At 41.8% G+C, this 129,585-nt stretch overlaps 3 protein-coding genes across 3 annotated transcripts; 2 read left to right on the top strand and 1 right to left on the bottom strand.

The window, feature by feature from the left end:
- Positions 1–58,378: 58,378 nt before the first annotated feature.
- ngfb (nerve growth factor b (beta polypeptide)) lies at positions 58,379–83,272 on the top strand. The gene is made up of 3 exons (XM_046336325.1): positions 58,379–58,477; positions 78,538–78,681; positions 82,311–83,272. Exon 3 carries the CDS (start codon positions 82,323–82,325, stop codon positions 82,935–82,937), a length of 615 nt encoding a protein of 204 aa, XP_046192281.1. The 5' UTR covers positions 58,379–58,477; positions 78,538–78,681; positions 82,311–82,322; the 3' UTR covers positions 82,938–83,272.
- An 8,845-nt stretch (positions 83,273–92,117) lies between these two features.
- On the top strand, positions 92,118–111,502 carry tspan2a (tetraspanin 2a). Its single transcript, XM_046343029.1, has 8 exons — positions 92,118–92,322; positions 104,129–104,231; positions 108,553–108,650; positions 108,955–109,029; positions 109,157–109,252; positions 109,378–109,440; positions 111,084–111,167; positions 111,288–111,502. Exons 1-8 carry the CDS (start codon positions 92,254–92,256, stop codon positions 111,351–111,353), a joined length of 654 nt encoding a protein of 217 aa, XP_046198985.1. The 5' UTR covers positions 92,118–92,253; the 3' UTR covers positions 111,354–111,502.
- A 1,278-nt stretch (positions 111,503–112,780) lies between these two features.
- On the bottom strand, positions 112,781–128,772 carry LOC124031595 (mitochondrial glutamate carrier 1-like). Its single transcript, XM_046343028.1, has 10 exons — positions 128,638–128,772; positions 124,535–124,657; positions 124,243–124,368; positions 122,450–122,505; positions 121,240–121,330; positions 118,988–119,106; positions 118,712–118,901; positions 114,608–114,762; positions 114,418–114,493; positions 112,781–114,263 (listed from the first exon to the last, which is right to left on the bottom strand). Exons 1-10 carry the CDS (start codon positions 128,754–128,756, stop codon positions 114,116–114,118), a joined length of 1,203 nt encoding a protein of 400 aa, XP_046198984.1. The 5' UTR covers positions 128,757–128,772; the 3' UTR covers positions 112,781–114,115.
- Between the last annotated feature and the right edge of the window lie 813 nt (positions 128,773–129,585).

The raw sequence follows: 129,585 nt of genomic DNA, 5'->3' as shown, positions 1-129,585 counted from the left end.
ATTGTAGTTCTTGACACACTCAAACCAATGAGCCTAGCACCTACTACCAAACCCCATTCAAAGGCACTTAAATATTTTGTCTTGCCCATTCCCTCTCTAAATGACACACACACACACACACACACACACACACACACACACACACAATCCATGTCTCAATTGTCTCAAGGCTTAACAATCCTTTTTTTAACCTGTCTCCTCCCCTTCATCTACACTGAAGTGGATTTAACAATCAATAAGGGATCATAGCTATCACCTGAACTCATCTGGTCAGTCTAATGACGTGGAAAGAGCATGTTTTGTACACTCAGTGTATAACTGTAAGACTAAAACTCTGATGTAATTTATATTTAAGGAAGTTGGAGGCTTTGCCACAAAAAAATAACTAAATCAAAATGACTAGAGCAATTATCCTGATCCATGGATAATTGCCTCCATGGAAACAAAACATTATAAGCTTTCATAGGATGAAAAGTGTTGAGTTGGCGCCAGACATGTTACATAATTTCCAATAAAACATTTGTTGGGACAAGGACAGGAGAGACTATTTCCCAAATGTTTCTTAAATGAAATATCATGAAAAGCCCTTTTCAGTTCAGACACAGAGGAAATAGGCTCTTTGTGTTGAATGTGAAGGCCCTTTTCAATCACTTTAGTGTTGGATCAACAAAGTGACAGATACAAGAAAAGAAAAGACCCTGGGTAGAAGAGACACCTTTCATTGACATCCTCTTCTGAATAGACCACCATGGTTACTACTATGATAGGATCTCTGTCTGTCTGTCTGTCTGTCTGTCTGTCTGTCTGTCTGTCTGTCTGTCTGTCTGTCTGTCTGTCTGTCTGTCTGTCTGTCTGTCTGTCTGTCTGTCTGTCTGTCTGTCTGTCTGTCTGTCTGTCTGTCTGTCTGTCTGTCTGTCTGTCTGTCTGTCTGTCTGTCTGTCTGTCTGTCTGTCTGTCTGTCTGTCTGTCTGTCTGTCTGTCTGTCTGTCTGTCTGTCTTCAGCTAACAGTAAATACAATTTAAATCGGTAATTTACCCAGGGAATTTGTGTAAGCACTAAGCAGTCTGTTTGTCCCTGTTTGTCCCTGTAAACAGTGAGGGAGTAACTGTTCTGAACTGTTCTGAACTCTAACATGTGCAAAATAATAAGTGCATTTCTCAGAACAATTTGTACAAACTGCAATATACAATAGATATGTTTCTAAAGCTACTCAGTCACTAAAAATCCTTAGTACATCTCTCAAAAGTAAATATTCATGCCAATGATCATGTCAGTGTCATCAGAATGATAAGTCATTGAGTCATTGTTCACGAACAAGGTCGTCAAAATGTTTAGGGATTTTGTCAATCTAACTGTGTACTTTGACAGTATTACCTGATGTAAACTTAGGCCACAGTTTGGATGACAGTTACTGTATTGAAAATGCACAAGGCTGCACTTCTATGGCATGTATCAATTTCAACAGTACTATTTACATATTACTGTATGTGGGTTATTGATTGAAAGAGACTGGACAACTCAAGGGGCACAAAGCAAAAAAAACTAAATTAGAAAGAAACACAGGAAACCATCCCTAAGGCACAATTTTGCCCATGGGAGCACTGTTGTGCTGTCTCTACACATCCAGACGTTCCTGTCTGTCGGCCCACATATTCTCATCCACATCACACCGGATATTTTCCCTTCCAATGCAACGTGGAAAGAATCTTTTGGAATGCCTTATCCATCCTCTGCAGGCGTCTACTGTGATGTCCTCACATGCTGCATCCATTGCAGCCAGCAGGGTCATCTGTGTGTGTGGCTGACGATCGTACACCTTCCACCTCCATGCTGAAAATAATTCCTCAATTGGGTTAAGGAATGGTGAATAAGGTGGGAGGAATTCTACGAGCATCCTCGGGTGGGTCACAAACCATTGCCTTATGATGTTTGATCGATGGAAACTCACATTATCACAAATGACCACATACTTTGGCAAAACCTCTCTAAACAGACCCCTCTCATCATCAGGGATGTCTCTAAAAAGTTGAGTAGATGCTGGGTGTTGTATGGCCCTATAAGGGGGATATGGGTTAGGTCACCATGCTCCGAAATAGCAGCACACATGGTGATATTTCCTCCCCGTTGGCATGGCAAATCCAAATTGCATGGTGCAAATAGCCTCCTCCTGTTGAGGTGTGAAAAGGCGTCCTCTGCCACCGGTTTGAGGTAAAAATGCAGTGATGCATCGCACACTTTTACATAGACAAAAACTATGCGAACACACATTTTACTGTAAAACATTGCAACTCTGTGTTGTGGTCTGTCTATATATGCTTGCCAATTGATTCTTCATGAGATGCACCTTTGAGAAATTTAGACAACAGGTTGATTGTTGGTTGAACTAACACTTTACATTCCTTCATGAGTGAGGGTCAATTTCACCTGCACGATTCATCAATTCACGTTTTTGTACAAAAGGTCTAATAGAAATGTATAAAACTATGCTTGACAGTTTATGACAAATAGTTCAAAATTTTGCATGTAATGGCTCATGCAAGGAACTAATGCCTAGATGTTTTGAGGGGTAAGACTATTCAACAGAGAACCATCTACTATATTTTGATCAACATGACATGAGCAATTGATAATGTGGAAAAAAGCTGACACTTGTACATTATCAATTGCAATTTGTTCAAAGGAATAAGAAATTGCTTTAATGATGTGCACAAGTGACTAGATGATTTGGAATTTGTACAAGTAGTATCAAGAATTGCACTTTTGATCGAAGAAATGCACCAAAGCGACTGAGAAAACTGTAATCACACCTGTCTAATGTCATTTTGGTGACGGTGTCAGGGGTGTGCATCATCTGACATCCACGTGTTCTTGTGTGTTCGAGAGAGCGAGAGAGAGCGAGAGCGAGAGAGAGCATGGAATTCCCCACTGTGTACAACCAATGTGAGATCCAAGATGTCAGTCAGGCTGCAAATCAAGTTGGTTATTTGAACTGTTCCAGTCACAATGTAACGCCACCAAAAGTGATTGATCCTCCCATCTAGAACAGGCCAGGGCAGTGGTTGGACATGAACAACCTTTTTCCCAGACATCCCCATGCTCAATTTCACATACAGTAGTTGCATTAATAGTTAATAGGCTTTCATATAAAGTCCCTGCATGCATTTACCACATTCGAAACCCATTCCATCCTACCAATGGGAATTGTTCGGCGTTCTCTAATCTTAGGAGTGAAGAGCACTGGGCTACAACTTACATTTCGGCAGGGAATGTTTATCTTTGGTACGGCTGAAATGTAATATGATATTCGAAACTGCTTTGTGCGATTGTCTCACGGCTTAGGACAAGGCCCTGGCATGCCAAAGCACACTGGGAACAACCGTAATAATTCCCTCTGAAACAAAACAGTCTTATCTGCACTGGGGAACAAAGAGAATATGCCACGCCAGTCATGCTTTGACTGCAATACACCAGGCCAGATGACATTTCTTCAATGCGGTTCATGTTTTATCATAGTAATGATGCTTAGGTGCCTCTTTGACTAATGAGAAACAAGTCTTTTTTTGTCTGTCTGTTCCAGCTCGTAAGCACACGGTGGAATCCATAGAGCCAGAGAGAGACCAGGGGCCATCGATATATAATCCATTGGCTGTGCGTGGAATCACTACACACTACACTGTCTATCTACACCAGGGGTCTCCAGCCTCTGTAGCATGAGTGCTACTTTTTAATTATTATTATTTTTTTTCTAGCTTTCAAATAGGCACATTCTTCTCTTCTCCTCTACCCCACAACTCCTCCCAAGGTCCTTAGTGTACAAGTAGTGCACTATGTTTTCTGTTAATATACCAAGTAAAATCATGTTTAATTAACAACTCTAAGGGGGCCTATATAATTTGTGATCACCCCCCCCCAAAAAAAAAAAATATATATTTTCCTAAATAATGTGTTCTCAGTTTTATTTCTCCTGGTTTCATACTTTTTTTTGATTTTCACTCTCAAATGAAGAAAAACCTCAGAGAAACAACACAGTTGTATGTGTGCATACCAGTGCTTAAATCACATCAGAATACATTTTGTTTAGGTTTGGAAGAAAACTAACCAATTTCATTTTTTTGAGTGTAATGTGCCATCTAATGGGTCTGTCATGCCATGGTTAAGTACTGCTGCTGCTCATTTCATGGCAAAGTTTGCAAATAATAGATACAAATGATACTTACTCATGATATATTTCTGGGATAATGTCAATGTTGTATTAATTGCTTGCGGTTTCCGATACATGCGAGATTTGTTTGTGAGAGTTTGCTGTGGTGAACATTCTATGTACTTTCAGAATTATGCGGCGAGCTACTCATAGGTGGGCAGTAGCTCGCAAACAACCTTTTGGAGACCCCTGATCTATACAATATTGCGGGTCAAGGTCATAAATAACATAACATAAAATTGTAATTTATTTCAACCAGACTCCAATTTGGCAGCGAGAGAGATCCACTAGTGTTCATTTGGATCCAATTAGATCTATACAGCAGATGTCTGCAATCTGCATTTCCCCATCACTGGAGTAACTAATTACCTTAACTCATTTGAGTAAACTAATACTATGCGAAAATGATATTGTGTTAAAATAATATGTTGAAAGTATATACATCAGTGTAATTAAATGTACATAATCAACTTATACATGATACACAAATATCAAACAATTTAATACAATGTTTCATTTCTTATATGAAGTGTACATTTTTTTTTTTAAATGGAACAATAGGAAACTTAAATTGCGGTCTGGCATCCTCAGTGATGTTTTTTCTTCTTCATTAATTAGGTCTTGCCACCACGGAAATGTGAACAGCAGCTGCTTCCACGGCAACGTGCAAAACAAGCATGACACACATACCAAACGGCCTGGGGGGATAGATTGAAGCTTCTCATCAACTTAGCTATACGCTCTAATATCACAGGTAAATACACACACACACACACACACACACACACACACACACACACACACACACACACACACACACACACACACACACACACACACACACACACACACACACACACACACACACACACACACACACACACACACACACACACACACACACACACACACACACACACACACACACACACACACACACACACACACACACACACACACACACACACACACACACACACACCAGAGGCTTTGCATTTAAAATGCTGTAGACAAACCTCTCCGCTTCCATAATAAGCCTCCTCTGTGGAGGTCATACATACAGGGAGGATAATGCACTGTATGTATTGGATATAAATATCCAACCAAACAATCATTGTGTGATACATCATTACAAATGACTGCTATTGTGATCATTTGACTCACAAGATCATGAATAGAAGCCCGAAGATCCATTTTAATAAGAGTTTTACCGACCCATAATCACCAGAAAGTGACATTCAAGGTAAATGTTTAGTGCGATATACTGTAGTACAACCTCCCGATGAGTGACAGAACACCAGCTAAGACTTACAGCCACAGAAATGTTATATGGCATATCACATCTTAAGACACTATTACAAATGACACCACGGCAATGAGATGTGAAGGTCATCAGAAGTAGAGGAGCCGTGCAGGGAATAGGTGATCCAACCTCCTGGATTACTGCTTCCTCACACCATATACTGTATGACATCCTGACAAGGTAATGGATTGAGCAGAAAGCCACCCCCCTTGGGTATTAGGTCAATGCTTTCTGTCTGATCACAGTTGAAGAGGTGGGCCATATTTCAAGGATGACTTGAAAAGGAAGCTAAAACAGTGTAAGAGATGGGTGAGGAGGTATAGGAGATACCGTAAATTGTCTCAAGGCTTATAAAAATCATTCTTTAACCTGTTTCCTCCCCTTCATCTATGCTGATCGAAGTGGATTTTAACAAGTGATGTCAATAAGGGAGCATAGGTTTCACCTGGACTCACCTGGTCAGTCAATGTCATGGAAAGTGCAGGTGTTCTTAATGTTTTGTATGCTCAGTGTATATGAATTATGTGTAAATAGTATTTTTGTTGTCTCGTGGTGTCTTTCCAATACACTGTATAAATATTTTTATTTATTTTTATTATGTAATATCTTGTTGTTGTTGTCTATTACTTGTATGCACTTATTCCTCTAAAATTCATTGGACTACTTTGGTTACGTCCCTGTTAGTGAGCATTTCTCCTTCACCAATCAGATAATCAGATAATTCACCCACCTGACAGATGTGACATATCAAGAAGCTAATTAAACAGGATGATCATTCCACAGGTGCACCTTGTGCTGGGGGACAATAAAAGGCCATTCTAACAATGCGCAATTTGGTCACACAACACAATGCTACAAATATCTCATGTTTTGAGCATGCAGCTGGCATACTGACTGCAGGAATGTCCACCAGAGCTGTTGTCAGATAATTGAATGTTCATTTCTATACGATAAGCAGGCTCAGGATCAGGGGCAGGCAGAGTGGTCAGGTGGGCTGGCTCAGGGTAGGGACAGGCAAGGGTCCAAACCATGTGGACGAGAAAAGGAAGGCTGTGGAAAAGCAGGAGCTGATACAAAAACGCTGGTTGACTTGACAAACAAGATGAACTGGCAACAGATAAACAGAGAACAGGGCTGTGAGACATGGGTTTAACTCGGGACACATGCAAGGTGGGGTGTATATGAAGGTTACGGGGGAAACAGAAGATGAACAGCAGAGGGACTAATAATTTTAGACATGGGAAACGGGCCAATAAACCGGGGGAGGGGCAGATCCCGGATGGATAACCATACCTTCTGCCCGAGATGATACCAGGGAGCCGGGGTCTGATGGCGATCCGCTTGTCGTCAATACCTGGAGGTGGTCTTGAGGAGGGCGCATCCAGGCTTTCCTCCAGGGACGACGACAGCTGAGCAGAAGGTATATATATGCCATTTAGCAGACGCTTTTATCCAAAGCGACTTACAGTCATGTGTGCATACATTCTACGTATGGGTGGTACGCTGACTTCTTCCTCCTGCTCGGGGAAGAGTGGGGGCTGATACCTCAGAGAATATTCAAATGGCGTTAGGCCCGTGGCAGAGCAGGGAAGAGAGTTGCATGTGTATAACACCCAGACTTTTTTTCCTAAGGTCTTGGCTGAGGTCTTGGCTGATTTATTTTAATTTTCCTATGATGTCAAGCAAAGAGTCACTGGGTTTGAAGGTAGGCCTTGAAATACATCCACAGGTACAATGTATGAGTTATGGCTTCACAGCCCCTAATGTGGATAAAGTGTTACTTGTCTAACAGAACACAGAGCGTGCTCTTAATAGAAACCTCTGCAACATAATCCAGGTAGAATCAGGAATTCCCCAGGACAGCTGTCTAGACCCCTTACTTTTTCAATCTTTACTAATAACATGAGAAAAGCCAATGTGTCTATGTATGTGGATGACTCAACACTATACAAGTCAGCTACTACAGTAACTGAAATGACTGCAACACTTAACAAAGAGCTGCAGTTAGTTTAATAATGGGTGGAAATGAATAAGTTAGTCCTAAATATTGTATTTGGCTCAAAGTGGAAGAGAGATTGTCTTCATCACTACTTGTTTTTGTAAAAGGTGTTGACAAGCTGAATGTACCAAGCTGTGTGTTTAAAATACTAGCACACAGCTTGGACATCCATGCATACCCCACAAGACATGCCACCAGAGGTCTCTTCACAATCCCCAAGTCCAGAACAAACTATGGGAGGTGCTCAGTACAACAGAGAGCGATGGCGACATGCAACTCCATTCCACATCAAGTAACTGATGCAAGCAGTAGAATCAGATTAAAGAAACAGGTAAACATACACGTTATGGAACGACGGGGACTGTGAAGAAACACACACAAAGGTAGAGACACGCATATGCATACATTGTGATATTGTTGTATGGTGGTATTATTGTGTACTGTAGATATTTAGTGGTGTAATAATGTTATATGATGTACTGTTTTATCTTTTGTTTTATATGAAATGTAAGTGCTTTAATATGTTTGGACACCAGGAAGTGTAGCTGCTGCCTAAGCATCAGCTAATGGGGATCATTAATAAATATAAATAAAAATGCATATAGTCCGGGTGGCCATTTCAATAGTAACTGCGGGTACAACATCTCCTATTCACTTCCTGATGAACTAAGTCACCGCATCTGTGTATTTGTCAATGTTATTATCAGAGGCTACCCGGGACATATCCCAGTCTGTGTGATCAAAAGAATCCTGAATGATGGATTTTTATTGGTCAGACCGGAAAGGAACCTTTTAGAGCTCACTTCAGACCGGTACTTTATGCGTTTCAGTTTGACTGTGACCTCTCCAGCTTGCTGACAAGAAAGAGTGATTCATTTAATATTTACTTTGAGTGTCCAGTGTAAGAAATTACGATCAAGACTATCCTACTAATGGGACATTAACAACTGTAATATCTTATGTTTCACCAAGTCGTGGCTGAACGACGACATGGATAATATAGAGCTGGCACAATTTTCCACGCGCCGGCAGGACAGAGAAGCTACGTCTGGTAAGACGAGGGGTAGGGGTGTGTGTTAATTTGTCAATAACAGCAGGTGCGTGATGTCTAATATTAAAGAAGTAATAAAGCAGGAAGTACCAGTTACTCACTCAATGCGGAACTGATCAGATGGCGCGGATGCTACGGTACAGGACTATTGTGATAGCACAGACTGGAATATGTTCCGAGATTCATCCAATGGCCTTCAGGAGTATACCACCTCAGTCATCGGCTTCATCAATAAGTGCATCGACGACGTGACCCACAGTGACTGTACGTACATATCCCAATCAGAAGCCATGGAGTACAGGCGACATCCACGTTGAGCTAAAGGCTAGAGCTGCCGCTTTCAAGGAGCGGGCAACTAATCCGGACGCTTATAAGAAATCCCGCTATGCCCTCAGATGAACCATCAAACAAGCAAAGCATCAATACTGGATTAAGATTAAAACCGACGACACCGGCTCTTATGCTAAATATAAATATAATAAATAATTATTTTCAGAACTCTTTCTTGACCTGCACTGTTGGTTAAGGGCTTGTAAGTAAGCATTTTACAGCAAGGTCTATACTTGTTGTATTCTGCGCATGTGTCAAATAAAGTTGGATTTGATTTGATGTCTCTGACTGTAACATTACTCATTTTTAGATTACATGAGCATTTCTCATCAGTGGAGTTTGATTTGTGACATTATGTATGTGAAGAACGGAGAGAGTACTATTACTGAATATGGTGTATGAATGGAGGGGGGGGGGGTACTGAACCAAACAGAAGATTGGACCAAGTGGACAGATGGAGATTTCCCAGCAGACCAGAGACAGATCACTAATGAACTGGGATCTGTGAGAAGCCAACTTGACAGAACAATGAAGTGAAAGTGAAGTGAGACGATTTCAGAAAATGGGAGAGGGAAGCAAAACACACAAAAAAATAAAGCTGTAAGAGGTCTGATGGTCAAACAAGTGGAACCACCAGAGAAGAAAGAGGAGGACGAAGAGAAGAAAAAATAAGAAGCCCGGCTGGCTCTTCAGAGGGGAACCCTTTCATGGGACCTCCCTGGTATCCATCACTGACAAATCCTCCACCAGTGGACAGAGTTGGTGGCCTCCCACCCCTACACAAACCATTTGGGGGTGGGCCTGGGGTTTAGGAGCTTTCGGAAGAGCTGCATAACAGGTTACCAGCAAAAACAAGAACGAGAGGAAACCAGCTGAGAGGAACAGAAGAGAGAGAAAGTGAAAAAAGAAGCACTAGAAGACCTCAGAAGAGAACTGGAGAAATGTAAGAGAGAAGAGAGAATGTAGAAATACAAGACGCAAATGAAGTGCAAGCAGCAGGAGAATGCCAGTAAAGTAGCTGAGCAGAAGAAGATGAAACAAGCGGCAGTGAGGACAGCAGCAAGGACAAAGACAGAAATATATGAGAAAGAAGAAAAAGCCTCCCCGGGAATGTATCTGATAATACGCTGTCCCAACTCCAATGGAGGTGGGGGCGTGTTGGACATGGAGAGACCCGTTGGATGTTGATGAAATTAAAGTGATAGTGGGTGATGTCACTGACCCAGAAAAAAAGATGCTGTAAAGTTTGAAGAAGAGGTAAAAGCAATCGTCTCCATGTACAACCCCACCACCAGAGAAATTGAAGAAATACTCTGCCCCTGCTTGAAATTGAAACATACATCGCCAGTCAAAAGTTTGGACACACCTTCTCATTCAAGGGCTTTTCTTCATTTGTACTGGATTTAAAATAATAGTGAAGACATCAACGATGAAACAACACATATGAAACCATGTAGTAACCAAATAAAGAAAATACAAAAATACAGTACCAGTCAAAAGTTTTGAACACTACTAATTCCAGGGGTTTTGGCCATTGTCTGGTGTTTTGTGGTGGAAAACTGAGCGAGTCGATCATAACACGTCAACCCTGGTACTCGTGGGTAGACAGGCTAGAAAGGTTTTGTTGTTGTTGTGAAGCTAGCGTTCAATGACCACTCCCTGTTGCATACAACACACTTCCATTTTCTAGATCACAATGGGACCTATGACTGATTTAAGATGAAATCGTAAACCCAGTTACGGTCAACCCTGTTACTTTATTTGGCTCTTAATAGGCACTTACCATAGTATATCTTTTTTTAACCTCTTGAGATGGGAAAACTTGTTTTTTAATTAAGTTAACCTTTTTACATGTACCAACAAACGGGTGTGATCATTCTACAGTGTTCCCTGCAGTGTACGCTCAAACCGGTGTGATTAGACTGCTTATTTAGATCATCCAGTTTCGATTGATGCAACAGTCAGCATTTGAGCTGGCCACACTGTTCTTCACAGAAACATTTTGCACAAACACAGTCCTTAAAGGTATGTCCTGAATGTTTCATTTTTGGATGCAATATTCAGACATTCACAGAAGTAAAGACAGCATAACACAATCATCCAAACTGGAAAATGTGGGCTACATTTGTTACGTCCATCGTCGGAATGAGACCAAAGCGCAGCGTGGAAGTGTACATCTTCTTTATTTAAAGTGAACACCAAAAAAAAAAGATAAACAAATGTAAAGTTCTGCAGGGCTATACAGCTACTGTGCAAAAACAAGATCCCACAGACTCAGGTGGAAAACAGGCTGCCTAAGTATGATTCCCAATCAGAGACAACGATAGACAGCTGCCTCTAATTGGGAACCATACCCGGCCAACAAAGAAATAGAAAACTAGAATGCCCACCCAAATCACTCCCTGACCTAACCAAATAGTGAAATAAACAGGCTCGCTAAGGTCAGGGCGTGACAACATTACTCCTGGCGCTATAACTGAGGAAAGATTTACGTAACACTAGCTGTCATATTTAGCTAACTCTCGGCTGACAGAAACCACAATATGAATTAGCTAATAGCAATTACTATTTACAATTCATCACATCACGGGTGAGCTCACTTTTGATCGAAATAATTGAGTGAAATACAAAAAAATCGAAAGTAATCTGAGTATGGATAGTTTGTGCGCACCACCATGTTTTTTTTCTTCGCATCAACCAAAGAGAAGAGAAGACAAGATGAGTTTAGTCTGTTGGCAATAGACATGTTGAAGGGCGGGTGTCGTCTACAGTCATCCACTTCCCTTCATTCACTTACAGAAGTTTGCTTGAAAAATATGTGAACCATTCCTTTATTTTATTATACATACGTTAATGTGACACCCAGAATGCATTGTATAATGTCAACAAACATGGCTGGCAAATAGCTTAGCATTAGCTCATCATAATCAATGCAACCTTCAAAAAAGTATTTTACACACATCACAGTTGTCCATTACAATCAATGCAATAATCAGACTGCATTATTTGTCACCAGTACATGGAAACATGAAGAAACTGTAAATACATTATGCTCCATACATACATACATACATACATACTCTAAGCTACAGTAGAAACGTCAACACGATATACAGAAAATAAGGCACTTCCTTTGAAAGGAATGCACACATGTCTGATATTATGTGTAAGGAAAACAACAAAAAAGGCAATGCGTGCGCCAGCCAGAAAATGTGCCAGTTCATGCAAGACTGCACAAATGTCTGCATTGTTGATCTGAGGAAACACAGGGGAGTGTCACGCCTTGGTCATTGTATTTTGTGTTTTTGTTATATGTTTGGGTAGGCCAGGGTGTGACATGGGTTTATATTTGTTGTATTCGTATTGGGGTTTGCATTATTTGGGATTGCGGCTGATTAGTGGTGTGTCTAGTTAGGCTTGGTTGCCTGGGGCGATTCTCAATCAGAGTCAGGTGCTTGTCGTTGTCTCTGATTGAGAACCGTATTTAGACAGCCTGTCTTTCGCGTTGTAATTTGTGGGTGTTTATTCCTGTCTTAGTGTTGTAGTCACCAGATAGGCTGTAATAGGTTTCTCGTTTCGTTTGTTGTTTTCATATACAGTTATTTCATGTACCGCGATTATTTTAATTAAAGTCATGAGTAACCTACACGCTGCATTTCGGTCTGACTCTCTTCATACAACAGATGAAAGACGTTACAGGGAGGTGTTTGGGCTCTCCTTGAGTAGAAGAGAGAAGAGTTTGTCCGGCTCAGTAAAGCCTCAAACATAAATTGTCCGCAACAGTGAAATTGGCTACTTCTATCTGAATTATTGAGGAGGCGGAACACACCTCAATTCAAACTGTTGTTAGAAAATAACATTTGGGGCCTCCCGGGTGGCGCAGTGGCTAAGGGCACTGTACTGCAGCGCCAGCTGTGCCATCAGAGTCCCTGGGTTCGCGCCCAGGCTCTGTCGTAACCGGCCGCGACCGGGAGGTCCGTGGGGCGATGCACAATTGGCCTAGCGTCGCCCGGCTTAGGGAGGGCTTGGTCGGTAGGGGTGTCCTTGTCTCATCGCGCACCAGAGACTCCTGTGGCGGGCTGGGCGCAGAGTGCGCTAGCCAGGGTGGCCAGGTGCACGGTGTTTCCTCCGGCGCATTGGAAAATCATTTCGAATTGACAAATTAAAACATCGCCTTTAGAAAATTAGCAGGCAGCGTGTGTTTACTATCCTGTTGCGTAACAAGCACATTTTGGAACAGTGAGTGCATTCTGGCATCACGTGCATAAAACAACTCATGCTGTGGAAACCGTTAGACATATTTGGAACCCGTGTTTATGACAGAATGTTAAAATGAGGTGAAATTCTTTTTTTTGAGCAAGTTACACATCTCAAAAGGCACCGAATGGGTGGAACATCTTGGACAGTTAGGTGTCACTACCCTTAGATGACTCACCCTATTTAAACTGATTTCACTCATCCTGTCCTATCCATTAGGGGCAATATTGAATACATGCAGGCAGCAATCCAGGTCAGTGGAGATGATGATCAAACATCCTGGTCTAGACGGGTCTATGGGAAAAGACCTCCCTGAAGAGCAGAGGCATGCCCATTGAAATGGAGGGGGCACCGCACATTGCCTATTGGCTCATCCTGTGGTAGCCATAAGTGGGGAAAGTCACTAACACTGTGAAAATATCTAAACAGTATCTGATGCATGCCATAGTGATTCTGCTGCGTCTCTGCTCAGAGTGGTGGGTACTGAAGTGAATGTGCCACACTAACCTACTACTGTAACGTGCAAATCACAGAATCTTCCCGATATGGTAAAAAAAAAAAGCCCTTTCGTCATTCTCTCCTAAAGATTCATTCAGGCTCTCAGACGGTATAGAAAACACCTGATCATGAAGAAAGCTAAAAATACCGACCCCACATCTGCTCCCTTTGCTATTGTGTGATGACAGTGTGACAATGTGCAGGATGTGCCAGTGTCATCTCACACATTTCCTGCGACTGGCAATTCATGTGAGCTGTATAATTAGGCAGCCGCTGGAGATGGTCTCTGGAAGTAAATGCAAGTGAATGCAACTCATTCAATGAAAGGTCTATCATTAAATATCTAAGAGTCAAGATAAGACCATCTACTTAATTATTCAATAAAAAAAATGTACTTTGCATCTTCAGACTTTATGTAATGGACACGATGGGAGACAGAGCTGGTTTCCAGTGCAGGGCGCAGAAGGTGTTTATTTGGAAAGGACCACAGAAGGAGGCAGATAGCTGGGTCCAGGGGCAGGCAGAAGGTCATACACAGGGGGTCCAAAAAGGCAACAGTACAGGCAGGCAAAATAACAGCAGAACAGACACATCGCGTGCGCAAGCGTCGCAAAATACATTTAGAAATCCATGTTATTAAATTATTGCACCCACACTGCTCGCGCGTGCCAACGAGTGTCTGCGACGCCAAGGGCTAAAATAGAACTCCTTTCTATTTCTGACACAGATCGCGCTGAAAGTCCTGCTTCTCCCATCTCCTCATTGGTTTATAGAAGCAGGTACCCACGTGCCATCTTCTCATTGGTTATACCCACGTGGGTGATTGAAAGACAAACTGTTTTGCCGGTAGTCGTGGTAATACTATGAAAGTTTAGATGCCGATCACCATATAAATTCAAAGATGAAAAAGCCTGGAAGGAGGAGAGATGACTAGAAACGATTTGGTTGGCCGTTTGGGGGTGAATTAATTGTCGGAGTAGAGGACCTTGTGCATTTCAGGTAAAATAACAACTCAATGTTTATATCCCAGGACAAATTAGCTAGCAACAGCAAGCTAGCTAGCGAAATTGCTATACATGTTTAATGCTTTTCAACCTGTCCCCAAATGAATGTCATCGGTTCACACTGTCATTGGCACACACACACACACACACACACACACACACACACACACACACACACACACACACACACACACACACACACACACACACACACACACACACACACACACACACACACACACACACACACACACACACACACACACACACACACACACACACACACACACACACACACACACACACACACACACACACACACACACACCCCTCCAAATAGGTCATAAAACAAACAATATCTCACAATGATTGGGTGCAAAGAACTGAACTAAATAGTGTGTGATAATGACATACAGGTGTGTGAACAGCTGATCATAATTCAGGTGATTGGGATCTGGAGAGTGAGCACCATTCAAGGAATCTACGTGTTTGAGTGTGAGTTGGAAGCAGACGTTACACTTTTGCTATTTTCTGGGCAATTTGTTTTGCAACATGGCACATAAAAAAGTATGTTTTTGTCTTACATTACCACCATAAATACCCTCAAATGTCTCACTATGTCTATAACTGTGTGTCAGAGCAGTAAATCCTATTTAAAATCCCAACAAAAGCAAACAAAGCTGAACATCTGATTAGAACAGACTTCAAACAACCATTCCTAATTAACTCTACTGGTCTGTTAGTCTTTGAAGAGACTGAATCATGCAGTTCCTCAGAGCCACACCACGGGTGACCAATCTCTCCAAGAACTAATTCTTTACCCCCGTTATTGCCACTAATTACACCAAATATATACTTAGACTCCAATCCCTTCATATTTACAGTGAGAGAATGGGGATTCAGGGGATTAGTCTGCATCCAATATGGCACCATATCCACTAAATAGTGCACTACTTTTGACCAGAACCCTGGGCCCGGTTTCTCAAAAGCATCTTTAGGCTAAGTTCATCGTTAGAACATTCGTAGGAGCATGGTTGAATCTCCGAGCTGTTTCCCAAAACCATCGTTACTAAAGTTGCACTTGAAAATGTTTGTTATTTGCCGACTGCCTCAGACCACTCATAGAACATCTAAGTGGGTCATTATGTGCTTTCTTGTCCGTCCGCATCGGTTTACTCACAGAAGATCTCCTCTAAATACAGGATCAAAGATGTTTATCTCTCTGTGATGTTAACTTGAGTTTACAATTGAAAGTTTTATTAGTCGTATGTATGGGATACACATTCTATACACCGTCCAACAAAATGCTGACGTGCAGGTTCCTTCTCAACAATGCACCAACAGTAAGAAAAAGATCAAGATAAGAATACGAACATAAAATAAATTGACTACAAACACATGGAGTAGTTGCCAATGTGTTTGCAATTGTTACACACCAAAAATAAAAAGATGCTTCAAATGAACACAGAGATGATGGCATTAAAATAAGCTACACTTATTTGTACCTTTATTTAATTTGGCAAGTCAGTTAGGAAGAAATTATTATTTACAATGGCAGCCTAGGAACAACTGCCTTGTTCAGGGGCAGAACTACAGATTTTTTACCTTGTCAGCTCTGGGAGATTCAAGCAACATTTCGGTTACTGGGCCCAACGCTCTAACTACTCGGCTTCCTGCCGCCCCATGTTCTACGTGCCTATATATTTTCATCATATTGAAATCATTTGAATGGAGCAGCGCTGCTCTTCTTTTGATCCTATCAATATCGACACATTTGGCGAACATTCTCTCTGCGCTGTGTTTTGGGAAACGTCACATATTCGGCCGTTGTGGGAACGGTATATTGCTAAAACACCTGTGAGCCTAACATGCTGATCACACAGTTCGCCACTGCTCACGCGCGTCAACAAGCATCTGCATTGTCAGGCTCTAAAATAGAATATGGTTCTAGTTGGGATGCTTGATGCGCAGTAAATCTCGCCTTTCCCTTCTCATTTAGGAAGATATACCCACGTGGAGAGATTGAAAGATGAACCGAGGTCCACACTCCAGTCCAGTTGGTGGTGGTAATGCACCTTGAAGTTAGTTGCCAGCCATATGAAGTCCAAAGAAGAAGAAGTCTGAAGGAGGAGAGATTACTAGAAACTAACTAGGTTTACCCTGTTATCTTTGGATTAATTGTCAGAAGAGTATTTCAGGTAAATTAACAACCCAATGTCTATATCCCAGGACAAATTAGCTAGCAACAGCAAGCAAGCTAAATTGCCATAAATATTTAAATGCTTTTCGACCTGTCCCCAAATTAATATAATTAGTTCAGAGTTTGTTTTGCTATTTCAACCTGCGTGTCCTGATTACGTCTGGTGTGGGTGGACAAAATCAACATGCCCGCGTTGGCGCACCCATGCACGGGCAGTCTGGTCAGCATGTTAGTTCCATTGCTATCGGGAAACTGGGCCCAGATCAACAGAAGTGCACTAAATCAAATCAAATGTTATTGGTCACATACACATATTTAGCAGATGTTATTGCGGGTGTAGAGAAATGCTTGTGTTCCAAGTTAACAATGCAGTCATATCTAACAGTTCATTAGTATCTAAAAAGGATTCAAAACAATACACATGAATCTATAAGTAAAATAATGGAATTTAGAAATATACAAATATCAAATCGATCATTGTCGGAGGGGCATTGACTAAAATACAGTAGAATAGAATACAATATATAAACGTCCTCTCACTGTCAACTGCATTTATTAAAGCAAAATTAACATGTGTAAATATAACAAGATTCAACAACTGAGACATAAACTGAACATGTTGGGGGGAATGGACCTAGTCCTCACCCTCCGATCCAACAGGTACCAGACATGCTCAATAGAATTGAGATCTGGGCTCTTCGCTGGCCATGGCAGAACACTGACATTTCTGTCTTGCAGGAAATCACGCACAGAACTAGCAGTATGGCTGGTGGCATTGTCATGCTGGAGGGTCATGTCAGGATGAGCCTGCAGGCATGGTACCACATGAGGGAGGAGGATGTCTTCCCTGTAACGAACAGCATTGAGATTGCCTGCAATGACAAGCCCATGATGATGCTGTGACACACCGCCCCAGACCATGACGGACCCTCCACTTCCAAATCGATTCCGCTCCAGAGTACAGACATTGGTGTAATGCTCATTCCTTCGACGATAAATGCGAATCCTACCAACAATCAAACAATCAAATTAAATTGTATTGGTCATATACACATGGTTAGCAGATGTTAATGCGAGTGTAGCAAAATGCTTTTGTCTCAACCCTGGCTTGAGACAAACCGCGACTCGTCAGTGAAGATACATTTTTGCCAATCCTGTCTGGTCCAGCTACGGTGGGTTTGTGCGACGTTTTTGCCGGTGATGTCTGGTGAGGACCTGCATTACAACAGGCCTACAAGCCCTCAGTCCTGCCTCTCTCAGCCTATTGCGGACAGTCTGAGCACTGCTGGTGTCACGCCCTGACCATAGAGAGCCTTGTCATTCTCTCTTTTGGTTAGGTCGGGGTGTGACTAGGGGGGGGGGGTGTTCCTATCTAGGTTGTTTTGTATTTCTGTTGGCCTCGTATGGTTCCCAATCAGAGTCAGTTGTTTATTGTTGTCTCTGATTGGGGATTATATTTAGGCAGCCATTAGCCCACTGGTTTTTGTGGGATCTTGTTTTTGTGTAGTTACCTGTGAGCAGCCCAGAACGTCACGTTTCGTTTTCTTCTTTGTTGTTTTTGGTGAGTTTCATATTTATTAAACATGTGTGTCACGCCCTGACCTTAGAGAGCTTTTTATGTCTCTATTTTGGTTGGTCAGGGTGTGATTTGGGTGGGCATTATATGTTTTGTTTTTCTATTTTTCTTTATTCTTTGTTTTGGCCGGGTATGTATAATTCTTAGGTAGCCCTTTTGCCTTCCTTCAGTGTGGGTAGTTAACTTTGTATGTGGCATTTAGCCCTGTATGTGGCACTTAGCCCTTCACGGTTGTTTTCTCATTTGTTGTTTTGTTGCCGTCATTTTTATAATAAAAGGAAAATGTACGCCCATCACGCTGCACCTTGGTCCGCTTCTTTCGACAGTCGTGACAATGTGGAACCCAAATCACGCTGCGCCTTTTTCCAATCCTTCTACAGACGGTCGTGACAGATGGAGGGATTGTGCGTTAATGGTGTAACTCGGGCAGTTGTTGTTGCCATCCTGTACCTGTCCCACAGGTGTGATGTTTGGATGTACCGATCCTGTGCAGGTGTTGCTACACGTGGTCTGCCATTGCGAGGACGATCAGCTGTCCGTCTCACAGTACAGTACAGACATTGCAATTTATTGCCCTGGACACATCTGCAGTCCTCATGCCTCCTTGCAGCATGCCTAAGGCACGTTCACGCAAATGAGCAGGGACCCTAGGCATCTTTCTTTTGGTGTTTTTCCGAGTCAGTAGAAAGACCTCTTTAGTGTCCTACATTTTTATAACTGTGACCTTAATTGCCTATCGTCTGTAAGCTGTTAGTGTCATAAGGACCGTTCCACAGGTGCATGTTCATGAATTGTTCATGGTTTATGAACAAGCATGGGAAACAGTGTTTAAAACCTTTACAATGAAGATTATTTGGATTTATGAATTATCTTTGAAACACAGGGTCCTGAAAAAGGGACGTTTCTTTTTTTGCTGAGTTTACATATGAGATGAGTAAAGTAGTATGTAAACACGATTTAAACATGATTAACAGTGACTAGAGTTCCATTACTAAAGTGGCCAGTGATTCCAAGTCTATGTACTCTGTGTAGGGCAGCAGCCACTAAGGTGCAGGGTTGGGTGGAAGTCGGCTCGTGATGGCTATTTCACTGTCTGATGGCCTTAAGATTGATGCTGCTTTTCAGTCTCTCGGTCCCAGCTTTGATGCACCTGTACTGTCCTCACCTTCTGGATGATAGCAGTGTGAACAGGCTATGGCTCGGGTGCCCTTGATGATCTTTTTGGCCTTCCTGTGACACCGGGTGCTGTAGGTATCCTGGAGGGCAGGTAGTTTGCCCTTAGTGATGCGTTGGGCTGACCGTACCACTCTCTGGAGAGCCCTGCTTTTGCGGGAGGTGCAGTTGCCGTATCAGGCGGTGATACAGCTTGACAGGATGCTCCCAATTCTGCTATATATTGAATAGAGTGCCATTTGTGACCCAGTATCAGTTTTCAAGCAGTGAACACATCGTCCTTTCCATCATCACCACCCAGGAACTCTCCGAAGGTTCAAGAGAACAGCGTAATTAGTTTCATGACAAAACAGGTCAATGGCCCGTGACGTGAGTGGTGAGGAAGGAGCACCCTTCTGAAATTGTAAACTAATTTGCGCCACTCGGGCATGTTGTCAACAAAGCAGCATGGTGCATCGTTCAGTTACATGCACCATCTCGTTTCCATAAAATACACATTTCCAAACTAGTTTTCATTGAGAAGGCAGATAAGCGGTTCTCACATGCAAAAACATACGAGTTTTGGCATGTGAAAACACAGAAGCTCATGACAGAAACTCTTTACTCCACAGGCTTAACTACTTCACTTTTGTTTCGAGCCAACTTCGCAGTGGGCTTTGAAGGGGGCATCTGGCTCATGAAAATGAAATCATGTCATATTAGGTAAGTTGTTAATCTGAAAGCAATATAATACGAAACACTAATTAGTCAACAGGATATTTTCCATGTCATAATGAGTACAGTTGTGCAGTCTGTTCGTGACTGGGAACTGCTTTCATCTTTTGGCAGCGGGGGAACACTAAGTCCTCATGGGCAGTTGTTGCAATGTGGTCTCAGGGCAATTCGTATGATTCTGCATGTAAATCTGTAACACTCCAATTAGTATGCTACAGTAAGTTACGTTATGTGAGGTTATATTATGAATGGAATAGTGGTCACACAATATCACATGAATACTCGGCCGTACAATAGCATACAACTTGGATGACATAACTCATCAAACGTCTTGGAGGACAAATAGTATTACACATCTTTGACTGAGACCAGGATGCTTAAACAAAGGTGAATTATGGGGAGAGTTTACATTGGCCGTTAGGGGAACTAATAACAAAGGCTATAGAACTAAAATGACATAGGTTAGGTGAATTTACGTAGCAGGTTATGTGAATTGGGTTAAGTTTAGAATAAGGGTTTGGGGAAGGGTTAGCTTTGTTAATGCTTGTCATCCCCCGATGCGAATCGAACATGCAACCTTTTGATTGCTAAACTGTTGCGGATTAAGCCCGTCTACAACCATCCTCCATAACCAACCTCTGTACTTTTGTTTCTGTCTCAAGTAACTAGACCATTAGTAGGTACAGTATCCTATGAATGGGTGGTGCTCAGAAATACGTCAAGTATATTTTGTGTGGCTCTGAGGCCAGGCTGGATGTTGATGTCTGGAGGAGCCTCAATGTTTTCAAAATAAGATGCTTAATGCTCTGATTTGGGACCAGGAGCGGATAAGCGCCTCAGAAGGCGGTGGGGAGGCAGATTGGCTGTTCTGGGGACTTGCCACATCATTCAACCAAGGGCTGTGAAATTCAACATGCAGAGTCATCAAATCAAATTTTATTTGTCACATGCGCCGAATAGACCAGGTGTCGACTTTGCCGTGAAATGCTTACTTTACAAGGCCTTCACGGACAGTGCAGAGTGAGAAAAATATTTTCTAAGTGAACTAAAGTAAAAAGGAGTTACACAATAAAATAGCAATAACGGGGCAATATACAGGGGGTCAATGTGCAGGGGTACGGGGCCAGTCAAGGTAATTGAGCTCATATCCATGTAAGTAGGGGTAAAGTGACTAAGCGTAGATAATAAAAAGTGAGTAGCAGCAGCATGAAAAAGGGTTCAATGCAAATAGTCTGGGTGGCCATTTGATTAACTGTTCAGCAGTCTTATGGCTTGGGGGTAGAAGCTGTTTAAGGAGCCTTTTGTACCTAGACTTGGCACTCTGCTCGCGCTTGCTTGCCTATAACTAGTTTAACTAGTTAACCACTTGCTTGCTTATAACTAGTATGAGTATTTGACCATTTTTAGCTGTAGAACCTTTTGAGGATCTGAGGAGCCATGCCAAATATTTTCAGTCTCCTAAGGAGGAATGAGTTTTGTCATGCCCTCTTCACGACTGTCTTGGTGTGCTTGGACCATGTTAGTTTGTTGGTGATGTGGACGCCAAGGAACTCCACTACAGCCCCGTCGATGAGAATGGGGGCATGCTCGGTCCACCTTTTCCTGTAGTCCACAATCATCTCATTTGTCTTGATCACAATGAGGGAGAGGTTGTTGTCCTTGCACCATACGGTCAGGTCTCTGTCCTCCCTATAGGCTGTCTCATTGTTGTCGGTGATCAGGCCTACCACGGTTGTGTCATCAGCAAACTTAATGATGGTGTTGGAGTTGAGCCTGACCGTGCAGAGTACAGGAGGGGACTGAGCACGCACCCCTGAGGGGCCCCAGTGTTGAGGATCACCGGGGCGGATGTGTTGTTACCTACCCTTACGACCTGGGGGTGGCCCGTCAGGAAGTCCAGGATCCAGTTGCAGAGGGAGGTGTTTAGTGATGAGCTTTGAGGGCTCTATGGTGTTGAACGCTGAGCTGTAGTCAATGGAGAGCATTCTCACATGTGTTCCTTTTGTCCAGGTGGGAAGGGCAGTGTGGAATGCAATTGAGATTGTGGATCTGTTGGGGCGGTATGTGAATTGGAGTGGGGTTTAGGGTTTCTGGGATGATGGTGTTGATGTGAGCCATGACCAGCCTCTCAAAGCACTTCATGTCTACAGACGTGAATACTACGGATCAGCAGTTATTTAGGCAGGTTACCTTGGCCTTCTTTGGCACAGGGACTATGGTGTTTTGATAGAATCATGTAGGTATTACAGACTCCGTCAGGGATAGGTTGAAAATATCAGTGAAACCACTTGCCCATTTTGTCAGCGCACGCTCTGAGCAGAAGTCCTGGTAATCCCATCTGGCCTTGTGAATGTTGACCTGTTTAAAAGGTCTAACTCACATCAGCTAAGGAGAGCTTGAGTTACAAAGTAATCCGGAACAGGTGGTGCTCTCGTGCATGCTTCAGCGTGGCTTGCCTTGAAGCGCGCATATAAGTAATTTAGCTCGTCTGGTAGGCTCTTGTCACTGGGCAGCTCGCAGCTGGTCTTCTCTTTGTAATCCGTAATAGTTTGCAAGCCCTGCCACATCCTACGAGCGTCTGAGCCGGTGTAGTAGGATTCAATCTTGGTCTGGTATTGACTCTTTGCCTGTTTGATAGTTCGTTGGATGGCAAAGTGGGATTTCTTATAAGGGTCCGGATTAATGTCCTGCTCCTTGAAAGCAGCAGCTCTCCCCATTGGTAAATAGTGCTGGTGTCTAATTATGTAGGACCCAGAGTTTTTCATGACCATCGGACTGGATAAGGAAAAACTCAGGGCCCAAGGCCTCAGTCATGTTTCACATGGTCTTGCTGGGCTAATTGAACAAATTTGTATTTAACTTAAAATACACAAAGTCCAACTCACAGTCAGGGTTGGGTAAGTTACTGTCTAAATGTTAGTTAGTGTCATAATGTTTTTTTTTCTCACAAATTTATTTAAAAGTAATCCAAAAACGAATCTAGTTTTTCAAATAATATTTTTTTTGCTGGTAAAGTAACTGATGACAGTTTTTGTTAATCAGATGACATGTAATTTACTCCCCAACTCTAGTCACAGTCACAGAAACTGACACACATATTCCAGCCATTATCTAACCTGTAAAATGTGTCACGTTTCATTCTAACATTTTTTCTTTATGTGCCAACCCCCTAAACACAAACACAACAAAGGTTAGCGATTTGTCTACAGTCAGTGCACCTAACACAGTGAAGAGAAGAGATCTCATTCAAGTTAGTGTGCATGTGTGCAATTGCCTTAGCTCAATGATTTATGAATAGGAGAACAATGTCAGCCCAGATGGGGACAGGAGCATAAATATTCTGGGCCATCACTGGGGAACAGTTATTTTGCTCTTGGGCTACAGAGTGTGTAGTCATATATGACAGAACAGGGACATCAAAGCATCTATTCAAGACTGAGCAGGATGCTAGCATTCAATGTCCAAACGCACAAATGATCAAAAGAGATGAATACGCCGACATTGATTGGTGTGAATAGAGCAACACGTGGTTATTCTGGACTAATATTGTGACACTCACTGCAGCACATGGGTGAACCCAGGGTGTATTCATTAGTGCACACTGTTGAAAATTTTCAACAATAGAAAATATTTTACAACAAAAATAAGTTGTTCTTATTGGCAAAATTCAGGTTAGTTCCTTCATTTTGCTTTAGTTTGGGTCCACAGATACTTGTGTCAGGCCTCAAGAGGGCCAAGGTAAACCTTGTGTGACAAGTGACAGAGAAAACAGTTCCGTTATTGCACGACTTCACACACCTTTGTGTGGTGGTCCCTTTCATTGCAACACGCATATTAAGAAGAACAACCTGAGTTCAGTTCACTCTGTCCTATATAGTCCAAAGATTAATGGACTGATTGATGAATTGATGAGGTGAATAAAAAAAGCTGGTCACATCTGTAATGCAAGACTAAAGTAAAATTATACAATGCTGTGTATAAGGATGGTATAAGTTAATGAAACTACTTGAAATCGGTAGCTAGGCTACCTTAGATGAAGAGTATGTTGTCATCTACACTGAGTGTACAACACATTAGGAACACCTTCCTAATATTCAGTTGCACCCCCCTTTTTTAAAATTCAGTTTCCTGCCGTCCTAACATCAGATTCTGACATTTCAGTGTCAGTAGTGTGTCTGTGTCTGACATGCCTGTCATACATGATCCTGTCCTATCTTCCTTCCTCTTAAAAACAGAAGAATAATGAACCTTTTGTGTATCTCACTGACATCATCCCGACTGTACCCTGTCAGTTCCATCTGAACATACCTCAAATTCTAACAAGCTCTCAAAGACAGATGAACATAATCAGATCTCAGAGCTTTCAGTGCATGGCATGCTACATTGCTGTATTTCTGCAGTATACTATATAATCACTAGCCTGGGTGGTAGTCATGTTCAGAATGATAATTCTATAAGGATTTGGCAAGCGAGCTAGCAGAAAAAGACTACACCCAGGCTATATATTCACTGGTAGCAAAGTGGAAGTCCACCATATCATGCCGTTCTGGCATAGCAGCGGGAAGAGGTGCTGACTGCGGAGTGGGGGTGGTGGGGGCAGGTCTTATCCCTACATTTTATTTTCCCTCTGTTAGGCTACATGTCTCTCATTCAATTTCGATCCAACCGCTCCCGTATACATAAGCGTGCTGCACACCCAAGCTCCATATTAGGCCTACTGCCTATGAAAACGTATCTAACTGATGGGATACACAAACAAGACAAGCTACACTCCATGTCAAATCAAGAATTCAAAATGGACTGGTTGATTTTAAAGTATGGAAATATGTGTTCTCAACACGAGCTGCAGTTTTGGGAAAATAGATGCATCTCATCTATTTTAGGCTTTTTCTTTTTTTACTTTTTACAACTCCCCCTAAACCTCGGTAGGTCCCAGACTAAAATATGAAACAAAAATATTGGATTAAGGCAAATGGATTAAGGCAAATGGCATATTCATTAGTTTACTACTTTGTTTAATGTTTAACAGAAGCCTATTCATCATACAAACTTGAAGCTCACAAATCAAACACAGGGCAAAAGAAAACACCTTCCAAATGCGGCGATCTATCTAATGGTTTAAAAGGGACCATTTTTTATTATATACAGTACCAGTCAAAAGTTTGGACACACCTACGCATTCAAGGGCTTTTCTTTATTTTTTAAAATTATTTTCTACATTGTAGAATAATAGTGAAGACATCAAAACTATGAAAGAACACGTGGAATCATGTAGTAACCAAAAACTGTTAAACAAATCTCAAATATTACGCAAATTACACCCTGTTTCAAGATATTTTCTGGTACTTTTGCATACTTTTTAGCCAGTAGTTCTGAAAGTAGCGTGAGCCAAAAGTTATCCCCGAAAACTGTGTACTATGTCAAGTATGTGCACCACCTCATTCCTCTCTCTCACTCTGCAGTGTCAGCATGGTCTCATAGACTATATGTAGCATAGTTAACGAAAATCAAGGACACTCAAATTAGTATGATATGTAATGTTTGGTATAGTTACATCAGACAGCAGGTTAATTAAGGCAAAAATGAAAGGAAGGTGGTTCATCAGGGGTGGATGGGTAGGTGTATAACACAAACGTCTAGCAACCCAAAGGTTGCATGTTCAAATCTCATCACAGACATCTTTCGCATTCTAGCTACTTTGCAACTACTTACTGCTTTTGTGCTACTTTGCAACTACTTAGCATGTTAGTTGCCCCTAAACCTAACCTGAACACTAACCTAACTCCTAACCCTAACCTTAACACTAACCTTAACTCTAGCCTAGATAATGTTAGCCACCTAGCTAACATTAGCATTACTCACCTAGCCACCTAGCTAATGTTGGCCACTACAAATTGGAATTAGTAACATAACATACGTATTGCAAATTTATAACATTTCATATGAATTGTAATTTGTAACATGGATGATGTTATGTAACAGCAAAATGGATTATGGCCATCCACAAATGAACACATACCAAAGGTAACGTATCATACTAATTTGAGTTTTCCTGATTTTTGTTTACTATGTTATGTCTACCCCTGTCTCCAGGTTGGCTGTGTTTGCATCTTGCTAGCTGTCACTCAAATGATGAGGGGCTGAAGCTCATTGGCTGGAACTTGAATTGCTAGGGGGCTGGCCCATGTAGGGGAAAATGTAGGGAAAATGGCACAGAACAGCTTCCATAAAAAACAGTCGCTTTTACATCAAGTATTTAGTAGCTAGTTGAGGTCAGACAGTAATTCTGCTCAGATTATGCATGCATGAACTATACATTGACACATCCAGCCCAAAGTGGGAGGTTTAAAAAATACTTTGTAATCGGCAAAGTTACAGAGCATGTCTTTAAAAGGAAGTAAATGATGAACAGTGATATGGAATGTAAAGAAGCACCTGTTTCAGTAGCCCGAGACGCGGCTCAAATGGCACTTGCAGTCCTTCATTTAGCAAATTAGGTAGTTTAACTCACAACTCAAGTAGGCTTGAGTGTTTTTTGTTTTAGACAGGCCTAAACATTTTATTTAGTTGTCCAGTGTGCTACTGGCTCTAGTGTGCTAGCTAGCCAGTGTGTTTGCAGTTTCATTCATTTGTACAAGAAAAGTGACTCCAAAATGACACAATACATTATTTTCTATTGGGCACAAAATAATCTGAAGCACAATGAAAAAAGAGCAAATGCATCCAACAAATGTGTAGAGTCACAAGTTTGACGTAGTCATTGCATGCTATGAATATGGGACCAAATACTTAAGTTTTTACTAGTTTAATACGCACATAAGTGAAATGACAGGCCTCATTTTTTTTAAGTGGGAGAACTTGCACAATTGTTGGCTGACTAAATACTTTTTTGCCCCACTGTATTGGCCATAAACCACACCCCCTCGTGCCTTATTGCTTAAATAACCTATATAGAACATTTAAGCTTGGACCACCAACGGTGTCATTTCTACCATGCCACTATGTGCTGTGCTGTGCTAGAGGGAAATTATCTGATACCTTTACTGCCTCCATGTGGCAAGTTCAAACTCACCTGGCTACACATGATCAATTCCACATCAATGATGTACAAATGTTTACATTTGTTAGTGTGGACATCAACATTGGAAAGCACGGTACTTTGGAGTGGGTGAGACTCTTGGCAGACATGTTTTATGTTTTATGACTTGATAACCCATGACCAAATCTCACGAAATGTCTGTTGAGAGAGATTATAAACATGATGGCAACATCCCGGTGTGTGACTTGGCTTATTCCAGAGACTATTCCAGTGTACGCCACAGGGAGGGAGCAAAGGGAAGCATTCTACTAAAGTTTTACTCAACAATACAGGGTCAACATCTTACTAAATCCAAGAATAAACTGACAATAACCCATCTTGTTACAATTTAAATGGCTTTCAACAGCAGCAGCGCTTGACTGAAATTGAGACAGAGAGGATTTATTGAATATGACAGCTAAAAACATAATATTGGATATGTTATCATTACTTTTTTGACTTATTTATTTGTTCAGGCCCTTTAGACACGGGGTTGCCCTAACAACCAGTGCTTAGATTAAGGACCTCTTAACTGCAGAGTACATACACTGTAACAGAGCTCAGCAGCCAGAGGAGTTAGCCTTGGGAAACAAGGACACATGTAACAGTTTAAGATAACGGTGAAGTTAGGTGTGATCTACGAGGGTCTACTTTTACCTATTCAGACTGAGAGGGTTGGCTAGGTTACTTTCTAAATATAATCCGTTACTGATTCTGTCCACACGGATGTGTATGTCGCACAGTTGGAGATGTCGTATAAGTGCCATGGTTTTAGTTTGTTCATACATAGTTACAAATGATTCATTCTTTTTTAACGACAAATTGCACTGACTCGAGAGTCATGATTCGTTTTTCAGAGTGTCTCGTTCATTTTAGTCATTTGTTTGACCCGTTGGCCGCAATGAATTCTACAGTAGGATTTAAAGACTCTACATGGTCAATCCGATATCTGCAAATGGCCGTAATTCGCTGAGCAGAGCTGTTGTGAAGGAAGTTGTCAAGGTAGCGAGTTTGTGTTTATACTGGGCCTCCTGCCCCCACCTACCCTCAACCAATCATTTCAATGCGGAGCTATAAGGAGCGCTCCGGAATTTGTTACAAAATTTCTGAGGTGGATGCCGATGCAGTACAGAGCTCTACCTTGGCCTCTGCATGCCTCCGGTGGCTCCTTAATTGTGTCACACTGTTCATACGGCGCCTCCGAACACATTTCGGATCAAGCATAGGTCAACTCACCGGCTCCGGACACGTGCTCCTACCACCAACTGGCTGAAGGCAGCATAGAGAAGAAAAATGTTTAGAACTGATAACTGGTCGCAATAATGGACACAGTTAATTGATTATTGAATGCTATTGATGGACAGCTTTTTAGAACCAAAACAGAGGCTACACAGCCTGCTTCTGCTCAACACTCGAACTCGAGAACAAATTGTTTGGGGGGCTGCAGCAGTTCACGAATAATATGTACTTATTCTGCCAAGAGTTGTTCACAATCTTATACACTTTCGGCCGCAACTAGACCTTGTTTCAAAGGAATTAATAAATAATCTTATCTGTATGCTTAGCAATGACAAATGTACATTGTTCGAAGCACACTTTTCAAAGTCTCATTCACAAATGACAGCTCCAATAAGTCCCTTATATGGTGAATGAGTCACTGGTATTGGGTCCTGCGTGCGCTAGGCATTACTGAATCAAATAAATGAAATTATTTCTAAAGATTCAATCTTTTGAATGAACGAGTTGAAAAGATCCGAGCCAGTAAAAAGAGACAAACTTCCCACCACTACCGCAGAGAACAGACCTCTTGTTTATTTTTATTTAGTTATTTATGTCTCACACCACTTGAATGTACAATAAAAATCAAATTTTCCTCTGCAGTAAACATCTCTAATCATCTTGATATACGTTAATTCCTATGTAAAAGACGGCCACATAATTCAGATGTGACACAGAATTCCACTGTTGTAGACCAGACCAGAGCCACTGCATCCACCATCTGGTGTCCAGATTGAGAGGGAGGTTGTAGTTGACTTGTTGGAAAGTAAGGGTTTCATAGTGCAGGTTGACCCTATTAAGTTTTACATTAAAAGTTATTGTGGCTTCCACCTAGCTAAAATGATATTACTCTATACATGATTATCAACTATTCTATTTGATTGTTGCTCTAGATTGTCACCTTTACCTACAATTACTCAAAATTGCATAAGACCTTTCAAAATAATGATCACCTGTGGAATGGGTTCATTTGAAAACACCTAGAAACACAAAATACAATCATAGTTGAAGGAATCGGCCCAAGTGGTAATGCATTGACATTAACAGGATTAGCAAAAATCAAAGAAAGCAATTTGGGTTTTAACATTTACGTTTCATTTAGCAGACACTCTTATCCAGATCGATTTACAGTAGCGAGTGTATACATTTTCATACATTTTTTTTCCCCATACTGGAGTAACCCACAACCCTGGCATTGTAAGTGTCATGCACTACCAACTGAGCCACACGGGACCAAAGTTATCTTCAAAGATCAAGTTGAGTTGGGGCCATTCCTTAAGGCATCCTCATGCTTCCCAGCTAAAAACAGCTTGGAATAGTTGTTGTATATATTATGATGACATTTTATGCTGTTTTTGTTGGTTTTGGACATTTTTTTCCTCAAGGCCAGCCGAAGTTCGGGACCTGAAGTCTATGCCCGTTCTTCCGTGATTGGTCAACTGTATGGATTCTTCAATAAAGACTTTGTTGTCATTCAATGAGAGACGATTCGTTTTCATGCACATTTTTTAAAATTGAGAAATACAGCACCAAACATCTTAGTTAGTGTCACCTTGGTACAAAGGGTCGGGAGACAGGCGCAGGAATGCGTAATAGTTTTTATTTTACCCAAATTACAGCGTGCCGTGTAAATGCACAGATACAAAGACCAAATAAACACTATACAAAACACAAGGTAGGAACCCAAACAAAAGAGCGAGGTGTACCTCGAATAAATAACACAAGCACACAATGATTAACACACGGGACGAGACCCGTAATCATCTGCCCAATCCACAATGGCACGAAAGCCAAAACCCACAGCACAGGTACTCACACGCACCATTGGACATTGTAACAATAATTGACAGGACACAGGACACACTTGTACAATTACTAATCACTGGGAATATGGGCCAGGTGTGCTTATTGAACGTTCCGGAGGGATCCGTGACAAGGATGATCACAGGAACACAGTGTGGGTCGATCAGGACGCGATGCAGCTGCCAAAGTTGCGTTGGCGTCGGATGAACCAGTTGCAGTGGCGTCGGACAGGCCAGTTGCAGTGGCATCGGATGGACCGGTTGTGGGGGCGTCGGACGGGCCAGTTGCAGTGGCGTCGGACGGACCAGTTGTGGGGGCGTCGGACGGGCCAGTTGCAGCTGCTGAAGTTGCGTCGACGGACGGTCCCCTTCTGGCGATGTTGGACGGCCCAGTTGCAGCTGCCGAAGCTGCTGTGGCGCCGGACGGGCCATTCCCGCTGTCTCACTTAATGGTCGATTATTCTGTCACGCTGATATAAATGAGTCGGGAGAAAGACGCAATAATGCATAATATTTTTTTTTATCGTGCCCAAATTACGGCATGCCGTGTAAAGACACGGGGACGAAGACCAAACAAACATGTAACAAAACACAGGGTAGAAACTAAAAAAACAAAAGAGCAAGGAGTACCTTGAATAGAAACAACACGCGCACAATGCTTAACACACGGGACGAGACCCATAATTATCTGCGCAATCCACAATGGCACGAAAGTCAAAACACACAGCACAGGTACTCACGCACCAACGGACATTGTAACAATAATCGACAAGACACTGGCAAACCAAGGACACACTTATACAATTACTAGTCACTGGAAATAGGGAACAGGGGTGTGTAATGAAAGTTCCGGAGGGATCCGTGACAGTTCGATGTAACATTTCGTGACTAAGATCTCCTTGACAATAACATCAAAATGAATGACAGATTTCTTGAGTTGAGTTATCTTAGATTAATTCTAAATACACTCATCAAAAAATAAAGGGAACACTTAAACAACACAATGAAACTCCAAGTCAATCACACTTCTGTGAAATCAAACTGTCCACTTAGGAAGCAACACTGATTGACAATACATTTCACATGCTGTTGTGCAAATGAAATTGACAACAGGTGGAAATTATAGGCAATTAGCAAGACACCCCCAATAAAGGCGTGGTTCTGCAGGTGGCGACCACAGACCACTTCTCAGTTCCTATGCTTCCTAGCTGATGTTTTGGTCACTTTTGAATGCTGGCGGTGCTTTCACTCTAGTGGTAGCATGAGACGGAGTCTACAACCCACACAAGTGGCTCGCTCAGGTAGTGCAGCTCATCCAGGATGGGACATCAATGCGAGTTGTGGCAAGAAGGTTTGCTGTGTCTGTCAGTGTAGTGTCCAGAACATGGAGGCGCTACCAGGAGACAGGTCAGTACATCAGGAGACGTGGAGGAGGCCGTAGGAGGGCAAAGGTGGAGGTAGGGACCGCTACCTCCACCTTTGTGCAAGGAGGAGCACTGAGGAGCACAGAGCCCTGCAAAATGACCTCCAGCAGGCCACAAATGTGCATGTGTCTGCTCAAACGGTCAGAAACAGACTCCATGAGGGTGGTATGAGGGCCCGACGTCCACAGGTGGGTGTTGTGCTTACAGAGAACACCAAGATTGGCAAATTCGCTACTGGCGCCCTGTGCTCTCACAGATGAAAGCAGGTTCACACTGAGCACATATGACAGAAGTGACAGAGTCTGGAGACGCTGTGGAGAACGCTCTGCTGCCTGCAACATCCTCCAGCATGACCGGTTTGGCGGTGTGTCAGTCATGGTGTGGGGTGGCATTTCTTTGGGGGGCCGCACAGCCCTCCATGTGCTCGCCAGAGGTAGTCTGACTGCCATTAGGTACCGAGATGAGATCCTCAGACCCCTTGTGAGACCATATGCTGGTGCGGTTGGCCCTGGGTTCCTCCTAATGCAAGACAATGCTAGACCTCATGTGGCTGGAGTGTGTCAGCAGTTCCTGCAAGAGGAAGGCATTGATGCTATGGACTGGCCCGCCCGTTCCCCAGACCTGAATCCAATTGAGCACATCTGGGACATCATGTCTCTCTCCATCCACCAATGCCACGTTGCACCACAGACTGTCCAGGAGTTGGCGGATGCTTTAGTCCAAGTCTGGGAGGAGATCCCTCAGGAGACCATCCGCCACCTCATCAGGAGCATGCCCAGGCGTTGTAGGGAGGTCAGACAGGCACGTGGAGGCCACACACACACTACTGAGCCTCATTTTGACTTGTTTTAAGGCCATTACATCAAAGTTGGATCAGCCTGTAGTGTGGTTTTCCACTTTAATTTTGAGTGTGACTCCAAATCCCGACCTCCATGGGTTGATAAATTTGATTTCGATTGATCATTTTTGTGTGATTTTGTTGTCAGCACATTCAACTATGTAAAGAAAAAAGTATTTAATGAGAATATTTCATTCATTCAGATCTAGGATGTGTTATTTTAGTGTCCCTTAATTATTTTGAGCAGTGTATGTTGAGGTATTGTATACTAGCTACAGTGTCTCAAAATGGACAAACAGAACTATTTCCGTTTTTTTCTCGTTTTTTAAGTGAAATAGGGAGTATGCGAGAGTGCTCGTTCGGTTCGCCTAGCTGGCCAGGCGAACTGCAGCATGCTGAAGCCTTTAGAAGTGAATTATCATATACACGGAGTGTTTGAAACATTTGGAACACCTTCCTAATATTGAGTTACACCCACTTTTTCACTCAGGACAGACTCAATTCGTCGGGGTATAGACTCTACAACGTGTCAAAAGAGTTCCACAGGGATGCTGGCCCATGTTGACTCCAATGCTTCCCACAGTTGTGTGAAGTTGGCTGAATGTCCTTTGTGTAGTGGACCATTCTTGATACACACGCAAAACTGTTGAGCATGAAAAATCCATCAGCATTGCAGTTCTTGACACACTCAAACCGGTGTGCCTGGCACCTACTACTATGCCCGTTCAAAGGTACTTAAATCCTTTGGATTGCCCATTCACTCTCTGAATGACACACATACACAATCTATGTCTCAATTTTGTCAAGGCTTACAAATAATTTTTGAACCCCTTCATCTATACTGATTGAAGTGGATTTAACAGGTGACCGATAAGGTATCAAAGTATTTCACCTCGATTCACCTGATCAGTCTATGTCATGGAAAGAGCAGGTGTTCCTAATGTTTTGTACTCTCAGGGGGTTGGGGGGGGGCTGAGTTGTGTTTGTCTCAGCTGATTAGTATTTCTCTCTGCTTATACAGGAGTAATAAAGGACTAATTCAATAATTGTGAATAAATATATTTTTATATTATTACTTTTTATTTTCAATGGAGAATTAAGTAGAATTAAGAATTCTCCCGTCCCATATCCCAACAGGCACTAGAGAACAATTAACAAAAAGAGGAGAGAGAGAGAGAATTTTGACATTGCAGCTGGCCCATCTAGTGGACTTCGCTCAGTTCTGCCTCCAGGGCAAGATTCATGTCAACCTGCTCACCTATACCATCCATATGGTTTGGAGAAAACACAATCTCCACTGCCCATGGCTCTTTGTTCTTTATGTAATGGTGAAAGAGGTAACCCTTTCCTACAGTCAATGACTAATGAGGCCTCCTTGGCCTCATGGGTGGAATGTTATAAACGTTTTTCATAATGAATCAATATATACAGTACCAGTCAAAAGTTTGGACACACCTAATCATTCAAGGGTTTTTCTTTATTTATACTATTTTCTACATTGTAGAAAATATTAAATAAAACATATGGAATCATGTAAAAAAAGAAGAAGTGTTAAACGCATGAAAATATATTTGATATTTGAGATTCTTCAAAGTAACCACCCTTTGCCTTGATGACAGCGTTGCACACACTTGGCATTCTCTCAACCAGCTTCATGAGGTAGTCATCTGGAATGCATTTCAATTAACAGGTGTGCCTTGTTAAGTTCATTTGTGGAATAACTTTCCTTCTTAATGCGTATGAGCCAATCACTTGTGTTGTGACAAGGTAGGGGTGGTACACAGAAGATAGCCCTATTTGGTAAAAGACCAAGTCCAAATTATGGCAAGAACATCTCAAATATGCAAAGATAAACAGTACATCATTACTTTAAGACTCGAATGTCAGTCAATGCGGAAAGTTCCTTCAAGTGCAGTTGCAAAAACCTTCAAGCGCTATGATGAAACTGGCTCTCATGAGGACCGCCATTGAGATTTTTAGTTCCAATCGTCATGTCATTGTGAAATGCAGAGTAGGTGAATGGATGATCTCTGCATGTGTGGTACCCACCGTGAAGCATGGAGGGGGAGGTGTGATTGTGTGGGGGTGCTTTGCTGGTGACACTGTCAGTGATTTATTTGGAATTCAAGGCACACTTAACCAGCATTTGCTACCCCAGCATTCTGCAGCAATACACCATCCCATCTGGTTTGGGACTATAACTTGTTATTCAACATGACAATGACCCAAAACACACCTCCAGGCTGTGTAAGGGCTATTTGACCAAGAAGGATAGTGATGGAGTGCTGCATCAGATGACGTGGTCTCCCCAATCACCCAACCTCAACTCAAATGAGATGGTTTGGGATGAGTTGGACGGCAGAGTGAAGGAAAAGCAGCCAACAAGTGCTCAGCATATGTGGGTACTCCTTCAAGACTGTTGGAAAATCATTCCTCATGAAGTTAGTGTGCAAAGCTGTCATCAAGGGAAATGGAGGCTACTTTCAAGAAAAAAGTAAAAATAAAGAAAACCCCTTGAATGAGTAGGTGTCAACTTTTGACTGGTACTGTATATATTTTTAAACAACAAATATCTGGTGTTTCTATGTCAAAAAGTATTATTTTTCAGTCTTCTGTGTATGTATGTTAAGTGCAATATTGGGAAGCAAAACTCAAAATGTAATACATTTTTTGTGTGTGTGAGGTGTATACTTTTGTTTCAAACTATATTTCAAACTATATTTGTTTATGACTACCAAGAATCACTGTGTGACCCGGATTTAGCACACTGCAGTAAAAGGTTAAACCACTTCATGGAAACACAGTTATCTGTATACTTTCATTCATTTACAAGTAAAACCTTTTTACAATCACTTAAATGGACTCAAACTTTATATGCTCGCCTAAGCCAGTTTTAGATATATATGTTTGCATAAGAATGGAAATTCTCTCTGATGAACAAAGAAACCAACCCATCACTTTCAGTAAGGAGGACTGGATTTCACTAGAGGGGGCTGTGGTGGAGTTTGTGATGGCGGGATGTTTGATCACGTACCCGATTTCAAAGGTACAGGAGGGTCACCTGATCCTCTTGGTAGGGGAGGATGGGGACTTCTTGAGCCTCAATGCCCCGGGCCAGGGATACAATAGGTACCCACCCCAGGGGCCAGCCCTTTCAGCCCCCTAGACAGGGTGGCCTGCCTTTCACACAGATCTCATTTCAAGGACCAATTTATCGATTTGATGAGTGCAGGACAGGTTGCAGGGAGTTCAGCCCTTTGAAGGGAGAAGACTATGTGCTGTGCTCTTTAGGCTGCCTCTTTCCCTTTCTCTCAAACTCATGGTTTCCAGCTTGGTTGCAATAGAATAGAAGAGCTGGGGTAAGCTAGTTTATGGATTTGAGAGCTTTGGGGGGGTTGTATATTTCAGTAGTATACAGTAATGAATGTATTTCTACAGTATACTGTATGTTTTGGTCGTTACACCTTAGTGACTTTATGGGCATTTGTTCAGTGCTGAGTGAACTAAATCATTCGGCATGTTACGCAACAGGTCTCTGTCTGTCTATAAATGGTTGCGGATTGTGTGGTTGAAACAGTATCTGTCTACATACCATGTATGCCTAGTTTATTTGGTAGATGAGAGATGTTTGAAATGGATGTGGTTACGCTATGTGGGTTTGTTATGCTCCTGTCTTATCAGGTTGGGGCTGGGGAAAAGTGGATGTGATTTCTGAGTAGCTGTTTAATAGTTGCACTGAAGGACACAACCAGATGGATTGAGGATTCATCTGCCCCTATAAAAAAACACTTGTTTATGTGGACAAAGTGGCATGAAGCATTTGATGGTGACATTTCAAGGATCTTTTTCTCGTGGTCATGGAGCCGTGCACCTTTTTTTAATCCACTTGTGGTCATAGCTCACGGCCAATGAGCATCAGTTTTACATAAAAGACCAAGCTGTGCACTTGTTGAAATTTGTCTGACTGCCACAGAGAAATGTCCGTACTCATGTCAATGAGAACAGGAAGCTCATTATTGATGTCCAGAGAGAGGGAATTTTAATGCAAAGGAGCATTCCAACTCAATGACAGAGAAAAATCCATGAGCACTTCACTGTGAATATACTGTAAGATGTGTTGTCCAATGGTTCAATATCACTCCTTCAACACACTACCACTTGGAGAAGTACCCTGGCACAGACTCAGCCCCTCAGGGAAGAAGTAGTGGGAGGCCAGCCAAGCCACCAGTGACATAGAGTGGCACTCTGTCTTACAATGCTTTATTGTGGAAGTGAATCCTTGGTGGACATATCTCTAAGGGTTTCGAAGAACAATGACGCATTTTCATCATTTTGAACATGTGATCACACTTAATGTATACGCTTTTATTACTGTAAATAAATTATATATTCATATAATTACAGTACCAGTCAAAAGTAAGAACACACCTACTCATTAAAGGACCAAATTGCAGCGTAGTTCGTGTTCAACATGTTTAATAAAAGACGATAACGTGAACACTCCATAAATACAAAATAACAAACGTGGCAAAACCCGAAACAATCCTATCTGGTGCAGAGAACCAGCACTAAAACAAGGAAAACACAAAAGAACAACCTTACCTGGCTTGATGCCCACTCTAGCCCGGCCGATATGCACCCGCACTGGAGACACTGTGCGCTCCACAGCATAGGCTGATCCACGCTCCACAGCATAGGCTAATCAAATGAACCATTGCATTTATGTTCAAAAGGTTGTATCAAGACTGCCCAAATGTGCCTCATTTGTTTATTAAAACCTGTTAGGGCTCATGCGAAATTTCGCAGCTTTTTGTTAAAAATCGCGCAACATTTCAGCGCCCTGCTACTCATGCCAGGAATATAGTATATGCATATGATTAGTATGTATGGATAGAAAACACTCAGACGTTTATAAAACTGGTTAAATCACGGCTGTGACTATAACAGAACGTGCGTTTCATCGAAAAGTGCAGGAAAATCTGATCACTGAAAATGGGAAAATATATCTATGCGCCACTTCAACCAATTGTTAAACGTGAACCACATTAAATGGGGCCGAGGTTGCAATACCTACAGCTTCCACACGATGTCAACAGTCTTGTCATTTGTCTCCGATTTGTTTCTTGGTCAAACCGACACAAGGCAGGGCTTTTCTTCCGGTCCCCGACCGGATGTTTTGGTTGAGGAATATTTGGACACGATATCAGGACGTGGAGCTATTGAATATACATCGCCCCGTGATCATTTTGATAGATTATTAACGTTTACTAATACCTAAAGTTGCATTACAAAAGTATTTCGAAGTGTTTTGTGAAAGTTTATCGTCAACCTTTTTAATTTAAAAAAATTATGTTGCGTTATCAAACTCAGTTTTTTCCTTGATTACACAGTCTTCATAGATCAATATCTAGGCTATATATGGACCGATTTAATCGGAAAAAAAGACCCAAAAGTGATGTTTATGGGACATTTAGGAGTGCCAAGAAAGAAGCTCGTCAAAGGTAATGAATGTTTTATATTTTATTTCTGCGTTATGGGTAGCGCCGGCTACCGCAAAATCTGTCGTGTTAGGTGACGTTGCAGTATTTTGGGGGTACATGCTATCAGATAATAGCTTCTCATGCTTTCGCCGAAAAGCATTTAACAAATCTGACTTGGTGGATAGATTCACAACGAGTGTAGCTTTAATTCACTACCTTGAATGTGTATTTTAATGAAAGTTTAATGAAAGTTTGAGTTTTATCAAAAACTATAGGTGGCGCTCTGAAATTCCGCTGAGTGATGTTCCTGCATGGGAACTGTATTCTGCGTCCAAAACTGGGCACTCTCCTCAAACAATAGTGTGGTACTATTTCACTGTAAAAGCTACTGTAAATTGGACAGTGCAGTTAGATTAACAATCATTTAAGATTTCTCCCAATATCAGATATGTCTATGTCCTGGGAAATGTTCTTGTTACTTACAACCTCATGCTAATCGCATTAGCCTACATTAGAGCAACCATCCCACAGGGGACCCACCAATCCTGAAGTTTTAAAGTAATGATGGATTGTTGTTTCTCTTTGCTTTTTACAGCTATTCTTGCCATAATATGGAATTAGTCTTTTACCAAATCTTCTCTATACAACCCTACCTTGTCACAGCACAACTGATTGGCTCAAACGCATTAAGAAATTCCACAAATGTGCCTTTAACAAGGCACACCTGTAAATTTAAATGCATTCCAGGTGACTACCACATGAAACTGGTTGAGAGAATGCCAAGAGTGTGCAAAGGCAAAGGGTGGATACTTTGTAGAATCTCAAATATAACATTTGTATAACACTTTTTTGGTTAGGACATGATTCCATATGTGTTATTTCATCGTTTTGATGTCTGCACTATTATTCTACAATGTAGAATAATAAAGAAAAACACTGCAATGAGTAGTTGTGTCCAACTCCTCTTGACTGGTACTGTGTATATTTCGATATCAATAAAAGGAATCCGGCTTCCAACAAGTTAACAAGACCCTTTGTGTTCAACCCCTGCCTACCTGAAGGTAACATAATGATCAATATTTACAATGCGTATACATTTGGGTAGATAACAGTAATCATCAGCAGCAGCACACAGTCTGGTCTTCTGAGAACCGAGCTTCATGTGACCTCATCTTTCACCACACTGCATGCGTCACATAGAATGGGAAACAACCTTCCAAAGACCAAACAGGAACAAGACCTTTTACAAACAAACCTCCAGGACAAGAGACAATGGATCTTTCAATCGTCAGATAGATACAGCTGCAAACTCATATATACTCAGCTATATCATTTGTATGGTGTAGGTGGACGTTGAACAGGATATTGTTTTGAATCATGTTGGTTGAAACTACATACATTACTCTTTCCGCACACTGCACTGAATACTCATGGATAGATTAAATAATTGTCAGCAAATGGTAATCACTTTTTGCAATCTCCAAACAATTATCATACATTTTATTTACCTTCACAGATTGGACTGTAGGGTCAATGTGGCCAGAATATTTGTGTGTTGAGTTGACTACTACGGGCCAGTTATCTGGTGTTGAGGTTAATTTAATTGAAGGTCATCGGTTTCTGCTAAACTCACTTGAAGTCCAGAATTCAAACCAAGCGATTGTCTGATTCACAATTACGTAGAGATGTGAGGTTTTGGAATTCTTCATTTTTAACAGAAATATAATCCAGTGTGAAAATTGTCCATTCTGTCAGAGACAACACCAGCATTGTGCTCTCGGCCCCGGTAGCCACACTGAAAGGCCATCTACCCAACAACCCCCAGGCTCATCTCGGGGTATAGGCGGTGTGTGTGTGTGTGTGTGCACGTCCATGCAATGCTCTCTAAATTAGGCCTGAACAAGTTCCACTCAGCATCTCCCAATCCTAATCTCTAGCACCGGTTTTATAGGACTGGCTGCTGAGTGTGTTGACGTACATGTGGGGTAAGGGTTCAACTCACAGGGGCTTAAGTGTAGTGCACCCATATCCAACACCAAGGAGGGAGTAGTCAAGGTGCGGATTGTTAATCAGAATAATTGAGCCACTCACATGTACCAGGTAGCCAAACGTTACTTTCTCTTCATATCCCTGCATGATTTTTTAAAATGTATATTTCTATCACAGGTACTGATTCGATGTGGCTAATGGTGCCCACATCTGGCAAAACTCCCCACAGCCAGAGCGGCGACCTGGAAAGTTTTCACAGGTAATTCTCTCTCATTCATTGACCCACTGAAATCAGATTCCCCTATTAATCGTGTATGAGTATTTTCATATTTAGAATATTTTTGCAGTTTGGCTGTGCAACTTGTCATAGATTTCCAGTGAGTTGTGAGAGAGCATTGGATGAGCATTGGAATCACCAGAAAGCCTGAACTAGTATACCTAAGCTGTCAGCATGATACAGTTTGGTTGGCGGCTAGCCGAAGTTGGCTATGCGAACCGAACGAGTGTGCTCTAAAACTCACTTAAAAGACCTTAAAAGAAAAAAGCGCCAAAAGTACTGTTTGTTCAGTTTGAGACGCCGTAGCCAGTATACAATTCCTCAAAATAGTCACAATTAATCTAACTCAAGAAATCGGTCATTCCTTTTGACTTTTTTGCAGAGGAGATCTTAGTCACGCAATTTTACATCTTACTAAGATGTTTGGTGCAGTATTTCTTATTGAAAAAAGGTGCATGAAAAGTAGTAGTCTCTCATTGAATGACTACAAAAACTTTATTGAAGAATCCTTACAGTTGACCAATCACAAATGAAGGGGCGTAGACTTCAGCTCCTGAATTCCGGCTGGCCTCTGAGAAAAGCTGAAAAAACCTTTCTCGAAGCAGCAAAACGAACAAAAACATCACAAAATGTTGCCATACTATATGCACAAACTCTTCCTAAACTGTTTCGGCTGAGAAGCATACCTAGCCTTAGCCTTAAGATTCCCCTTCTCACCACCTGACTGGTGGCTGCAAACAGTGAAAGATGGCTTCCTCTTCTTGCAGACTGTCTTAAACTCCCCCCTGGGTGCTAGTGTATATTACCACAAAGGACGGGATATATCTCTCACTTCCTTTTGTTCACATTTTACTGTTGCACTTTGATTTACTATTACACTTCCCAGAGCAGATTTCCCAACTCTGTCATGTTTTAGGTCATATAATAAAGATACACATAAATACATCCTTATCCTCTTGTTCCTGAAATCATTCACATCATTATTTGGGTATGGTAGTCCCTGAGACTCCTTAGACAGTCTGGAAGAAGAGGAAGCCATCTTTCACTGTTTGCAGCCACCAGTCAGGTGGTGAGAAGGGGAATCTTAAGGCTAAGGCTAGGTATGCTTCCCAGCCGAAACAGTTTCCATCGTTCCCTTGGTCTGACTGTACTTATTCCTGCCAGGCAAGCATATCAAAGCAGTCATCACGGTGTAATTGGAGTGGTATCTTATTACGCCTAGTGGTTAGAGCATTGGGCCAGTAACCGAAAGGTTGCAAGATCGAATCCGCCACTTGACAATGTAAAAATCGGTCATTCTGCCCCTGAACAAGGCAGTTAACCCACTGTTCCTAGGCCGTCATTGTAAATAAGAATTTGTTCTTAACTGACTTGCCTAGTTAAATAAAGGTTAAATTAAAAAGCTAAATTAGATAGCACTGCAGTGCATAAAATGTGGTGAGTAGCTGACTCAATAGTTGAACAGTTTTCTTCAAAAATGAAGGAGAGGAGAGAGAGAGATTTTATATATTTGTTTCACTTTACTTACCTACCTAGCGAATACAGCTAGCTAGTTTAGCCTACTCAAACACCAGGCTCAAACAGAGAGGGATGCTATGTTAGCTAGCTGGCTATGGTTATGGCTATCCAACACTGCAACTCTTCCAAATCAAGGTAAGCTTTATTTTATACATTTATTGCCACCAGGGCCTGCCGGTGTAACTTCAAACTGCTTGCTATACATTGTTTTGCATGATTGTAGAAGGTTTATTAACACTTTAGTTCTAATAGCTAGCTGTGTTGACTATGATGTTAGCTAATATGGTGACGATGTAAGCTGTGTGTTATGGTATGAAGGTTTGCCTTGGAAAGGTTTTTTCGCCTGGTCACAGACAGCTGTTGTATTGTGCACTGAAGGCCACAAGCGAAGGGAAAAGCTGAGAGAAGGAGAGCGCATAGATGCGAGAAAGAATTCTACAATGAGCAAATGATCGTGCTGGGTCATAATATGTGGCTGCTATGAAAGTGAACTGTGTTTGTAGTAATCAGGGTTGTATTCCTCCACCGATTCTTTGAAAACATGTCTTAAATGGAACCAAACAGAGTTAAACATAGCTGAATTTGTCTAATAGAAACTCTTGTTTTCAACTGTTGGACTAATGATTACACCCTAGATCAGCTAGATGCAGGCAATAGTGTGCAAGGCAGTACCTGAATGTATCACGGTCTGTCACCTTGATTACTCAAAATGTTCTCTCTACCTGTGCACTTACGTTGTTAACTTAATTCGTAGGCTAGGTTGTAAGCAACCTCATGAAAGGTATAGAGAACATTTTTGTATCATGTCATAGCCTAAACCTATCGATGTTACATTGAGCTGGGTGAATGGAATACAAATGACGGTCATCCAAAATCTTCATGCTCATTAAAAGAAAACCACCCTCCCTCATCTTAAACTGCACCGACTGTCAGTGATATACAGTAGTATAGAGAGAGACACCCCCACGTGGCAAACAATGACTCTTAATGACAACTTCAAACTTATTGCCCCTCAAATCAGTATAACTTCATATGATACATTGCAACAGTCAGGAAAGTACCCAGAGCTGAACTGTAGTAAGCAGGTTACATGGATCCCACTTGGACTGATCGGACGTTGATGGAAAGCAGGCTGTCCTCAGAATCCTCCGTAGTGTGAGTTATGTTTCCTCTCCGGTTACTGTCATTCCCTTATTGTGTCTAAAGACATTCACGTGGAACAGCATGAGAATGTAAGCTGTGTGGCTGTGGTCTTCGACATTTGATTTACAGGAGATCAGCAGGAGGCCAGGGTCCAAAGCCCACAAAGCCCCCCAGTGTTAAAGCAGGAAGTAGCGTCTGCTCCCTGTTTGTAGAGACGGGGGGGTCTGATCCCTCACAGACACAGGGACTCTGGAGTGGCAGACACCACTGGTGCCATAGGGACTGGCCTCAGGACTGCTGTTTACACATACTTATAAGGGTTCAATTCAATCAAAGCCGCAATACAGTATTTGGAAAGTAGCATGGATAGTAGCATGTAAAACTTTTCTTATTGTCATCTTAGCTAACAATTCTAGGGTGAGATAACATTTTTGTAATGTTACCCAGATGTCTAAGTGTCCAGTTTTCCATTAGTTAGGGGTATATTCTATGAATGTTAGCAGAAACCTCCTGAGAACCTTTTTAGCATGTTTTGGCATTAGAGTTAGAGTTACAGAATTTACACAGAATGTGTCTTACATGTTCTCAGAATATCATATTTGAATGTTCTAGACAGGTTGCATTGGAACGTTGCATGAACATTCCTGTGTCCACTTTTCTGAGGATTAGGAGAATATCCATCAACATCCCGCCATACATGGTTGCCATGCTCTCAGAATCTAAGATATTTACATTCAAGATACGTTTCATAGGAACGTTATAAGAACATTCCTGTGTATCAGAAATCAAGAATTCACATGATGGTCCCAAAGAAATGATCCCTCTCCCCCCCAAAAAAAGTATCTTTACACATCACCCCTTGTTACTGTGGCCGAGGCAATCAAGGCTCTGATTGGTGAACCACTGATCTTGATCTGAACCACTGATCTGATACTTTTAACAAAACACAACATGTTAGTCATTATTTGACAACATTTACAACACCCCTAACTGTTTTAATTAACATCAGTTTCTCATTGAAAGATGCAATTCTGTAGGATTACCCCTTGAGCACAAATTATGACCACATTTCCACTGTCACGCCCTGACCTTAGTTATCTTTGTTTTCTTTATTATTTTGGTTAGGTCAGGGTGTGACGAGGGTGGTATGTGTGTATTTGTCTTTTCTAGGGTCTTTTGTATATCTATGGGGTTTTGGTTTGTCTAGGTAAATGTAGGTCTATCGTGGCCTTAATTGGTTCCCAATCAGAGGCAGCTGTTCATCGTTGTCTCTGATTGGGGATCCTATTTAGGTTGCCATTTTGGTTTTGTGGGTTATTGTCTATGTGTAGTTGCATGTCAGCACTAGTTGTTTATAGCTTCATGTTCGTTTTGTTAGTTTGTTTAAGTGTTCTTTGTTAAATCAAAGAATGTATTCCAATCACGCTGCGCCTTGGTCTCCTCGTTATGACGAACGTGACATCCACTACCACTCATAAATTATGCATATTTATTCATTCTACCTAGCCACATATTTAGCTACATTGATTGGACTAAATCGTTTTTGGTATCTTTCAGTATGTTTTCAGTGTATTGAACTAACCAAATATTCAGAGGCCATCGTTGTAAATAAGAATTTGTTCATAACTGACATGCCAAGTTAAAGATGGGTAAAAAAAATATATATATATACATATATATATACATATATAGCCTTGTTGATTTGATGATCTTCAAATGTATAAGTTGAAATGGCGCTGGAATAAAAAAACAAAAAGAAGAAACTGTATTATGAAGCCAAGATCAATGATATTTTTTTTAAATGGAGAAAAAAAACAAATAAAATTATGGTCAGAAAGACATTCAACTCCATTTTTTATCAAATCAGTTTATTCATCGCAACAATTTTGATGTTGCTAATTATTTTAATGATTATTTAATTGGCGAAGTGGGCAAACTTAGGCAGGAAATGCCAACAACGAACAGTGAGCAATTGTACTCTTGCATAAGAACATATTGAAGAAAAGCATTGCAAGTTTGAATTCTCTAAAGTTAGTGTGGGAGAGGTGGAAAAATTATTGTTATCGATCAATAATGACAAACTTCCTGGCATTGACAACTTAGATAGCTACTGAGGATGGTAGCTGACTCAATAGCCACTCCTAGCTGTCATATTTTTAATCTGAGCCTAGAGGAAAGTCTTTGTCCTCCGGCCTGGAGGGAAGCCAAAGTGATTCCCCTACCCAAGAGCGGTAAAAGCGGCCTTTACTGGTTCTAACAGCAGACCTATAAGCTTGCTGCCAGCTCTTAGCAATCTGTTGGAAAAAAATGTGTTAGACCAAATACAATGCTATATCTCTGCAAACAAATGAACAACAGACTTTCAGCATGCTTATAGAGAAGGGCACTAAACACGTTCTGCAATGACACAAATGATTGGTTGAAAGAAAGAAAGTTGAAAGAAAGTGATAATAAGCAGCCTTTGATAGTATCGACCATAACCTGTTGTTGAAAAAACGTGTGTGTTATGGCTTTTCAACCTCTGCCATATTGTGGATTCAGAGCTATCTATCTAATAGAACTCAAAGGGTTTTCTTTAATGGAAGCTTCTCTAATGTCAAACATGTAACGTGTGGTGTAGCGTAGGGCAGTTCTCAAAGCCCTCTACTCTTTTCTATTTTTACCAATGACCTGCCACTGGCATTAAACAAAGCATGTGTGTACATGTATGCTGATTATTTAACCATATGCACATCAGCAACCACAGCTAAAGCAAGTTCTGCAGGCTCTAGTTTTGTCTAATCTTGATTATTGTCCTTTCGTCTGGTCCAGTGCTGCAAGGAAAGAGCTAGTTAAGCTGCAGTTGGCCCAGAACAAAGCTGCACGTTTTGCTCTTAATTGTAATCAGAGGACTGATATAAATACTATGGCTAAGAGTTGAGGAGAGATGGACTGCAACCCTCTTTTTATAAGAAACATTCATGTGTTGAAAATACCAAATTGTTTTTACACATAGCTCGGACACACACACTTATCCTACCAGACATGCCACCATGGGGGTCATTTCACAGTCTCAAAATCCAGAACATATTCAAGAAAGAGTACAGTATTATATAGAATCCCTAACTGCATGGAACTTCCTTCCATCTCATATTGCTCAAATTAACAGAAAACCTGGTTTAAAAAAAAAAACAGATAAAGCAACACCTCGCGGCACAATGCCTCTCCCCAAATTTGACCTAGATAGCGTGTGTGTATGCATTGATATGTAGGCTACGTGTGTAAAAATGTACGTAGTTCTGTCTTTGAGCTGTTCTTGTCTATTGAGGTTCTGTATTATGTCACACTGTATCATGTTCATGTTTTGTGTGGACCCCAGGAATTATAGCTGCTGCTTTTGCAACAGCTAATGGGGATCCTGAAAAAATACCAAAATACCAAAAATGAAACCATTTGTTTTGGAGAATGTTTCTTTGGAACCATCAGGTGACCTCCTGACCTCCTGACAATTGACAGACATAAATGGTTTTGAAATGTTCCCATGAAACCTGTCTAGAACATTAAAGTGGAACTGACAGCGCTTTAACTACTTTGCAGATATGAAACAGACAGTCATAATATCAGTCAAAAATATCAAATTCCCAATTTATGCTACAAAGCCAACTTTATAAGAGGTTTTAAAAATAGATTATATTTGACTCATTCAAAATGCAGTATAGAGGCGTTCACATGCTAGTCGGAACTAGGAAACTCTGGCTAATTCGTTGAAGACGGCATGTTATTAACTACAACCAGTTAGCAAATTGGACATTTTCTCAGTTTCCTAGTTCCGACTAGCAAATGAACGCAGCATAATGCTGCGTTCGTAACCAAGCGGGAAGTGGGAATTAATCACATAAGTGGGAAAAATCCACTTGAACGGCCCTCCAACTGGTATTAACTAATGAGAAACTGGTCAATTATCCTGAGGGCCCACTTCTCTTCTCCCACCTTCTGGCCTCTGATGTCACCTACTAAGGAATTACCTTGAAATGAGCATTTTCTGCAGTTATTTGCAATAAAACATTATGAATAAAAAGCAATCTACTAATAGGGTTTTTGAACACAATCATTTGTTTTTACCAGCATGATAGTTGTACTTTTAGTTCTTGGTTTACACAGCTTGTTTGCCATTAGCCAATCAGCGTTTATCAACGAGTTAAAAGCACATGAATGCATCCAACTGGTATTTACTAACCATCTCCCACATGGCTATGAATGCAGCATTAAATTGGCTACATTGGGTATAAAAATTATTCACCATTATACTAGATTATCCTCATATGTACCCTAAAAAGGTACCAACAAGTACCATGTGCGTTCTGAAGGTACCATATGTGTACCTTTGACCTTTTTGTACACCTGGGAACATCAATGTACCGCAACGCAGTTACACTAACGACACTGCAAAAACAACAGCTATTAGGGTGCCGGCTATCGCATGTTTATGCTTGACTTAAGCCTCAATGTCCCTGAGCACTGCTATTTATTTGTTGGTGTTGCACAATTATTTACTTGCCAATAAATCTGTAAACTGTATATAGGTTCAGAAATGTTGTAAAATAGTGTAACAGTATAACTTTAGACCGTCCCCTCGCCCATAACCGGATGCACAGATCAACAACAGTCACCCTCGAGGCATCGTTACCCATCGCTCCACAAAAGCCGCGGCCCTTGCCGAGCAAGGGGAACTACTACTTCAAGGTCTCAGAGCAAGTGACGTTACCGATTGAAACGCTATTTAGCGCGCACCGCTAACTAAGCTAGCCGTTTCACATATGTTACAATAGCACAGTTACAAATGTCAAGCAAAGAGGCACTGAGTTTGAAGGTAGGCCTTGAAATATATCCACAGATACACCTCCAATTGACTCAAATGATGTCACTTAGCCTATCAGAAGCTTCTAAAGCCATGACATCAATTTCTGGAATTTTCCAAGGTGTTTAAAGGCACAGTCAACTCCTGACCCACTGGTATTGTGATTACAGTGAATTATAAGTGAAATAATCTGTATCTAAAAAAAATTGTTGGGAAATTACTTGTGTCATGCACAAAGTAGATGTCCTAACCGACTTCCCAAAACTATAGTTTGTTAACAAGAAATATGTGGAGTGGTTTAAAAACGAGTTTTAATGACTCCAACCTAAGTGTGTGTGTGTGTGTGTGTGTGTGTGTGTGTGTGTGTGTGTGTGTGTGTGTGTGTGTGTGTGTGTATGTATGTATGTATGTATGTATGTATGTATGTATGTAAATATTTACTAAAAAGATATATGGGGGATTGGAAATGATGCAGACAATTACATTGATGGACGCAACAATCTTTCTGCAATATTAAAGCTGATCTAGCCCTAAGAAAAACATATACTAATAATAAATAAATTCAAAAATTTTGTGGTCGATCTCTGTCATGGTCACAGACCTGGTTTCAACCCATGAAATTCAGGTTGCTGGCATCCAAGATGTTGAGAGTTCAAATCTCAGGTGTGTTTGTGTCCCAAGTGTACTAACCAATGTTGAAGTCAATTCCATTTTAAGGTCCTGTCAATTCAGGAAGTAAACCAAATTCCACTTCCTTTTTTTCCAGTATTAAAAAGCATTACAAATAATTGGAATTAGAATTTCGGTGTACTTCCTGTAAACAGTTCACTGTTCTATATTTACTGACAAAATACAGTTCAGCTGTAGAAATACATTAAAAGTTGTTTCCACTATTTTACATTTACATTACATTTACATTTACATTTAAGTCATTTAGCAGACGCTCTTATCCAGAGCGACTTACAAATTGGTGCATTCACCTTATGACATCCAGTGGAACAACCACTTTACAATAGTGCATCTAAATATTTTAAGGGGGGTGAGAAGGATTACTTTATCCTATCCTAGATATTCCTTAAAGAGGTGGGGTTTCAGGTGTCTCCGGAAGGTGGTGATTGACTCCGCTGTCCTGGCGTCGTGAGGGAGTTTGTTCCACCATTGGGGAGCCAGAGCAGCGAACAGTTTTGACTGAGCTGAGCGGGAACTGTACTTCCTCAGTGGTAGGGAGGCGAGCAGGCCAGAGGTGGATGAACGCAGTGCCCTTATTTGGGTGTAGGGCCTGATCAGAGCCTGGAGGTACTGAGGTGCCGTTCCCCTCACAGCTCCGTAGGCAAGCACCATGGTCTTGTAGCGGATGCGAGCTTCAACTGGAAGCCAGTGGAGAGAGCGGAGGAGCGGGGTGACGTGAGAGAACTTGGGAAGGTTGAACACTAGACGGGCTGCGGCGTTCTGGATGAGTTGTAGGGGTTTAATGGCACAGGCAGGAAGCCCAGCCAACAGCGAGTTGCAGTAATCCAGACGGGAGATGACAAGTGCCTGGATTAGGACCTGCGCCGCTTCCTGTGTGAGGCAGGGTCGTACTCTGCGGATGTTGTAGAGCATGAACCTACAGGAACAGGCCACCGCCTTGATGTTAGTTGAGAACGACAGTTTGTTGTCCAGGATCACGCCAAGGTTCTTAGCGCTCTGGGAGGAGGACACAATGGAGTTGTCAACCGTGATGGCGAGATCATGGAACGGGCAGTCCTTCCCCGGGAGGAAGAGCAGCTCCGTCTTGCGGATGTTCAACTTGAGGTGGTGATCCGTCATCCACACTGATATGTCTGCCAGACATGCAGAGATGCGATTCGCCACCTGGTCATCAGAAGGGGGAAAGGAGAAGATTAATTGTGTGTCGTCTGCATAGCAATGATAGGAGAGACCATGTGAGGTTATGACAGAGCCAAGTGACTTGGTGTATAGCGAGAATAGGAGAGGGCCTAGAACAGAGCCCTGGGGGACACCAGTGGTGAGAGCGCGTGGTGAGGAGACAGATTCTCGCCACGCCACCTGGTAGGAGCGACCTGTCAGGTAGGACGCAATCCAAGCGTGGGCCGCGCCGGAGATGCCCAACTCGGAGAGGGTGGAGAGGAGGATCTGATGGTTCACAGTATCGAAGGCAGCCGATAGGTCTAGAAGGATGAGAGCAGAGGAGAGAGAGTTAGCTTTAGCGGTGCGGAGCGCCTCCGTGATACAGAGAAGAGCAGTCTCAGTTGAATGACTAGTCTTGAAACCTGACTGATTTGGATCAAGAAGGTCATTCTGAGAGATTTTCACCGTATCTCAGTAGCCGGCAACTTACTATAAAATAATAAGCGCATCTAAACTATCCTATGCATGCCAGTAGATTTGCAGAACTGGCCAAAAAGTAGACTGTCCAAGTTCATTGCGATTGACAGTACAGTTTTAGCAAAACACTAATACAGTATCTTATTACTGTATAAATGTACCATAAAATGACAAACGTCCCACAAAACAATGGCTAATAGTGTGGTTTCCTGTTATCACATGTTTTCACATGTGGAAAGTCACTTGATTTCACACGTGACACATGAAATCTCACATATGAAATCACATGAAAGCATGTGATTTTGGAACACATCACATGACAGTTCACATGTGAAAACAAGTGTATTTGGAATACTTTATGTGATATTTTTTTTTTGGGGGGGGCACAGGCGGGGAGCCCAGTTCACATGTTTTTCACAATTTCAAGCATTCTCTGTTCCGCTGAAGTATGAACCGCCTGGGATTTGAACTCACAGCCTCATGATTTCAGAGTACTCTGACCTTTCTGCTGCACCTCAAAGTCTGCAGCATTCCCATACACATTCAATACCTATAAAACATATCTGCACTTAGCAAATGCGTGCCATCTGAACAGCTATTTTAGTTATTAGTTATTCTCAACTATTTTCTCATCATTGAATACGTTGACTTATTTCAGCATTTGTAGGGTTTTCTGTATAGTTGCCTAATGTTGATGGGGCGTATGATTCTGTTTTAATGTTACATCTGAATTACTATGAGAAATATAATTGTTTTTCTGTGTATAACAAAAAACTGAGATGTACTTTAAAGTCAAATGTCTAGGAATAGAAGTGAAATCACTTATTGACATTGACATGGTGGTAGTAGGATGATCAGAATGCAGTGAACCAAGAGAGTTCAAATCTCAGGTAAGGCCATGTTGAATAATAATTACTGTATAAATAAACACTCACAATGTAGTCAAATATGTACATTAAAAACCATATGTTAAAAGCACTGTGTGTGTATCATAACGACAAATTGTTATTTGCAGGACATCAGGTATGAAATCCCATGTGAACATGTTAATTCACATGTGAAAGGTTATGTGATCGCATGAAAATCCACATGTGAAATATCATCACATGTGAAGTGTTCCAAAAATGCATGTTTTCATGTAATTTCACGTGTGAAAATCCACAGGTGAAACTTTGTGAAAATATCTCATGTGAATGGTTCCAAAAAAACATGGTTTCACATTTGCAAAACATGTGGAAATGACACATGAAATCATGTGATTTTGTACATGTGAAATGATGTATTTTCCGTAAGGGATGTGTAGTATATAAAACATTGTCTCTCTGTTTCACCGTAGGCTATTTTTCTCAACATTTTAAAACATAAACAATATTTCACTCCCCTGTAAAAACGCATTTTGGAGTATAAACATGTGAAATGGGCCTGCTAAGACATCCAATCAAATCAAATCAAATTTTATTTGTCACATACACATGCAGATGTTAAGGGAGGAGAGGAGGGTTGTTCCGATGCAGAATCAGGAGATAACTTGGAGAAGGTTTGAGCAAAAGGATGGAAGAGGAGTACCATGTCTAGTACTACGGAGCGAGACAGCAGAGATAACTAACAAGTAATCTAAACAATTCCAAAAAAACTGCTGTCTTATACAAGGTAGAATGGTAAACAGTAGATGGAAAACAATGAGATGAGTGTGGAAAGTAACAAAGTGGCATAGTTAAAGTGGCTAGTGATACATGTTGTTAGGATGCAGGGGATGGTGAGAGGGTGAGTCATATGCATATGAGAAATAAGGAGGCAGAAGGAATTATATAAGGTAGCATTGTTTAAAGTGGCTAGTGAGAGGTATTTCAGGAAAGGATTTCAAGGCATCAATTCCCATTATTAAAATGGCTGGAGTTGGGTCAGGGCGACAATAGCATCTAAACTATCCTATGTTAGTTTGTGAACTGGCCAAAAGTCTGTCCAAGTTCATTGAGATTGAAGCTGTTTTTCAGTCACTAATCCCAGTATCTTATTACTGTATAAATGTACCATAAAATGACAAACGTCTGGATGAAACAATGGCTAACAGGCAGTGGTTTCTGGTTCATGTTTTCACATGTGATGATCTTTATTTCCTGTAACACATGGGTGGTGTATGTCCTGAAAGCATGTGATTTTGGAACACATCACATGACAGTTCACATGTGAAAACAAGTGTATTTGGAATACTTTATGTGATATTTTTTTTTGAGGGCGGAGCAGTTCCATGTTTTTCCGCCAGGATTTCAAGCATTGTGCATCTGTTCCGTGAGTGCTTTTGGTGACAAGCCTGAATTTGAACTTCAGCCTCCTGAAATACGCTGCTGCGCCTTCTTCACCTCAAAGTCTGCAGTGTGAGTGGACCAATTCAGTTTGTCTGTGATGTGTATGCCGAGGAACTTAAAATTCTAGCTACCCTATCCACTACTGTTCCATCTGAACAGCTATTTTAGTTATTAGTTATTCTCTGCTGTTTTCTCTCATTGAATACGTTGACTTATTTCATCATTTTAGTTTTCTGTTGAGTTGAATGTTGATGGGGCGTTATTTTCCTTAATGTTACATCTGAATCACTATGAGAAATATAATTGTTTTCCCTGTATAACAAAAAACTGAGATGTACGTCAAATGTCTAGTTAGAAGTAAATCAATTGACTTGACTGTGGTGTAGGATGATCAGAATGCAAACTTGAGATTGGTTGGAGGCCATGTTGAATAATAATTACTGTATAAATAAACACTCACAATGTAGTCAAATATGTACATTAAAAACAGGGAGTAAAAGCACTGTGGGTGTATCAAACGCACAAATTGTTATTTGGGACCCCCATGTGAACATGTTATCACATGTGAAAGGTTATGTGATCGTTGAAAATCCACATGTGAAATATCACACATGTGAAGTGTTCCAAAAATGCATGTTTTCATGTAATTCCAGTGTGAAAATCCCAGTTGAAACTTTGTGAAAATATCTCATGTGAATGGTTCCAAAAAAACATGGTTTCACATTTGCAAAACATGTGGAAATGACACATGAAATCATGTGATTTTGTACATGTGAAATGATGTATTTTCCGTAAGGGATGTGTAGTATATAAAACATTGTCTCTCTGTTTCACCCGTATGTAGTATTTTTCAGCATTCTCACAAGGTATTTTCTCAACATTTTAAAACAAAACAATATTTCACTCCCTGTAAAAACGCATTTTGGAGTATAAACAAAGCACTTCATGATGACAGAAGTGAGTGCTAAGACATCTCAATGTATTTTTGGGAACAGGAACAATGGTGGCCCATCAAGCAAACCAGAGGATGGTTGTTGATGGTTGCTGGTCTGCGCATGCTCGAAAAAACTGGGGACCATGTCTAGTACTAAGACAGAATCTTTAAATAAAACAACTTGTGGCACTGTATTGTCCTCAAGAAAAAGTTTCAGTCTGATTAGAATCAGTCTGGGCTGGATAAAGCTATTGACTGTATATTGTACATTGCTATTGTATTACTTCTTATTGAAATTCAACTCAGTGGTCCTTCTGTAGCTCAGTTGGTAGAGCATGGCGCTTGTAACGCCAGGGTAGTGGGTTCGATTCCCGGGACCACCCATACCTAGAATGTATGCACACATGACTGTAAGTTGCTTTGGATAAAAGCGTCTGCTAAATGGCATATATTATTATTATGAAAAATAATTTGTATTAAAAAAAAGTATAAATGACAACATGCTCAAAACAAATATATTTTAAATGCAACTGTAACACGCTATGAACAAAATCCATATCTACACAATATAATCACATCAGCAACAGCAAATATCTTTCAGAAAAGTGCAAATGCCTGTTCTCAGTATTGAACCATTTGAATACAGATTGTATTACAACTTTTGTGTTTTGTCTGAATGATTGTTCAGTACAGCAGTAAATAGGAAATTCAGCGGTGTGGTAAAATATCCTGAAAAAACATCAACTAGATAGTTGTATTATCGTTGTGTGAACATTGTGTGAACATTGAAATGTAATAGTCATGGGGACAGATATGGAAAATCCATCCAATAAATTAGATAAGGATAGGCTCACCATTTAGTATTTTTAACTACCATTTTATACAATAGCAAAAATACAACATGCACATTTAAAAATGTTGTTTTTGAGCACTGAACAGAAGTAATTGTAGATGGTAATGGTTTTTTAAAAAGTATATTTTATTAACCCATCCACCCTCTTCGGAGGACACACATCCTAATTTTTTTTTTTTTACAGCATTTCCGGTACTTTTATATACAACAATCACATACATTACTGAACATAAGCTCTTTAATGTTACAGGCTTTGGTTTTTCCATGTATGTTTTGAGGTTGGACTTTAACAAGTATAGCTTGTTAGCACGTAGGGCTCACCGATTGCTGTGACCTCGTTAGTCAGTATGCGTTACACCTGGGAAAATTTAGTGGCCACTTATGGTGGGTGTCTTTTAGGTCTCAGTTGTTGTTGTTATGAAACTTTCAGTGGACACCCCCATAACCATGAGTGTATTTCAGAACCCCTCCTAAAACCCCACCTGTTTTGCTTATTGTCAGTGACTCTTAGTTAGTTCCGCTTTCTCTTTGAGCGACAATTTTAGAATTTCTTGCTGGGGAACGTAACAGTAAATATCATTTGACTATAACTGGACCTATAATTTATTTTATTTTATCCAATGGCAGGTTGTGAGTATGTTGAGAAATATGTCAGTCTTACAGTTTCATTATCCTTATACACTATGCCATTTCTGCCCACTGATACAGTATCGCCAAGGGCTGGGAATTGCCAGGGACCTCCCAATACAATATTGTCAGGATACTTTGGTGCCTATATGATATGTATTCTCATGATTCTATGTATTGCGTTATGATACTGCAATTTTATTGTGATTTGATGTTCCAAAAATATTGCTCACAATATGTCTGCTGCAGAAGAGCTTTGAGGGCTCCCAAGTGGCGTAGCAGTCTAAGGCACTGCATCTCAGTGAGTGAGGCATCACTGCTAACCCTGATTTGATTCCAGGCTGTTTCACAACTGGCTGTGATTGGGAGTCCCATAGGGCAGTGCACAATTATCCCGGCGTCATCCGGGTTAGGGTTTGGCCCGGGTAGGTCCTCATGTAGAAGGGTGCACACGGGACTGTAGAATGAATGTACACTATGTATTTGGTTTTCAATGGAGCTTATAAAATGCTGCCTATGATGCTGATGAATGGATAAGAGTAATCCTTGACTGATCTGGGGAGTTAGGGGTTGCTGTAGGAGAAACCAACTGTTGATGAAAGGGTCTACTCCATAGACCCAAATAGAACTGAATGAGTGATGACATCTGTGCAGGAAATCCCAACCCAACAGAGAACAGAAGAAAGAATAGCATGTTATTTTTCATGCGGACTAAATGTCAGTTGGTAGAGCTTGACGCCAGGGTAGTGGGTACGATTTCTGGGACAGCCCATATGGAAATGTCGCACACATGACTGTCACGTTTGGATAAAAGTGCTTGCTAAATGGCATATTATTACTACATATGATTGTTTTCAGTAAGTGTCGAAGAAAGCATCAACAAATTAACTTTTGAGCTGCATAAACATCTGAACTTGGCTGGGTCTTGTGCATGCGTGCAGGTCAAAAGTTGATCTTTTGATGCTTTCTTTGACATTTACTGGAAACAGTCATATGTGTTATATGCCATTTAGCAGACACTTACATATGGGTGGTCCCAGGAATCAAATCCAGTATCCGGGCATTGCAGGCTCCATGCTCTACCAACTAAGCTACAAATGACCACACGCAGTCCATTTGGAAAGCATTCAGACACCTGGACTCTTCCACATTTTGTTACGTTACAGCCTTAATCTAAAATTGAATAAATTGATCTACACACAATACCCAATAATGACAAAGCAAAAACAGGTTTTTAGAAATAATTGTAAATGTATTCAAAAATATATATATATTAATATTACATTTACATAAGTATTTAGACCCTTTACTCAGTACTTTGTTGAAGCACCATTGGCATCGATTACAGCCTTGAGTCTTATTGGGTATGACGCTACAAGCTTGGCACACCTGTATTTTGGAAGTTTCTCCCATTCTTCTCTGCAGATCCTCTCAAGCTCTGTCAGGTTGGATGGGGGGTGTCACTGCACATCTACTTTCAGGTCTTTCCAGAGATTTCTGAGTCCGGGCTCTGATGGGACACTCAAGGATATTCAGACACTTGTCCAAAAGCCCCTCCTGCTTTGTCTTGGCTGCGTGCTTAGGGTTATTGTCCTGTTGGAAGGTGAACCTTCGCCCCAATCTGAGGTCCTGAGCACTCTGGAGCAGGTTTTTATCAAGGATATCTCTGTACCTTGCTCAGTTCATCTTTCCCTCGATCCTGACTAGTCTCCCAGTCCCTGCCACTGAAAAACATCCCCACAGCATGATGCTGCCAACACCATTCTTCACCGTAGGGATGGGGCCAGGTTTCCTCCAGATGTGACGCTTGGCATTAAAGGCCAAAGAGTTGAATCTTGGTTTTATCAGACCAGAGAATCTTGTTTCTCTTGGTCTGAGAGTCCTTTAGGTTCCTTTTGGCAAACTACAAGCGGGCGGTCATGTGCCTTTTACTGATGAGTGGCTTCCATCTAGCCACTCTACCATAAATGCCTCATTGGTGGAGTGCTGCATAGATGGTTGTCTTTCTGGAAGGTTCTCCCTTCTCACAGAGGAACTCTGGAGCTCTGTCGGATTGACCATCGGATTCTTGGTCACCTCCCTGACCAAGACCCTTCTCCCCCGATTGCTTCTTCCATTTAAGACTGATGGAGGCCACTGTGTTCTTGGGGACCTTCAGTTGCTGCAGAAATGTCTTGGTACCCTTCCCCAGATCTGTGCCTCTACACAATCCTGTCTCTGAGCTCAACAGACATTTCCTTAGACCTCATGGTTTGGTTTTTGCTCTGACATGCACTGTCAACTGTGGGAACTTATATAGACAGGTGTGTGCCTTTTCAGCTCATCTCCAATCAATTTAATTCACCACAGTTGGACTCCAATCAACTTGAAGAAACATGTTGGATAACATCAAGGATGATTAATGGAAGCAGGATGCACCTGAGCTCAATTTCGAGTCTAATAGCAAAGGGCTTGAATAGTTATGTAAATGAGCTATTTCTGTGTTTTATTTTCTATAAATTTGCAAACATAAAAAAAAGTGTTTTCACTTTGTCGATGTGGGGTAGTGTCTCTAGATTGATGAGGAAAAACGTTTTTTTATACATTTTAGAATAAGGCTGTTTTTTGTTTTACACGTGCAGTGTGCATGGTTATTCTGAAGCAAACTCAGTGCCAGCGAGGCTGCTGGTCACTAAAGGTGACTGGGTATCATGGCAATTCAACAAGTATTTTTTTATTTAACAAGACAAGTCAGTTAATAACAAATCCTCATTTACAATGACGGCCTAGGACCAGTGGGTTAACTGCCTTGTTCAAGGGAAGAACTACAGATTTTTTACCTTGTCAGGTCAGGGATTCGATCTAGCAACCTTTCAGTTATTGACCCAACACTCTAACCTCTAGGCTACACACTGCCATCTTTAACCCAATTACATGACTATTGTCAACTGGTCACTTTTCAATCCCAGCCTGTTTTACCTCTAGGAATCTACAGGGAGGTAACCCAGGGAAATTAGCATTGGACACACACACTGATATTAACATTGTCTGCAAAGCATTGTATTGTTCTGGTCCATGAATGCTGTGTTGTAAGAGATTTGCTACTTTTTTCCCAATAAGATCCTGTTTTGACATCACATAAAAGTGTGTGCTTCATAATCAGATACTATAAACTACACATTAAATGTGATTGTCTACAGCATTGATCATGAAAGCAATATAGTGGCAGGGCCAGGCAGCCAGGCACTAGGACCTGCAGCACTCCTCAGCTGAAAGGAGTCACTGGCACTGGGACTCTTCTGGCTATAACTTTTCAGAACGGTTAATTTCCAAACAAGTAGAAGAGGCTGACTGGATTGTCTTCACTCAATCAGAAGGAACTGGGCCTTTTGAGACCCGACATGTGGAGATAAACCTGTGGAATAACACGCACACTGGAATATAGCTCAGTATTGGTTGGGACATCCACTTGTGAAGAGGTAGGAGACTTTACACAAGTTCAGCCACTCTGCTGCTGTGTTGTAAAGCCACATTGGGAAACATACTTACTCATACATTGTGTAAAAAGAAAAAGGTTGAAAAATTATTTGACCTGAGCTTTTCAGGGGAAAAAAAAACATTGCTATTGAACATACAAGTATGCTGTTCAACTTATTACAACCAGATAAAGCTCTTGCAATTAGTCAAATACCTTCATCTTTTGTGTACCAAATCAATTTATTACGTCTTTATGATTGTACTTGCTTGCATGCCAAAACTTTCTCTGTCAGTGGTCTTGTCTCCCTGAAGTGACTGGGAGAGGGTACCATTTTTTTTTTAAATAGCCACCTAGCTCATTCATAGACTGTCTATTCACGAAGCTGTTTGCTGGCTGAGAACAGCTGTCCAACTCTCTGACAGAGCCCTGAAGCTCTTTCTAAATGCAAATATGCCTCACATGCAATATAGTTTTGGAAGCATATGGAACTTAACTTTTATTTCAGCAAATAATTGTAAAAAAAACCTAAAGGTTTAATTACTACACACCTTTGCAGGGTTAAGGTTCCCACGCGGCCATATTTCCATGTTACAACGCTTGTTTACGGAAGACAGACGCAAGATAGAGGCCTGTGCTAATTAGCCATCTGCATCCCCGAACACCTGTGTGAAACGGAAGAAAGGGCGCCACAAACGTAGTGTAACTGAACTGTCGGCTGCAACTGTGTTAAAACTGGTTGAAACAGTGTACAGTAAGTACAGTTTAGTATTCGTGAAACTATTGATGTGATATGAAGGTAGAGGGCTTCATGCTTTTAGAAACATAAAACAATTGAGAATCGAGTCACGTTTCGATGGAGTATTTGGCTGTTTTGGCAAACAGAGCTTAACGCCTCTGAACATAACATGTAGTTATGGCTCTTATAGTAAATTCTTATCTTGGTGTTTCAGCCCCGTACTGGCCTTCACCAGGCTGCCTGGTTGAGGGCTCAGCAGAGAGGTGGTAGAGGTAGAGATTGAAGCCCATGGTTGAATGGGATGCTACCATCTCATCTTTTCCCTAAGGGAGAGTTGTCACTCATAGCCCAGCCTCGAAACCCAGCCTCTTGCTCCTCAGGTTACAGCTGTACTCAGATACCCACCACTCTCTCTCTCTCTCTCTCTCTCTCTCCTCTATGGACTGCTAGGCACTACTCCAAAAGCTAATCATTTTCTGCTTTGTTTTCTTTCTATTACATTTTCAGTTAGCAATTTGAATTTTATAGACTTTAACATTTATGTTCAGACATGAATTTCACATGTTATCTCCACTCAAAGGAGTTGTTGAGATACACTGAGGTATCCCCCCAAGGCCTATGTTCACTCCCCTTCAAAGAGCTGTCACTCAAATGGCACTTACATAGAGATCACAGAGTTAGTTGTTTTGGAGTGAGAGGAGGGAATGGAGGGTGCCAAACGACAAATGGAATTGACCCCTATTGTGGAATTCTGAGGGGCTGCCGGAAACAAGAGAGCAGCTGTACTAAATGTTTACCTCTCTGCAGTGCTCAAATGTCCTGCACTCTAAAGGTTGCTGGGTTAAAAACAACCCAATTCGGGTAAATATTGGACAGACAGAACACACGTTGGGTTATTTTGACTCTGCCTGTTGGGTAACAAACAACCCGTTGTTTTCTTTAAGTTGGGTTGTTGATGCTGGGTTATTGAGCTTTATACAACGAGTGGATCTAATCCTGAATGCTGATTGGTTAAAACCGCATTCCAGCCGGTGTTTAGTCCACAAGTTGCCACCGGTTAAATCTTTGACGTTAAAATGTCTATTTACTCTGTTCCATCAGACTGCACAGTCCACTGTCTCATCAGCCCAGCCACACACTTTATAATATAATAATAATATATGCCATTTAGCAGACGCTTTTATCCAAAGCAACTTACAGTCATGTGTGCATACATTCTACGTATGGGTGGTCCCGGGGATCGAACCCACTACCCTGGCGTTACAAGCGCCATGCTCTACCAACTGAGCTACAGAAGGACCACATATATCTCCACTATAAAAAGCATATAGACATTATCTCACATTTCTTTTATACTAACATTTAGTTTTCAACAGCGGAGATTTGTATAAACCTTGATGTCTGTCTCTCCAACATTTGCAACATTGTTTCAATACTCAAATTCGATCTCCAGCTGTGCCATAGTAATGAATGTGTCGGGGCGAGACAGACAGACAGGCATGCAGCGTTTCTCAGTCAGTCGAAATCATGAATAAGCTGGCATAATTTTTATGGATATAGGCAAACAAGGTAAAACGAAACTCAGTGCAGCTAGTTTGCAGTCTTTCCAGCTTCAGTTTGAAGTGATTGTGTTAGCTATGTTGTTGGCTAGCTTCTCTGAGCAACAGTGTCGAGGCGAGTGAGCACGTATGCCAGGAGAAATCACACCTCATTAGCTCATTGTTATGGTTATATCCAAATAAATGCCGCTAGAGAACAGCTTGAAAAAATACAAATGCTTTGCTGTTAATCTGGCTGCACTTTTTGAAGTGACTGTAAGTAAGCCGTAGCCGTGTCCATAGATGAAGAACAAAAAGACTGAATGACTGGGTCGCGTCCGAACCGATAGAACGAACGACCAGCCGGCTTAGGTAGGAACGCTAGATTTGTGTCGGGACTATATGTTGTGGAAGGATGAAATAGTATGAATAAATTGAATAAAAGTGCTAATACCATAAAAGCCGGTGTTTGAAGGATATATATTGGCACGGCTTCGTCTCAAGAGCCTAACAGCACCGGTGCCAATATATCCTCCAAACACCGGCTTCTCAGACATCATCACTTTCCACCTGGTCATATCGGAAAGACTGGAGGCGTGGCTTTCAGATAGGTATTGTTGGCCATCCGTGAGAGTAAATGTAATTCCTGTTCATCCTGTTGTTTGTACAGCACAAATTATTCTACCACATTAGATATTTTAACATACAATTAATAACGTTATCATTTAAATATCATAACAAAGTGGTAACTATCACAGCATTGGGATACGCACAGGCACTTGTGGAAATAAACTTGTGTGTTTGCTGGATTCCAAATAAACAGATACATTTCGGGATATTTATAACGGGTGGGCCTCAACTATACAGCACACAACATACAGATGTTTAATTTCGCAAGAGCTAGACAGCACACAACTTACAGATGTTTAATTTTTGCAAGAGCTAGACGAACTGTATGCAGTTCATCAGACCAGAGATGCTTTCCTTCTTATCACACTCATCATCATTCGTTCTCTCAGCAGAGGCTGTCAACACAGAAAATGTAACAATAGCTAATTCCATGCATCATCTGAATGGGAGATGGACACTGTATCAGTGCTATTATCACTGTTAATAAGGGAAAACACTCCCTAACCTCAACGCATTTTCCTTCTCTTGGGGTCTGTGCAAATCCAACTTACTTCCAAATCTTACCTGTACACACAGCAAGTTCTTTTGTGGCTTAAATACAATACTTTTCCAGCCCAATCGCCTTTCGGCCACTCCTTTTTGAGTCTCTTATCCTGAGGTATTACGTGAGGTGTTTGGTTTTAGGGAAGGTGTTTTACAGTGGTTAGTCTCACCTGACACACTATGTCTCTCAGAGTTGACAGTGTGAAGGGCTTGAAAACAGGTCCCGAGGGACAGATAATCCTTCCCTGCTTGCTGGAGGGGTTTCACGGTGCGAACCAAAGCCCCCAGGCGTTCCTCTGACTGATCCCCAGGATTACTAGTAGAAGTTCGAACCGGAGAGGGCACAGGGGAGAAATATTAGATTTATATTATATATTTGAGCATATTTGTACATGTATGAAACAGGACAAATCTAAGCACCCCTATTTGACTGCTGGCCCGCTCTCTTTACTCCTCTTTTGTCTCTCCTCATCTGGTATGAGCTGAGTTGCATTGCTGCGGGGTTGCAGTGCACTCAGGAAGTCTACAGCTATTTGACCCTATGGTCCGGTTCATCTGCCAAACAATCTGTTCCACAGGTGGGTTGGTGGGTGGGCTTGGACTCCCAGACGTGAGATCGCCTTACTCATTAAAGTAATATGCTTCAGCGCATGAGGCGTTTTCAATCAAAAGTGAATATAAGATTGTGTTTATACTGCAAATCTATTCCGTCTATATCACAGATTTCAAATGTCACATTTGCTTAACTTTCAATAAATGTCATTACTGTCAAACAAGAATGAACCGATTTAAATCATATGAAAAACACATTGAAGTTAACCCTTCAAAAATCTACAGCACTAGAATGCCTGGCCACACAGTCGACATAACACAAATCTTCTACCCGAGTCTACCGCTGTAATAACTTACTCTGTATCTGTCACGGACATCTTCCTGGAAATGACCGGACCAAAGCGCAGCTTGATGAGCGTACATTTATTTTATTTTTAATGAATGTCTCCAACAAAACAAGGACACGACCGTGAAGCTTAACTTGGGCAACAATGCCACTAACAAAGTCCACAAATGTGAATGGAAAAAAGGCTGCCTAAGTATGATTCCCAATCAGAGACAACGATAGACAGCTGTCCCTGATTGAGAACCATACCCTGCCAACACCTAGAAACATAAAAACATAGAAGTAAAGAAACTAGAATGCCCACCCTAGTCACACCCTGGCCTAACCAAAATAGAGAATAAAAGCCTCTCTATGGCCAGGGCGTGACAGTACCCCAAAGGTGTGGACTCTGGCCGCAAAACCTGACTCTAAAGGGCAGTGTCCGGGTGGGCATCCCTTACAGCGGTGGCTCTGGTGCGGGACGTAGACCCCCCTCCGCCTCTGGCTCCCTCCACTTTGGTGGCACCTCTGGTGTGGGGACCCTCGCCGCTGACCCCGGACTGGGGACCCTCGATGCGGACCCCAGACTGGGGATCCTCGTTGCGGGCCCCGGACTGGCCCGTGGAGCAGGCACAGGATTCACCAGGCTGGGGAGACCTACTGAAGGCCTGGTCCTTGGAGGAGGCACAGGTCGAACCGGGCTGTGGGGGAGCACTGGAGATCTGGTGCCTAACACTTGCACTTCTCCTCTTGGCAGAATGCCCACTTTAGCCCGGCACGGGCGGAGCGCAGACATAGGACGCACTGAGCAGTCACAGCGCACAGTAGACACAGTGCGCAGGGCCGGCGCAGGATATGAAACGGCCCACCGGAGACTAAGCACGCTGAGCTGCCACAATCTGCCCTGGCTGGATGCCCACTCTAGCGTGGCATATAGCGCACCTGGCTATGAGAGCGCACTGGAGACACCGTGCGCTTTACCGCATAACACAGTGCCTGACCAGTACCACGCTCCTTATGGTAAGCACGGGGAGTTGGCTCACATAAATAATAATCGGGGGGCTGCCTCTCGTGCTTGCTCCGCTGTGCCAACGCCGTTCTGCCTTTGCTGCTTCTAGCTCCTCCTTAGGACGGTGATATTCACCAGCCTGTGTCCAGGGTCCCTTGCCTTCCAATATCTCCTCCCATGTCCATTCCTCCAGAAAGAGCTGCTCCTCCCGGCCACACCGCTTGGTCCGTTTGTGGTGGGTAGTTCTGTCACGGACGGACGTCTTCCTGGAAAGGATCGGACCAAAGCGCAGCGTGATGAGCGTACATACAACTAGAATGCCCACCCTAGTCACACCCTGGCCTAACCAAAATAGAGAATAAAAGCCTCTCTATGGCCAGGGCGTGACAGTATCAAGCCAGTAGTTGCAGTTGTGGGAGCACAAAAACTGTAATTTTGATTATGGAAATCGAAAGAGAAAGTCTAAGTAAAGCACAAAAGAGCAAAGAGATCTGTAGCTGACCCAGTATGTGTTGCATTGGGTTGAGGAGAACCATAGACAGACTGTGTTAGTTTGCTTTCATACAGTCACATCCCAATTTATTGGCCCTCTTGATAAAGATAAAGAATACAAAATACTGAGCTATCGCATGCTCATGAAATTGGATTGTATAATACTATACTGTTCAGAGAACTACATTTTGGTTAATAACAAGTGGCACAAAAAATTTGGTAAAATATAGGTCTCAAAATTATTGGCACCACTGTTTTCAACACCAGCACGGCACTGAGCCTTTTTCTGAAAGATTTTATGAGATTATAGAACACATTGGGAGGAATCGTAGACCATTCCTCCATATAGAATATTTCCAGATCCTTGATATCCTTTGGTCTGCGCTTATGGACTGCCCTGTTCAATTCAATTGCAATAACTTCTTTGCTGTTGTAATATCCCAAACGGACAGTCAGTTTCACCATTAAGAATTCCAGCTTTAACAAGGGTCCCAGGACCAGTGGAAGGAAAATAGCCCCATAACATGATATTTTATAGTAGGCATGAAGTTGACTTCTGCATATGCATGTTTCTTTCGACGCCAAACCCACCACTGATCTGTGGGGTCAAAGACCACTATTTTCGTGTCATCTGACCATAGCATCAGTTCCAATCCTAGTGCCAATGTTATTTAGCAAACTCCAGGCATTTAAATTTGTTGGCTGCTCTCTTCTGGCAACCCTTCTAAACAGTCTACTGAGACAGAGACCGTGTCTAATTGTAGATTTGGAGACCCGGAGATTTGTAATTTGCCAAGTTTGGCCCTTGGATTTGCCTTTGCCTCCCGAACCATCTTCCTCGCTGTGCATGGGGACAAGATACACTTGCGTCCAATACCAGGCATGTTTACTGGTTTAAAAAGTCTTCATTGTTGCCCTAGTAGTGTTTTGTTAAGCATTTTGTTTTGCGCTCATTACCTGAGTCATGAAGGTCAACAACCTTTATCTCTTTTCATCTGTGATGGATGAGAAAGGGATTATACATGCGTGTTACCACAATTTTATATCCCAGTGAAACAGGAAGCCATGGAAGGCCAAAATAGTTCCTTAAAATGAAAATAACTTGAAAAAGTATCATGTTAATGCAGATAAAAAAATATATATTTTTGTCCCACTCAATGACATCGGGGAGGGGACTGTGGATCTGTCTCTGTTCGTTTATACGTCGGTTCGTACATTAGTCACACGTGATATCTCAGACCGAACTGGCCCGATTTTGACAACTTGGGTGAATGATGCATCTTGCCATAGAAATCTGGCATTTACAAAATTACACTGATTGTTCAGATGGTGGCACTATTATTAACCAATAAGGCCTGAGGGGGTGTGGTATATGCTCAATATACCACGGCTAAGGGCTGTTCTTAAGCACGACTCAAAGCGGAGTGCCTGGATACAGTTGTAGCCGTGGGATATTGACCATATACCACAAACCCCAGAGGTGCCTTATTGCTATTATAAACTGGTTACCAATGTATTTAGAAAAGTAAAAATACATGTTTTGTCATATCCATGGTATACGGTCTGATATACCACGGTTTTCAACCAATCAACATTCAGAGCTCGAACCACCCAGTTTATAACAAATTTTGAAAGGTAAAGCCCCTGATCCCATTTGACCTAAAGTCACGACATTCGCTACATAAGTCCCTCTCCTCACAAGGAACACATTTGCCTCAGGGACGCATAAGGTCCACCATGATGGATTTTCTGCCATTTTGAAAAAACGCTACTCTTCTGGGACAGAATGATCGATCTGCACAAAAGTTGATATTGTAACTGACAGTTAGACTTACAGGTTATGTCGTTGTCTTTTGTTTGAATTGTTTACGTGTCCGCTGTGCGGGGGAAATGATAATACAAGCGAACTACGTAGCTAATACTGTTGTAACGGGGATCCTTATTGTAGCAACACACTTTTGGAGGGAAGGCAATCCTGCGCTGCGTTAGCTAAGTTTTCATGTCATCGGGTGTAGCTCATAAAGGTTGAAGAGTGTATGTTAGGATGAAGTGTGAATTCATGCCAGGAATAATAAGTGTGAAGTTTGATTTCCTCCCTTCTGTAATAAGCAGCCAATGAGGTATTTTTTCCTTTAGTCATGTGTTTAATCTGAACCCGTTATAACGCAGGTTAAACTGTTATGTATCTAAGCACTTCAGAGTTATACCAAGCTAATAAGTCACTCGTAAGATAAGGTTGTAAGAGTGTGCTTAACTGTATTTTTCATTTACTTTATAGTTCTCACGGAAGGTGATAATTCTGACTACAGAATAAAGCCGCCAGTTAAAATCAAGGAACGGTTGTGCTCGTGGTTACTGAAGGGAGCTACAGATATTTGTCATCTAAACATTAACATGGGAGTGGTCTTGCACATTAATACAAAAAATCTGTCAAGGATATTCGTATTGTACAAAAATTTGGTACACATGTTGCAAACACTGTCAAGACTCACCATATGCAAGAACATTCATATTGACCTCACGGTGGCGCTATAAAGGGCACATGTTTATATCTCTTGATCTGTTTGACCCTGTTGATTTGAGTGATTCAATTTGGCACACATGCTCAGGGATACAAGGCATTCGGAAAGCATTCAGACCCCTTCACTTTTTTTGTTGTTACATTACAGCCTTATTCTAAAATGGATAAAATATTTTTTTCCTCATCAATCTACACACAATACCCCACAATGACAAAGCAAAAACCGTTTTTTAGACATTTTTGCGAATGTATATATTTTTTTTTAGATGTCCAAAAGCCACTTTGCATTATCTTGGCTGTGAGTTTAGGATTGGTGTCCTGTTGTAATTTTGCCCCAGTCTGAGGTCCTGAGTGCTCTGCAGCAGGTTTTTATCAAAGATCTCTATGTACTTTGCTACATTTATCTTTCCCTCAATCCTGACTAGTCTCCCAGTCCCTGCTGCTGAAAAACATCCCCACAGCATGATGCTGCCACGACCATGCTTCACCGTAGGGATGATGTCATGTTTTCTCCAGACATAATGCTTGGCATTCAGGCCAAAGAGTTATATCTTGGTTTCAGACCAGATAATCTTGTTTCTCTTGGTCTGAGAGTCTTTAGGTGCCTCCAAGAGGGTTGTCACGTGGCTTTTACTGAGGAGTGGCTTCCGTCTGGCCACTCTACCCAAAAGGCCTGATTGGGGGAGTGCTGCTGAGATGGTTGTCCTTCTGGAAGGTTCTCCCATCTCCAAAGAGGAACACTGGAGCTCTGTAAGAGTGACTATCGGGTTCTTGGTCACCTCCCTGACCAAGGCCATTCTTCCCTGATTGCTCAGTTAGGAAGAGTCTTGATTAATTCCAAACTTCCTCCATTTAAGAATGATAGAAACCACTGTGTTCTTGGGGACCTTCAATGCTGCCGAAATCTTTTGGTACCTTTCCCCAGATTTGTGCCTTTACACAATCCTATCTCGGAGCTCTACACACAATTCCTTCAACCTCATGGTTTGGTTTTTGCTCTGACATGCACTGACAACTGTGGGACCTTATGTAGACATGTCTTTGCCTTTCCAAATCATGTTCAATCAACTGCATTTACCACAGGTGGACTCCAATGAAGTTGTAGAAAAATCTCAAGGATGATCAATGGAAACAGGTTGAACCTGAGCTCAGTTCCAAGTCTCATGGCAAAGGGTCTGAATATTTATGTAAATAAGTTATTTAGTTTAAAAAAAATAATAATTGTAAATGTATTTTACTACATCTTTAGAATAAGACGGAAAAGTAACAAAATGTGGAAAAAGGCAAGGGGTCTGAATACTTTCCGAATGCACTGTATGTATTTGTAGGCATACAGTTGAAGTCAGAAGTATACATACACTTAGTATGGAGTCATTAAAACTCGTTTTTCAACCACTCCACAAATTTCTTGTTAACAAACTATAGTTTTGGCAAGTCGGTTAGGACATCTACTTTGTGCATGACACGTGTAATTTTTCCAACAATTGTTTACTTATAATTCACTGTATCACAATTCTAGAGGGTCAGAAGTTTACATACACCAAGTTGACTGTACCTTTTAAAAAGCCTGGAAATTTAAAAGAAAGGATTTCATGGCTTTAGAAGCTTCTGATAGGCTAACTGACATCATTTGAGTCAATTTGAGGTGTACCTGTGGATCTATTTCAAGGCCTAGGTTCAAACTCAATACCTCATTGCATGACATCATGGGAAAATCAAAAGAAATCAGCTAAGACCTCAGAAAGAAAATTGTAGACCTCCACAAGTCTGGTTCGTCCTTGGGAGCAATTTCCAAATGCCTGAAGGTACCACTTTCATCTGAACAAACAATAGTACGCAAGTATAAACACCATGGGACCACGCAGCCGTCATACCGCTGAAGAAGGAGATGCGTTCTGTCTCCTAGAGACTAACATACTTTGGTGCGAAAAGTACATATCAAACCCAGAACAACAGGAAAGGGCCTTGTGAAGATGTTGGAGGAAACAGGTACAAAAGTATCTATATCCACAGTAAAACGAGTTCTATATCGACATAACCTGAAAGGCCGCTCAGCAAGAAAGAAGCCACTGCTCTAAAACCTCCATAAAAAAGCCAGACTATGATTTGCAACTGCACATGGGGACAAAGATTGTGCTTTTTTGAGAAATGTCTTCTGGTCGAATGAAACAAAAATAGAACTGTTTGGCCATAATGACCATTGTTATGTTTGGAGGGAAAAGGGGGCGGCTTGCAAGCCGAAGAACACCATCCCAACAGTGAAGCAAGGCGGTGGCGGCATCATGTTGTGGGGGTGTATTGCTGCACTTCACAAAATATATGGCATCATGGGGGAGGAAAATTACGTGGATATACTGAAGCAACATCTCAAGACGTCAGTCAGGAAGTTAATTGACCCCAAGCATCCAAAGTTGTGTTAAAATTAAGGACAACAAAGTTAAGGTATTGGAGTGGCCATCACAAAGCCTTGACCTCAATCCTATATAACATTTGTGGGCAGGACTGAAAAAGCATGTGCGAGCAAGGAGGCCTACAAACCTGACTCAGTTACACCAGCTCTGTCAGCAGGAATAGGCCAGAATTCAGCCAACTTTTGTGGGAAGCTTGTGGAATTCTACCCGAAACATTTGAACCATGTTAAACAATTTAAAGGCAATGCTACCAAATACTAATTGAGTGTATGTAAACCTCTGAAGCACTGGGAATGTGATGAAAGAAATAAAAGCTGAAAAAAATCTCTCTCTGCTATTATTCTGACATTTCACATTCTTAAAATACAGTGGTGATGACCTAAGACAGGGAATATTTACTAGGATTAAATGTCAGGAATTGTGAAAAACTGAGTTTAAATGTATTTGGCTAAGGTGTATGTAAACTTCCAACTTCAACTGTGCGTGTAGATCTACTATGCAATTTGTTTAGACGTGTAATTTTTGTTAATAAACCCTACCCTTTAAAGCTGGAGTCCTTAATGGTGAAACTGTCATATCCGTTTGGGATATTACACCAACAAAGAAGTTACAGGAAACAACAAACATTGTTTTTTGTCCCTCAGACATAATTGCACATGTGATAGAACAGCAGAATATGTACTGCTAATTATTTTACCACACTGCTCAACGCCCACACATTTGTTTTGTCCACAAAACAAAGACATTAACAAAGGTGCTGGAGTGGACAGTTACACGGTTTCCCCTAATGCAAAATCCATCTTTAATTGTCATGGAAAAACCAGTACAATAACATTGGACAAGTTAAGAGGCTAAATGAAGGTCAGCGAGAGGATAAACAAGATCCAACTTTCCATTTGAAATGGAAGGGAACCTATGAAGTCCTAATTGGATAATATTACTGTAAACAGTTTAGCCTCTTAAGATCGTGCAGAATGATTTGAAGCGCAGACTCTGTACCTCACCTCTACATTCTCTGTAGACAATAAGACACACTTGAAGGAATAGCTCATTTAATAATGATCAACAAGGGGGTAGGTGGGAAGGCAATGAAGTGTTGAACCATCACTGGTTGCACATTAACTCCATGCTGACAATGTCACAAACGACGTGAGTCTCAATTATTACTCGAAATCGGAATTCAATGTCTCAGGTATTCAGTTCTCTTGTTCCTTTGTCCAAAGGCAAACATTTGGGTGAACCTTTCAAGATGATTGGCCATGTCCGGATACCCTTACTTGTATCCTAAACAGTAGGCTGTTTGGAAATGCGAAGAAAAAAAAAACATTTTGTAGTACGTGAAACATAGAAAACTGGGGAAAAAAAGCTACTCAGAAAATATTAGTTTACCAAGCTACCAATTACTTCAAACTGGATGAAGTTATGCTACATTCAAGCTACCTTTAAGAAAAATATAGTTTACTGAACTAAATGTACTTTAAAAAAATAGTTCATTACATATAAATTGCTTGGTGAAAATGTGTAAATCTGAAATGTCATAGACTACAAATCTCAAGGACAGTCACTTTGGGACAATCTCTTTGGAGTCATATGTTAACATAATGTGTTATTTAGCCTATTAAACACACAAAATATGTTTCAAGGGAGAATAAGGCAGATCTGGTACCTAAAAAGAAAGGAAATTATTGCCTATCTCACCCATAGTTTGTTTTCTTTTGACAAAAAAAGTAGTGTGTAGTTCGAGTGGTTAGCTACACTGCTACATGGAAAAACAGTAATCAACTACTGAACACACTACCAAGATTTAAATTTAGTTCAACTACCACCAAGCTACTGCAAACTGTACACTGAACCAAAATATGAATGCAAGAAGAAACTATTTCAATGATTTTACTGAGTTACAGTTCATATAAGGAAATCAGTCAACTGAAATAAATTCATTCGGTCCAAATCTATGGATATCACATGACTGGGAATACAGATATGCATCTGTTGGTCACAGATACCTTCAAAAAAGATAGGGGCGTAGAAAACCAGTCAGTATCTGGTGTGACCACAATTTTCCTCATGCAGCGTCACACATCTCCTCTGCATAGAGTTGATCACGCTGTTGATTGTGGCCAGTTGAATGTTTTTCCCGCTCCACTTCAATGACTGTCGGAAGTTGCTAGATATTGGCGGGAACTGGAACACGCTGTCATACATGTCGATCCAGAGAATCCCAAACGTGCTCAATGGGTGACATGTCTGGTGAGTATGCAGACCGTGGAAGAACTGGGACATTTTCAGCTTCCAGGAATTGTTTACTGTCCTTGCAACAATTATCATGCAGAAACACGAGGTGAGGTTGGCAGATGAATGGCATGACAATGGGCCTCCAGGATCTCGTCACGGTATATCTGTGCATTCAAATTTCCAATGAGAAAATGCAATTGTGTTCATTGTCCGTAGCTTATGCCTTCCCATAGCATAACCCCACCGCCACAATGGGGTACTCTGTTCGCAACTTTGTCATCAGCAAACCGCTCGCCCACACGACTTCATACACGTGGTCTGCGGTTGTGAGGCCGGTTTGACTTACTGCCAAATTCTCTAAAATGACGTTGGAGGCAGCTTATGGAAGACAAATGTAATATTAAATTCTCTGGCAACAGCTCTGGTGGACATTCCTGCATGCCAATTGCATGCTCCCTCAAAACTTGAGACGTCTGCAGCATCGTGTTGTGTGACAAAACGGAACATTTTAGAGTGGGTTTTTATTGTCCCAAGCACAAGGTGCACCTGTATAATGATCATGCTGTTTAATCAGCTTCTTGATATGCCACACCTGTCAGGTGGATGGATTATCTTGGCAAAGGAGAAATGCTCACTAACAGGGTGTAAAAAAATTGGTTCAAAAAATTTGGAGAGAAATAAGCTTTTTGTGCGTATGGAAAAATTTGGGGGATCTTTTATTTCAGATCACAAAACATGGGACCAACACTTTTCATGTTGCGTTTATAGTTTTGTTCATTGTAGTTAAATAGCTGATCTACATGTAGTTCACTACTTACTCCCCAACACTGAAACTGAGTATGCTTTAAATGCAAGGATGTCATGCTAATTCATTTTTAAAAATCTAGTATGAATTCGCTGCAAGCTATTGAGAAGGAGAATCCTCTTTTCAGACCCAAGTGTGTTTGACAACAGCTGATATCCAGCTGTTGCGCTTTACCAAATGAATGAATGGCGGGAAACAATTGCTCATTAGAGGACGCCTTCTCAGAATGGGTGAGCCTAGTATGTTGACATTTGTTACTTACTGCATACATTTTTAGTAAAGTACATTCTAAATAGACCGTGGTGTGATTCGTGCACAGTAAGACTGTCACTGACAGTTGGAGGCTGGATATTTTTCTTCTAGGGGGAAAGATGTTTCTTCTAGTCTGTTGGCAGCTTTTCCGATACGAGTCAGATGGATGGATACACTACACAGCCTCTAACGCCGTTACATGGAGAGGTCCCTCTTAAGAACTCTGAGCCCAGACTGGTGAAGGAGGGTCAGTGCATGTGAAATTGCACACACCAGAGAAAATGTTGTATATCGCAAGCGTTAAGTCAAGTTTATTTTACTTGCAGAGGGGCAATCATCTCTGATATTCTGCGTGACTAGATTTATGTATGCCATCTAAACTTGGGATCTAATTTCAATATTTAGAGGAACCGCAGACAGTTGTATACAGTGCCAAGGGACATAATGTAAATCTGAACATCTGCTCAGATGATCTGCCCTTTGCAAAGTTACAACAGGACCACGATTGCTCACTTCATTGCCCCCCACTAATGTGGTCTCTACCCCAGAACCGGAAACGTGAGAGGGCCACACAGCACGAAGGTACTGAAACTCGTGTTTTTTTTTGGGGGGGGGCTCTTGGTTTACCTTTGAAATAGAGCAGTGCCATTTAACACATTCTGCAACTCTGGGGGAGAAAGACCATAACAAACACAATGCTTTCATCCTGACACGGCTAGCAGTCATAAAGCAACATGCAACCTGAGGCAGAGGCTTTGAGCCCCGCTGACTGACTGACAAGTAGAGCCACAGCTACACACAAACCGATGAAACAACGGTGTAAACAGACGGAGCCTCCGTAATTTCACAGCAAAACATTGTGAGCTAGATGGACTTGAACGAGCCAAAAGTGGCCTGCTGGCTGCCATTGGTCCAAGCTAAACACTGTACAATGCATTATTGGCTGTGAGATGCACTCAAATGCGTTCTCTTCAATGTTTTGTAGGGTATGCCAGATGTGAGGCCTGTATCAAAATGTTTTGTTCATTGACACATTTATTCTCTAGCTACATCAAAGGACATGTTATTTCAGTGGCCAGGTGTGGATGCTTTGGGACAGACTACGATCAAGGTAAAATCATCTCCCAAGTCTTGATACATTGGTCACGCATAAAGTTTAAGGCCTTGTGATAATCTATCCTATAATAGCTGAATTTGTCCTTTGTGTCTGTGAACTGTAATGTTAACCCAGGAACACAATTTCATCCTATCTTGTTTGCCTTTTCTAGGCCTACTTCGTGGACATCACTTCATTGGAATGATATGAGATCAATGTTATTCCTGCTAAGACTCTTTCCATTAGGTTAAACTGGATCACGTTGACCAATTCAGGTCGACAAAATATTTCAGGCTCTTTGTTTAAGTGAGCAGAACAATGTGCTAGACAATTGCTACAATGTTGCTTACCAACACCTCTCCTACCCAGGGATCAGGATCGGACAGGAAGACATCATATTGAAAGGAGAAATCAATACTGATCTTTGAATCTTTACCATCTAGTTTTAATATATAATTTACAGCGGAAAAACAAAGCCTTTCATGCATTTTGCTCAGTATTATTTTGTGCTGGTTGTAGTTCACAGGAATGGCTGTCTTCGTTTTGACAGATGTGTTTAAGTGAGGATAATGTGTATGAAGTGACAGTGTGTACAGAGACAAGGGTCCGCTGTGTTCCCTCCAGGCACAGAGACCAAACACAGCCATCAGTGACTAATGAAACTGTCCTAGTAAAACTCCAACTCCATACAAGTTTACGGTACCTTCCTGCTTGAACTTTTTTCTTTCTTGGTGAATTATGTTTTCAACACTGAAACATTTAAGGACGAATGGCGGAAGGAAAGATAAAAGTGTTTATTCTGATGTCTCTTTTTTTTTGGTGGGGGGGGTCTACCGGATTCTCAATATTACATCAAACTTTTATTTTATTGCAGAAATCACAACAGCAGAATGCAGGCCCGTTTCATTGGCGGAGACGTCTCTACATTCTCTTTCCAGACATTTCTAAACACCCTCTTTGCAGGAACTCTTCTAACACACGCTCTGCACATTATCTCCAGATAGACACAGCCCCTTCACAATCCCATTTGTTGATTTTGAGTTCTTGGTATTCTGAATGGAATAGTAAGTGATGGCTCAATCTGTGAGATCAGCAGTTACACTGGACTATATCCTACTTCCACAACTCTACAGTCAGAGCAAGTGTGCTGGGAACGCAGAGCCGTCCTGCAGTTGATTACTACAGGTCCTCTTTGGCTTTCAGCAGGCCTAGACGACAGCCTTCTTCCTCCACTCTCACACATCTGCAGTGAATCAAAACAGCCTGCCAATTTCACTCTCTGGAATTGTCATATTTAAGATGATTTCCCACAAAGTGATCACGTGATAACAGTAATACACCCCCCCCCTCTCAACTAGATCAAACAAGAATGTTGTCAAGAAAATGGGAAACAGAATGCTTCAATTGCATGCTATTATACTTCTTAGAATGTTCACGCTGGAGCGGGGTAAAATGCAGCCTTATAAAATAAGGGCTTCAATTGAGCTAATGTGTTTTGCATCAACTCCTTAAAGGTCAAACCTTCTACTGTATGACAACATACCATTTTTGCTTGAAATCTATCCTTATCATCTCCCGCTAATTGCATTTTCTGAGACGACCCAGGACCAAAACAGTCATATGATGATCTAATACCTACAGTGAGTATATAATACCTACTCACCCCTTTGGATTGTTTCACTGTTTTCATTGTAGAATAATAGTGAAGACATCAAAACTATGAAATAACACATAAGGAATCATGTAGTAACCAACTGGCAGCTTCATTAAATAGTACCTGCAAAACACCAGTCTCAACGTCAACAGTGAAGAGGCGACTCCGGGATGCTGGCCTTCTAGGCAGAGTTGCAAAGAAAAAGCCATATCTCAGACTGGCCAATAAAAAGAAAGATTAAGATGGGCAAAAGAACACAGACACTGGACAGAGGAACTCTGCCTAGAAGGCCAGCATCCCGGAGTCGCCTCTTCACTGTTGACGTTGAGACCAGTGTTTTGCGGGTACTATTTAATGAAGCTGCCGGTTGAGGACTTGTGAGGCATCTGTTTCTCAAACTAGACACTCTAATGTATTTGTCCTCTTGCTCAGTTGTGCACCGGGTCCTCCCACTCCTCTTTCTATTCTGATTAGAGCCAGTTTGCACTGTTCTGTGAAAGGAGTAGTACACAGCGTTGAATGAGATCTTCAGTTTCTAGGCAATCGCATGGAATAGCCTTTATTTCTCAGAACAAGAACAGACTGACAAGTTTCAGAAGAAAGTTACTTGTTCCTGGACATTTTGAGGCTGTAATTGAACGCACAAATGCTGATGCTCCAGATACTCAACTTGTCTAAAGGCCAGTTTTATTGCTTCTTTAATTAGCACAACAGTTTTCAGTTCTGCTAACATAATTGCAAAAGGGTTTTCTAATAATCAGTTATCCTTTTAAAATTATAAACTTGATGAACTTAGCTTACACAGTGTGCCATTGGAAGACAGGAGTGATGATTGCTGATAATTGGCCTCTGTACCCCTATGTAGATATTCCATTAAAAATCAGCCGATTCCAGCTACAATAGTCATTTACAGCATTAACAATGTCTGCACTGTATTTCTGATCAATTTGATGTTATTTTAATGGACAACAAATGTGCTTTTCTTTCAAAAACAAGGACATTTCTTAGTGACCCCAAACTTTTGAATGGTAGCGTAGATTGATTCATTGATTAGGATAACACATTTGGTCTAGCATCTGCTAAACCTTCATGAAGCATTGCAGCATCTCTCTGTGTCACTTTGAATAAAGGCAGAATAAAAAATAGTCTCACACAGCATAAAACTATCTACGGTAACTACAGTTATTCTACAATGTAAAGACCAAACTATTCTCAGTATCCATATCTCTCTCCTGTTCTTTGTGCTTGGTCCCCCCCCCCCCCCCCCGAGCACTGCTATATCAGGCTCTAGGCCAGCACAATGCTATGTTTCATTCCTGCTGTGAGCAGTTTCGCAAGAATGCCCACGGCAACGCACTGAGCAGCATGTCATTCAAAGCCCAGAGGTGGCCCTCAGATAAAGTCACCGGTGCCACAGCTCCCTCTACGCCGGACGGCTTTGAATGGGGGCCGGGCAGACAGGCTCAGGTTACCAGAGGCACTGTGTGACTTTTACCATATAAATGAAGCCAACGTTTTCTGGGAGTGGTGGGGGGGTTGTTCCCATGTGGCAGACGGTGGATTGTCTGTGTCGCCGGGTTCTGGTTGTCAGTCATGCCAGACGGAATTCATTAAATGGACTGACTCCATTAGAGCTAATGAGTTGTAGGTCAGTAGTTGTGGGTGGGCCGCGCTATTCTGAGCTAACAGACCATATCGATTACTGGGTGTAATTGCACTTGTCAGTGACGCTGCAATTTTTTTGTCATTGCATACATGTATATTCAATGTAAACTCGTTAAAAACCACACAGTGCCTTCCACAGAGTCTTAAATAATATAGTGGTCATGGTACAAAGTAACTGGTCTCAAAGATTCTTGGAAGGTTATGTAACTGAAAGCAAGCAGGATGTTTCGGATTCTTTCATTTAGAGTTCCATATTGGTTTGGAAAATGTGTCTTTCCCTGAGAGAAAGACAAACACGGCTTTTATATACAGTACACTACACTTAAAAAAAAAGAGTTCCAAAGGGGTTTCTTCAGCTGTCCCCATAGGAGACACCTTTTTGGTTTCAGCTAGAACCCTTTTGGCTTCCATGGAGAACCCTCTGTGGAAAGGGTTCTACCTGGAACCAAAAAGGGTTCTTCAATGTGTTCTCTTCTGTGGACAGCATTTTAGGCTCGAGATAGCACCTTTTTTTCTAAGAGTGTTGATAGACATCTGGCAAGGTTCAAGGCAATTGGGCTGACAAACTATATGATTTCGTTCTCCCTTCTTCTAGGCCTGTTGGCTGTGACTATGATGAGGAACTTACAGCTCAAAACTGTATTCTGTATATATTCTCTGAGTGTATACTACGAGCAGCTCTGCTAAGTTCTTTGCCTCTTCATCCATCCATCCATTTGTGTAACTTCAGGAGAAAGACTGTCTTGTGTGGTGTGTTCTCAATTATTATGTTGGGATGATTCTGTGGATGATACTGTGTGTTCTATGTGGTTGATTTATAGTAGCAGTCAGACTGTGTGACAGTAACAAGGTGTTGTTGGAGAAGAGCTATTTGGTGAGGAGCTAAGTCTTTCTCTCTGCCCAAATGGTTATCCACTGTCCTTACAATGCTGCCTCTGCGAGAGGGGGTAGAGGGATTACACTGGAATGTTTTGGAGATTCCTGGGAGAGCAATACAGAGAGAGGGTTTAGTGTTCTGTTCACAGATCTATGAGAAAAATGGCTGTGGCAAAGTCATTGAGTTTAATGCACTAAGACCCAAATGTAGTTTATAGTTTTCATATGGGAAACCACACATGGAAACACTAATACAGACAGTATATCACCTCAGCTGCATGTGAGGAATATGTGTTATTATGTCTCACTGGATTGATTAAATATATTTCTTGAGCAATGTTTTGTTCAAACCTGTGGGTTCCATACTGTACAATGAATCCCACAGGTCCTGTGTATCACGTGTGTGTACTGGTATGTAACAAGTATATTACACTGGCGCTCTTTGGCCATCCCTCTCCCATGTCAGCGTGTTTAGAGTGGCTTGATGGGCTGCTTTACAAACCCTGTGCATGACTCACCACAGCGCAGAGGGGAAATAATACTGTGGCTACCCCACTTTCCAACCAAGGTGCATGAACACTGAAAGAGTAAGCTGAAGATATTCCGCAACTTTTGGCAGGACCGTTGACGTTGGCTTTAGAAATAATTTGTTGTTGTTAAAACCGTGTGCTTTGGTTGCATGCCTTCCTCAGGTTATTTGTGTCTTTCTCTCTCGCCATAGGCAGGTGCCAGAGCCAAGCTGGGGGCCATAGAGAGCCAGATAGACAGTCCTGATGGCAGAAACCTGGAAGGCAGTCTGCTCTGAACACGTGCTCTAGGAGCCCGCCCCGCCAGGGGCCACACTTCACGCGGAAACACTGCACAGGTGAGCTGAACAAGATTTTTTAAAATATGTATTGAATCCAATTCAAATTTGAATTATTTTATTTTCATAAAGCTTTACATGAGAGTAGTGACATGCAAAAATCAGTGAAGATTTCTGCGCGGGTCACAATCTCAAAAAGGGTCACCTGTTTACAGAGTTTTTACTGGTCAGGTCACTATAAGAACTCCTGGTGTAGAGTTAGAATACAACACACTGTAATGCTGCTTTCATTTTTTTGGTGTAAAATGATGCCGGAGAAGGCGTGTTCATAGGCGATCGAATAAACCCCCACTTCCATCCATTTTGCTAGCAAACATGCAATCTTTGGAGTGTAAAATCGATGACCTACGCAGAAGATTAAACTACCAACGGGACATTCAAAACTGTTATATCTTATGCTTCACAGAACGACGTGGCTGAACGACGACACTGTCAACATACAGCTGGCTAGTTATACGCTGTTCTGGCAGGATAGAACAGTGGCGTCTGGTAAGACAAGGGACGGCGGACTATATATTTTTGTAAATAACTGCTGGTGCACGATATCTAAGGAAATCTCGAGCTATTGCTCGCCTGAAGTAGAGTATCTCATAATAAGCTATAGACCACACTATCTACCTAGAGAGTTTTCATCTGTATTTTAGTATCTGTTTACATACCACCACAGACTGAGGCTGGCACTAAGACAGCATTGAATGAGCTATATTCCGCCATAAGCAAACAAGAAATCATTCACTCAGAGGCAACGCTCCTAGTAGCCGGGGACTTTAGTACAGGGAAACATAAATCTGTTTTACCAAATGTCTATCAGCATGTTAAATGTCCAACCAGAGGGGGAAAAACTCTAGACTACCTATACTCCACACATAGCTCTCCCTCGCACTCCATTTGGCAAATCTGACCATAATTCTATCCTCCCGATTCCTGCTTATAAGCAAAAATTAAAGCAAGAAGCACCAGTGACTAGATCAATAAAAAAGTGGTTAGATGAAGCAGATACTAAGCTACATAACTGTTTTGCTAAGCACAGACTAGAATATGTTCCGGGATTCCTCCGATGGCATTGAGGAGTACACCACATCAGTCATTGGCTTCATCAATAAGTGCATCGATGATGTCATCCCCACAGTGACCGTACGTACATACTCCAACCAGAAGCCATGGATTACAGGCAACATCTGCAATGAACTAAAGGCTAGAGCTGCCACTTTCAAGGAGCGGGACTCTAACCCAGAAGCTAATAAGAAATCCCGCTATGCCCTCCGACGAACCATCAAACAGGCAAAGCATCAATACAGGACTAAGATCGAATCGTACAACACGGGCTCTGATGCTCGTCGGATGTGGCAGGGCTTGCAAACCATTACAGACAACAAAGGGAAGAACAGCTGAGAGCTGCCCAGTGACACAAGCCTACCAGACATGCTAAACTACTTCTATGCTCGCTTTGAGGCAAATAACACTGAAACATGCATGAGAGCACCAGCTGTTCCGGAAGACTGTGTGATCAAGCTCTCCGCAGCCGATGTAAGACCTTTAAACATGTCAACATTCACAAGGCCGCGGGGCCAGACAGATTACCAGGATGTGTACTGCGAGCATGTGCTGACCAACTGGTGTCTTCACTGACATTTCAAACCTCTCCTTCTCCGAGTCTGTAATACCAACAGGTTTTAAGCAGACCACCATAGTGCCTGTGCCCAAGAACACTAAGGTACCATGCCTAAATGACTACTGACTCATAGCACTCACTTCTGTAGCCATGAAGTGCTTTGAAAGGCTGGTCATGGCTCACATCAACACCTTTATTCCAGAAACCCTAGACCCACTCCATTTTGCATACCGCCCCAACAGATCCACAGAAGATGCAATCTCTATTGCACTCCACATGCACTTTCCCACCTGGACAAAAGGAACACCTAAGTGAGAATGCTATTCATTGACTACAGCTCAGCGTTCAACACCATAGTGCCCTCAAAGCTCATCAATAAGCTAAGGAACCTGGGACTAAACATCTCCCTCTGCAACTAGATACTGGACTTCCTGACGGGCCACCCCCAGGTGGTAAGGGTAGGTAACAACACATCCGCCATGCTAATCCTCAACACAGGGACCCCTCAGGGGTGCGTGCTCAATCCACTCCTGTACTCCCTGTTCATTCATGACTACACGGCCAGGCATGACTCCAACACATCATTAAGTTTGCAGATGACACAACAATGGTAGGCCTGATCACCGACAGCACTGAGACAGCCTATAGGGAGGAGGTCAGAGACCTGGCCGTGTGGTGCCTGGACAACAACCTCTCCCTCAACGTGATCAAAACAAAGGAGATGATTGTGGACTACAGGGAAAAAGAGACTGAGCACACCCCCATTCTCATCAACGGGGCTGCAGTGGAGCAGGTTCAAAGCTTCAAGTTCCTTGGTGTCCACATCACCAACAAACTAACATGGTCCAAGCACACCAAGAGGGCACGACAAAACCTATTCCCCTCAGGAGACTGAAAAGATTTGGCATGGGTCCTCAGATCCTCAAAAGGTTCTACAGCTGCACCACCGAGAGCATCCTGACTGATTGCATCACTGCCTCGTATGGCAACAAATCGGCCTCCGACCACAAGGTACTACAGAGGGCAGTGCGAACGACCCAGTACATCACTGGGGCCAAGCTTCTTGCCATCCGGGACCTCTATACAAGGCAGCGTCAGAGGAAGGACCTAAATATTGTCAAAGACACCAGCCACCATAGTCATAGACTGTTCTCTCTGTTCCCGCACGACAAGCGGTACCGGAGTGCCAAGTCGAAGTCCAAGAGGCTTCTATAAACGGCTTCTACCCTCAAGCCATAAGACTCCTGAACATCTAATCAAATGGCTACCCTGACTATTTGCTTTGCCCCTCCCTTTTTTACACTGCTGCTTCTCTCTGTTGTTATCATCTACGCATAGTCACTTTAATAACTCTGCCTATATGTACATAATTATCTAACCAGTGCCCCTGCACTGGTTTGACTCTGTACTGGTATCCCCCTGTATATATTCTCACTATTGTAATTTTACTGCTGCTCTTTAATTACTTTTTTATTTTATTTCTTATTCTTATCCATATTTTTTTTCATTGTTGCTTTGGGGCTCATACGTAAGCATTTCACTGTAAGGTGAAATGTTGTATGGTATTCGGCGCATGGGATAAATAAAAGGTGATTCGATTTTTTTCACATCCACCACAAGAATAAACATGTTTTTCTTGCTGCACAGTATGTATTGTGTAAAGCATATTGTGCGAGCTGCCATTACCAGTAACCTGACAATGACACAGCTGTTGTTGTATCTCTCCATCCCTGCACAGTACTTCCATCACACTGAGCCCACTGAGTGTCACACATTATAATCCTCAAACTACCTTTCTCTATGGATGAATATGACAAAGTCCCTCACCTATTTTGAAACCACCTGTCTGTATGATGAAGTGGATGAAGTGGGAATCCAGTCAGTTTCTACAATTCTTGAACAGGATTTGATCCCTAATGTTGATGTCTGTGTGTGTATTTGATCCCTGATGTTGATGTCTGTGTGTGTATTTGATCCCTGATGTTGATGTCTGTGTGTGTGTGTTTGATCCCGCCAGGTGTGTGAGTCCATGAGGTCGTCCATGCTGGTCCTGCTCCTCATGGTCAGTGCCCAGGCAGTGGCCACCATGGGAGGGGACTTCTGCCCCCCGGTCTCCGTTCAGCAGCAAGGCCCTGCCCCCAAAAGGACCCCTAACTCTGCCCCCACCGTGGATCCCAAACTGTTCACCAAGCGACGCTACCGCTCGCCCCGCGTTCTCTTCAGTGCCCAGCCGCCCGACACTGAGCCCATGGGACGCCAGGGGTCCGGGGCCAGCAGGGCAAGGCGCAGGGTTAGTCAGCCGAAGCACCGGGGGGTGTACTCTGTGTGTGAGAGCATCAGCGTCTGGGTAGGCAACAAGACCAAGGCCACGGATATATCTGGCAACGAGGTGGAGGTGCTCCCGGACGTGAACATTAACAACGTGAAGAAGAAGCAGTACTTTTTTGAGACCACGTGCCGTGGCGCACGGGGAGGCAGCACTGGCTGCCTGGGCATCGATGGGCGACACTGGAACTCCTACTGCACCAACTCGCACACTTTTGTGCGGGCACTGACTTCCTTCAAAAACCTGGTGGCCTGGAGACTGATCCGCATCAACGTGGCCTGTGTCTGTGTGCTTAGCCGAAAGTCCTGGCGACAGTGACCGTACTCTCACGGGTCATGTGGTCACTTCAGTACTGACGACAGGACCACTTGGTACTATCATATGGTCATTGCAGTACTGCAGTCCCAACCCCCCACCACCTACCCACTGGAGTGCTCTGAGACTCTGCCCCACTACAGCCCTCACCTAGCCGTCTGCACAAAGTAAATTATTGATTATGAGGACTGCAAGTATATAAACCAACCATTTCTTTATCACTTGTTGTTGTTGTTGTTTTGTTGTTGATATTGTTATTTATTAAACACCTCAGTACATGCACTGCATGTTGTTTGGCGTTATTGTCTGGGTGGTGGCTGTCACAGGGACCAATGTCAAAAGAAGTGGCTACACTTTTTTTAAACTGTAGAAATGTCTGCTCCATGAGAAAGTGGATGAATAGAAACATACAGCCTCACTTTGAGGTACTTTGGTCAGCATTTGGCTCATGGCTTCTCTGAGATGTATCTCTTTTACTCCAGAACAAATTCAGTTCTGTTTTTTCCAATTGAGCAATTTCAAGGCGGATGAACAAGCCATACCTAAAATAAAAAGTCCCTGTGGATAACATTTCTCTCCACGGGCTGACTTTCCTAACTGCCTCAATCCGTTTGCATCATGGAAAGAAATAACATGTAGAGAATAGCTAAGGTCCTTGTTAGCTACGAAGCCTTCAGGAAACTCACCCCAGGAAACATATTATTGCCACTTTTTATTTGACTTTTTATTTTTAGAAGGTGTGTGTCATGTTCATCACCCTTGAAAGGTTTCGCATTAGCTCCGTAGCTGAAGTAGCACTTTAATTTCTCCCATATTTAGCTTTTTCACCCATGACTAAACGCAAATACAATACTGACACAGACCACTGCTTTCGGGAAACTACCCGCACACAGCGTCCCTCACACACTTTTAATGTGGTCCAGCAGTCCTGGCTAGGTGGTCGAAATCAAGGGATTGGAATCTTCTCCTGGCTGCGAAGAGCATTTCCATAGCCCAAACACTCAGCTGGATAGCCATCCATCCACCTACTGGCTGTGACCCCAGGACCTGGGCAGGTCGGGTGTAAACACTAATAAAGGTCAGGTTAACCACAGGGCAATGAGGTCACATCTGTGAAGCGAGCTACGGCACTGGTCTTCAACCCCAAGCCTGAAAAGACCCACATGGTCTGACTTGTTGTAATTTATGCATTGTATATTATGAAAGTTTGCACGGATAATGATGTATTTAATGTATGTTGCATATGTATTTCATTTATCATTTATTATGTGTGGCATATGCATTAATTCAGAATTTACTCATGGAAAAAAATAATTCAGCCCAGTGCTAACACAGCTGGTTCAATGTATTCAACTAATCAGGAAGCCCATGATTACGTTCTTAGAAAAAAAGATGCTATCTAGAACCTAAAATGGTTCTTCAGTTGTCCCCATAAAAGAACCCGTTGAAGAACCCTTGTTGGTTCCAGGTAGAACACTTTTGGTTCCAAGTAGAACCATTATGGTTCCACATAGAACCCTTCCCACAGAAGGTTCTACATGGATCCCAAAATGGTTCTACATTGAAACAAAAACAATGGTTCTTTTGAAACCGTTTTTTTCTAACAGTGTAGTTGAATCAAGTGTACTCATTGGCTGGAACAAACATATGCATACTTGTGGGTTTCCTGGGACTAGGACTGAAGAACACGGATCTACAGTCTGAGAGTTTACAGAAGTCATAGTTAGACAGTATACTTTGATCCCAAAGCCAGAAATATAAGAGCAGACCAGAATTAGTCGTTTTCAGAGCCCTTGTTCTGTTAATTCCAGAGGAAGTAGAGGTGATGTTTTTGTTTACATAACCTAAGTGACATTGTGGTGAAGAATGCAGACAAACTATCGACCAAGGATGTATTGGCTAGTAATATGTATCTGAAACTACTATTTCGGACCCACGGTTCTATAACCAATGCTGTCTCGATTGCAACTCCCAGTCTCCCACATCTACTATTAAAACTGTATTTGGATGAATAGTAGGCCTACAGTGCTTATTTTCAAATTCACACTGAAATGCATTTTTATTCCACTGTGATATTTGAAAGGCAGACCTTTTAGGGGATGTTTTCAAGCTGAAGAAGAGCTAAACACTGAACTTTTGCCAACATTGAATAGTGGAGAGTAAACCACGTGTCCATACTCCCCTCTGGTGTTATTTTAGATGATCTACAACCTCCCTACAGTTCAAAGACTGCACAACACTGACCATCGCCCATCCCATTCATACTGTCATAGACAGCTGGTACAATTCTGTGACAGGTAATGTTAAACCAACAATCTCTATGCGTGATTTCTTTACCAACTAGTTACATTTAATAACCATTAACTATTCCTAGTTGAAAACAAACATTTTGCTTCAAAAACATTTGTCAAACAGGGATTTTCACAGGCAAGTTGGAGAAAGCAGCCATTCTGACACAGATCCAGAAGGGGTCACTGTTTACATCCCTTCAGCCAATACAGAGTCAAAACAAAGTGATCAGAGATACTGTAGCTTTGACCATCACTGCCACAATTGCTTGACCTCCTTCCTGCCCATGGACAAGAGGCCCTAAGAATACACGCTTAGAGGTCCTCTGCTAGTCTTACAATGAAAAGAAAACAGAAGATAACTTAACTGTAAAAAAAATTGAATAAAACATCCTTTAATTTGGTTGAATGGAACAATGATATGGCAGTTAGGATCACGCAGACTAAGATATGCTCCAGGTTGCCTCTGAGAATAACATTGACTGGGTTCATCAGGATATGCATAGAGGATGTTGTTCCTACTGTGGAATCTTGGTGCATGTAAACCTTGGTGGGGCAAACTCCCCCAATTCTTTTTTAGATTGCGAACTTGATTCATGATGATTTCTTAATTGTTTACATTAAACCTTTAAGTAATTAGGCAAATTAGGTAAGAACAAATTCTTATTTACAATGATGGCCTACCCCATCGAAACCCAGACAACACTGGGCCAATTGTGTGCCGCCCTATGGGACTCACAATCACGACCGGATGTGATACAGGCTGGAATCAAACCAGGGACTGTAGTGACGCCTCTTGCACTGAGATGCAGTACCTTAGACTGCTACGCCACTCAGGATACCTTTTTTTATGACGACTCCTTGTCTAGCTTGCTAGCTAAGATTTTGAAAGTATGACGTTGACATGATCAGTCCAATCCAAGCTATGGTATGTGACAGGGACTCCAAACAATAATGGGTTATTGTTACAGATACAGATATTCTCTGTGTGTATCCTGTGTGTGTGTATTTCTTTTCTCTCATTCTCCCCTCACAGGTGGCAATCATCATTCCCCAATCAGTCAACATAGAGTCATCAATCAGAAGACACACCTCCTAATTTTCCCTTACCCTATCACATTTCCTTTCCCTTGGTTTAAAAACCCAATCAGTTGTTTTCTCAGAAGCTTAATCTCTTTGTAGTTCCATCTCTCTGTCAAGCTCTCTGTAGTTCTCAGGTTTTGTTTTCGCAACTACATGTCACATTGTCCCCACCTGTGAGTATTGTTTTTGTTATGGTGTTTGACGGTGTGGAAAAGGGGAACCAAGAGAAGTTGCCCATGGGCATACACTACCCGTAGGACTACTTTGTCTAAGAAAACTAGTTAGAACTGGGAGGACCACCCACTGTATTTTTAGTTAGTTAGCTGTATGGAAGTAGGCTAGTCTAGCTTAGGGGTATTTTTGGATATTTGTTTCTTTCCTTGGGTCCAGCTCAGCCCCTTTTTCCTGCCCCCCCTTTACCGTGTGTTTGCAAATAAACCCTGAGTGTTTTGACGGTAGACATTAGTTGTCTGTGGTTATTTCGTTCTCACTGTTACTTTGTCACTATTCCACTTTGCATGATGTATGTTACGGGTCTCGATACCATCCCCCCCTAGACTGCCGGGCCAAAGGGATTTGTAACAGTTATAAAGGGAAAACCACCCACTTTGCCTGCCGAAGCAGGCTACCTCTGCTCATGAGGACAGTAATTGAGTTCAGTTACCATCACCCCATAGCACTCACTTCTGTCATCATGAAAGGGTTTTGAGAGGCAAGTTAAGGATCATATCACCTCCACCTTACCCGACACCCTAGACCAACTGCAATTTGCATACCTCCCCAATAGATCCAAGACGACGCAATCGCCATCACACTGCCCTATCCCATCTGGACATCAGGAATACTTATGTAAGAATGCTGTTCATTGACAACTCAGCCTTCAACATCATAGTACCCTCCAAGCTCATTAACATGATCATGGCCCTGGGTCTGAACACCGCCCTGAACAACAGGGTCCTGGACTTCCTGAGGGGACGCCCCCAGGTGGTGAAGGTAGGCAACAACACCTGTTACGCTGATCAACAGAGGTCCCACAAGGGTGTGTGCTCAGCCCCCTCCTGTACACCCTGTTCTACAATGACTGCGTGACCATGCACATCTCCAACTCAACCATCAAGTTTGCAGAAGACACGACAGTGGTAGGCCTGATTACCAACAACGACTAGACAGCGTACAGGGAGGAGGTGCGAGTCCTGAAGTAGTGGTGCCAGGTAAATAACCTCTCCCTGAACGTCAACAAAACAATGGAGCTGATCATGGACTTCAGGAGACAGAGGGAGCACACCCCCATCCACATCGGAGCCTCAGTGGAGAAGGTGAAAACATTGGGGGGAAAAAGTATCCCATTGTCATACTTGAGTTAAGGTAAAGATGCAGTGATGGGGAAAAAAGTATTTGATCCCCTGCTGATTCTGTACGTTTGCCCACTGACCAAATTATCTATAATTTTAATGGTAGGTTTATTTGAACAGTGAGAGACAGAATAACAACAAAATCCAGAAAGACGCATGTCAAATATTATAAATTTATTTGCATTTTAATAAGGGAAAAGTATTTGACCCCACTGCAAAACATGACTTAGTACTTGGTGGCAAAACCCTTGTTGGCAATCAGAGGTCAGACGTTTCTTGTAGTTGGCCACCAGGTTTGCACACATCTCAGGAGGTATTTTGTCCCACTCCTCTTTGCAGATCTTCTCCGTCGTTAAGGTTTTGAGGCTGACGTTTGACAACTCAAACCTTCAGCTCCCTCCACAGATTTTCTATGGGATTAAGGCCTGGAGACTGGCTAGGCCACTACAGGACCTTAATGTGCTTCTTCTTGAGCCACTCCTTTGTTGACTTGGCCGTGTGTTTTGGGTCATTGTCATGATGGAATACCCATCCATGACCCATTTTCAATGCCCTGGCTGAGGGAAAGCGGTTCTCACCCAAGATTTGATGGTACATGGCCCCGACCATCGTCCCTTTGATGCGGTGAAGGTTGTCCTGTCCCCTTAGCAGAAAAACACCTCCAAAGCATAATGTTTCCACCTCCATGTTTGACGGTGGGGATGGTGTTCTTGGGGTCATAGGCAGCATTCCTCTTCCAAACACGTTGAGTTGATGCCAAAGAGCTCCATTGGTCTCATCTGACCACAACACTTTCACCCAGTTGTCCTCTGAATCATTCAGATGTTCATTAGCAAACTTCAGACGGGCATGTATATGTGTTTTCTTGAGCAGGGGGACCTTGCGGGCGCTGCAGGATTTCAGTCCTTCACGGCGTAGTGTGTCAGCAATTGTTTTCTTGGTGACTGGTCCTAGCTGCATTGAGATCATTGACAAGATCCTTCCGTGTAGTTCTGGGCTGATTCCCCACCGTTCTCATGATCTTTGCAACTCCACGAGATGTTCTTGCATGGAGCCCCAGGCAGAGGGAGATTGACAGCTCTTTTGTGTTTCTTCCATTTGCGAATAATCGCACCAACTGTTGTCACCTTCTCACCAAGCTGATTGCCGATGGTCTTGTTGCCCATTCCAGCCTTGTGTAGGTCTACAATCTTGCCCCTGACATCCTTGGAGAGCTCTTTGGTCTTGGCCATGGTGGAGAGTTTGGAATCTGATTGATTGATAGGACAGGTAGACAGGTGTCTTTTATACAGATGAGATTAGGAGCACTCCATTTAAGAGCGTGCTCCTAATCTCAGCTCGTTACCTGTATAAAAGACACCTGGGAGCCAGAAATCTTTCTGATTGAGAGGGGGTCAAATACTTATTGCCCTCATTAAAATGCAAATCAATTTACAACATTTTTGACATGCGTTTTTCTGGATTTTTTGTTATTCTGTCTCTCACTGTTCAAATAAACCTACCATTAAAATTATAGACGGATCATTTCTTTGTCATTGGGCAAACGTACAAAATCGGCATGGGATCAAATACTTTTTCCCTCACTGTAGCTTAATGGAAAAAGACACAAGTCAAATTGAAGGTCACCCAGTAAAATACTACTTGAGTAAAAGTCTAAAGTATTTTGTTTTAAATATTCTTAAGTATTGAAAGTAAACATAATTGCTAAAATATGCTTACGTATCAAAAGTAAAAATATGAATAATTTCATATTCCTTACATTGCTAGTTTTTTAAATTTATGGATAGCCATTGGCACTCCAACACTCAGACATAATTTACAAATGAAGCACGTGTTTAGTGAATCCACAAGATCCGAGGCAACCTACAAAAGTCATGATGGTGTTTTGGGTATAACGAAAATTACACAGGACTATTTCCATAATAAACATATTGATTCTAGATTAAAGACCTGCTCATTTATTTATTTCTAATTTATGAACGAATATAAAGGCCTACTTACACTCTTAGAAAAAAAGTTGCTAAGTAGAACTATGTAGGGTTCTTAGGTTTGTGCTCAAATGAGATCCCTTTTTGGTGCTAGATAGAAACCTTTGCAGAGTTCTACCTAGAACAGTCTATGTAGGGTTCTTCATAGATGGTTCCAGGACATCTACAGGGTTCTACAGAGAACCACTTATCTGAAGGTTCTTCCTAGAACCCTCTATGAAGGGATATACCGAGAACCCTTTTATCTTTGGAGGGTTCTTCCTAGAACCCTCAAGGTTCCACCAGCCTTATTATCCTTTTAAAATTCAATTATTTATGACAAAACATATATCATAAGGCCTTTCTTTGAAGGCCGAGTTATACCCTAACTCAGTGGTGATGGGGAAACTCCTGGTTTTACAGGCCACATCAGGCCTGTAAGTCACATTGTGCTGGCTTGCAATGTGATGTTTAATTCCTATTGGAATCCAGACAGAGTTAGGTAGTGAGGTTACATTTGATACTGGAGCTCCAAGGCATACATCGAAATTGCTAAGCAGCTAACTTCGAAACAGTGTGCCAATGAGTGTATAAATTTATCAGAAGTCCGTCATCAATGACGTCGGAAGGTTAGTTTGATCACATGCTTTTTGAAACCGTGTGTTGCAAAATGCGAGATCCCTCTGATCTCGCCGTGGTTCCGGTGCTTTCTTCAATTAAGCTGCTTTCAAACACCAACCTCTACTGGATATCGTACCTATAAATATAGTTAGGATTTTGTACATATCATTTCACCTGACTGGTAGCTTAGCAGGTAGAGTAGGGAACTTTGGACAATTCAGGGATGTGAAGGTATTAAGTCGAATCATGTTGAAGGCACACTATTTTGAAAATAGTTTTGTGGAACCACACTTTCTGCACTGCTATAGATTCAATTTTGAAAAATAGTCCATGTGAAGGCAACACAGGGAAGCATGATGTAAAATGAAATCCAACTGATTGCAGGCTATTAAAGCAAACAACTTTACAGCCGCGCCATTAAGTTTTGATAAATCAGTGGAGAAAAAAAGAAACTGATACCTACTTTGTTTTTAATTGCTGATCAGTATACGTCATTAATGTGCATTGTGAACCGTTTTTCTACACAATTGCCTGGAAAGCTTCAATGCTTTAGGAAATGTAGTTTCCCATCAATAGAGTTATGATGTCCAAACAAGCGTGATTTTTTAAAATTACCCACAAGCCGAATTCCGAATGACTGCCAGGATTGAAAAAAAACAATTATTGAGACTGTCTCAATCATATAAACTGGAACAACCATCTCAGTAAGGGGTGCAATAAATCCACCTACTAACATATTGGATTAGTTTAGAAACATTTATGCTATGTATCTTTGTCTAGCATAACATTAATCAACCAATCAATATACATGCAAAAAAACACAGATATCAAAACAAACAATTCTGAAAATCACCCTGCCATAGCGCATGCTGGGAAATATGATAACGTTCAATGTAGAACCCTTCTTGCCTTTCAAAGAATCATAAAAAAAACTACTTTCTAGAACCTTTTGCCTTTTGATCTGTTTCACCTGTCTTGTGCTTGTTTCAACCCCCCCACCAGGTGTCTCCTATTTTTCTACAATATCCCCTGTGTATTTATACCTACGTTTTCTGTTTATCTGCCTGCCGTTCAGCCCCTTGTTGACTCTGCCGTGGATTACGAACCTCTGCTTGCCCTCGACCTGCCCTTTTGCCTGCCCCTTTGTGATAATAAATATTCTGAGAACCAAAGCACCTTTCTCCTGTATCTGCATCTGGTTCATATACTCGCGATACAGTCGCAATACAGAATCCATGTCTTCCAAAAAGGTTTCTTCAGAACGGCTCTTGGTTTAACCCTATCCCCCCATAAAGAACCTATTTGGAACCCTTTTCTAAGAGTGTATCATTACAGCCATGGCGATTTATCTTATTGGTGTAAATGTTTTAGGCTTTCTTTTGGCATAATGCACTTGAACGGGTTGGGTAGAAAGTTATTGAATGTAAACATTTGCACCCAAACAAGTTTCAGTTTTTGGAAAGAAAATCTTAAACTATAATCTGTAGATAGAATGCCATTTGATTGAGCATGAAATCAACCCACACATTTCTATTTAGCGTAGACATGTTTATCTACATGCTATAATGTCTGTAGGGAAACATTACTGTATTTAAACAATATAGATTTATAATAAACCGTTAATAGTTAATATTGCACGAGTTTAAAACATACACTTATAAATGCAGTCCTTCGATAAAGTGTTTCAGCCTAGGATAAAATAGGCTTGTTACAAGAAACAAATACAATCAAATTAAGTGGACGTTTAAAATCCCCAAATATTGATATTGGCTTATTTAATGAGGGCATCGTAGTTTTGCCATCGGATTAATTTGTACCACTCATAAACAAATGACGGAAATGGGCGGTCCAACAACACGCGTAAAGCTTCTCCAATGTTGTCATTTTGAGATTGCAGCGCGGTTGTAGACTATTGTTGATGTCAAAGACGCATGTAGAACAAAGTATCGCTGTCTTTTCATTGTTTTATTGGTCGGATTAGAGACGGATTTACAGAATCTCCGGAATCATGAGTAAAGTGCAAGGTGGGATGAAATGCGTGAAATATCTTCTTTTTGTTTTCAACTTCATATTCTGGGTAAGTGTTGATCCTACCACCAATACATTTATTCGATCATAAACATGGTTGCATGTGTGCATGCATGTTTATTGTGATTTATAGTGATTCTTCATAAATTGCAGATGCTTTTTGCAGCAAATCCATCTCTCACGCTGCTGAAGCTGATTCATTTATATTCTTCTGCCGGTCCGGAGGGAAAGTACATTTCCTCTGTTGTTGTCGGATTTGTATCAACGTAACTCATTTTCATGGACGCATGCTGTTACCAAATATAATCATATTCTCTTATTTGATGGTTGAGATAGAAAGCGCGAGTGTGCGCGCTCTCTCGCACGTTATATTAAATGTTTACAGCAGTATTTCTTCAAAGACATGTTCTCATGGTAACTCCTTTAACCACGACTCACCTCCCTCCAGATATAGTTGAAGGATCTTAGTTTGATCACTCTTTTGTTGTTGTTGAATTTGCGCATGAGCTTCATGATTTACATACATTTACTGAAAACACGCACGAACACTTGGTTATATTAACAGTATTGCACTTCTCATGTAGCCTACTTTTGTCCATTTTATTGACCAAGCAATTGCACTAATGGACTAAATGTTCAAATCCTGTTGCAACTGCTCGGCATCCGACTGTAATGCGCTACAGACGGTAGGTAGTGCGTACGTCCCAGTACATCAACGGAGCCAAGTTTCCTGCCATCCAGGACCGATATACTAGGTGGTGCCACACATCGACTAACCTCTGCCCTCTTTATATAGTGTTATTTCATTGTGTTACAATAAAAATTATTTTTTACTTTAAGTAAATATTTACCAAATAAACTAAATACAATTTCTTGAACTGCATTGATGGTTGTGGGCTTGTAAGTAAACATCCTGTGGCGGACAGCAATAGCATCGAATAGTCCCTGCGATATGCAATTGTTCAGGAACCAATACACACAGTCAGTCAGGAAAGCAAAGACTGGCATTTTCAAACAGAAATTAGCATCCTGTAGCTCTAACTCCAAAAAGTTGTGGGACACTGTAAAGTCCATGGAGAACAAGAGCACCTCCTCCCAGCTGCACTGAGGCTAGGTAACACGGTCACCACCAATCCATGATAATCAAACATTTCAATTAGCATTACTAAACGGCTGGCCATGTGTAACAGTAATTTTTTAAAACCGTCCCCTCACCCATACCCGGGCGCGAACCAGGGACCTTCTGCACACATCAACAACAGTCACCCACCGCTCCACAAAGGCCGCGGCCCTTGCAGAGCAAGGGGAACTACTACTTCAAGGTCTCAGAGCAAGTGACGTAACCGATTGAAACGCTATTTAGCGCACACCGCTAACTAAGCTAGCCGTTTCACATCCGTTACACTCACCCCCCTTTTGACCTTCCTCCTTTTTCCGCAGCAACCAGTAATCCGGGTCAACAGCATCAATGTAACAGTATAACTTTACGTCCGTCCCTCGCCCATACCCGGGCGCGAACCAGGGACCCTCTGCACACATCAACAACAGTCACCCTCGAAGCATCGTTACCCATCGCTCCACAAAAGCCGCGACCCTTGCAGAGCAAGGGGAACTACTACTTTAAGGTCTCAGAGCAAGTGACGTAACCGATTGAAACGCTATTTAGCGCACACCGCTAACTAAGCTAGCCGTTTCACATCCGTTACACTCACCCCCCTTTTGACCTTCCTCCTTTTTCCGCAGCAACCAGTAATCCGGGTCAACAGCATCAATGTAACAGTATAACTTTACGTCCGTCCCCTCGCCCATACCCGGGCGCGAACCAGGGACCCTCTGCACACATCGACAACAGTCACCCTCGAAGCATCGTTACCCATCGCTCCACAAAAGCCGCGACCCTTGCAGAGCAAGGGGAACTACTACTTTAAGGTCTCAGAGCAAGTGACGTAACCGATTGAAACGCTATTTAGCGCACACCGCTAACTAAGCTAGCCGTTTCACATCCGTTACACATGCTTTCCTCCTGGCTACCCCAACCCCGGCCAACAGCTCCGCACACCCCTCAGCTACTTGCCCGAGCCTCCCCAGCTTCTCCTTCACCCAAATCCAGATCGCAGATGTTATGAAAGAGCTGCAAAACCTGGACCTGTACAAATCAGCTGGGCAAGACAATCTGGACCCTCTCTTTCTAAAATTATCCGCCGCCATTGTTGCAACCCCTATTTATCCGCAGTCATTGTTGAAACCCCTATTACCAGCCTGTTCAACCTCTTTTTTGTACCGTCCGAGATCCCAAAGATTGGAAAGCTGCCGCGGTTATACCCCTCTTCAAAGGGGGTGACACTCTAGACCCGAACTGTTTTAGACCTATATCCATCCTACCCTGCCTTTCTAAAGTCTTTGAAAGCCAAGTTAATTAACAGATCACTGACCATTTCGAATCCCACCGTACCTTCTCCGCTGTGCAATCCAGTTTCCGAGCTGGTCATGGGTGCACCTCAGCCATGCTCAAGGTTCTAAACAATATCATAACCGCCATCGATAAAAGACAATACTGTGCAGACGTCTTCATCGACCTGGCCAAGGCTTTCGACTCTGTCAATCACCGTATTCTTATCGGCAGACTCAATAGCCTTGGTTTCTCAAATGACTGCCTCGCCTGGTTCACCAACTACTTCTCAGACAGAGGTCAGTGTGTCAAATCGGAGGGCCTGTTGTCCGGACTTCTGGCAGTCTCTATGGGGGTACCACAGGGTTATATTCTCGGGTCGACTCTTTTCTCTGCATATATCAACGATGTCACTCTTGCTGCAGGTGATTCCCTGATCCACCTCTATGCAGACGACACCATTCTGTATACAATCTGGTCCTTCTTTGCACACTGTGTTAACTAACCTCCAGACCAGCTTCAATGCCATACAACACTCCTTCTGTGGCCTCCAACTGCTCTTAAACGCTAGTAAAACCAAATGCATGCTTTTCAACCGTTCGCTGCCCTCACCCGCCTGCCCAACTAGCATCACTACTCTGGACGGTTCTGACCTAGTATACGTGGACAACTACAAATACCTAGGTGTCTGGCTAGACTGTAGACTCTCCTTCCAGACTCACATTAAGCATCTCCAATCCAAAATCAAATCTAGAATCGGCTTTCTATTTCACAAAAAAAACCTCCTTCACTCACGCCGCCAAACTTACCCTAGTAAAACTGACCATCCTACCAATCCTCGACTTGGGCGATGTCATCTACAAAATAGCTTCCAATACTCTACTCAGAAAATTGGATGAAGTCTATCACAGTGCCATCCGTTTGGTTACCAAAGCGCCTTATACCACCCACCACTGCGACCTGTATGCTCTAGTCGGCTGGCCCTCGCTAGATATTCGTCGCCAAACCAACTGGCTCCAGGTCATCTATACGTCTATGCTAGGTTAAGCTCCACCTTTTCTCAGCTCACTGGTCACGATAACAACACAAACCCGTAGCACACGCTCCAGCAGGTATATCTCACTGGTCATCCCCAAAGCCAACGCCTCCTTTGTCCGCCTTTCCTTCCAGTTCTCTGCTGCCAGCGACTGGAACGAATTGCAAAAATTGCTGAAGCTGGAGACTTACATTTCCCTCACTAACGTTAAACATCAGCTATCTGATCAGCTAGCATCTGTAAATAGCCCACCCAATCTACCTACCTCATCCCCATATTGTTTTTACTTTGCTGCTCTTTTGCACACCAGTATCACTACTTACACACCATCATCTGCTCACCTATCACTCCAGTGTTAATCTGCTAAATTGTAATTACTTTGCTACTATGGCCTATTTATTGCCTTACCACCTCATGCCATTTGCACACACTGTATATATACTTTATTTTTTTCTATTGTGTAATTGACTGTACGGTTGCCATGTGTAACTCTGTGTTGTTTCTGTCGCTCTGCTTTGCTTTATCTTGGCCAGGTCGCAGTTGTAAATGGGGACTTGTTCTCAACTAGCTTACCTGGTTAAATAAAGGTGAAATAAAAAATTAAAAATGTCACCTGTTGTATTCGGCGCATGTGACTAATACATTTGGATTTGATTATTACATCTGTACCTGAGATTCTGGAGTCACAGTTCTACAGAACTGACTGAACTTCATGTTTTAGTGTCAACTCAAAGTGTGAATGAACCTCCACATAAAATGTTATTTAAATACGAATGAAATGGTTTATGTAATTGCACTATTACGACATCTATTACAGCAGTATGTATAGTTTGCTCTAGACTGTTGTGATTTACACTGTAAGACGTTTCTCTAATTTCAACAGTAAACACTAGAATGCACAGCAAAATACTGCAAATGTGTTTTACAGCACACTGTAATACTTTTCTGTAATTTCAACACTAAGACACTGTAGAATGCACATTTTACAAAACATTTTACTGTTGAAATTGTCTAAACTCTGTGGCACAGCGGTAAGTTAGCTTTAATAGCCTACAATCAATTGTATTGCATCTTACGTCATACTTTCCTTTTTTTGCCTTCAAGTTGACTATTTTTCAAAAACGGAATATATGCCATTATTTAGGATGCTTAACACAGAAGCTTATACTATACTAAATAAAATGAATTATTTGAACAACAGGGCAGAATGTTTGGTTTCACATAAAATGATTTTCAAACGAATGCACTTTAAACAGGATTCAACCTCATACCCTGATGTCCCTGAATGTTCCCTACTCAACATTCTAATCTACCATTCAGGTAAAATGACAGGTACAAAATCCTAACTATATATTTTTAAGTATGTTATCCAGTAAAGGTTGGTGTTTGAAAGCCGCTTAATCGAAGAAAGCACTGGAACCACAGTAAAATCAGTGAGATCTTGCGTTTTTGCAACACAGGGTTTGAAAATGCACGTGATCAAACGAAGCTGATGACGTACTTCTGATAAAGTGATACACACAACCGCACACTGCTTTGAAGTTACGCCTCGATCACACCAACAGTGTCTTTTGCGTTTTGGTACACCGGAAGCGCATTTTGCGTTTTGGTACACCGGAAGCGCATTCATTTACAATTCAATGCTTTGTGTGCCTTGCAGCATTGCGTTGCAGAGGCAGTTGCAGTGCGTTCTGTGTGGTGCACACGTTGGGTTTATCGAACATGCATCAAATTATATGTGTAGACAGCTTGACAGAAATGGTTGCAGAAGGTGAATATTGAACTTTTGTTGCACACATATCCAGATGATGCTGTGTACCATTTAACGCAAAATACACTGTAGGTGTGTTTGAGGCGTTAGCTATTTCGACGCATATTTCAGAGCTCCAGTATTACACGTAACGTCACTCACTAATAGTGAGTGCATGGTATTGATGTTTCTTACTCATTAAGATATTTTGAGGTGTGTCTTGTAAGAGGGTATATTCGTTGCACCCGTTAGTAAGAAAGCTGTATGAATTTAACTGATATGTTGTAGTGGTTCCCTAACAGTTACATGTATGTATATAAGGGAGAGATCAGAGTAGCAGCAGGTCTTAAACTTTTAATGGTTGAATATTTAACCACGTTCATTTGATCTGTTTTGCCATGTAATCACAGCCAGTTTGGAAGCCTTTGTTTAAGGCCTCTATAGTATTTGTTAATGTGCTGAACTTTACAAATGTCTAGCAGCCAACTTGCTTGCTCCAATCCCTTGTAAAATACTGTGGAACAAAATTACGTTCTTACAGTTCATTAGTCACTTTTACAGTATTGTAGTATGTTTCATTATTTTGCCATTATAGTAATTTACAGGAAGCTGGCATCAAGTTCTCATCAATATCTCCAGTAATGTATTGGCACTATCCAGAGATCATAAGATATCTTGTTGTAATTATTTTGAAGACCAGTGCATCCACAACTACAGCAACATTTTGTTACAGAAACGTTTAACTTGCTATGACTATGATTTGTGTGTTTTTTATATTTTTATCAACCTTGGTTGAATGCACCAAATGCAAGTTGCTAAGGGACAAGAGCACCCGCTAAATGACCAAAATTTACAACTTAAAACTTGTAAATAATACTGGGTAATATGTCACTTAGTAATAACAGTAAGATGTTGTAATTCTAATTTATACTGTAAATGAGATTACTGTAACTGACTTGGTACTGTAAGTTATATTATAGTACACATTTAGGCCAATCGCTGCCAGGAAGTTACTGTAAATTTTACAGGTAAAATTTTACAGTGTGTAGATATAGCATAAGCCTACTGAACTTCTTGCAGAACTGCAGTTTGTTGGTACATTTCCAACATACTGTAGCTACGATGGCCAACCATATTTCCTATCCCCCTCTCTCATACAAGTTGGCACTGTGATGTGACTTTCTTTTTGCTGGGTAGAGTGATGTCACTTTGTCAGACATCAGCCCTTTGTTACCAGTTAAGAGACAAAAAACAGTGGCGTTGTGAGACGAGCCAAAGAGGGCGGGTCATAGTGGACAGGAGAAAGCGTACAGCGCCAGTTTGGGGTACAGTGCCAACGGGCAGCCAATGCCAGTGTGTTACATCACCCATCTGTAGGCCTGTGAGGCTGGCACAGCCTGTGGCTGAGACACTATGGGCTGTCCTGCTCTGAGTTTTAGCTGTAGGCACAGGTCTAGGATCAGCTTACTCTCTGCCTATACTTGCCATTATCATTAGGGGGTTCAAATGCAACACTGACCTTAAGGCAGTGTCTAAACTGGCTGCCCTGCTACATAGTACTCTGAAGGCCAAAGTCCCCAGAGGTTAAAGACCGAAGAGATATGTATTTTTTTTATTACAACATAACACTATTAGTTGTCCACTTGTAATCCTTAAGGGGGGGGGGTTGTAGTAAGCTAACATATGGAATTGCCTGAAGATGGTTATATCAAGGATCATTTAGCCATTTTATTTGGAATTTTAAGACTCCATTAATAATTTAAAAAAGTATATACATTTTTTATTGATGAAACATTGAATATGGCCTTACTTCTATTAGTCCATAGAACACACATTGAATACCAGGTTCATACAGTTGAAGTTGGAGGTTTACATACACCTTAGCCAAATACATTTAAACTCAATTTTTCACAATTCCTGACATTTAATCCTAGTAAACATTCCCTGTATATGGTCAGTTAGGATCACCACTTTATTTTAAGAATGTGAAATGTCAGAATAATAGTATTTATTTCAGCTTTTATTTATTTAATTACATTCCCAGTGGGTCAGAAGTTTACATACACTCAATTCGTATTTGGTAGCATTGCCTTTAAATTGTTTAACATGGGGCAAATGTTTCGGGTAGCCTTCCACAAGCTTCCCACAATAAGTTGGGTGAATTTTGTCCCACTCCTGACAGCTGGTGTAACTGAGTCAGGTTTGCTCGCACACACTTTTTCAGTCCTGCCCACAAATGTTCTACATGATTGAGGTCAGGGCTTTGTGATGGCCACTCCAATACTTTTACTTTGTTGTCCCTAATCCATTTTGCCACAACTTTGGAAGTATGATTGGGGTCATTGTCCATTTGGAAGACCCATTTTCGACCAAGCTTTAACTTCCTGACTGATGTCTTGAGATGTTGCTTCAATATATCCACGTAAATGTCCTCCCTCATGATGCCATCTATTTTGTGAAGTGCACCAGTTCCTCCTGCAGCAAAGCACCCCCACAACATGATGCTGCTACACCCATGCTTCACGGTTGGGATGGTTGGTGTTCTTCGGCTTGCAAGCATCCCCCTTTTTCCTCCAAACATAACAATGGTCATTATTGCCAAACAGTTATATTTTTGTTTCATCAGACCAGAGGACATTTCTCCAAAAAGTATGATCTTTGTCCCCATGTGCAGTTGCAAACCGTAGTCTGTTTTTTTATGGTGGTTTTGGAGCAGTGGCTTCTTCCTTGCTGAACGGCCTTTCAGGTTATGTCGATATAGGACTCGTTTTACTGTGGATATACAGTGGGACAAAAAAGTATTTAGTCAGCCACCAATTGTGCAAGTTCTCCCACTTAAAGATGAGAGATGCCTGTAATTTTCATCATAGGTACACTTCAACTATGACAGACTAAATGAGAAAAAAAAATATCCAGAAAATCACATTGTAGGATATTTAATGAATTTATTCGCAAATTATGGTGGAAAATAAGTATTTGGTCACCTACAAACAAGCAAGATTTCTGGCTCTCACAGACCTGTGACAACTTCTTTTAAGAGGCTCCTCTGTCCTCCACTCGTTACCTGTATTAATGGCACCTGTTTGAACTTGTTATCAGTATAAAAGACCACAACCTCAAACAGTCACACTCCAAACTCCACTATCGCCAAGACCAAAGAGCTGTCAAAGGACACCAGAAACAAAATTTTAGACCTGCACCAGGCTGGGAAGACTGAATCTGCAATAGGTAAGCAGCTTGGTTTGAAGAAATCAACTGTGGGAGCAATTATTAGGAAATGGAAGTTATACAAGACCACTGATTGTTATGCTGGTGAATGAGGACCCAAAAGCGACTTAACGAAAACAGAGTCTTTATTCCAGTAAATGACAAAAGTAATAATCCTGGATATATCAAGGAGAAAACAAAACAGGAAAAACTTAAATCCACTCGTAGTAGCGAGGACTGACTGGAGACTCGACCATAGACTGCAGGTTGCTTCGGGAAGGCACCGACCGTAGCAGACTAAGACACCTGCTCACACGCAGCATCTGAAGAAGACAAAACACGACAGGGCGAGACAAGGACACAGAACAGCGAACATCATACAAGGATCCGTCAAGGACAGAAGCGGAAAACAGAGGGAGAAATAGTGGCTCTAATCAGAGGGCAAAATAGGGGACAGGTGTGAAAAGAGTAAATGAAGTAGTTAGGAAAATGAGGAACAGCTGGGAGCAGGAACGGAACGATAGGGAGAGAGAGCGAGAGAGGGAGAGAGGGAGGGGAAGAGAGGGATAGAAAGAGGGAAAGAACCTAATAAGACCAGCAGAGGGAAACGAATAGAAGGGAAGCACAGAGACAAGACATGATAACCAAACATGACACTGATAATCTCCCTCGATCTGGGGCTCCACGCAAGAACTCACCCGTGGGGTCAAAATGATCACAAGAACAGTGAGCAAAAATCCCAGAATGACACTGGGTGACCTAGTGAATGACCTGCATAGCGCTGGGACCAAAGTAACAAAGCCTAAAATCAGTAACACACTATGCCGCCAGGGACTCAAATCCTGCAGTGCCAGACATGTCCCCCTGCTTAAGCCAGTACATGTCCAGGCCGGTCTGAAGTTTGCTAGAGAACATTTGGATGATCCAGAAGAAGATTGGGAGAATGTCATATGGTCAGATGAAAATAGAACCAAAATATAACTTTTTGGTAAAAACTCAACTCGTCGTGTTTGGAGAACAAAAAATGCTGAGTCGCATCCAAAGAACACCATACCTACTCTGAAGCATGGGGGTGGAAACATCATGCTTTGGAGCTGTTTTTCTGCAAAGGGACCAGGACGACTGATCCGTGTAAAGGAAAGAATGAATGGGGCCATGTATCGTGAGATTGAGTGAAAACCTCCTTCCATCAGCAAGGGCATTGAAGATCAAACGTGGCTGGGTCTTTCAGCATGACAATGATCCCATACACACCACCCGGGCAACGAAGGAGTGGTTTCGTAAGAAGCATTTCAAGGTCCTGGAGTGGCATAGCCAGTCTCCAGATCTCAAGCCCATAGAACATCTTTGGAGGGAGTTGAAAGTCCGTGTTGCCCAGCAACAGCCCCAAAACATTACTGCTCTAGATGAGATCTGTATGGAGGAATGGGCCAAAATACCAGCAACCGTGTGTGAAAACCTAGTGAAGACTTACAGAAAACGTTTGGCCTCTGTCATTGCCAACAAAGGGTATATAACAAAGTATTGACCAAATACTTATTTTCCACCATAATTTGCAAATAAATTCATTAAAAATCCTACAATGTGATTTTCTGGATTTTTTTTCCTTCTAATTTTGTCTGTCATAGTTGAAGTGTACCTGTGATGAAAATTACAGGCCTCTCTCATCTTTTTAAGTGGGAGAACTTGCACAATTGGTGGCTGACTAAATACTTTTTTGCCCCACTGTAGATACTTTTGTACCTGTTTCCTCCAGCATCATCACAAGGTCCTTTGCTGTTGTTCTGGAATTGATTTGCACTTTTTGCATGGAAGTACGTTCATCTCTAGGAGACAGAATGCGTCTCCTTCCTGAGCGGTATGACGGCTGCGTGGTCCCATGGTGTTTATACTTGCATACTATTGTTTGTACAGATGAACGTGGTACCTTCAGGCATTTGGAAATTGCTCCCAAGGATGAACCAGACTTGTGGAGGTCTAAAAAAAGTTTGAAGTTAGGCCTTGAAATACATCCACAGGTACACCTCCAATTGACTCAAATGATGTCAATTAGCCTATCGGATGCTTCTAAAGCCATGGCATCAATTTCTTTAATTTTCCAAAGTGTTTAAAGGCACAGTCAACTTAGTGTATGTACACTTCTGACCCAATGGAATTGTAATTCAGTGAATTATAAGTGAAATAATCTGTCTGTAAACATTTTTTTTTAAATTACTTGCATCATGCACAAAGTAGATGTCCTAGCTGACTTGCCAAAACTATAGTTAACAAGAAATTTGTTGAGTGGTTGAAAAACGAGTTTTAATGACTCCAAGTGTATTTAAACTTCCGACTTCAACTGTACATGGAAAAACAAAAATAAATTAAAAGGAATTTTGTTTTATAATTTCTGTCCTATTTCTGAGAGATCAGGAAATTAGTCATACATTTTTACCCATATTTATCTCCTTTTTTTTTGGCACTAAAACTATTTTCAATAATTGTTACTTCCAAAAATTATTTTAAAATCTTGTGAGGCTTGTGGGTGTCTTAGAGCAAAACAGAGGGGTCATATTAGTGTGTAGCCCAAACTGTTTGGATGCTACAGACAGAAGTTGGCAGATCGGCGGTACGGTGCCGCTTGTGGGGGTCATGGAGCATAACAGAACACCCTTGTGAGAGTCTCATCTTTCCATATAGGTGTCATATTAGTTATTTTGGATTGCTACAGGCAGATTTTCGGGATGTCTCATGGTCTGACAAACACCACTGTAGCTTGGCCACCTTCCACTGCAGATGCGGAAGGCCACCATTGGCGGAAGCGGTGGATTGAGACGCAGCCCATGCAAAAAAAACTGATATCTCTAGCTTAAACTGACAGATTTTGATGGGGATGTTTTTATTATGCTAATTAGATTTCAGGAGTGGCGCCAACATCGACACCTCGGACACAAGAGCTAGTTAGTTGTGAAGTCAATTATTTGATACTGAATGTTCATTGAAACAGCCTTTTTGACAGTTATTGTGGTTTTCAGAGTAAAGCATTTTACTGAACAGTATCTGAAGTATCCCAAGAATATCTGCCCAGGCCTCTACAAAAAGCCAGATGGTACATGTGACAAAGTCACATGGAGTCATGGGTGACACCACCTTGTGTTACTGGGTTTCAATCAATGGGTTATTCTATTTACGCTCTCATGGGGACCAATGCTGTGCAGTGTCCTGATCTGTTCTCAAGGTCAGGTCAAGACTAGACAACGTTCATAGACACTAGACGGTCTGTACAGTATCTCACATCTGTAGTATGCAACATGAAGCTTTAAAAAAAGGTCAAGGTTTGTGATGACAAAATACACATTTGTGTAGACTAAACAGTAGTGTGCAAGATGTGTTGATTGATTACTGTGTTGCGTTGTTGTTCAGTGAATGTTCCCTGAATGTTGAGGATTTATTTATTTCATGTATGTGCATGCTGTATATTTTCTGCTCCCCAGCTGTGTGGCTCGTTGGTGTTGGCAGTGGGGTTATGGCTGATGTTTGACCCAAAGACAGACCAGCTTCTGAATGAAGAGGGAGCCCCAGAGACCTTCTTCATAGGTGAGTCCACAGTTAGACCAGGACCCTAGACCGGCTGAACACTTTCCCCACTGGTTCTGTTGGAATTATTGTACTGTACTTAGTTACCATGGTCAGTATTGCACAACATAGCCATAGCAAAGTGTTACATTTTCCTCTGTTTCAAAAATGTTTTTCACATATCCTAGTACTGAACATGGCCCAGCCACCTACAACGTTTACTTAGGTAGGAATACGTTTGAAGTACAGTATTTAATGGGTGGGTATCTTTTAGAGGTCGACCGATTAATCGGAATGGCCGATTAATTGGGGCCAATTTCAAGTTTTCATAACAATCGGTAATTATTATTATTTATTTTTTTACACCTTTTATTTAATCTTTATTTAACTAGGCAAGTCAGTTAAGAACACATTCTTATTTTCAATGACTGCCTAGGAATGGTGGGTTAACTGCCTTGTTCAGGGGCAGAACGACAGATTTTTACCTTTTCAGCTCAGGGATTCAATCTTGCAACCATAGGGTTAACTAGTCCAACGCTCTAACCACCTGCCTCACGAGGAGCCCACCTGTTACGCGAATGCAGTAAGAAGCCAGGGTAAGTTGCTAGCTAGCATTAAACTTAATCAATCATAATCACCAGTTATAACTACACATGGTTGATGATATTACTAGTTTTTCTAGCGTGTCCTGCGTTGCATATAATCGATGTAGTGCGCATTCGCAAAAAAGGACTGTCGTTGCTCCAACGAGTACAGGCTCCAGCAGCAGACTCGTAAGCATTCATTCAAACAGCACTTTTGTGCGTTTTGCCAGCATCTCTGCTGTTTATGACTTCAAAGCCTATCAACTCCCGAGATTAGGCTGGTGTAACGATGTGATGTGAAATGGCTAGCTAGTTAGCGGGGTAAGCGCTAATAGCGTTTCAAACGTCACACGCTCTGAGACTTGGAGTAGTTGTTCCCCTTGCTCTGCATGGGTAACGCTGCTTTGAGGGTGGCTGTTGTCGTTGTGTTCCTGGTTCGAGCCCAGGTAGGAGCGAGGAGAGGTACGGAAGCTATACTGTTACACTGGCAATACTAAAGTGCCTATAAGAACATCCAATAGTCAAAGGTATATGAAATACAGATGGTATAGAGAGAAATAGTCCTATAATTTCTATAATAACTACAACCTAAAACTTCTTACCCGAGAAAATAATGAGGACTCATGTTAAAAGGAACCACCAGCTTTCATATGTTCTCATGTTCTGAGCAAGGAACTTAAACGTTAGCTTTCTTACATGGCACATATTGCACTTTTACTCTCTTCTCCAACACTTTGTTTTTGCATTATTTAAACCAAATTGAACATGTTTCATTATATATTTGAGGCTAAATTGATTTTATTGATGTATTATATTAAGTTAAAATAAGTGTTAATTCAGTATTGGTGTAATTGTCATTATTACCAATACAGCAAAAAAAATTGTCCGGTATCGGCTTTTTTTTTGCCCTCCAATAATTGGCATCGGCGTTGAAAAATTATAATCGGTCGACCTCTAGTATCTTTGTGTTTGTTGGAGCATTTCCCATCAATCTAACCTGTTCTTGTTTCTGTCCCATAGGAACATATACGCTATGACAGGAACCTTGCATTTTTTAAATGGATTATTCTAAAATTAAAGTTACACTAAATCGCCTGCGGTCATATCCTCGTAGGACATAATAATAGGTTGATTTCTGCAACAACAGACACATATTCTCCACAAAAGCTTCTTGAAGAGAAAGTGCATGGAGGGGCATTTTCCTGAGCGTCCGGTTAAATGCAAACTACACTTGAAATAACATTTTATTCACACATTGCCTGCCCCATGTCGTGGCACAATCTATATTAGCCATTGTATACTGTATGTATTCAAAGACTCTGTCTTGTGTTTCAAGTGACCTCTCAACATTCATTATTAAGTTTCGGTGTTCCGTATAATATCCTGGTCTCCATGGACATGAGTAGAATGCAGCCTATTCTTGTTACTTCAAATTTAGAGTGTAACCTAAAATGGTGACTCACTTTACCAACTCTTCACCATGCCTTCACCCAGTTGGCTGCTGCCCTAAGGGTGCTGTAGCTCATTGGGTGGCCTCTGAGTCGACTGTCTCCTAGCGACCGCCACTCCCATCAGCCAGAGATTCATGATATCATCAAAAACTGCATAATTCATTGCACATTGTGATACCGACATCTGATGCCAGCGTTTTCTATTAAATCCTAGTTAAATGCAGTAAAAGAAGAGTAAAAAAGAAGAACTGGGTACATGCCCAAGCCTTTTGGGTTGGTGTGTCATCACTGATGGGATGATGTATGCAATGTAGCTGGCTATGATGACACCATAACTTCATTTTGGCTTTCAATGCAAATGCCATACCAGCTCTTGCCTGGGCATCCAAACCATGTGGTACAAAGAGAGCTACCACCAACATAGGGACGTCTGAGTTTGGTCATGTCCAGGCAATGTATAACAATCACCTGTCCTGAACAGATGTTGCTATATAAAACAAGGCTTGAGAATCGTGTTACATATAACTTGGACCCCTAGACTTTTCTGCGGAAAAGCAAGCAGTCTGCAGATAGTAAATGTGCGACCGGCTCACAGTAAAAAAAGCAAAGCCCCATAAAGCATCAGATGACAGCTTTGATTAGTAATGAAATGGTAGCAATAGAACAGCAGCAAGAGGAATCATAAACCAAACTCAAAATCGTATCCAATAAGGCGTTCTGTATTTGTTGTGGCCAACAATACACGCAGAGCCTCGTATTCGGATCCATTTTGAGTTCACATTTTAACGTGGAGACGTTACAAACGTCTGGGCAGAGACATAGCACTAAGATTGATCATGTTTTGTCATAGTCCAAAGGAGCCTTGGATACAAGATAAATATTATATTGGGCAGCATAAGAACAGTTTGTGAGGGAAAGGTTACTTTTTTTCAGTTGCACTGAAGACAAGACTAATTAGACAGGGATATCATAGAGGGACAAGGAGGCAGCATTCCCTACGGATGATTCACTTTCCATTCTGTCACCTCTGTGCCTCTGTGTCTGTGTAAGCTGAGCCAAGCCTATGGGGAGCAGTGTACTTACAGTGCTCGTCAATTTGCACACTGAACGCTCAAAGATTTGCATTGCCCATTGATAACCTCCACCAATGTTGGGGCAGCACAGAAATGCAAATGCTTAGATATCACAGACACTGAAAAGGAGCTGTACATGTGTTTGGATTGGAGGGCTCTCTTCTCAACATCGCCGGCTTTGCTTGTGTAAAGCAAGGCGCATGTCTTGTCTCATGATGTTTTCCATCGTGTAAAGCAGGAGATCAGTTGTGAGCTTAGCCAAGCCCTCTTCTTTCCAGTTTCCTCTCCCAGCCAGAGTGCAGCCACAGTGGACCGCTTCTCCTCACCTCCTATCTATTGTTCTTAAACAACGAAAACAACCTCAGCGCACCACGGGCCCCCATGTGGTTTAATTAGGCAGCCGTTGCAGTTCCTGCCTGTGTCGTCGATTTTAAGCCAGACACTGAGCATGGGGACTTCCCAGGTGTACCATTACTCTACCTTATCATCATCTAAGTGTCGCACTGTTTCGGGGAAGGGCTGGTCGTGAAGGCTGGGCTGAGGGGGCATGGGGGAGCATCACAGGGGAGATGAGATGACACCATCCCAGCCGCAGCGCTGTGGTGACCGTGACACTAGTCTCAGAGCAGATGCTACCCCAGCAGAGTCTTTGTTAGGCCTGCCCTGCGATGATGGTCTCTCTTCCTGCTCCTTGTATTGAGAGGGTTATTGTTGGTCAGGCAGGAGTGGAGCAGCTAATGAGGACATCCACAGGCCTCTGAAAATATGAGCTTTGTGTTGATGAGACAGATTACAGAGACATATATATACTGCTGCAAATTCAGCAAAGTGGAACATTGGGTTACCTTAGCAACACGTTGCTTTCCAGGGTGTGCAAAATATATTCAAATCAACCGAGAGTAAGTTTGAATAATGTGCAATGAGCACTTTGAAGTGGGAAAGTACTTTGTTTTAATGATGAGACTTTTCACCACTTTTCCCTCTGACTCATTTGAACTTACAGTTCATAAAGTCAGCATGAAGATAGTATTACATACTGGATACTCCCAACACTTGACTTTGTAGGTAGATTGTGTTGCTGCATGGTAGAATCCATGTCTAACACTCTTGCCTAATGCTGCCACCCTCTGTTGATTCACTGCTCTCTCTCGCTCTCTGTCTCTCTCTCTCTGTGTGTCTCTCTGTGTGTCTCTCTCTCTCTCTCTCTGTGTGTCTCTGTGTCTCTCTCTCTCAGCCGTGTACATCCTGATTGGTGCAGGCGGGGTCATGATGCTGGTGGGATTCTTTGGTTGCTGTGGAGCTGTGAAGGAGTCACAGTGTCTCCTTGCGTCGGTGGGTAATTGGTGGGAGATTTACCTTAGGTGCCTAGCCTTAGGTTGTGTCTTTAGATCAGTTTTATTTTATTTTTTAAAGATATTTTATTTATTTATTATTATAATTATTTTTTTATATTTAAATTTAAGGCAACAAAATGTTAAGATTATGCTAGGGGTGTGTAGACTTTCACTAGCGACTGTATTAGCATACTGTAGGCCCTGACCTTTAGCTGACCATATGTCCTGACCAGGGAAATCTCCTGGCCAAATGTACAGGATACTCTGTGAATTAACATACCACTGCCCTCTCTGTTTTGCAGTTCTTTGCCTGCCTTCTTGTAATCTTTGGTGCAGAGGTTTCTGCAGGTGTGTTTGGATTCATGAGCAAAGACAAGGTATATCCACTTTAATCAATGTTCCGATATTTAATTAAACGTGAATTAAAGACAACCACTTGTTTATACTGCAATCTCGATCTCTTACTTATTTGAATTACTGATTCATCCTTAATCTATGTTTTAGATCATCGAAGACGTTCAACAATTCTATAGTGAATCTATTTCAGAGAATTCTGAAAATTCCAACGGCACTACTGTAGCTGAAATGTACCACAATGTTGTGAGTTAACCTACATTTTATTTTTGCTCTCATATGTTCATGATCATGTGTCAGTGTTGTCCATTTCTATGTTTTGATATACAATATTTATTTTTGACATCCTATGTTTTTTGTTGTTGCCGTAGCTGAATTGCTGTGGTGTCTCCATGCCTTCGCCTTTGTGTCCTGATGCTGATGAAGACACAAAGGTACAACTCTGATAGAGGCCTCAAGTGGCCAAAAGGCCATATTAATATGGGCAGCGACATTGAGGGCTTCCACCATTTTTAGTCAACTGGGTTGGACTTCCAACTTCATTGGCTAATCCCTCCTGGTGACCCTGTTGGAGTCGTGTCCGACTGGGTCATCAGGAGGGATCAGCCAATCGTGTAGAAAAGTGACTACATCAAAATGGAGGTTGCCTCAATGGCGCTGCTGGGTCATTCATACTATGCAGTAACTTTTGGACCTCATAACTTTAGGGGACTTTTCAAAATTATTCTATCAGAAAAGGGACATGTTTGACTTTCAGAAAAACATATTGGTCAATCTCAGGCACTTCATTTTTATTTTGGTGCATTTTCCAACCTGTTAGGTGCATACATTTGGAGCCTAAATTAGCCAAAGCTCTGTCAGTGAGCAAGATTGAGCTAGCATAATGGAAATACCTAGTCAATTGTACAACTGACTGCCTTCAACTGAAATGTGTCTTGCGCATTTAACCGAACCTCTGAATCAGAGAGGTTATGGGGGGGGCTGCCTTAATCGACATCCACGTCTTCGGCGCCTGGGGAACAGTGGGTTAACTGCCTTGCTCAGGGGCAGAACGGCAGATTTTTACCTTGCCAGCTCGGGGATTCAGTAAAGCAACCTTTTGGTTACTGGCCCAAAGCTCTAACCACTAGGCTACCTGCTGAGCACTTGAACAGGATTTTAATTTCTCAAACATAGTGTTTTAGAAATTTGGTATATTTTCTCAAAAATATAGCCTAATAGGGTGGAAATGTATGAGTGGGACATACAGACTAACAACATGAAACATAGTGTTTATATTTAATTGAGCTTTTCACCATTGTTTTACCACCAAAGAAATTGACACTTCCTGAATGTGGTGTCATTGTAGGAAGAGGTTGTTTTCTTAAACTGAGAATTTTAACAAATTAACAGGATAAAAAGTGATATCAGGAACACAAAGAATATCTTAAATAAAATAATAATAAATACAATAATCATGAAAAAAACATTATTGATAAGAGAGAATTTAACTAGAACTATAAAATGAAGGATTTTAAATTTTGTTTAAAAAAAAATGGCTTATATTTCTCATGGAAGTTGCTGAATAACAACCGTGGACATGGCAAAAACTCCTACATCCATTGAATAAAAGTATTAAAAAGTTATTCATTTCCCTTTCAAGAACCATATTTTTGTGTATTTAAAGTAAAGGACACCTGAACTTTATATTTAAAGCCTTTTGGAATCCACATTTTACACTAAATAAGAAGTGATATTTCCTAGGGACAGTAAAGACACCGCATTTCCTGGGGACAGAAGAGGCACCTTTCCCACGCTTTCACGCTATAAGATGCGAAGATGAATCCTCTTATGTTGAAATGAAAATTGTTTTACCATAGGCCTACTGATTTTCCCCTACTGAGCGCCATTACTGTAGACCTAGTTGTTTGTCACATTACAAACTAAAAAAATATTGTTTTATAAGCTAGTTATAATACAGTGGTGCCATTAACTGTGCTTAGAGCATATGGTTAATATACCCTTAATGTGCTCTTATTGTTTTGTAAGAAATAGTAAATAAAGGTATTGTAAGTGACATGATTCTATATGTTTCCAGGACTGTCTGAATGCAATAATGGTCTTTTTCAATGAAAAGCTCTACATTATCGGATATGTGGGGATTGGTGTAGCAGGAGTAATGGTAAGGATCTTACTGACACTCGGGCACAAATGACATTATGTTACACAGTATACTGCAAAAAAACCTATTACAAGCTTATAGCCTACTAATATAGATGTTTTTTTTTTGCTCTCTCCTCAGGTCATTGGTATGATCTTCAGTATGGTCCTCTGCTGTGCAATTCGGAACAACAGGGAGGTGATATAGACAGGCCCCGTATCTCTACCCCTCCCACCCTGCAGACCCACCAGCCCTTTTGTAATCGCCATGTCTGAAAGAGGAGGCGACATCACATCTGGGCTGGATGACAAGGGGAGCCTTTTTTTAATCTTAAAAAAAAACAAAAACACAAACCATACAAGTCCATGGGGTCAATTTGGTGGTGTGGGTGTGATATCACACCCGAAATATCACCAGGATTTCCCCATCCCCTAGACAGTGGCCAGCACTGTGTGGAGCCAATGGGACCAGGCCCTCTCCCTTTCCTCTGGCATCTCTGTTAACTAAATATCTGGTCCCTCTCTGCGCTTCTCTCCAAGCGCAACATGTCTCAGGATTTGGCAGTACACTGAGACATTCTCCATTTTTCCCCTCTAACACCGCTAGCATTCCATGTAACGTCTTCCTTTTTTGACGAAAGAAATGTGATTGGCGGAGGAGCATTGCTGTAAATATAAACTCCCTTTTTGTGTGTGCTTTAAAAAATAAAACTTATTGATCCAATGTCTTTGGTAACCTCAGCTTAAAAGGGCAATCAGCAGTTGAAACAAAGTGTGTTACCAACCCGTTTTGGTAAAAAGCTGAGGGATGGGGCTGTAACCACTCAAATGAATAGACAGAGCTATGGATGCAAGGACTGACCATTCATGATATAAAAATGAGTTTTAACCATGTCTTGAGGCCATATGTTTGTTTACATTTACTATGTTTACAAGCATTTATGGGGGTTCTGGCGGGGTACAAGAGTTGAACTAAACCCATGAGGCGTTAATACGGTATATTCTTCAAGTATCAATGCGTACATTATTAACTTAAGTCCAAGAATGGATGTAGCAAATGCAGGTTTCCCATTAAGGGTTAATTGCGTGTACAGGGCTACTGTAGTCATCCATCATCTGCTTGTATGTCGGTCAGTAACAACTCCAGTCTTGGGAGTTTTACATAACTGTTGTTGGGACTTGCAGCATACATTTCGCATCTTTGTACAGACAAGCCCAAGCGACCGATCCTCACACAACTGCATATTTCACTTGAACAAACCTGTATGGTTTTTGCCCTCACTTACCTCCATTAGCAAAGTGGTGCTCTGCTAAGAAGTATCCCCTGCATTTTTATGAGCTGGGAGTGTGGGCCTACAATCCAAAAAGAGCCTGTTTCAACTTGACTGACATTCTGAAATAACAATTGTCGGGAAGCAGCTACATTTTATGAAGTACTGTCATTCTGTAAATGTCTAACCTTCTGAAGTCTAGATGATACATGTAATTTAGCATTGTCCCGAGTGATCTCTTTTAGAGCATGCAATGTGTGAACTGTTACAGTGAGTTAGTGTACATCGTGTGAATTGTGGGATGTTAAGATTGTGTGTGCACACCGGCTGTGTTGTAGAATCCAGTTTATGCTAATAATGCATGTCCATTTAGTAGCCGTTTAATTGCCTGTAAAAATAAAACAGTAATGGGAGCAAGTTTCTATTCTTTTAAAATGTTTGGGAGACCCCGAGAGAAAGCACAAGTAAAGAGACTATTTAACCCGGTTAAGAGCAGACGGCTGTTAGTATATGTTTATCAAATAAACATCTAAAACAAAACTAGAAATACATCATACGAACCAATGTAACAGTCAACTCCTGTGTTAGATTACCTGGGTGCAGATAGTATTAGTGATGCCATTTGGCAGGCAGTCTGGATAAAGTATTGCTTCCTTACAGTGTGTAGAAATACCAATCCACTCAAGGAAAATACAAAACTATTTGCATGAAATTTAGGGGCATGTTATTAATAAAATAAATTTAAAAATTATGACCATTAACTAATCTAAGTCTTGACCTAATATATCCCTGAAGTAACATGGACAATAACAGAACACTCCACAACTAATGTATATACTACATTAATTCATATAATCTCAAGTATATTAAGTAATCAGAATAAAATAAAAAAATACACAAAAAAAAGATTAACAGTGCTGACAATTCATTAAACCATGATGGGGTCATCTGTCTGGCAACAAACCATGAGGTGTTGCTGTGGAATAGCCATTAAGTGCTTGGTCCATCGATCGCAAACTAAACCTTGGTGAAATGGTGCCAGTTTCTTTTTAAAAAAATGTTAAAAAGCTACTTCTAGAATATTTCGAGATATTTTTGGCCTCAGTGAATTTAACAATTCAGACATGTAAATCAGATTAATTGAAGGCTTGAAGTCACATGATTGCAAATACAGTACTTGCTTTGAAATACCCACACAAAATCTCCTTACTCCACAGTATTGCATTCAAGCAACAGCACAGATGTGGAATCTTAAATTATCCCCCCAAAAATTGCAGACAAACAATAAATGACAAAAAAAAAGAAATCTAAGTTTGAAATGGCCTTCAGTCATTGGTTGTGTTGAAGTGGTCCCCACCTCCTGTCCCTCAGAGAAAGAGGAACCAGAGGGACTCCCCAGCCCCTGCTGCAGTTCTCGGTCCCCAGTTCAGCAAACTGGCGAAAACATTGGTCACAGCCCATTAAATAAGCCAGGAAAACATTGAGGAAGTGCAGTACAGCCATTAGACCATACAGGAGGTTTTCCTGTCTTTTCCAGGCTCCAAAGCTCTGACACCTCAACAGTCCTTACGTGGGTTTATTTTCTGTAATATATACTGACGGTGTATAGCTGCAAGTCTTTTGCTGAGATACTTTTCATCCGACGTGTGAGAGCCCATGCACAGCCAGGCAGGGTTGCTCATCTCATGCAGACGGGTAGTTAGTTGAAAGGGGACAGGTCCAGGATGAACTCTCCGATGCCAATAAAGTACATGACCTGTGCGATGCCGAAGAGCGGAGCGATGACCAGCGCCCTGCAGCCTGCTCCCTTCAGGAAGGCAGAGGGACCCTCCTTACGCATGATCTTACTGCCATGAGACAGAGTAAATAAATCATCACTGCTTGAACTTCAGGAATGTGTGTAAATCAATTATTAGACCTCACTGGTTGTGAAGTTGCAAAAAGATCTAAAAGGCAGGAAAATACAAGTATTAAAATAGTGACAAAAGACTGACTCTGTACCTGACACAGTCAATCACACCGTTGTAGCTCTCCTCACTGGCACCTTTGTTTAGAGATTGCAATCTCGTTTTCACAACTGGAATAAAGTGCGAGAACTTGTTATAGCAGGAACTATAGCAGTAAATCAAACACACATTCCACTAGCTTAATAAAAGTGTGTCACAAACTGAGACAGAGATTACGAACTCACCATCACAAGGATTGACTGCCACAGCTGCGGTAGAGCCAGCCAGACAACCAGAGAAGAAAGCCCAGTAGAAGGGTGCGGATTCATCTCGAGAGGGCTGGCCCAGCTGGTTGAGGTGGGCGAATAGTGGGAAGTAGACCATGGAGAAGGGGACATCTCTGAAACATAAAACAAGTATTTTACTGCTGGGGGTCAAAATCAAAAGTAACAGTCGGTATCTGTTGTGGCCACCAGCTGCATTAAGTACTGCAGTGCATCTCCTCCTCATGGACTGCACCAGATTTGCTAGTTCTTGCTGTGAGATGTTACCCCACTCTTCCACTAAGACACCTGCAAGTTCCCAGACATTTATGGGAGGAATGGCCCTAGCCCTCACCCTCCGATCCAGCAAGTCCCAGACTTGCTCAATGGGATTGAGATCCGGGCTCATCGATGGCCATGGCAGAACACTGACATTCCTGTCTTGCAGGAAATCACACACAGAATGAGCAGTATGACTGGTGGCATTGTCATGCTGGAGGGTCATGTCGGGATGAGCCTGTAGGAAGGGTACCAGATGAGGGAGGGGATGTCTTCCCTGTAATGCACAGTGTTGAGTTTGCATGCAATGACAAGCTCAGTTCGATGATGCTGTGACAAACCGCCCCAGACCATGATGGACCCTCCACCTCGATCCTTCTCCAGAGTACAGGCCTCGATAAACAAATCCGACCATCACCCCTGGTGAAAGAAAACCGTGACTCGTCAGTGAAGAGCACTTTTTTCCAGTCCAGTGATGGTGGGTTTGTGTCCATAGGCAACGTTGTTGCCGGTGATGTCTGGTGAGGACCTGCCTTAAAACAAGCTTGCAAGCTCTCAGTCCAGCCTCTCTCAGCCTATTGCAGACAGTCTGAGCACTGATGGAGGGATTGTGCGTTCCTGGTGTAACTAGGGCAGTTGCCATCCTGTACCTGTCCCGCAGGTGTGATGTTCGGATGTACCGATCAGATGCAGTTATTACACGAGGTCTGTCCACCCTGTCTTAGGTGTCTCACAGTACAGACATTGCAATTTATTGCCCTAACCACATCTGCAGTCCTCATGCCTCCTTGCAGCATGCAAGGCACGTTCACGCAGATTACCAGGGACCCTGGGCATCTTTCTTTTGGTGGTTTTCAGAGTCAGTAGAAAGGCCTCTTTAGGGTCCTAAGTTTTCATAACTGTGACCTTAATTGCCTACCGTCTGTAAGCGGTTAGTGTCTTAACGACCATTCCACAGGTGCATGTTCATAAATTGTTAATGGTTAATTGAACAAGGATGGAAACCAGTGTTTAAACCCTTTACAAATGAAGATCTGTGAAGGGTCCCGAAAAAGGAACGTTTCTTATTTTGCTGAGTTATAGATTTAAGTGATAATGCCAGAGAAGCCGGTGTTTGGAGTATAAATTGGCACAGTTGTTGTTAGGCCCAAGGAGAAGGCCCGAGACTGGCTGACGACATTCTTATCCCTTGCTTGCTAGCTAACTACAGCTAACTTACGGTCAGGTCAAGCAGTGCAGCCAGAAGTTTATCAAGTTTATAAATTGTCTGCCTGGGCTGATGAGACAGTGGATTGCGCAGTCAGGTGGAAAAGAGTTAATAGGCATTTCAAAGTCATAGATTTAACAGGTGGTAACTTGTAATAGACTCCGGCTGGAATGCGTTTTTAACCAAATGGCATCCAGGATTAGACCAACCCGTACGTATACGCCCGTGCTTGCTTGCACACACACACACACACACACACACTACATAACACCGGTCAAAAGTTTTAGAATTAACTCATTCAAGGGGTTCTTTATTTGACCATTTTCTACATTGTAGAATAAGAGTGAAGACCTCAAAACTGTGAAATAACACATGGAATCATATAGTAACAAAAGAAAGTGTTAAAACAAATCAAAAAATATTTTTAATATTTGAGATTCTTCAATTAACGACTTCGCCTGACATTTTTGCACACTCTTGGCATTCGCTCAACCAGCTTCACCTAGAATGCTTTTCCAAAAGTCTTGAAGGAGTCCCCACATATGCTGAGCACTCGTTGGCTTTCCTTCACTCCGCGGTCCGACTCATTCCAAACCATCTCAATTTGGCTGAGGTTGGAGGATTGTGGAGGCCAGGCCATCTGATGCAGCACTCCATCACTCTTCTTCTTAATAAAATATCCCTTACACAGCCTGGAGGTGTGTTTGGTCATTGTCCTGTTGATAAACAAATGATAGTCCCACAAAGCGCAAACCAGATGGGATGTCGTATCACTGCAGAATGCTATGAAGGCTATGCTAGTTAAGTGTGCCTTGAATTCTAAATACATCCCAATCAGTGTCACCAGCAAAGCATCCCCCCCAATACACATGCGGAGATCATCCGTTCACCCACACCGCGTCTCACAAAGACACAGCGGTTGGAACCAAAAACCTCTAATTTGGACTAATTTGACATTTCCAACGGCCTAATGTCCATTGCTCGTGTTTCTTGGCCCAAGCAAGTCTCTTCTTATTGGTGACCTTTCGTAGTGTTTTCTTTGCAGCAATTCAACCATGAAGGCCTGACTCACACAGTCTCCTCTGAACAGTTGATGTTGAGATGTGTCTGTTAATTGAACATCCAAAGCATTTATTTGGGCTGCAATTTCCGAGGCTGGTAACTATTACGAACTTGTCCTCTGCAGCAGAGGTAACTCCGGGTCTTCCATTCCTTTGGCAGCCCTCATGAGAACCAGTTTCATCATACCGCTTGAAAGGTTTTTGCTATTGCATTTGAAGAAACTTTCAAAGTTCTCGAAATGTTCCGTATTGACTGACATTCATGTCTTAAAGTAATGGACTGTTGTTTCTCGTTGCTTATTTGAGTGGTTCTTGCCATTACATGGACTTGGTCTTTTACCAAATAGGGCTATCTACTGTTTACCATCTCTATCTTGTCACAACACAACTGATTTGCTCAAATCTATTAAGGAAAGAAATTCTACAAATTGACTTAACTTCTCTAGGGTAGGGGGCAGAATTTGGAATTTTGGATGAAAAGCATGCCCAAATTAAACTGCCTTCTACTCGGGCCCAGAAGATGGGATATGCATATAATTAGTAGATTTGGATAGAAAACACTAGTTTCCAAAACCGTTAAAAATCATGTCTGAGTATAACAGAACTGATTTGGCAGGCGAAAACCCGAGAAAAATCCATTCAGGAAGAAGGAATTTTTGTTGTAGTTTTCTATTCAATGCCATTACAGTATCCATTGACTTAGGACTCAAATTGCAGTTCCTATGCCTTCAACTAGATGTCAACAGTATTTAGAAACTGTTTCAGGCTTGTATTCTGAAAAAATGAGGGAGGTTTTTGGATATAAAGAGACTATCAAACAAAAGAAACATTTATTGAATAAATGAATGTCTTCAGAGTGCAAACATATAAGGATCAAAGGTAAGGAATTCATTTTCTCTCTATTTCTGACTTGTGTAGCTCTTCTACTTGGCTGGTTACTGTTTGTAATGATTTGTCTGCTTGGGCTATGTTCTCAAATAATTGTAAGGTATGCTTTCGCCGTAAAGCATTTTTGAAATCTGACACAGTGGTTGGATTCACAAGTAGTTAATCTTTAAACGTTTGTTTAATAGTTGTATATTTTCTGAATTTTTATAATGAGTATTTCTGTATTTGAATTTGGCGCTCTGCAATCTCACTGGATGTTGGCCAGGTGCATACCCCAGAGAAGTTAACAAGGCACACCTGTTAATTGTAATACATTCCAGGTGACTACCTAATGAAGCTAGTTGAGAGAATGCCAAGAACGTGCAAAGCTGTCAACAAGGCAAAGGGTGGCTATTTGAAGAATCTCAAATCTATTTTGATTTGTTTAACACTATTTTGGTTACTACATGATACCATGTGTTATTTCATAGTTTTGATGTCTTCACTATTATTCTACAATGTAGAAAATAGTGAAAAAACCTTGAATGAGTAGGTGTTCTTAAACACACACACATATATATTAAAAGTTATATTCCTGTTTGTTTTCAAGCCCAGCGCCCCGTAAAAAAAAACAATTCACATGAGTCACATTCATGTGTAACAATCCCTTACCTCATGAGGGTGGCCCAGAGGCCTTTGTAGAGGCCCGGGATGCCTTGAGTGCGGAGAAGTTCCCGAGCGATTTGGGTAGCAGACAGCGCACTGGTTGCAGTGCTGGGCCCCGCGTTGTAAGACCTGCTCAGCACCCTGGTGGCAGCCAGCTTAGTGGGTGACATCGAGGCTGGCTTTATCTGCTGAGCCGCTGGGATGAAGAACAAAAATACATTAATATATTTGCATAAACTTCCAACATCAATCAAATCCGGAAAATACTGTGACCCCGCTTACCTAGCCTTCCTGCATCCTGAAGTTGAATCTTGAGCATTTCCATAGGAGTAGTAATGACAACCTGGCACATGCCCGCACCACAACCTGCCAACATCTCCTTCAACACTGTCAAACCCTTCCTGCAACAAATAGTCAGATTAGAAAGCATGCATGGGATTGGTCTCGTCAATGACTAGTTGGACACATCAAATCAAATTTATTTGTCACATACACATGGTTAGCAGATAATGCGAGTGTAGCAAAATGCTTGTGCTTCTAGTTCCGACAATGCAGTAATAACCAACAAGTAATCTAGCTAACAATTCCAAAACTACTACCTTATAGACACAAGTGTAAGGTGATAACTCGTGAGACTCGTTTTTCATGTGTCATTTATGGGACCACCCATACGTAGAATGTATGCACACATGACTGTAAGTCGCTTTGGATAAAAGCGTCTGCTAAATGGCATATATATATATATATATGATAAGAATATGTACATAAAGATATATGAGTGAGTGATGGTACAGAGCGGCATAGGCAAGATACAGTAGATGGTATCGAGTACAGTATATACATATGAGATGAGTATGTAAACAAAGTGGCATAGTTTAAAGTGGCTAGTGATACATGTATTACATAAAGATGCAGTAGATGATAGAGTACAGTATATACGTATACATTTGAGATGAATGATGTAGGGTATGTAAACATTATATTAGGTAGCATAGTTTAAAGTGGCTAGTGATATATTTTCCATCAATTCCCATTATTAAAGTGGCTGGAGTTGAGTCAGTGTGTTGGCAGCAGCCACTCAATGTTAGTGGTGGCTGTTTAACAGTCTGATGGCCTTGAGATAGAAGCTGTTTTTCAGTCTCTCGGTCCCAGCTTTGATGCACCTGTACTGACCTCGCCTTCTGGATGAGAGCGGGGTGAACAGGCAGTGGCTCGGGTGGTTGTTGTCCTTGATGATCTTTATGGCCTTCCTGTAACATTGGGTGGTGTAGGTGTCCTGGAGGGCAGGTAGTTTGCCCCCAGTGATGCGTTGTGTACACCTCACTACCCTCTGGAGAGCCTTACGGTTGTGGGCAGAGCAGTTGCCGTAACAGGCGGTGATACAGCCCACCAGGATGCTCTCAATTGTGCATCTGTAGAAGTTTGTGAGTGCTATTGGTGACAAGCCAAATTTCTTCAGCCTCCTGAGGTTGAAGAAGGCGCAGCAGCGTGTGTGTGGGTGGACCAATTCAGTTTGTCTGTGATGTGTATGCCTGTCAGGAAGTCCAGTACCCAGTTGCACGGGGCGGGGTCAAGACCCAGGGTCTCGAGCTTGATGACGAGCTTGGAGGGTACTATGGTGTTAAATGCCGAGCTGTAGTCGGTGAACAGCATTCTCACATAGGTATTCCTCTTGTCCAGATGGGTTAGGGCAGTGTGCAGTGTGGTTGAGATTGCATCGTCTGTGAACGTATTTGTGCGGTAAGCAAATTGGAGTGGGTCTAGGGTGTCAGATAGGGTGGAGGTGATATGGTCCTTGACTAGTCTCTCAAAGCACTTCATGATGACGGAAGTGAGTGCTACAGGGCGGTAGTTGTTTAGCTCAGTTAGCTTTCTTGTGAACAGGAACAATGGTGGACATCTTGAAGCATGTGGGAAAAGCAGACTGGGATAGGGATTGATTTAATGTCCGTAAACACACCAGCCAGCTGGTCTGCGCATGCTCTGAGGGCGCGGCTGGGGGTGCCGTCTGGGCCTGCAGCCTTGCGAGGTTTAACACGTTTAAATGTTTTCCTCACAACGGCTGCAGTGAAGGAGAGTCCGCATGTTTTGGTTGCGGGCCGTGTCAGTGGCACTGTATTGTCCTCAAAGCGGGCAAAAAAGTTATTTAGTCTGCCTGGGAGCAAGACATCCTGGTCCGTGACGGGGCTGGTTTTATTTTTGTAATCCGTGATTGACTGTAGACCCTGCCACATACCTCTTGTGTCTGAGCCATTGAATTGAGATTCTACTTTCTCTATACTGATGCTTAGCTTGTTTGATTGCCTTGCGGAGGGAATAGCTACACTGTTTGTATTCGGTCATGTTTCCGGTCACCTTGCCCTGATTAAAAGCAGTGGTTCGCGGTTTCAGTTTCAAGCGAATGCTGCCGTCAATCCAAAAGCATGCATTAGTATACATCTTTACACTACACTATTACACTACACTATTACACTACATCAGTCTTCCTCTCAATCTACTGTCTTTAAATGGCAGAAATGTAAACGGTCACTTACTCATTTTTGCTAAGATGCTGCCGGAAGAAATCATTTGCGGCTAGTTTGATGGCCTTCTCAGGAGTGACCAGGGTCAGATTCACAGCAGCACCTGAAGGCAAAACAATTGACCATTAGTCAAACCTTAAAAAATCATCACGAGCAAGTCAACACAGTAAGTTACATTAAAACATGAGAAACATGATGAAAGCAGAACATGAATGAAAGAAGAGACCAGAAAAGGGCATGCAGAGAAAGAATGGGAAATTAAAATTGAGAATGTGAAAAATTAGGCTCGTCTAATGTAAGAAAGACCAACATTTCTTTAGAAAACTATGTGGGAAGAAGACTTTAGATTAAGGTGTAGGCTAGTCTACGTGCCAGTGGGGGATGGACAGACGAGAATGAAGGTAGACTTAGCCACTACTACAATATACATTTTCCCAAGAACACTGAATGTCAATGATCACAAGTGTTGGTGAATGTACAGAGAAAGTCAAAGGAGTCAACAGGAGAGGTGAGAATAAGTTGTATAAAGACATGAAGGAGCAAAATATTTCACAAATAGCACATAAAAAAAACAATGTTTGCCTAGTTGAAATAGAGCAGTGTAGTAAGAACCATTAAATGATTTGCCTCCAGCGTGGCTGCGCCATATCGGCTAGCCTCTCAATATCCCAGGGGGATCCACGTCTGTAATATGAAAAACACAGATGCAAAAAAAACAAGCATTCCTCACACAAATGGAGCCCGATAAAACAGGCTCCAACCTCCTCTCCACAATAGACACTGTTGCCACTCATAAATGTGTTACATACAATATTCCGTTTCAGTAAGGCTATAGTAATGCAATTCACTGAACACTGATCATGTGATCAATTGAAAATGTGTCAATTTCCTTTTATAAGGATTGATGGAGAACACCATTTGTCATTCAATTAAAATTCAAATGAAGTAACAAACAATTTGCATAACGAAGGATGCATATAAACATCACTACATTGTGGTGACAATCAATCAATTTAAGATCATATGTGAATATTGCTTTTTTTCTATCAGTAATGAGCAACTACTGCATTAATTGTGAACAGCAACTTGACAGCTTATACTTTAAGTCAAATATATAATTAAATTCTCATCAGTTTGTTGCAATTTCACTAATAACCCCCCCTGTTGACTAGGTAAAGAACCACTACTATTAAACCAACACTAAAAATGAAATTACTCTTACCTCTATACATGCCAAAGTATCCTTCTGATCTAACGGTTTTGACAAGGCAGTCCATCCTGAGAGAGAAAAGACATGTCAGAACGAGGGAAATTTCTCACAACAACTAATTACTACGAATTATTTCTCTAATAGTTGCATTCGTGACAAAAAGTTTGAGAGACATCATCCAACAAATAATTTGTAAATACAAAGTACAGCCATTTCTACCCATGTAGGTAAAACAGAACTAAGGAACATCAAGGGGCTTAAGGCTGGGAGTGGAGAAGACAGCTGAATGGGTGCACAGAGCAGAGGGAAATGTCATCTCCCCTCGCACATTCCTCAGGATTACTCAATGGGAAAGAATAGGACAATGGCAGGAGTCAGTCGTTACAGACACCGGATTCAAAAACCTGGCATTAGTCTATGCTTTCACAATGGCAACCGGATTCTTTGAAGTACTGACCAAGATATCCCATCCGATATATTTAGTGCAGACCTGCTAACCTTGAAGAATTTACCAGTCGAGCACCTTTTAAGCCTAATAATGATGTTGGCAAAAAAAGACTGCCTCAATAAGAAGGGTGGGCTATAGACTTATGGGTACTTGGTAATTGCCCGCTCTTCAGTAGCCAACAAGAAATAAGTTTAAATGTTCAATCAGGGTTCTCCCAAGGATCTTCTGACAAAGTGGTGCAAATGTAGGCCTAAGGTCAGGAAGGAAAAACTCCAACTGTCATTTCCTGAAACTCGAGTCTGAAACTATATCAAACATTGTATCCAAGTCTTGTGTATGATCCTAAATAAAATTGTAGTCCCAATGACAATTTTTCTAGGTAAAATGTTGGGGTAGTGATTATTCTAAATAATAGGTGTCGATGTGGATAGTCTAGTGAAAATGTAAACTGGCTTCTTAATTTTGTTTCGGAGAGAAAATTCTGAATAATTAAATTACTGGATGCAATGTCGTACTCTAGTTTACTGTAGGCTATATGGAATATGAAACAACTGAACTAGGCCTATATGAGCTTGTTGCAGATCTTTATCCCTGACCTCATCCATCAAGTTAGGTCCGACTACTAGGCTCCCATTCATTCAGCATGCCCTGTTGTCATTGGTGAACTGACTATTATCACATCATTAGCAGCCTACTGTTGACATACAGCCATATCAAGAGGACTGATCAAGTACTGATTAATGAACATACTGTTCAGATTAGTGGGCCTAACAACTTCCACTGAAGGACAGTATTAGCGGAAACAGCTCTCTCTGCCATGTCTGTTTCCATCCATGCAGCGACGCGCACTAAACTACCGCAACCCTGCACGTTCCCTTGCCCGTCAATGCCCTCACACCCACTACCGTTGCGGATATCAAAGCATGCGTGGGCAAGAAAGTATTCTCACTTAGTTAACTAAACTCTGTAGCTAACTACCTTCATCGTAATGACGCGTTAACTAAGGAGCCAACTCTATTTTTCCCCTCACACATAAGTGGTATCAATGGACGAAGTGGGGAGCTGCCATCCAGTTGGCGGAAGGACAATAGTACTACGACCACGGGACGGAGCGCTACAGATATTTCCAACTCGCCCAAGTCGTTTGATTGGCTCATTTCCAACTTGAGACGGTTGAGTACCAGCTACTTTGAACTGTAATTGTTCAGGTTGGCAGGTCTGTTAGTGTCATCCTTCCACGCCTTTGAGTTTAAAAAATATATATTATTATCCTCATCATCATCCAATAAACAATCTAGATTTAACTATGCAGTCACACAGCATGACACGAGAAGGGAGGACAGAGTGAAGGACTCACATATTTTTGTAGATCTGTTGGCCTTGCCTCTGGTTCTGTAGCCTGGTCTTTACCAGGTCGATGGGAAACACACAGGTAACCCCCACAATGCCAGCAATACCACCATTAATCAGTTTAGCGGGAAGGCTGGAAAAATAGTTTGAGATTATGTTCAGATTGGCATATCACAGAACTTCAAAGCACTTGAAATAGATCAAATATAATGGATGCATGCCCTTATGAAAACTGTACTGTAACATCTAGACATTATTGCACATACAGTATGAGATAGAGAAGCCTACAGTGACAGTACCTGATCTGCTGCTTGGTCATGGTATATTTGAGATAGATAGCAGATGTAGAACGGAGCTGTGAGATTTTGTGAGATATTGTAGTGGTCAGTAGATCAAGTGCTGATGAGCAGCTGAGTCGAGTTCTGGAGGGGAAGAGGCAGGGAGATTATATATAGACTTTTAGTCTAGAGGAGGAGGTACACAAACGCAACATTACCTCCCAAGAGAATTCTCTTCGGTTATAGTCACAGTCGTGTATATTCCCCCTCAAGATGATACCACGACGGCCCTCAAAGAACTACACTGGAGTTGATGCAAACTGGAAACCACATATCCCGAGGCCGCATTTATGATAATTGGGGGTTTTAAAGCACATTTTAGGAAAACGCTACCGAAGTTCTACCAACACATTGACTGTTGTACTCGCGCTGGTAAAACATTGGATCACTGCTACTCAACTTTTTGAAATGCCTACAAGGCCCTGCCCCGCCCTCCATTTGGCAAATCTGACCACGACTCCATTTTGCTCCTCCCTTCCTATAGGCAGAAAATCAAACAGGAAGTACCCATGCTAAAGTCTATTCAATGCTGGTCTGACCAATCGGAATCCATGCTTCAAAATTGTTTTGATCACGTGAACTGGGATATTTACATTTACATTTAAGTCATTTAGCAGACGCTCTTATCCAGAGCGACTTACAAATTGGTGCATTCACCTTATGACATCCAGTGGAACAACCACTTTACAATAGTGCATCTAAATATTTTAAGGGAGGGAGGAGGGGTGAGAAGGATTACTTTATCCTATCCTAGGTATTCCTTAAAGAGGTGGGGTTTCAGGTGTCTCCGGAAGGTGGTGATTGACTCCGCTGTCCTGGCGTCGTGAGGGAGTTTGGTCCACCATTGGGGAGCCAGAGCAACGAACAATTTTGACTGGGCTGAGCGGGAACTGTACTTCCTCAGTGGTAGGGAGGCGAGCAGGCCAGAGGTGGATGAACGCAGTGCCCTTATTTGGGTGTAGGGCCTGATCAGAGCCTGGAGGTACTGAGGTGCCGTTCCCCTCACAGCTCCGTAGGCAAGCACCATGGTCTTGTAGCGGATGCGAGCTTCAACTGGAAGCCAGTGGAGAGAGCGGAGGAGCGGGGTGACGTGAGAGAACTTATATGTTCTGGGTAGCCTCAATAATATTGACAAATACACAGATACGGTGACTGAGTTCATCAGAAAGTGCATAGGAGATGTTGTACCCACTGTGACTATTAAAATGTACCCAAACCAGAAACCGTGGATAGATGGCAGCATTCACACAAAACACAAACCGCAAACAACTGCATTTAACCATGGCAAGGTGATTGAGAATATGGCCGAATACAAATAGTGTAGTTATTCCCTCCGTAAGGCAATCAAACATGCAAAATGTCCCAATAGAGCCACAGAGGATGCAATCACCCTTTCCCATCTGGACAAGAGGAATACCTATGTAAGAATGCAGTTCATTGACTATAGCTCAGCATTCAACACCATAGTACCCTCTATTCTCATCATTCAGCTCGGGGCCCTGGGTCTGAACCCCGCCCTGTGCAACTGGGTCCTGGACATCCTGACGGGCCATCCCCAGGTGGTGAAGGTAGGAAACAACACCTCCACTTCGCCGATCCTCAACACATGAGCCAGAAGGGCGCATGGTCAACAACAACGATACAGCCTACAGGGAGGAGGTAGACGTCGTTTTCCCCCCCAAAAAACATTTTTTTCCTAAATCCAGCTTCTCTTTGGCATGTGATGAAACGACTGACGTAACAAATACTGCCCAATTTGCCATTTGTGTGTGTGGGATTACCGCTGAGTTTGACACAAGGGAGGAATCACTGTCTTTGGAAGCCATGCATGGCACCACCTGAGGTGAGGGCTTGTTTGAGAAACTTGTCTCGGCTATGAGCAAATTTGAGCTACAGTTTGAAAAATTAAGTGGCCTTACTATAGATGGAGGGCCAGCCATGGTTGGCTCGAAAAAGAGATTAACCACATTAGTGAAAAAAAATGATGAGTTGTCTCAGTCTTAATCCAAGTCCCTGAAGCCGAACAATGTAACGGCATCTGTAGTGTCGAACATCAATTTTATCAAAAGCAAAGGGCTGAATAACCGGCAATTTAAGGAGCTATTGAGTGATCTTGAATCGGAGTATGGTTCTGGTTTGTCGGTATGATGGTTGAGCCATGGAAATATGCTCACGCGGTTTTACGGACTGAAGGATGAAGTAAAAAAATTAAGAGATGAAGGGGAAACCTGTCGCGGAACTGAGTGATGACAAGTGGATGTGTGATTTGGCCTTCATGGTGGACATAACCAAGTATCTGTCTGACTTGAACGTCAAGCTCAAAAGGGCTGAAACAGCTTCTCAGCGATCTGCTGTCAAACGTGAAATTGTACAAAATTAAAGCTGTGGCAAATCCAACTAGAAAGGGGTAACACAGTGCATATTCCTACTCCGCAAGGACAAGAGCCTGAGATGACTTGGGGATGTGCCGGTGAGTGTGGAAAGCTCGCAAAGGCATTTTGTGAGCAGTTTACGGGTGTAAAAAGTAAACAACTGGAGTTGAACATTTTTGCAACCCCGTTTAACGTCGAACCAGCGGATGTGCCGGATGGCCTACAACAGTCATTGAGCTGCAAAGCAATGACGAGCTCAAAGCCAGGTACAACCTCCCTCTCCTACAAAATATACATTAGTGCAGAGCATTTTTCTGTTCTGAGGAGACATGCACTTAAATTTGCATCGGTGTTCGGGACGACCTCCTGCTGTGAGCAGTTCTTTTCCAATCTGACAAAGACTCGATTCTGCTCAAGACTGACTGACACAAACCTGGAAAACCAGCTGCCAGTAGCATCATCTTCACTGCCAGCTGACATCAAATGCCTCTTCAAAGATGAGCTGTTTCAGCCATTGCATTAGAGGCGAGTTTGAACAAGCAATCATAATAACATTATGTACAATACTAATATCTATTTAAATAGGACTGACACTTTTCTAAATACTCAAGGACACAAGAAACATAAGTCATATTTAAAACTATGAAACCAATGTCCGTGATTAAAGTCACATTAACACATGAATAAAATAGAAGATTGCCACTTGTAATAATATGGGCCCCGAATTAATTTATAAATATCCAAATGGCCCTTGATGGCAAAAAGGTTCCCCAACCCTGGGTTAGAGCGTTAGGCCAGTTATTGAAATTTGCTAGATCGAATCCCCGAGTTGACATGGTAAAAGTCTGTCGTTCTGCCCCTGAACAAGGCAGTTAACCCACTGTTCCCCAGTAGGCCGTCATTGTAAATACGAATTTGCTTGTTAAATAAAAATTAAATAAATAAAGAGCACGCCTCGTTGCTCCCTGTTCAAGTAGCACTGTCCGAGTTTCCCACTTATTACGAACGCAATATTACAACCTGCTTGCTACTCTTGAGTAAGATGGGCATGTAGCTAGTAACGTTAAAAGGTTAGTGCTAATCAGTGTCCTTTGGATGTAGCTACCCCCAAAGGCATCCGTTTGCATGAATTGAAAGTGTTCTTGGCCCCGAGGCATCAGCTCAGTTGTTAAGTTAGCTAAGACGCAGTCCGTGTCAGAATGTGGACAAGATTCAACTCCAGTCTAACTTGTGTATTCATCCATTATATTTTCTATACGCAACCTTATTCAATAACATTCATATGTGTTATTAACATTGCCTCATTTACTGATTTAGCTAATGTTAACATTACCACGGCCAGGGTAACGTATGATGACTAACTTGTCGCTAGCTACCGTTAGTTAGCTTGTATTTATCTGGAAATGGCCAATTCAATAACTTCGCTAGCTATAGCTAACGTTGCTGAAACATTACTGATCAAGTGTATCTATAGCAACAACTCGTACTCAAGTCTCTGACATGTCATTTAACAGCACTAGCGTGAGCTATTTGATGTCGGGCATGCTCGTTGGCTAACTTCTAACAAGCCGCTGCATTTCCTCTTCCAATAATGCATTGCTAGGAAAAAGAGCCACGATGACATAGCAATTGTCAATACAATGGTGATACATTAATATTGATATTTGCCAACGTTCGATAACGATTACTCACCTAAAATAAATGTGAGATGAGATCTTTCGTTGTACTCGTCTTTCGTTGTACTTGAAAGTATCGTCAGCCTCGTAGTCGTGTAATTTACCGAACGCGAGATAATGGAAATTTCCATTCATTCATGTGAAGGAGGGGCCAAATCGTCAAACGTGGAGTTCCAATCCATCCAATCGTGGTTTGTAGATTTACATATTGACGGTTCATTGGTCCTTTTAGTTGTAGAAGAGCGTGTGGTGGGCGGTAGCATGCGCTCCACATTAAAGACATTAAAGACTATGGTCAAGTCCAACCCAGTATCTAATTAATTAGTACCCCAAAACATTGTGCTTATTTGTACATAGTTAATGAGAGGCTGGGTTGCAACCAATAAATTGAATAAAAAGCCTTTTAATTAGATATTTGATGGCGTAGCTAGTTTATTTATGGTCTGTGTGTCCCATAGAAATATGATTACATTACGGGTGTCTGCACATTTTAAACTAAACAGTAATTCTCATTTTGCTGTCTGTATACAATTTGTGTAAATGTCAATATACAAATCTAGTTAATAAAGTTGAGTTAATGCAGATAAATAACAAAACATGTTAACTGTGGAGGCTTTGCCTTTCGCTTTTGCACAATTTAAGGCAGTTCCCACGATAATGAAAATCAACCATCCACAATGTATACCAATTTACTTCTGACATGTGAATCTACTATATATTTGACTGTCTCACAGTATATGATCACACATTTAAGTACTTGCTTTTCTATGTCAACATACAATAATGCTATTATAGAGAAAAAAAGCTTGAGCAAAGAGTGGGATGCGGCAACAGGCAACGGGTGGCATTTGAGGAGGCACTTCAAGAAAGCTAACACACAGCAATACAATTTCAACATGTAGCTAGCTGTAAGTGCCATTTCTTCCCAATTCCCCTCTATATTTTTAATGCAGTTGAATTCTGG

This window comes from Oncorhynchus gorbuscha, linkage group LG03 (genome assembly GCF_021184085.1).
Source record: "Oncorhynchus gorbuscha isolate QuinsamMale2020 ecotype Even-year linkage group LG03, OgorEven_v1.0, whole genome shotgun sequence".
Lineage (NCBI taxonomy): Eukaryota > Metazoa > Chordata > Actinopteri > Salmoniformes > Salmonidae > Oncorhynchus > Oncorhynchus gorbuscha.
Note: the sequence above shows the minus strand (reverse complement) of the source record. Positions and strands in the feature narration are given on the sequence as shown.

Coding starts and splice junctions, on each gene's coding strand:
- tspan2a (XM_046343029.1), top strand. CDS start 92,254: ATGAGTAAAGTGCAAGGTGGGATGAAATGCGTGAAATATCTTCTTTTT. Junction 92,323..104,128: donor TTTTCAACTTCATATTCTGG/GTAAGTGTTGAT, acceptor TCTGCTCCCCAG/CTGTGTGGCTCGTTGGTGTT. Junction 109,253..109,377: donor CTGAAATGTACCACAATGTT/GTGAGTTAACCT, acceptor TTGTTGCCGTAG/CTGAATTGCTGTGGTGTCTC.
- ngfb (XM_046336325.1), top strand. CDS start 82,323: ATGAGGTCGTCCATGCTGGTCCTGCTCCTCATGGTCAGTGCCCAGGCA.
- LOC124031595 (XM_046343028.1), bottom strand. CDS start 128,756: ATGAATGGAAATTTCCATTATCTCGCGTTCGGTAAATTACACGACTAC. Junction 124,369..124,534: donor ATGACCAAGCAGCAGATCAG/GTACTGTCACTG, acceptor CTATTTTTCCAG/CCTTCCCGCTAAACTGATTA. Junction 119,107..121,239: donor CAGCATCTTAGCAAAAATGA/GTAAGTGACCGT, acceptor TATTTGTTGCAG/GAAGGGTTTGACAGTGTTGA.